Source organism: Acanthochromis polyacanthus, chromosome 14 (assembly GCF_021347895.1).
Source record: "Acanthochromis polyacanthus isolate Apoly-LR-REF ecotype Palm Island chromosome 14, KAUST_Apoly_ChrSc, whole genome shotgun sequence".
Taxonomy (NCBI): Eukaryota; Metazoa; Chordata; class Actinopteri; family Pomacentridae; genus Acanthochromis; species Acanthochromis polyacanthus.
In genome coordinates this window covers 38,484,794-38,628,972 of record NC_067126.1, presented here as the reverse complement: position 1 = coordinate 38,628,972, position 144,179 = coordinate 38,484,794, and the positions used below count along the sequence as shown (strand labels likewise).

At 41.8% G+C, this 144,179-nt stretch overlaps 4 protein-coding genes across 7 annotated transcripts; 2 read left to right on the top strand and 2 right to left on the bottom strand.

The window, feature by feature from the left end:
• Positions 1 to 71,885: 71,885 nt before the first annotated feature.
• Positions 71,886 to 102,111, top strand: cmss1 (cms1 ribosomal small subunit homolog). Its single transcript, XM_022197314.2, has 10 exons — positions 71,886 to 72,029; positions 99,324 to 99,454; positions 100,071 to 100,142; positions 100,246 to 100,381; positions 100,480 to 100,539; positions 100,633 to 100,735; positions 100,830 to 100,890; positions 100,987 to 101,074; positions 101,151 to 101,239; positions 101,769 to 102,111. Exons 1-10 carry the CDS (start codon positions 71,981 to 71,983, stop codon positions 101,850 to 101,852), a joined length of 873 nt encoding a protein of 290 aa, XP_022053006.1. The 5' UTR covers positions 71,886 to 71,980; the 3' UTR covers positions 101,853 to 102,111.
• LOC110953354 (filamin A-interacting protein 1-like) lies at positions 75,415 to 79,932 on the bottom strand. The gene is made up of 2 exons (XM_022197312.2): positions 79,755 to 79,932; positions 75,415 to 78,244 (listed from the first exon to the last, which is right to left on the bottom strand). The coding sequence occupies exon 2, from the start codon at positions 77,938 to 77,940 to the stop codon at positions 75,706 to 75,708; it is 2,235 nt and encodes a 744-aa protein (XP_022053004.1). The 5' UTR covers positions 77,941 to 78,244; positions 79,755 to 79,932; the 3' UTR covers positions 75,415 to 75,705.
• Positions 102,112 to 102,243: 132 nt separating the features above from the next.
• On the top strand, positions 102,244 to 107,479 carry tmem30c (transmembrane protein 30C). The gene is made up of 7 exons (XM_022197313.2): positions 102,244 to 102,832; positions 103,060 to 103,176; positions 103,456 to 103,563; positions 104,664 to 104,754; positions 104,828 to 104,974; positions 105,056 to 105,268; positions 105,453 to 107,479. The coding sequence occupies exons 1-7, from the start codon at positions 102,635 to 102,637 to the stop codon at positions 105,638 to 105,640; spliced, it is 1,062 nt and encodes a 353-aa protein (XP_022053005.1). The 5' UTR covers positions 102,244 to 102,634; the 3' UTR covers positions 105,641 to 107,479.
• Positions 107,470 to 138,504, bottom strand: dcbld2 (discoidin, CUB and LCCL domain containing 2). Of its 4 annotated transcripts, none has more exons than XM_051958490.1 (15): positions 138,139 to 138,504; positions 133,755 to 133,979; positions 130,027 to 130,164; positions 123,576 to 123,627; positions 123,420 to 123,492; positions 120,404 to 120,537; positions 119,648 to 119,688; positions 119,021 to 119,236; positions 115,709 to 115,833; positions 114,047 to 114,194; positions 113,810 to 113,956; positions 113,637 to 113,730; positions 113,086 to 113,147; positions 112,870 to 113,004; positions 107,470 to 109,339 (listed from the first exon to the last, which is right to left on the bottom strand). In XM_051958490.1, exons 1-15 carry the CDS (start codon positions 138,242 to 138,244, stop codon positions 108,921 to 108,923), a joined length of 2,115 nt encoding a protein of 704 aa, XP_051814450.1. In that variant the 5' UTR covers positions 138,245 to 138,504; the 3' UTR covers positions 107,470 to 108,920. The 4 variants fall into 4 exon arrangements, with proteins under 4 accessions (XP_051814450.1, XP_051814451.1, XP_051814453.1 ...); XM_051958491.1 differs by having other exon boundaries at positions 113,816 to 113,956; XM_051958493.1 differs by having other exon boundaries at positions 113,086 to 113,135; positions 113,816 to 113,956.
• Positions 138,505 to 144,179: the final 5,675 nt, after the last annotated feature.

Below are 144,179 nucleotides of genomic sequence, written 5' to 3'. Positions count from 1 at the left end.
TTTCTTCTTTGTTTTCTCTCACTGATCAGCCTTGGTGGTTGACCTCCACTCTTGAACAGCCACATAAGAGCTTTATTAAGTTACTGGCATGCAAACATTTCTTCCTTTTTACATTAAAAGCATTGTGTGAGCATGGTGTATCCGGCACCACGGCTGAAACTGGCCATGTTCATGAAAAATCTGCCCACAAAACGAGACAAACATCCCTCTGAGGCAGTTTTTTGGCAGCTGATCAGTTTAGAATATTGTTGGGAGTAATGGAACAAGAAGCAGCCGGTTACACGAAGAGCTGCGGGCTGTACAACTCCAGCTGCAATTTTTATTGACCGCTTTCTTCATTAAAACAGCACAGGTTTGTTTATCTGCTCTGTAACCAGGTACAACCTTTTGCTCTTCACCTGCTGCTCATTTAAACAGCATTTCCCGTTGCCGTGGTAACCCCAGGCATCACCAAATCACCTGAAAAAAAAAACTTCAAGACATGATTTTTTTTGGATTCTGCTTATCGTAACTTTAGACCCGCCAAACTTTAATCCACCTTTCCCGTCGCATGTGTGCAGCGTCGTTAAAGCGGACACCGGATGCCTTCGTGCATTTGTGCGACCGCTTGTCCCTCTGTCTGCCTGGACGCTAATGAGACGTCCAACCGCGGCAGACATCTTTAAAACGCACTTCCATTATCACGGAGATGTGAGGGAGACAGTTTGAGCAGCTGAAAAAGACGCGTGTCAGCAAGACAGTCGAGGAAACTGCAGACGGAGACGCTCGCAATCGCATCATCTCGATTTGGATTTTGCAGCGTGAGGAAGCAGGAGCTGCCCCTCTCCCTTTGCAGTGTGTAATTAGCAGTGCCATCTGTATGCTGTGGGCTGTCAGACTCTCAGAGGTGAGGACAGCACAGGAGGAGCACGGCTGTCCATCCTCATTTACACTCAAATCATTACTCCGGCCTATTCATCGCCTTCATTCATTAAGCCTCTGCTCTTTTCCCTGGAAAACGCTCCCCCAGATTAAGCCATCAACACCCAACTACTCCATTTCCTTCCAAGCTGCCAAGCCACCTCTCTGTCCTCTTTGTATTCAAACTCTGAAAAGACGTCACTTCACGGCCGCCTCGCCGTGCTGCAGTCGTCTCTTCCCAGCCCTCACCTGGCACATTTTCAGGCATCTGCTGATTTCACATCTCTCTCTTAGTCCGTCCTGTCTTTCTATCTCTCTTTGGGTGCCTCTTACTCTTATTCGCTCATTTTCCCTCTTCCTCCCTCCCTCCTACTCTTTGGGCTGCAGGCAGAAGTGCTGGACTCTCAGAGGAGAAGTACAGGTTTAAATGACGGGCTTGTTAACGGGGTCACTGATAATTCTGCTAATTAGCTGCCATATCACCTTCAGCTGCGGTCCCAGCAGCGAGATAACAGAGACAGTGAAGGAGTGAGAGAGAGAGGGAGGATGGAAAAGAAACAAGCCCACAGATTTCTGGCTGCACCTCCAACAAGCAACAGCCGCTCCATAGAACCACACCTTTAAAAGAAACGGGAGAAAAATGTCGAATAATGCTAAAGAGAGATTGTTAACAGATCCAGCACTATATTAAGTCCAATTATTAACCAGCACTTTAGGTTATGCAAAAGTTATTACACCTATAATGAGGAAATCGCATGCACAAAGTCCCTTTTAAAGTTCTCCCGGAGAAAATGATGAATCAATGTAATCACCTGGTGTTCCAGTTTGTGTAATAGATCAAATCCTATACTTTACTCCCCTCATCTGCGCCACAGCTGGTAATAATATTGATACAGCCTAGTTATTTGTGTGATGGCTGACAATTAGCGAGGGTCGCCAAAGAAAAATTGGCGAGGCTCGTCCTTATGCCGGAGGACAAAACGTCACATAATTAACCTGTTAAAAATCAATTCACGGAGGACTCCATGAAAAATGAGAGGCCACGTCCCCTATTAGCAGCAGACGTCAAAGTGGATCCCGCCGTTGTACTATTGGCTGCTCAGGGAGTCACCAGATCTGCTACTGGTGGTGTCAACTTCTTAATAAGCCTCACATGTCCACTTCACTTAGCGGGATTATCGTGGTGTTTAATATTGATATCAGCCGTACTAATTACAGTCTATTAATTATGGAATAAATAATTGAAAGTAAAAACTATACTCCAGTTAGTGTAATTAAAGAAGACTAATTAATGCATTAATTGATTTTATGTTAATTTAATTTTCCGTGAAATTGGAAGAATCTTGGGAGAACGATGCAGAGCGAAGTGCGGGCCCTTGGACGAGGTCGATACGATCTGGCACGGTTAGGAATCCAACAACCTCACAAAGCAGGAGAAAGTTATGATTAAAGAGAAAGTTCACGTCAAGCAACGGCGTCTTTAAGACTCACTCATGTACATATTCATCAAGGGTACTACGTTTTTTTTTTTTGCAAGTTTCGCCTTATACTTTTTCCTAATTGGGCAGCATGCTAAAACCGGATGGCACCCTTTCATCAATTAGACTCCAGAGAGCATCCTCACCCACCACAGGGACTTCATCTGAAAAAAATCCAAAACACAGAAATAGTAGAAAATGGTGGAAATGCATAAATGAGTGGAATGGAGGCACATATCTGGGGGCTAGATGAGCCTTTGTTCTAAAAAGAGAGAGAGAAGATGAAAAACCTTCTCCGTCTCGGATCTGGGTCAGAGCTCTGTGTTGCGGCGCAGAATGAGTGTTTCTCCGTGGCTCTGTGCTGCACTGTAATGACTGTAGCCTCTCTGTGTCTGGATAGGCTGAGATGAATCTGCCTGGAGATCAGGGATAGGGCCCACATGTTCTCTACAGCAGGGGTGTCAAACATGCAACCCGCGGGCCAGACCGGCCCTCCAGAGAGTCCAATCCGGCCTGTGGGATGACTTATAAAGTGCAAAAATTACAGAGAAGAAATTAACTGTGAATTTGTAAAACTATAAATTTAAAAATAACTTTGAGACCATGATAAGTTGTTTTGATCATAAAAGTAAAATACTGGATTGCTTATTGTTCTTTTATCAATTTGTGTCTCATTTTTTATAATATTTTGTCTTTTTTTGTTGTTTTTTTGTCTTTGACTTATTTGTGTCATGTTCTTGTTTTGTTTCTCATTTGTGTTTTGTGTCTACTTTTTTGGCGCTTGCTTTGTCGTGTTGTCGTTTGTGGTCTCATTTATAACTTTTGTCTATTTTTTTGTCTTTTGTTTCACGTCGCTTGGCTCATTTTTTGTTATTCTGTGTCTTGTTTTTGTCATTTGGCACCTCATTTTTGTAATGTTTTGTCTTGTTCTTGTTATTTTTTGTCTGATTTTTGTTGTTTTGATCATAAAGTAACATACCACATCATTCAGTTCCAGACACCAGATGACTAAATGTTGTGTTCCTTTGTAGAGACTCTGACCTGGAAGTTGTAAATGATAAAGGGAAGCGTAACGTTCACGAAATTGAACTTATTTTTCTTAAGAAATTTCAGGTTGTGTGTGATGTTTTGTAAAAAGGTAATTCCTTAAATGTAAACATTTTCAGAATGCACTTTTTTTGCACCAAAACAATGGAAAAATTTGTAGTTGTTGTTACTTATGGGCTGTTATGTTCTGATTTTACTGATTCGGCCCACTTGAGATCTAACTGGGCTGAATGTGGCCCCTGAACTATAATGAGTGACACCCCAGCTCTACAGTCTACTGTAAGACGCAAACAGAAATCAGAATTTAAAAGATGTATATCAGTATCACACACACACATGCTCAGGCCCTGGTTATGACATGCAGTGATACGGAGCCAATGAGGCGAGGAGCCACATCAGGTTATGAGACAGTGAGCAGGCCAGCTGAGGCAGACTGTTCCCGCCGTGAAAATCCGCTCCCCCTCTCTGCTCGTTTTCCCTGAAACACCACAATTCCCAGAGTCAGCAGCAGCAGCAGCGATTTCTCCTCTCCCTCAAGTTTCACCTCCCAACTCAGACTCAGCGCGAATGAGATCTATTAGATTATCGGCGCGGTGAGCTACCCAAACCCCCTTCTCCAAACTCCATTACGAGGTAGCATGTCTTCGCACGACTTTGCCTTTGCAGGTCACTGCACTCATTTTGCGAGCATGGGGCTACAGCAAACACACACTTCGTTCACAGACGTATCCCAGCACATAAACACATGCAAACGCTCGGGACACTTGCACAAAAAAGGAAAGGGGAAAAACAGCCACTGCGGTATAATGGAAGCAACAGAGGCATTTGATTGACATTAGCACAGCGACTGTAGATCTAATTTTCTCGGCTTGGTGGAGAGGAACAGCAATGGAGAACGCAGCAAATCAGCCTGTCAGTCAAGTGGCTACCTGCTCCTGTTCGGGCGCTGAGCAGTTTCCTGCGGCAGAGCTACAGCAGGGAAAAAAAGAAAAAAAAACAGCAGCACAACAGGTACATCAGTCGTGTTGCTGAAGCAGAAAGGATTAATCAACAAGTCGTTATCGCTAATATATTGTTTTAATTGAGCCAATAATTTGCAGCAATTGTAACGACTGCAGGAAGACGGTAATATCTGGTAAAAAAAAAAAAAAAAAAAGTGCATTCATTGTGATTCGGTTCCCCTTGTTTGTCTTTTTAATTAAATTATACAATATAAAAGCATATAAACGCTGAGCTTTGCATAATAATTTGTGTTCAAAACGAAATCAATAAACTAGACACATCCAGCTCACTTTGTGTGCAGAGCAATTTCGAATTTCCTTCAATTTCAAGATGCAAAACAGCTGCCTTCCAATGCAGTTTGTGCACGTCTTCAACTCAGATTTATTTCAGATGAATGTAAAAAAAAAAACAGCCTTGTACTGTGGGAGGTCTTCTAAAAAAAAAAAAAAAAAAAAATCACTTTGAGTAAAGAAATATATTCACTTACATGCTGTTAGCCTGATTGTAGCTTTAAATAGCAACAGTTTGATTTTCTTTTCTCGCTTCCTCCACATGACACGAGGTTATCATCAGGCTTGAATGAATTGCAGCGTAATATCAGTTGGTTCTTAATCTAACCGATCCTTCAGGGGGTTAAACAAGGTGTATCAGATCGATTTGGCTGCTTATAGAGAAGGATTTAGCAAGAAGGAGGTGGTGCTGCGGGGCCTGAGGCAGACAGAATAAGATCTCAGTGCTCAGGTATCTGCTGTATCTGTGCTTCGCTGGCGGGAAGGAGGTAGGTGTCATATGTGCTGTTATCAGCAGAGAAGGACTGTTTCCCACATCTCTGATATCTCTGTTTTATCATCAGTATAAACAAAAGGCTCTTTGAACAAAAAATTTAAAAAAAAAAGAAATGCCCCGAGGCCGAGCGTGGCCATGCAGCTGCCTTCGTTCCCTCTCATTCTCTTCTCCTTTCTATCCTCCTAGTTGTCACAGTGAAGAGACCAAAAAGGAAATGTACCCGCTCGGTGCTGACATCCCACGCAGATTCTAATCTTTTCTCATTTGTCCGCCCCTGTTTAAAGAGCCTTTGTCACGGATGGCCACAGGTGAAGGACATCAGCGCCTCTGTGCCATCTCGTCTCATTCTTTATTCCCCCCTCCGTTCTTTTATTAACTGATGAAAAGGCGACGATGGACCTCGCAGTGATTTCAGCCACAAAAGGAGAGAGCAGGTTTAAAGATCTCCTTTTGCATTGCCACGTTTTAAGAGACTCCAAAATAACTTAAGACTTTAATCGGAGCATAAGCAGCAAGGGCATCCGGTCCGGACTGCAGAATTCAGGCGGCTGTAAGCAGGCGGTATGTGGGTGCAGGTGAACTGGACATGAACCAGTATATATATATGAAACATAAAACATTTAAAGCAACAAGCGTCTCATTTTCTTTTGCAGCAGTTTGAGTCTGAAAGTAGCACTACCCTTTGCATGCAGAGACGTCTCCTTGACTTGTGCTTTCATTAACCTCTCGGTGTGCTCTATCAGAGAGAGGGGAACGTGCTACAATAATATCCCAGTGACGACACATGGGTCAGGACCCCTCTGATCCTGAGAGGGGAGAATATCTCATTAAGAAAGAAAGCCTCTGGGACACTAAAGCAATTTGGCTTGCCCTCTGTTCTCGGGAACCAATTAAAACATTAGCCTAAACTATCGCAGCACTCGCAGATGTTGATGCAGCCATGACAGTTCGGTTTGCGCCGCGCTGGAAAGTCAAAGCTGCAGCAGTGACTCCCAAGGCTAATCAGAGAAGGCGACAAACGCGCTGCAGTATGTAAATTAAAACAGCAATCAAGAGAAAATGAGCAATGTGCTGTAATTACGATACGTATACTGTGTTTAAATGGTGACCGTACGATGCGCATCTTTGTCCCAAAGTTCTAAAAGTTGAATATTCAGTCCCTCAAATCTGAGCAGAGGGCCATAAATCCAGTGAATAAACTTTGATTCTGACTTTAAAAGTTGCTTCACGACTGCACTCTCCCACAGAGCTTTCACTCCGTTTTTCCGCCTCACGATTTGATTCCAGTCTATTAAACTGTGCTTCCAGGCCAGCTGAGAAGCTCTCAGCAGCTTCATTCTGTGCAAATGAAGCGCACCCTGTCCATAACCGAATCTCAGTCTGTGAAATCTCTACATAAAGCTGGCCTACGCAGAGGCTTTCCCTCAGTCTTCCCTCTGATCTCTAACTCGATTCAACAATGCAAATGACCCACGGATTCCAATTATTCTGACACATCACTGGTGTAAGAGAAGAAAGCTGAGGTCCACAGATAAATACTGACCGCAGGATGGAAGAAAAAAAAAAAAGAACTGAAATGACAAGCAGATTTGTCTATCAGCCATTTTTTCATCTCTTCCAGTTTGGATTCTCCCTCCAGAATCTCTCAAAAACATCTGATTACTCATGAATACTCGCTGCTGTGCCTTTCACAAGCTATAATCAGAGGTGAATCTGTCTTCCGCTGGAAAATTATGAGCAAAAGGAGAGTCCTCGATTCAACTCTGCAACCAGAACCACGAGTGTGTTATTTTCTTATGTCAAAACAACATTTACAACCGTCCGGAAACACTGCTGACAGAGTGCGACAAACAGAAAACATTTAAGCATGACCTCTGACCGCGGGTTCCCTCCTAGTTGATATGATTGACGGGAGATGAGTGCAGATATGCTGAGTCCACAGGACATCTTCCTGAGCGATGCCACTGCGAGGTCATGTGATGACAGTCCAGAGTAGTGGGTCAGCACCCCCCCGACCCCTGAAGCTGAATAAACAGCCGAGCTCTACGATGAATCCCTGCGACTGAATGACAGATGCTGGAGGCGTGAAGAGGTCATCCCCGCAACCATGACTGTTACCCAACATTAAACACTTCATCAAACTCATAAATCCAGCCAAAAGGCTACAGAAGCCAGCCATTTTTGACTTTCTATCGGTCCACTAGCTGTATTTATATGATCTGCAGATAGGGGATGCTTCTTTATCTACGCAGGCTGATCATCGCTCTGCAGGTCAGTGGTCCGATCACCCTGAACCTCACGTGAGGCTGCTGGTTGGATGCAGGCCAGAGCTTGGAGACAAGCTGGCATTTCACCCATAGCACTGAACATCCCTGCCAAAAGCATGTCTTTGTGCGGGACCCTTAACAGCCACAGATCAGCGCTCCAGACGCTGTGGTTTTTGGCTGACCCAGTGTACTGTGACCCTGCAGTGGAGGATACTCTGTTTTTCATGAAGGGCCTTCAGCTGTTGGGGAAAAGAAATTTGCCACTCCAAATGTAGCAGTTTTTCACCTACAATTCACTTTATATACATAAATCTGCACTGAGAGCAGGACACGTTGGACAGATTGTTTTAGAAACGTATAGATGGGTGACAAATTAAAGGAAAAACCATAACACTTATGCTATTAGTCATGCTGTGGAAGGCGTTTTGCTGCCATGATTCGTGTCCCCTCAGAAAGAAGGGTCACAGCAAATCAGTGCAAAGTTGCTCTCAGCGATGATGATGAAACATTTATATCCTGATGGGAGTGGTCTCCTCGAGGATGCCCCTTCCATAGGGCATGAGGGGTCACAGAATGCTTTGATGAGTATGAAAATGATGTGAATCATACGTTATGGGATTTGCAATCACTACATCTCAACCCACACTGAACACCTTTAAGAGATTCTAGGCAGGTAGAGCTCTGCAGCGCCGTCATCGAAAACACCAAGTGATGGGAAATGTTTTGGAATGATGCCGTTTCATCCTTCTAGCTGAGTTCCAGAGGCTTGTAAAATCTTTGCCAAGGTGCGCTGAAGCTGTTCCGGTGGCACTAAGACGCGTTATGTGCGTTTTTCCGCTAATTTGTCATCGGTTATGTGGCTGTGTAGCTGCTAAATGCTGCAGTACATTCACCGACTCGTCGCTAACTGTCTCTCTGCTGCTTTTTTAGAGTACAGTGGGATTTATGCATCTAATTCCACCCAAAAAAATAGCTGCTTGCTTGCTGTGGTTTTATTACTGTAGCAGAGTTCCAGAAACTTGAATAGTAAAAGCTGGTTTAGCAGGACGTGGTGGGCGAACACATAACGCTATACTGGGTTTTCCTTTAATTTGTCACCCGTCTGTAGATCATCACTCCCAAACCATCGTTGTTGGGCTTTTTCCAGGAATTTGCAATATTTATACAACAATCCCTTCAGTAATTCTTAAGATGTGTTGCAGGATAAGTACAAACCCAGTTACTTGCAAAAGGACTTCATCATTTCAATAACAAGTACCACAATGTCTGCAGCAGTATTCCTTACATCCAATAGTTGCAGAGATATTTCAAAGTGGTGGACTGACCAACCTACCACCAAAAAAAGGTGTTTAAGATAATCTCACACCAACTCTGTTCCTTCTCTGCCTAATATCTTTATTCACTGTGATAAGAAACGGCTCTCCATGGAGACGTCAACATTAAAAACAGAATTTGCTTTAATCAGGAAATCTGTTGTGTAACTGATACAGGCAGCACACGTGACAGAGGGGGGGAACATACGTAAACATACACATCCAGACCGACACAAACGCACAGACACACACAATACGATCCCTCTTGGCAATCTATGACCTAAATCCTCTATGAACCCCTCCCTCTTGGCTCCTCCAGTTCTGTTTTCTCTCAGTCTGTCTTTCTGGCAAGGGATTGAGACCTCATACATACACTTATGGTTTCCCCACCACCACCAATCAGTTTCCATTTTACACGAGCAGAGACACACATTTGCCAACAAATAATAAATGCTTTTTTTCTTACATCTCTCCAAGTAGAAATCCCTGTCGTCGAAATGGAAATCTTAATTTCCACATGTAAAGTAGATATGTGTGGATCGATAGAGGGAGGAGCGCGTTAGTGGAAACAAGACGGCAGCATCCTTCTTTGTGCCCTGATTGATATTAATACTATCAGATAAGGATGTTTTTTTTTGTTTTGTTTTTTTTTAACAGGGCGCTTTTCTATCCGGTCTGATTCCTCTCTGTCTCTCGTTTTTTTCCCTCTCATTCCTACTTTTGTACTGTATCACCCCTGAGTCAACCTCCCCATGTGAAAAAAGAACAGGTGTCCAAGAGGGAGGAAGGCTGCTGGGGCTGCAGAGGGTTAAATGCTGGCTCTGACCCCCACCGATCACCCTGCTGAGTCTATAATGCCACCCTTAGACTGAGGGCACAGGGAGACGCGCATGGCTCTGCACCGAGAATATAAACTAGAAAAGACTTCTTTGGGTTACAGAGAGAAGGGAGGGAAGGGATTTCAAAGAAAGTCTGAGAGTTGCCATATGCTCAATAAGCCCTTTAACGCCTGCACTCTTTACCATAAGCCGTCACTAGGATGATATTTGCACAATCAACAGACACTTCCATCCCTCAGAATGGTCCTCTTTTTGACTGCCTCGAGTGCCTGCACATGATACATTTTTATGAATCCTTAAGCGTTTGAAAGTAGGATGGCTTTTTTCCCCTCCTTTAAACTGAAACTGCTCGACTGCTCAGGTGAGCGTGCACCAGTGGTCAAGTCTTCTACATGGCTAAAAGTAATATCAGAACAATACAGAAATTGTCCACTGTCCTGCCCTCGCACTTTGCTAGGCAGGCAGATAACCATCACCTCAGAAAAAAAACACACCGTTGTTCCTTTTGTCGCCTATTTATTTGCTGGATGCATGGCATGGATTTTTGATGAACGAGTGAATGTGGTAAACCTGTAAAAAAGAAACAGAATATTGTGTATAAGCTGATACGTAAAGAATAAATCATAATGTCTCCTGACTACTATACATAACAGAGTACATCTAAAAAAGGCTAACGGGCTAACGCTAGCGAACGGCTAATTAGCGTCTATGCTAACGTCTCGTAAACATATTTTGGATAAATTACTGGCATGAAACATCTTATACAACTCCTAGCAGTTAGTACTAAGCTTACGCTAGCAGAACATATCATTCCAGTAACTTACAGGCTGTGCTGGCTTAAAACACAGTGACAGGTACAAAAGAAGCTTAGCCGTTGTCTGTTGCCGTTAGACAGGAAGTGGTCGGCTGCATCAATTCTGGTGTCCCACCAAAATAAACCGGACAGTGTCATACCATCACAACACAACAAATAAAGTCCCTATGAACACATTTTAACTCACAAAAAGAAATATAGGTGGTTCTTATGGAGCCAGAACATCAAGGGCGTCAGTTTATTTTTAAAAGTGGGGGGGATGGAGACCACAGCACTTTGAGAAAATGTCGAAGAACGGCGGCAAAATGCCACAAGCTGTGCTCAAACTCAGAACCACCGCATCAAAGGCAGAGGCTCAAGCTGTTGAGCTATCGGTACATGCGGTTAGAGGGGTCTGTGGGCCGCTATAGTACCAATTCTCCCGGGCCGAAATTTTGTCCCTGCACACCTCTGGTCGGAGCTTCCACTTGGCACAGGCGCAAATTTAGCATCTGCGCGTTTTTTTTGTTTGTTTGTTTTTTTTAACCTCACGAAGGTCTGCTGCGTGTCTGTGCAGCTCTCCGCCGAGTGCGGATGGTGCGTTCAGGAGCGTCGGACTTTTCTATACTACTGAAAATAACTGGGTTTACAACGGCTTACGTGTGAAGAATTTGAATGTGTTGGAGACAAAATGACCCCTGACAAAAAGTGGGGGGGACACGTCCCCACCGTCCCCCCCTAAACTGACGCCTATGCAGAACATCCATTACAAGTAAAGTCGTACATTTGAAATCTTAGTCTTAATGAAAATAATTCTTTACGGTCTTAAAATGGTTTTGATGTTGCTCCACACTTTTGCTTCCTCTAGGTAGGATGCGCTAATCTACGAATCTCCTGCTGCAACTCAAGCACACCAGCTCACCCACAGATGAAAAACACCTCATGGACGAGTTAGCAAGGAATAAAAAAAAAAAAAAAAAAAAAATCACCATAGGTGTTCTTTTATGTAAATTCATGGTTCCTGTTTGCACATTCTGAATGATAGTGAAATTAGATATCATTATTGGAAGTGTGTTAACTATGCTGCAGAAAAAATACTGTAAAAAAGAAGTAAGGTTTCTTCAAAAAAAAGGGAAAATAATCTCAGGAAAATAAAGTCATTTTAAATATATGAGAATATACTTTTATTGTTAATTTGTACAGAAAAGCATGTCTTTTTTTGGGCTTTTTGGGTAATTTATTTAATTAAATGCATTTACTTGTGCAACAAAAATAAAACAATCAATAACATGTAAATAATTTATACAACGATGCAATTAGAAGTCTGTTTTCAGTACTAAATTTGACAGTTTTATCCATTAAATAAACACTTAATGCTATTATAAATGCATTGCAAATGTTTGTAGTGTCTTAAGGTGAAAAAAATATTCAAATTCCTTTAAAAAAATGTGTAATATGGTTACTCAAAAGTATTTTAAATTATACTTTGCATCACGCGTGTAAATTTACACCTGTTTAGTCATCTTTGAGATTTTTATGCATTTAAAAAATGCAAAAAGAAAAATCTGTGTGAGCAAAGAGGACACATTCCTTTTTTTTTTTTTTTTAAATGTTTCTTACAGTGTCTTTTGCATACATTTAATTTGTTTGTTGGGATCGCCACCTCCAAATGGTAACAAATCTATGAGATCGAGAAATCAATTATGACAGGAGTAAAGAAGAATAAATATATTTCTGCTACATTCATTCATGTTTAATTTTTGGTGAAATTATTAAAGATTTAAGGAGCTACATAACACTTTCTGACAACTTTGGAGAAAGAAATGTCTGTTTGGTTGAACTGTTAATAACTCAAAGGCATCTGGAACATGACAAGAAACCTCAACTAGCTTGCACCACTTCTTAAAAGAAAAAATGGCCTGGGAGCTGGTTTAATCTTGTATTTTCTAAGCTTATCACATATTTATTGTAACCAACCGGGGTGAGAATCACAATATGATCACTCTGAACCGCAGAAGAAAAGAAGCATCAAACAATAAGAAACAGAAACTCAAGAAAAGCCAGTACATCGCATTCTGTTTAAGTACAATGCTTACACACAATAGGCCACAGCAGATCTCAGAGTCCACAGAAACAATGGGGGAAAAAGGTCAGCGTGAATCAACACAGTGACACGAGCAAACACAGCCAGACCAACAACAAAGCTCTAATCAGCTTTCAGCCTTTCTGGAAATTACTCCATTAAATGGGCAACTCTGTGATGAAGTCAGGAGACAAGCGGCGGGGAGATAATACACTCTTGCACACTGTTGCGCCGTTACTAATATCCACTCCGGTCTGGCATTGATGAATGAGATTCTGGGGTTATGTGGAGGTGTATTAAGTGTGAGGTAAGAGAGAAAACGATGCAGAGAACAGACAAAGGCAGTCGGGTGATTAACAAAGGAGTTGTGTGAACGGCCCCTCTGATAGACATTTCAAATATGTATTGTTACGCTGGTGCTCGACGCCGTTTGAATGTTGGGTCTTATTATTCTCGTGGCAGATATCCAGACGGTCCAGGAGAGAAAGAGAGAATACTGTAACGCAGACACTGTTTCACCAGGCAATCTTTTCTCTCGCGCTCTGTTTTACTATTAAGTTTTTCTTTGTGGTTTCAACAAAGCTGTGGTTTTTATATATCCACTCAGCGGCAATCAATATTTTATCACTCGTCAGGATTAAACTCGCCAAAGAAAATCTGCACAGGGTCTGGAGACTGTAGCAGCAGCCCCGACAACGTGAGGCATGATTGAGCCCCAGCTGCAATAAAAACGGTTTACACCTCGAGCAAATGGTGCAAAGTAACAACTGGATTTACTTTAATACATCATATTTCTATTCCAGATGATCAGCTGATAACACACTGTTAAATACAGAAACCAGGGCTTCCCATTTGGATCTTTTAAACAAAAGAACAACAACAACAAAAAAACACTGTAGGGTCCCTGGTTTGTGAAGTGCAATTCCAATTCCATCCACTTCTTTTAATGCCAATTTTCAGTCTGAGTGGAAACACTGACTAAAGAACCAACAACAAAATATGGGAACGTATTTTTTCCATTTGGCTGAGTTGGAAACAGTCGTGTGCCAACGGTTGCTTCTCTCACTGCACCCACTCTTAATATTTAGTAGTAGATGGAAACACCTTAATTCACAGTTTCTTTTGCAAAAATTCCTGCCTCTGCTTGTTCTTTTCTTCGTTTGAATGGATGTGCGACAATTAGGACTTCCGCCAAGGAGAAATTTTTTGCATAAACTTGGAGGGTTTCTGAAGAGTGTCAAATAATTTCACCGAAGAGAAAAAAAAAGCTTTTATCAAAATTGTTGCAATGGATTAATCAACAAATGATTTCAGCTCTATTTAACCCTGTACGTGGCTTGGTTTCTAAGAGAAATAAAACAAAGTGCCTTCCAAAAATCCTTCAGCAAGTGAGTAATAAAATGCACAATAGGACGGTAAGTTAGAGCAATGTGTCAGAACATTACAGGGAAGAAGACAGAACATACCGTGTGAGACGCTGCATATTTCTAACTTAGCCTGGCACACTTCTGTCTGTTTAAAGTAAAGCTCTTCTCAATTTGACCTCATGGCTATTCTAAGGATGTGAGAGCACCTTCTCGGATCTATAAATGGGTGTCTCATAATGAGTATGATGACACCAAGCAGAAATACTCCTCTGTTTCATCAGGGAACTCACACAATCTGATTTATCCTATTCTTCTGTTGCACATGCTCCATAGGAATGTCCTATGCTCAAAAGGAGTGTTGAATCACCTTTGGGGATGTAAAACAACCATCTCGCTCTGAAATGACATCTTTCATGTATACTGTAGGGGATGATGTTCCTTTTTAACTGGAAAAAAATGATCTTTTGCTTACCTTAATGGAAGGTATCAGGTACAAAGATGCTGCTCTCTAGCTTATGTGCCAAGCATTTAAGATCTTAAGAATTACAGAATGTTATGGAAAAGATTTGGGAAGCTGAGAGTCAAGTCTATGCTTTATGCAGATGATGTAGTTCTGTTAGTTGCCAGAATAATGCTATGTATTCACTAGACATGTTTTTCCTGCATGGAAATGTGTCGCATCTGAAAATCTCCAGCTTGATGGGCGTGTACTTGAGGCCAGCAGTCGGTGTTCAATTCCTGCTTCCTTCTTCTCCAGCTATCCTGCCCCTGATTGGACAAACAAGTCGACTCGGGAGCCGTCTGCTCCTGGATTTCAAGCCGGACCAACATGGCGGCTCGGTCCCAAACTTTCTGTTATTACAAAAACAGTTCAGCGAAAAGAATTCCTGAAAGCGTTTGAGGTGAGAAGTAATCTGTGCAGGAGCTGAATTTGTCCTCGTTTCAGTTCGCCGACAGCTAGTTTAGACGCTTGACGAAAGTTTCGCGATTCATCGGACCTCTACGCGCCTCATCCAATTTTTATGAAGCAGAGTCAAGTCTACTTAGGCAAATGAGCTGCTGCGCGCTTACAGGAGACACACCAGATCACAGCTCAAAACGCACTGCAATCGGACCAGCAAGCAACGCGGTGCGTTTCACATAGACAATGATTGGAAACTGCCTGATCTAGTGGACACGTAGCTTAAGAGTCACCACCCGCAGGCCATTATTCTCTGCCTGGAAAACGGTGGATTGCTTCCTAAGTTGTTGCCCCAAACAAAGGAGTTCAGGTATCTCTGGATCTTGTTCAGGAGTGACGGGAAAATGAACCATGAGATGGACAGATGGATTGGGAGAGCTTTAGCAGTCATGCAGGCGTCGTACTGGATCATTGCAGCGATGAGGGAGCAGGGCCAGAAGGCGAAGCTCCCGATTTACCAGTCGATCTACGTTCCAACCCTCACCTGTGGTCATGAGCTCTGGGTAGTGACCGAAAGAATGAGACTGAGGAGGCAAGCGGCCGAAATGTCGTCAGCGCCAATTCACCGGCGGCTGGGCTCAACCTTAGAGATCAGGACAGCAGCTTGGACATTCGGAGGGAGCTGGGAGTAGAATTGCGGCTCTATTGCATGGAAAGAAGCAGGTGGAGGGGATCTTCTCATCTTCAAAGAGTGTTTTAATGATATTTCTCAAATCGGTTTAAAGTTATCTTGGACAGAACATTTTAAACAGAACATTCAGAGGATATTATAACAATCAAAAAGGACCCAGAATCTGCTGGAGAGACTACATATCTCATCTGGCCTGGGAGGCAATAGGTAAAGCTGGAATGAAGAAAGACATCTGGAAAACCTGTTTTGCATGCTGCCATGCTAACTGATATTTAAATCTATTAGAAATATCATTAGCTTACAAATATTTGCGGTTTTCACTACTGATTGAAGTGTTTTTTCAGGACCCTTGCTGCCGCTTTGACTTATTTTTGGCTGCACTTTATGTAAGATAATTAAACGATCTTTAGCTACAAGTAGCGAGCACAGCCTGTTGACACAGGTCAGATTTTTAGTATATATTTTTTTTACTTAATTTTGGTGGTTGTTGTACTTTAAAGAGCTTCTTATAACAAAGGTAATGTGTAGTGTAAGTCGCTAGCTTTTGCGAGAAACAACTCCAACATGAATCAAGACAAAAATGAGAGAAGATGGAATGCGCACTATTCAATCAAATTATGAATCATCATCACTGAAAATATTCAAGTAAAAAACAAACATATTGAAGCCCTACTCTGTGGTTTGAAACTGGTATTTGCTCTGACCTACAAGAGGCTTATCAAAGGAAAAAAAACAGTTAAAATCCTTCACTGATTATCACTTAAATAAATGAACTACCGTTAATGATGGATTTTGTTCTAGTGAATGAGCATCCGAGTGTGTTTTATTTTCATTACTGCAGTTTGTGCATGGAGGGAGGTTATGATGATTAATATTGCCTCTGCATGAGCCTGAGTGATGGAGCTTGGGAAGCAGAGAGACAAGGACAAGACATGAATGCTCCACTGCACGTCAGCCCTGGTTAACCCTACAGCCACACAGGTTGTGGCATAGAGTGAATATAAATGGGCTAATAGGTGCCTCCAGTGCCTTGTTGTCCAGAGTTTCTCCCCTTCTGTCACATACTGTATGTTGCACCAACGCAAACTGCTGTGAGGATTAATTCTTACAGTACACAAAGTACAAGCCACAGTTTCAGTCCGCAGATTTAAAGTACTAGAACAAATGATTGACTGCAGCAGTAAAAATACAGAAGAACATCCCATGAAGGCTAATAAAAGCAGTGTTTTTTGAAGGATTAATTATTTAATTCCCACTATTGCACTATAATTCATGACACGGATGAAGCTACAAACACAACTAAGTGTCGTCTTACATAGATGTGCAGCATTTCTGATGTTTTGTGAGAAATATGGCTACATAAGTTTGGCATAATTTTGCTTTTATATAAAAACGAATAAGCTATTCGCATGAAAACCTAAAGCTCCAGGTTGCTGTGACCCAAACCTTTCTCACTGACCTTAAATCGCTCCCATGGCACAAGCACTTTTCCCAGAAATCTGATGTTGAATCCTTTTCATCTAATGAATTATCAAACTAATTAACTGCAATGAATTATTTACTGTAACTGCCGCTGGCTTGAAGCACTGCTGCATCATTATATGCAAACACGACTGTATATTCAGCAAAGGTAAGAAGTGAAAGTCATGTGTAAAGCTTTGAAAAGAAAATATGATTTAAGTTCTGAGTAGTTCAAAAAAATGACATTTCAATATTGTTTATATAGTATAAAAGACTGATTTGAGGCTACAAGTGTGTAGAATTAGACTACTTTTACATGCATTTTGCATCATTGCTACAGTAGCATGTGTTGTATTTGTGCTCATTATTCTGCATAACCCAAAAACCTGCAATTGCAGGATTTTTTTGTTACATAGCCGACAGGTATCATAGTTGACATTTTTGCTGTTTTCAAGCCTAAAACCAACATGGCCGCCTACAACCAAACACCACATTCCTTTTTTACAGAAAGATAATTCTAGATATCAGACATACAATGGAGTACAATTGAAAGTTATTTCTAAAAACATTGTAGTAAACCTGTTGACTACTTTATATTAAATAAGTCAGAAAGCCTTGGAGTCTTCCAGTCTTTTCTTCAGGAGGAAATGACATCATGTGGAGCAGGTCATGTGATCTGGAATTAACACACTTCCTGGAGAGGTGTTTTTGGAACGGGGAACTTAGTGGAAAGGGATTTAATTTGTTATTTTCCATATAAAATTTGATACATTACCAAAACAGAAATATCTGTTATGATTGTCTCAACTTAATAAAAAGAACACAATCCAAACTATTTCTGAATCAGCTCATTTTATTATGGTTTAGCTAATTAGAAAGTGGTTGTTACTAAATTGTGACGGTTATTTAATTGACATTTTAGTGAGATCCAGTCCTTTTTTTTCCCAATAAGTGATTGTTTACATAATAAATAATTCTGAAATTGTAAAGACATGGTAATAATGAACATAAAAAAGTGTTGTTTTTTTTTGCTTTGGGAAAAAAATATGCAAGATATATCCCATGGACTTCAAAAGTCCCTGAGTTAGATGTTTTCCCTTTTGTTGTTTTTGGTGTCTACCAAATCCTGAAAGGCAAAATGTGATGAGGATAAACCAGTACAGTCAAACAATGCACTATGAAGCGCCATAAAGTTGATTGAAGCTGCAGATTTACATGTGATGTTATTCTAAAATTGTTGACTTCAGCCTCTTAAAGTTGCAGAATGTGTTGAAATATTGGTGTCAACAACACTGAATTGTAAAGCAGAAGCAGGGAGACTGAAGCTGGAATATCCTTCAGCAGATGATACAGAATATAAAGGTCTGTGTACATGTCAGATTATCTCACCCCTGCACATGTATGCCTGCATCATCTCGCTCTAAATCCTTTCTTCCCAACACACCCCATGCTCCTTGCGACGTTCCTCCCTCCGTGTCTCTCCATCTTTCGTGCCGCAATCGTTTGTTTCTGGCTGTCTTTGATCGAGAGCTGAGGAAGACAGCAATCTACTGGAAGCCAAGTGTTTATATCTAGGACAGCTGAGAATTGGGTCACACGTGATTTCTGCTGCCCTCGGCCCACATGGGCCCACATACCTCAAACTTTCCTCATGATTGTCTCTTTAAGTTTGTCAACACTGACTCGGCAGAATTGATTCGAATGCCCGGCCAAGTGTCAAGGTGAGACCATGATAAGAGACAGATGTCCTGGATAATAAGCACTACTTTCTCACCATTTCGATCAATAGCTTGGCAGCAGGCCAACTTCAGAGGTGATTATAGTGATTTAAAGCAACAGCCATTTTACAACTGTTGTCATCTGGTTTATATCATATAAAAAAACGGATACAAATATTTAACCACGCCCGACGGGTACGTCGGCGGGGTTATTGCATTCGGTGTGGTATCTGGCTGGGTAAGTATGTATGTATGTATGTGGCTATGTCCGGTCCGATATCTCTGCAACCGCTGAAGTCAGGATAAGCAAACTTGGCACTGAAGATCAGTCTAAGGTCCCCTGCTCAGTTGTGGAGTTACAGGTCAGCAGATCAAGTAGGGAGGGAGATACGTACGATGATCAAAATTGATACATATTGCATCAGTTGTATAGGGAGCACAGGGTTTTCGCCAGCAGAGGGCGTGATTCTGCTCTCTACTGAGGGCTCATCAACTTAGATTTTAAATTTGACAAGTATTTATGCTCCCATCAGGATGAACCGCAATTACTTTCTTGATCTTTTAACTTATCTAATTTTAATCAGTCCAATCCTGCAAAGCTAATCACATTAAACAACTCAGTAGTTAGTGGTAATTAGTAAATGGTATCATGCTGAACTAACGTCAGAGAGGCTAGCATGACCGAAGTTTCGGGTTGTCAAAAATATGACAAAATTATTTTGGAGTTGAAATGATGAATTATTTGAGGCTACAGCAGGGTGTTTGTAGAATTACATATTTTTACATGCATGTTGTGTCGTACGGTAGCATTATTGCAAGTGTTCCCATTTTTCTGCATAACCTAAAATCTGGACTAAATTCCGTTCGCAGTGTGTTTGTAGAATTAGAATATTTTTCAAATGCATGCTGTGTTTAAAAGCAAGCATGACTTAAGTTTAGGGTTGCCAAAAAAGTTGTCTCAGAAAAGCTAGCATGACCTGTAGAGCCTCATGTCACTGAGAAACAACTCCCCCAAATCCATGTTTCAATCCATGCTGGGACAGTCTGTATTTTACTCAAATTTATCAACATTATGGTGTTCCTATTAATAAGCCACCCCATAATAACTGTTGAGCCTCTGATAAAAGCAAAAGCGAAACGAGGGGTTTGGAAGCAGAGTAGTCTAACCTACAAAAAAATCCAAAATGAGTTTTCTATTATTACCGTAATATTTTATGGTCAAATGTAGCGTTACAGTGGCACTTCAAATGTTAAACCAGTTATGAAAACACAAAACTTTGACCCCATTTTTCTCCAAAACTACAGAAAGTATGTTGGACCACTCTGCTTCCAAACCCTTCAAATGTTCTTAACCAAAAGCTGCCATCCATCTCATCATCCTTGGAGATTTTGCTTTTCTGATGGGTTTGCGCCTTCCATGAAGGGTTCTTGTTGTACAACATGAGCCTTCTATATTTGCAGTCAAAATGCCGTCCAGGCTTTAATGTAAAGATGTCAACAACGTCCTCTCAAAGGAAAGGAGGCAAAGGAAGCAAGGAGAAAAAAAAAAAACAAAAGAAAAAGAAAAACTATCATCATCATAGAACATTTGTGTTTTCAAATTTGCATGGGATTAAGAGAACAAATTCCTAGAGATTCCCAGGTAAAAATCCCATGTGAATAACACTACAACAGTAAAAAGTCACATGATAGTAATATTTATAAGGCTACAAAAAATAAATCACATTATTTCATGGTGATGACTTGATTGAAAGTAAGCAGAGTGGAATGTAATTGCTGACACCTCCAGTGATTGCATTATGCTCTGCTTAGGACAAAGGTGATTAAAGTTTTGTCTCTTCTCTATGTTTACAGCGTCTTGTTTGTCCAATCGAACAGACTGACATCTAAAACTCTGGCACTGTGAGAAGACATCATATTTTGGATTATCCGGCGCGGTACATTTTTAAGAGTAAAAGTTTTTTTACTGGACATAAAATTGATGGGTTGTTACAAAAGCAGTAAAATGAGCCGCAACACCAGGAGTTATTTAAAGGGTAGAGAAACTATGCAACAGGCAGAGGCGAAAAAACAAGTCTCCTCTGTTTATATCACTTCATATTTCATCCTATAAAGCGAATACCTATGGGTGCGATTCTACACTTTGCACATATCCTTCAAACTGGCAATTTTGAGGCTATGTAGTTTCCTTCCGTGCTTGACTGCCTGGCAATTTGCACTTCCAAAGTCACCAGAAAATACTACAAATATTCTTAAAAACCTATTGCAGAGTGTCATCAAAGACAACACTGAAGCACAGCCGTGCTGCCGTTACCCTCTCTACGTGTTTTGTTACATTTATATATTAAAACAGTAGCTTTGAAATTTGCCTACAGACACAACACAGCAGGACGCCGAGTCGGATTTTTTTTGGAGAAGTAATACTAGTGCTGATCACTAATGTGGAGAGGCATAGCAGGGGAGAGGAATTTAAAAATTTAGTTGTAAAGCAAAGCTGTAATGCCACAGGAAAGAAGCCTTTGCAGTCACGCACATCGCTGCTGATTCCTCACTCCATCAGACAGGCCACCAACACAAGCCTGCACGGTGATGTCAGAGAGGACGGAGGCACGTGTGATTCCACAGATGTGCCGGTAATTACGGGGGGATGAATAGTGATGTTTTAAGAGGAGATCAGGGCCAATTACAGTGATTTAAGGCAATGGAGCCAGGCCCCCGAACACACACCTTCTAATTACTGGCAGAATCTCACAGCGAAACACGAGCAGACTTGGCATGTTTGCATAATCAAACAAAGGCTGCTGTATGATGTTTATCTTTCAATATTTAAAGGTCTTGATTCTGCTCGTGCTTGATAGCGCATTCGCTCTGTGATGTGTTTGTTTCTGCTGCCGCTGTTGTCGCCGTTAATGACTTTGAAGGAGCTCGGTGATATATTTAGCCGCTAATCAGACAAAATTAATCTAAAGTCGTTTGGAAATTTTGTTGCATCCCAATAGCTTGCGGGAATGCATTAGATGGGAGCGTGTGCGAGGGGGTTATCCACAAGAGGCCGAAACAGGGATATAATTTCATTTGATTGCCACACTCATCAAGTCCAAATGAAGATTAATGAACACATGATGGAGGATTGAAAATAATAATATTCCTGTTGTCTTTAGGGCTCTAATTTGTTTGAGAACATGCTGTCACGCTACAGAGGGCTTATTGGCATTTGCTAATGGACTGCTCATTGCAACGGAGACAAGGAGAGGAGCATCTGTATACACTAGTGGGGCCACAAGCCATGAATAAGAAGTGGAGTGACGATGTATGTGTTTTTGAATGCTATTTGAGGCGACTGCTACGAAGAAAAACCTGAACATAAGAGAGCGTGAGCAGGAAAGAGTTAGTGTATGAGGCGGGGCGGCCAATTCCCTAAATAACTTGTTCATTGATCGCAGCAAGTATATGCAGTATTGATAGTGTTGTTCACCCAAAGGACCCAGATCCACTAATAATTAATTGCGATAGAATAAGGAGGCAGGGCGTCTATACTGCATTGCAGCTCCACACATTACATCGGAGATACAGTGTCTAACGGCCCATGTTCAAGTCTGTTTCCTGTAGAATACTAGTTCACATCAAGAATTACAGTTTGAAGTAAAAAATATGTTTTCCTTTATCTCCTTATAGCAACAAAGCAGGATTGTCATTTTTTATGGATATGTTTGTCTCATTTTCTAAAAGGAAACAGTGAGCTAAAAGTCAGAATGAAAAGCGATTCACAAAAAGCACAAATTCAACTGAATCTTGCTTTGGTTTATTGCTAGTTTCTTTAAGGTGGTAGTCTACCCTATTTTATTAAATAACTTATTTTGTTATAATTTCTAAACAATGCAACCAATCAACACAAAACTTGGCACAAAGAAAGATAGATTTAGTAGAAGCATTTTACATTTTGCTAAAGTCTGCCACATTTTATAGTTTCCATGGTAGCAACAGATTTGGTGAGATACAAAAAATCTTGTGGAACAAATTTCATCAGAAGGAAAATAGCTATGAACACCAGATTTGGTGTGCTGACTCCTTATGTTATTAAATCTATCTTTCTTTGTGTCAGGTTTTGTGTTGATTGGTTGCATTGTTTAGAAATTATAACAAAATAAGTTGTTTAATAAATTAGGGTAGACTACCACCTTAAAGACTCACAGAGGAAGATTTTTATGCTCGTAACAAATTCTCATATTAATGTGGATGAATCTTCCGTATTTACACTTATTAATGCCCCCATTTTCGATTCATGAATCATTTTGGTTTTGTAAATATTTGTATTTTATTAATTTTTTGTCGACTCGTCTAGAATTTCCTGTAAGAGACGGAGCGATTTACAGCAAATACGGTGCGTGAGCGCTGACGGAGTGTAGCAGAGCGGAGCTAGTTGTTTTTAGCAGTAGCAGAGCGGAGAGTTGGTTGAGAAGACAGCACACATGGAGCGCAAAAGGAAGCAAACGGAGCAAAGTCTGCAAGCAAAAAGGTTGTCAGATCGACAACGAAGCAAAAGAAAAGTTCATCTTGGACAGGCATTTCAGAGGTGGAGAGAATTCCGGGAGCAAAAAGGAATCAAAGCAGATGCTGAGCTGGCTGTGCTTCTCCTAGACAGGAACGTAACTTTAGCTCTTTGTAAGTTTGATACAATTCTTTTGTGTGTGTTGCTTGCGATGTGTGGTTAGTAGACTATGGGATTAGTTTGACTGGTTTAGTTGACTAACTTTGTGGCAAAAACACTGTGTGGATACGACGGTTTGCGACAATGCGCGCCGAGGCTCACGGGAGGCCGAGGCTCTGCTAAAATCTTCCTCGGTGGGTCTTTAACCTAAGATAATTGGGTGAACCCGAGTCCTCCCTCCCTCCAACATCCTCCATATCAGGGGTCAGCAATTAGATGTGGCTTCAGGCCAAAATTTGTGTAAACAATCGAATAGCAGGCCAACCTGCGGGGGGGTTGTTTCCGCGAGCAGAGGAGCTTCTACAGCCGATCGCTGCTGCTTGGGACACACGTCTCAATTCTGATCACAGATGTATTAAAAATGACTCCCGAGACACACACGTTTTGCACACACTCAGTGAAATCTGGCTGGTACAACCGTGTCCGACCAGTAGCGCGAACGCGGAAATGCCCGGCAGCAGCCGAACACAAGAGTTTCGTGTTGCGGTGACGGACTGGCTTGGCTCCGTGCCAGTGGAAACGCAAACTGGTTTTTAGCTCCTGGAGCCAGCGGGTGGACACACGGTATATGGGTGCGATCGATTCTTCATTTTTAATAATCTCAAACATTGAAAAAATAAATCAAATTTTCAAAATCATCTGGCGGGCCAGATATTCCTGACGGGCCAGTTTTGGCCCGCGGGCCGCCAATTGCCAACCACTGCTCCATATAAACTCAAATGTAGCAGGTCATTACAGGAAGAAACAAACTCCACAGCTGAAAAGGTGAATGCCCGCTTGGCAACGCTGCACTCCGTCAGTAAACAGGTTCAGCTGCTTAATGTTTCTATGTGGTGTGAAAGTAAATCCATTTTATGCACTCGGTAATTTATGCATCTTTTAATGGTCTATTAATGATTAACTGATTGGATGCATATATGTTTAGTCATTTTCAGAGAAACTAAATTCTTATGTGTTCAGAGTTCTCTGCTGGAATTCTTATTTTTTTTAAACATTCTGAGAAATTTCTGCCATGTGATGATTTTAGTCGGACGCTTTGAGAATATTCTTATTAAAGGAAGGATAGGCTTCCCTAAAGCCATTCTAAAAATGTTCTTCTTAAAACATTTCTGAAACATTGCATTGCTGTTTTGCATTGTTCTCATGTAGCATTGTGGGAATGTTTTATGGAGGCGTGTTGTCCAGCCTGTTACCTTCATAACATCTCCAAAACATTCTCACAGTATTGCAGGCACAATGTTGCACCTTTGTTCATATGTCACATCACAAGAATATTTTATATTAAAAAAAATATTCCATCATCTGAGGCCTGGATAACATTTTTCTTCATGCAACATAATCCTCCAAACATCCTCTGAATGCTCCAATCAAAACCTTCTCTCTCACCTTTAACCTCATCTGAATATCATTTAAACATTCTTTAAGGAAAACAATAAAATGTTTTGTAAAACATCACTGGAACTTGCAGGTCATGCTAGTGGTAATGTTGTGGAAACATTCGAGGTTGACTCCTGCTTCTAATAATGTGAGATGTGTCTGTTACGCAACAATAGTCAAAAATAGAGATCTCAGGTTTGGAGTTTCAGCCTGGAGAGGCTCTTTGGTCAACTTATGCAATGTAAACAAGGCTACAGTTCCTTCTAAAGATCTCATCCCCAGGAAGCCGTTCTGTCTAAGGAATATAGGACTTGGTGTTCTTTCATGGTATAGGAAACCATACCATAAAGTTCAAACTTACAAACTCAATAAGCCAACAGGATGACAGTTTGTGTTTGCCGTCATGTTATAAATACGCCGTCTACCTTCTTCTAAGGAGGTGATCGAGGTGGCGACAAGTTGTGTTTCTTTCCTCAGTTGCAATAAAGAGCCTTTATTCTCCATATTGTGTACAATATTACATTTAGCAATACCTCAGCAATGGATTCATTTTCTTGTTTAAGGTCACATGAGTCATTGCAGTATTTCTGCTTCAATCATAAATGCTCTTCGCTTGCATAACACCTTTATAACCTTAGATTCTTATTATTAGACCTTAGCAAGCCTGCCATTGGAAGACATTGTGGGTTCAGTTCTTGCCCAAGGATACTTCGGCACACGGAGGGTCACACTGCCAGCCTTGTAATATCCGTGCAGCCACCCAAGCCGCCGCCTCTGTGTGAATTAAGTGCATCTCTTAATAACTGAGTTGAAGCAATTATTGTGCTCAAAATGGGACATTTAGTGAGCCTTTCGCAGCACCCTGGCTCATTGTACTAATTGGCTTCCTTCATTTGTCCTAAGCTGATTCTTCTCTCTATGTATCGTGCTTATGCTAATGCTAGCTTAGCTGCTTCTGTCTGCATTGTTTGTATCCTGGTAATTATGTCACTGGAATGGACGTGTGTGTGTGTGTGTGTGTGTGTGTGTGTGTGTGTGTGTGTGTGTGTGTGTGTGTGTGTGTGTGTGTGTGTGTGTGTGTGTGTGTGTGTGTGTGTGTACTGAAAATTAAAGGAGCAGCCACTATAGCTTCTTTATTATGTGCATTTTGAAAACCAGCTTAATATAACTTACTGCTTGTACTGGATTAAGTTTAATGTTATAAACACACCACAATTCACGGAGTAATTTTGTTGTATAGTTGTCGGTTCCTGCTGGAATTTAAATGGAGGTGCAGTGGAAGAAAACAAGATAATTGGGAATGAGGGATTAGCAGTTTTAGTGGAAAGGAGAAATAGATTAAACTCTTAAGTATTTCTGTAAATGCTGGGTGCCGGTGGGGTCACAACCTTGTTCATACTGTGCAATTAAAAAGGAGTATAAATTGGAGAAATCAGCACTTTATATTACAGCGAAAAAGAAGAAATGACGCACTCGCTTTACCAATACTGGATATTATTGCAAGGGTGTATTATTGTTCACTGAATTTATCAAATGAAATGGGAATACGAATACGGAATGCAACCTGTAATATAATATAGAGTATATATATGCATGCTTTAATTATACTGTGTGAATGAAAATTATACAAAGCATTCAGTGTTGCCTTCATGTTTCATTCTGGAAATAAGTCACATATGTTGTGTTATTTTCATTATTAAATGGCACTTCATATTTGTTTTTGTTGTGGACCAAACAAGCTTCAACTCGACAAATGTAAATCAACTTCATTTTAATCCAATCAACGTCTGTGTTTTTGGTTTGTTAAGATAATCTCTTGCCTGTATTACTGAGGAACCGCCGAAGAGAGCCCGAAAAGCAGGGAAGAGAAAATAGGGGCAAAACGCAGCAAAGGGACGAGGCTGGAAATCAGCCAGCGTCACACAACCCCCCCCCCCAAAAAAAACAGAACTTTAACGACTCAAAGAGCTGCAGTATATTTGGGAGCTCCCTCCCAGACCACATGCATGCTTTTTTGTGCAGAAATGTGGACATTAATTACACATCATTTTGTTTTATTTACATTTTTTTTTGTTCATTGAATTCAGAGTTCTGGGAGGTTCAGTCAGAATTGAACTTCTCTTTAAATTTAAGTACAATAATTAAACCAAAGAACATAAAAGGACATTAAGTTCCAAAAGCCATCACTGTTTAGAGTTTGTATCTTGTAGAAGAGTGCATAAAGAGTTAGCATGCCTCAAAAACCACTGTTTTATGTGACCATATGATTTGATGGAGTCTCAAATTTGACTGAACGACAGATGCAAGACGAAATTCAAACCAATTAAGATAAATATTGAAGAAAATATATGTTCTTTGGTTTATTTTTTGAATGTCCAGTACTGGTTTCACAAAGCCTTTATTTACGTTCAGCCTTAATTTGAACACAAATTCACCTTCCTGTCCTTCACTCCTTTCTTGTCCTCATTCCAGCTGCTTCTAAGTTTAGACACATCTTTTACTAGACAGCAAAAGTGTGGAACTGTTTTCTTTCGTCTTTACGTGAATTTTCGGACTTTTCAGCAGCGTCTTCGTCATGTCTAGAAACCTCTCCTTAGAGAACCACTTCCTGTGCCGCTGACATGGTCACAAAATAAAAGCCCGTAGCAATAAAAATATGCCTTCAATATAAAAGCCTGGAGGAAACTGTTATTTTACCACTAGCAAAACAAAGGCTTGCAAAAAGTGATGAATTGATCAACAGACATTTATAAAAGTAATTTACACGTGATTTGGTATAAATACATAACGTGCACATGCCTGTGCTCAGCACAAGCTCTTTTTTATTACAGATTTCATCCGTCGGAAATTATACGTCAACTGAGCAGCCTTGGCGGAGTACTGTGCTCTGTCGCTTTTCTTATGTTTTGTTAAGTGCTGCACAATAAACTGAATTGAAAAAATAGTTTCTGCATTTACTGTGCAAGTATTTATCAGTAATACAGTTAAAATGAGAGGAAATGTGAATATTTACTTTGCAAGTCGATTTTGGTGTGCGCCCCTAAATTTTCTGGTTGCGCTCCTAAAATTTTAAGTTAGGGGCCACTGTGCTCCTCGGAAAAAAAGTTAGTCTGGAGCCCTGATATAGGTAAATAATGAAGGTATAGATAATTATACTGAGAGAGAGGAGGAGGAATAGTCTCCAATGCGGCCACAGTAACAGTCATTGCTCAGCTAGTCATTGAAAGTCCTTTTTCAGGCTGCTAGTCTTCGTCTACCACCTGTATTGTCATGCTACCCTACACCTCACCTTTCAACAAGTACTAACACCCCAGCGAGAAAATGTGCATGTCAGGTTTCATCTTATATCGCTATATTTATGAAATGAGGATTCAGTTTCCACAGATTCAGGCCTGCAGATGTTGCTGCTTTTCCCCACCCACACAGAGCGATATGTTATCTGCACTGGAGTACAATATCCACTTCAGCATGACACTGAGATTCACAAACTTCCCTCTGTGCGTATGTGTGGAGACAAACACTGAATAAACGAATCAATCAGTGCTACCAGAGCAAGTACTTCACTCCACATCAGCAATGCATGTGTATTCATTAGATGTAAATCTCCAGCATTTACTGCTACAAACCCTCATTACAAAAAGTAACCTGAGATCCTCAAGCCTCACACAGGTTTACTCGCAGAGACAAGGGTCTGTATAATGGGCTACAATCACGGTCTCCCTCGTCTCATCTGTTTAAAGCGAGTGACATTCAGTGTTTGTAAGTGGCACAGCTCAATAACACCATGCGTGTGCATATGAGTTATTAATAACAGCGTGCTCCGGCTCTCAGCTCTCGCCGGCTGACACTGCGGCTACAACACTGTCTCATTCCGAGCAGCGTTGTCCAAATTGAAAGTATGGAGATGCCTGAGGTTTATGAGTTCTGTCGCAGTCAGGGCCAGGGGATCAGATCCAACACGCGGCTCAGATGAAATGTATGATTCGAAAGGAAGGAGATGACATCCCTATTATTTCCTGAGTCATCAAGTATCCACTCTAATACCTTCCGTCTGTCTTTCATTTCGTCTCTCCTTCCCCTCTGTGTGTGTGTGTGTGTGTTTAAAAATGTAAGCCCGGCTCAACTGCCATTTTATTAACTTCTCAGCATAAAATAAGTGGGGAAATGGGGGAGAAATGACACAGTGTGCTGGGCTTATCGGCTGGGAACCGAGTGCCGTATACAGTACTTTATCTCGCACTGTATTTTCAGCCAACGGTTCACACAGGTGGGCTTATATTTAAAACGCATTCACATTTATGCATAAACAGCAAGATTCCTCCTGCTACGTTACACTGGGGGATAATGTGTAGGTGGACCCTCTGGGCAGCTGCTGATCCATCGCACTACTCGAGAGGGAAAGAAAGAAGGTGAGCAGAAAGCAAAAGACAGCGAATGAGGATATGTAAGGAGAGGATAAAAAAAATGTCAGGCATTTACATGCTGCATGACCTTTGGAGATACAGCTCCGCTATGAAGAAAAACCCGTTGCCTATAGAACAGAATAATATGAATCAAGCTGTGTAGAAATCTATTTTTGAGTTTGAGATGGACGGACAGGGAGCATGTCAGGACACCGGGCGGAGTGCGCGCCAAAGGGGTTAGCTTTACTGCAAATAAGATACGTGTCAGATAATATTAGGACACTGGGGGCAAAGAAAAACAACACTGAGACACGTATATGTTAATTTACCAAATGGAAGCTTCAACATCTTAAGAGTTCAGTGTTGCAATTAGCAGTTAAAGTTTAACAGTGAGTCCTTTTCACTTCTATTTCACATCTGGAACTGATCTCCAAACTTATTCATCCCACACATATTCAAACTTAAACACATTTATTGCATGAATATAAAGTGTGGGATTGGAGCAGCAGATGACAACCGCTGCATGCATTCAAGTTCCGAGAAACAGTGACTACTAAATGAGGTTTTGTATGACGCGTACAAAGAAAATCAGAAGGTGACGACCCATCCTCATCCTCCAGTTACTCCAATATCGAGGGGAGATTATTATGCGAGTGCCTTTGTGCATAGACAGCGGTCATGCTATTACCCATGAGGCCATAAACTAGTCCACTAGTGACCTGATTACAGTCAATAAGTGTTGGGCAAGTTACTGTAAGCATGTAATCAATTCCTAATTATTAATAACACACTTCCTCTAAACGATAATTGCACTGTACAAGTCCTGCTCTCAAAATGAAGCCACGAGATCCACACATCCTCCAGCTCTTCACAAAATCAGCATAACCATCTAAGAACAAAGAGCATGCAAGTAAGACAACTTTGGACATTCTGTAACATGTATACCTCTTCTTTTAATGACCATCTCTGTCACATATCAGGACTACACGGCTGTCATTTGGATTTTTAAGCTGATATCTGTGGTACTTGTGACACTTATCTGATTATACTCATTAATGAGTTTTCTATTATTCATAAGCTGCCCTTGTAGTCCCTCTGTCATCTTCTGTCTTTTTTTGTACAAAAATTTTAATTCAATGTACAAGTCCACAGATGTTTCTAATACTGGAGCAAATCTGGCGCTCCACAGACTAATATTCATCTATTTACATTTTTAACTTCTTGCCATACTTTTCCCCACTCCGCTCGGTGTAAACACAGCCTGCAGTTCAGCCAAAAATATTTAGAATCTTGGTCATGCGATCAGCTGATTCACTAGTGGCTCTACAGTCGTGTTAAGGAGCACAGCTTTGGGTTTGTTTTCTGACAGAATCGCAAGTCACAGGTGAATGTTTCAAGGGCTATTTGAAAGTTAAAAATCCAACAATTCTTCATGTTTTTACACTTCCTGACCAATAAATGGTGTAATGTTAGCATTTTTTTTGTTTAAAATTAAAAGGTCTCTAAAACCTGGTGGCAGAGGAAAGCATTGCAAGAATTGTATAGCGCATACTGTCGGTATTTGCAGACCGCTCACACGCTCACTAAAAATAATCTGTGGTCCAATGATACAATCTTCAGAAGATGCAGAATCATCAAAATAAAAATTATAACGACAAATTAAAGCTCCAAATCATTACATGGCAATATGCTGCTTCAATCAAACCTCTAACTCCCAGAAAGTACAGCGCAGTACTGAGTGTACATGCGGTAACTCCCGCCTGTTTTCTCTCCAGCCTTTAGTAAATTACAAGTATAAATTACACAGTAGAACTAGTGCAGGCTTTTTCCATTTCATAGGAGGTGGTCACAACTAAAACAGAATCATCAATATGTTCAGTTTTATTCATTATAAGTTTAGGAAGAGATGTAAAGCATCTTTGTTGATTGATGATATTTAAACGTGACCCAAAGGCCTCGACTCTCTGAGGAGCAAACATCAGTGAGAACAAACCAACATCCCCAACCACAAGCTACCGTTTAGCATCGTCACAGCTAACGTGACACTCGCCCCTCACCGCTGGTAATGTGTGATCAACCTGAACACGGAGCAACAACATACATCAAACCTGCTAGCTTTGTCAGTAACGAGCTTTTGATTTGGATTCTTGCCCAACAGAATGATGTGCGTCTGCTTGGTTTGGCCAACTGACAAGAGTGATTTTTTTCCTCCAAACTCCTCTCTTGCCCTCTCTCCTTAGTCGTGTCCACGCCAGACATTCCGTCTGTCGTTTCTCATCCATCTCAGAGTGTCTGTTCCGGTGTGAAAGGAGCCCTGAGAGAGTGGCAGGGGCATCTGAGACATGGCATGAAGATAAGGGTTATAGTGCTCAGCAGACAGTGTCTGTCTCCAAACCCCTCGGCCAGATGGCCACTGTCTGCCAGGGAGATGGCCAATCCTCCAGGTTCACACATGCAAATTTGCACATACATGAGCTCACATTGAGCAAACATACTCCTGCAATTTAACAGACTGCTATAATATTAGATAAGTCTAAGACAAAAGGGGCATAATAGTAAAAAAGAAAGGGAAAACTGCACACTGTGTCTCCTCTGCTAATTAGAGTTGCCATAACAGTGGAGCCAAAGTTGAAGTCAAAGGTAATGAAAGCTCGACGCCAGTAAAAGGCATAAAGACATTTCAGCCATATGTGTTTTCTGAGACCATATGCGGTTTTGTTGTCCATCCCGTCGTTGGCAAGCATCGGCTGTGACATGGCTGCCGTGGAGCGCGAGGCAAGGCTGCGTTTGATGATATCTGCCCAAGACTCCCTTCTCTTCCAGGGGGAGATGTAACGGTCTATGAGCCCCCCAGATCAACAGGCAGATGGAGACACTCATCTCTCCTCCTCCTCCGCCTCTCTCTATTCTCCCAGGCGGAGCAGCTCATCCTGCCCCGGGGAACATATGTGCTGCTTCAAGGAGGAAGTCCAAAATCTCGAACAAGGGCCAACTTTGAGATCTGGCATATTTCCCGAGGGGCTTTTTATTGTTCCGTCGGACTTTCCTGTCTTGATGGGCAGGCTTGGATGCAATGCTAATGTAACACAGAGCTCCCCCTGTGTGGTTGGCCACTTTCAAGTTTAAATGCATTACAGTCTTCCGTCAGATTAGTGCAACACTCAGAAGCCTATTCACAGTTAAGGCACTGCGCATGACGTAACATGGTGCTAGCTGTGGAACCTTTCAGATTGCTGTTGATAGCCAATTACCTCATCCAATATCCCTTTCACTTTTACAACAGCGGAGGATAATTACATGCAATTTTTAAGCAGGTAGTAGGCTATTAAATGGCCCCACCTCTGCCACACTACAATCAGCAGTTCATTTAGTTTTTTTTCTAAAGTTGAACTCAAAAGAAGCCAAAGTGCTAAATTAAAGTCAGCTACTTTCAAGGGTAATGAAAAGTTAACCCAGGAGTGACTAATACAGTGTGGTTTTCATTGTGCTACATTTTTTGTTTCTTTGGGATTTTTTTCTAATAAAAATAGACTTCTTTGGGTCTTTTCTCAAGCAGCAATAATATTACATTCAATTTTCAGCAGCACACCAGCTGAGTAAGTGGTGATCATATTCCTATTAGAATTATGTGGCCAGTTACTACATTTAGTTAGCAAATTTGCTGGCAGAGGGATGGTAAAATCATTCAATAGCAAGTGATTGCAATAAGCCTTGTCCGACAGCCGAGAGGAGAAAATCGGACCTCCGCATCAGTGGCAATCATACATCTGCACAGAAGGAAGCCGATTACCATTTTCAATAGAAATTAGGAAAGCGCGGAAATACGCAACCAGGTTTTCTGTTTGTTTCCATTCTTTTTTAATGACCTCTATATTTAAATCATGAGCTGACTGGACTCATTATAATTATTGCCGTGTAATGGCAAATGCAAAAACAGATCGTTTCACTAAAAGTTAAAATGTAAAGAATGTGTAATCCATGAGCTGCTCAGAGTTCTGGAGAAAGACTGCAAAAGAAGCAAAGTTTGGAAAAATAGAGCCTAGTCTTACATTCCAACCAGTCATGCAAAAGGATGCCTTGAGATGCATCTGAGCAGCTGTAGCTGAAATTAATTAGTTTGTTCATGTAAAGGAAGGCTATTTTATGTGGTAGAGAACAAGCATCTTCTTGGTCAAGTGCTAGATGGATAAAAGTGATTTTTTGTTGCATTTTATTGACATATTCTCCACTGTGGAATTCATCGTTCAGAACTACAAGGAACAGAAACAGTCACTACTGACATTATGATTTAAATGCATAGCTAAAAGTTTCCTTGAATCTAATGCAACCTTGGAGTCTGAACAGATTCTGACAAATATCCTTTAAGAAATATAATAGCAGAACCTTTCATCTCTATGTTCTTAACACATATCTTGATCAAAATCCAACATTTATAAATCTATACAACCTGAAGAGAAATAAATGAGCCTGAATCATCAGTTGCAGTAGAATACAAAATGCAATTGTTAAAACATTACATACATGCTACCAAAGTCAGTACATAACTGTGGGACTTTTTTGCTGTTTTCAGGTCTAAAACCAACATGGCCGCCTATAACTAAACACCACATGGCATTTTAGAGAAAGATTCTTCTAAATATTATATGTACAGTTGAGTAAAATTGTTATTTCTAAAGATATTGCAGTAAACCTGTTGACTACTTTATATCAAATACGCTCTTTTCTTCAGGAGGAAATGACATCATGAGGAGCAGGTCATGTGACTTGGAATCAACACACAAACTCATTTTATTATTGTTTTGCTCATTTGAAGGTGGTTGGTGTTAAATTCAGATGGTTATTTAGTTGATATTTTAGTGATATCCAGTCATTTTTTTATTAATAAGTGATTGTTTCCATAATAAATAATTCCAGAATCTGTAAAGAGATTATCAAAATGAATATAAAATATATTAGATTTTTACTTTTAATAAAAATGTATGCAAGCTATATCCCATGGACTTCAAACGTCCCTCAATTATAGATTGACCCTACTACATCCAAAGCTCCTAGTTGTGTGACTGCATGCATTTGGACACACTCACTCACTCTCCATTTTACGTCACTGTGCCACTGAACCGCGGGTGTGACGTTGCATGGCGTTTGTTTTCTTTTTCCATAAGATGCCGTTTCCTGTATCCTCTGGGCTCAGTCCGGAGAGCTTGAGGTCCTGCCTCAGAACCTCACACCAGGTCTTTCTTGGTCTACCACGGGGCCTGCGTCCACCCACATCCAGGGAGCAGACCTGGCCAGTCCATGATGAGCTCCTCTGGACATGACCAAACCATCTGAGGCGTTTCCGAGCCTCAGGTGGAGTTCCTGGGTGTTGATGTTATCAGTAGGTTTTATGGTACACATCCAGCGGAGCATAACCCTCACATTTCTTAAGAGCTGATCCAGATCTGTTTGTTTCAGAGGCCAGCACTCACACACATAAAACATTGCTTCCCTGACAACTGCAGTAAACTCTGCCACGTGTGCGTAAGGATAGACTCTTGGAACCAAGTATCGGCAGCAGCTCCCGGAACTTTCCCCACGCAGCCCTGATTCTGGTTACAGCGGCAGCCTCGCCACTGCACACAGCATGGATCATATCGTAAGAGTGAACATGGTCTCGGTATGTGCTGTACTGTGCAAACGTTTTATATGCTGAAGGTAAAGTAAGGATGCTGTAAAAAGTGAGGCCATAGATAGTTTTCATTTATCAACAGTACCAGCTCTCCTGCGCTCACTTTTTTTATTTCTTTTTACTGTTTTCAAGGTACCCAGCAGGAAGGTTGTTTCATGTGTCTAAGAGACTTTGCCACAGTTCTTCTGTGGATTTACTCTTTCTCAATGATTCTGCCTCTTCATGTAATCCCAGACTGACTCATTGATGTTGAGACCAGGCCTCTGTGGGAGCCACACCATCTGTTACAGGACTCCTTGTTTTTTAGTCCTTTATGGTTCTGTCTTTATGTTTGAGGAGGTTTCTGTCATGCTTCAGAATGGATTTGGGATGGATCAGATGCCTCCCAAATGTTACTGGGTGATAAAAAAAAAAAAACATAAAAGTGTCTAAAAATATTGTTGCACGGCGTTGTATTTTGTTCTATTGTGTGACTTTATATTGAGCATAATGGCAAATATGCACAGGGTCAGTGAAGTGTGAATGTGCAGCTCCAAAGTGCATTATCAGACACATTTACGGGGCATGACGAGCTGCTGTTGGTGTCAACAGTGCTTTAAAATCAAAATGCAGTTTAGAGTAAAAAATGAGTGTAGCTACTGAAGAGATATAAACAGAAATTTGAAGCCATTAGCTTTGTTTTTTTAGATAAATGGTGCTTTGAAGTATGTGATGGCTGAGCAGACAAATATGCATGTTGTTTCTGTGCATCAGAAGGCATAAAGGAGATGGTATCTGTGAAGTTGGGACAGGATCAGTAGGTTGGCAACGAGAGAAACACAGAATCTGGATGAGGCCTGCTTTGAGCACAGATCATTCAAGTCATCATGGTTCATGACGGAGTGCGATGCTAAGAGGGAGCAAGGAAAATTAGCACACAGCAAATTAACTCGACAGAGTGTGATTAAAAATATTTTTTGTGAAACTAATTTGCACTTACTGTAGCATAAAATTAAGGTTGCGTTGGAACAGTTGGTTCAATTTTCAGAGGACCATCAGGACTTTTGAAAATTTAATGAGGATCCAAATTGCCTCTTTCTCTCCCGTCCACATCGTGTATTTGTGACAATCCAGCGCTGTCTCTGTCTGTTAAAGACCAAAGAGCCATAAAGCAGCCACACATTCAGTCCAGGTGGATCTGGTTGGCAGAATTTGGGAAATATCTTAGTTTTATTGTTGTTAGCTTACATGTATTCTATTCTACCAGTTACATTGTGTTATGTTTTGAATTCTTAATCATGTTTATTATAGGGAGTGGACTCTGGATTTCCATTGAATAAAGTATCTACCTATATAATCATTATGTTATTATTGTATAGCATAGACAATTTCATTGTTGCCAAACATGCAAATATTCTTTATTAAACATAAAAAAAAACAAAGCAAAAGGAAACATTCATGTTCTCATGTAAAACTGACGCTAGTAATCCGTTTTAACTATAAAAAATGGATTTATATAATGAGATGGGGGAGATCCTTATTATTTTAGGGTATTTTTAGTGCCCCAGTTCCTGAAACATTAGTTATTTTACAGTATTTGCAGATTGAGTATGTTTTTCTTTTGATAATATGTAGTGAAAGTGCATCTATCCATCCATCATTGCATCATCTGTCTATGTATCTATCCATCTACTTATCTATCCACACATCTGCCTACCTACCAACGTATCTACCCATCTATCTCTGTCTACATGCAGTGTGGAGATCCAGATGGGCGCATCAGACAGATATAAGAAAAATAAAAAGATGGGTGAAAATGCCACTGTGCTCCTCTGCTTTTCGATGCCGACAGACCAGCTCACATCGAGGGCAGAGGCCGCAGGTCAGGGTGAAGCGTTTGACCTTTAAACTCTTGATTTCAGCTATTACGCAGCTCGCATGGATCCTTTTTAGCCCAGCGGCAGTTTGTTGAAAAACTAAAAATTACTGCATCATGCCAGTCACTTAATCTCTCTCAGATGGCATTCAAGCAGAGAAGAGTAAAAACCCATAACAAATGCAATATAATCTTAATGAATATGCATGTAATCAGCCATGAAAGATGGCCCTTGGCGGTACGATTCTCCACGATCGCAGAAAAAGTTTCTGACGTTCAGGTTTGATAGTTCCACTGGTGAGTGGAACACTTATCGTTCGTGCCGTACCGTCCCCTCATGCGGCTGACACAAAGATTGGCCTACTTGAAGGGAAGGGAGTGGATCTTTATGAGCTCCTCATGATATGGCAGGGAGACATTAGGGTGACGGGTGTTCTAACCCATTCGCCTCATGGTCATCGTGTGGAAGAGAAATGTTAGAAGCTGACAGCGGAGAGAGCAAGCAGAATATAATCATCCTTTACCTCTGCATGGCCTCAATCGAGCCGAGCGGCCCTTTTTTTGTCCTCTAGAGACATCCGTGGTCTGTCTGAAATGACAGAATGAGAAGCCATGACTGACTTTGATTTGTCAGAGCAGAAGTGAGTGCATGCCTGCAAGCCCGTGTGCCGTCTCAGTCCGCATATACAGAATTTCAGGAAATTCACCAGTTGTGCCCCCTGGTGGTATCGGTATAAGCTGATCTATGAATCACCGTTCGCGTCACATTCTGCAGCAAATTCTGCAAAAGTCTGGTGTCTACAGAAACATGCAACGAGACAGGCCTTAGAGTATGAATGAGCAATCATCTTCCCACATATTTCATGAAAAATTGCAACAAGTAACGGTTTATAAGTGCATTTAGAGATAAAAACAAGTCTAAATTTAAACAAAGAGCAATACAAAACCTAAATTAGCACTTCTGGCTAACATTACCACCCTAATTCCAACGTTCATTGTACTTTTAGCTCTGCTTTTGGTCTCCACCAACTCATTATTAAAGTATCCGTCTCCTCTAAAAGCTCCACTGATGATCAGCAGCTAGATATTAACATTGTTTGCCATTTGGTGCAGAACAAGGAGTGTACAGTTGGCTTTCTGTATAAAAGCAGCTGCCTGCTGTGAGCTGGGTGAGATACTCTGTAGAGCTGAGGGGAGCTACAGAAATGGGTGATAATTATTTGTCAGTTCATACAAAAGCTCCCTTAAACATAAAAGTGAGCAGATATGTGCCTCCTTATTTATTGGCTCGAGCACAACAAAACAAAATAACCATCCTCCTAATAAGAAAGCCCTTAAAAGGGAAACTAAAACACAATGTTGTGGTGAATACAAGAAGTGGAGCAAAATAGCACATCAGTCTGACAGTGATAAAGAAGCTGAACCCCGAATGTCTGTCTGTGTAGATTAAAAGGCACGCCGCATGTGACGCATCTGTTTTTGCATTCGTTTCATGTATTTTTAACTGTGTTTCCTGAAAATGTAACCTACGGTAACCTTTTAATGCGACAGATGTCACAGCTAAGGGTGAAAGCAGCCAAATCGAAAATCTCAGAACTGATCTAAGTTCGGCTCTTTGTCAGGTTTTTCCTCTCATACTGGCTGAAACTCCTGCAGCTGGATCAGAAACACTTGATCCCAGTTATGTGGTTGGGGGTAACCTTGTACCTACAGTGAATGAGCCACAGGAGGGCATGTTTCTGCCTCAGGCTGGACACCTGTAGTTGAAAGGACTGTCTTAAAGTGATGGATCTGAAAGGCCCGAGCTTCCATGAGAACGTGTAAAAGCAACTAGATCAGAGGGAGCAGCCTGCAAGGAGGGAAGGTGTCTTCTAAAAGTTATTTTTAAAGTTTGGTTGGTTCAGCAGGCACCAGCTCAGATACGCTTTTCTCTAAGATCATTCGGATCGGCATTAGCAGAGCATAACAACCCTCATTTATTCAGCTAGAATTACTGACTGCTTCAGCATAACGAGAACCTAGTAAATGTACACCATTCAACAATGCAGTGTTATGTACAATCAAATACGTACAGCTAAATTATAGAGCTGCATAATATGTTGTTTCACATCGGGCTCATGTCAAATGGTCAAATGGCAGAAAGTGCAATGTGAAGTAGGGCAAATTAACTCAAACACATGAAGAAAACAGCACACAGCTTTTGCTACAGATACTTTCTCATGCCACTCCCTCATTCTATTTCCCACGGTTATCCACAATTCTTTTGTCATTTATTACTGTCTGTTAAAGGCATTATGGAGGATGTTTTTTTTTGTTTAATTTGTCTGATTCACATAAAATGAATATGCTGACCTTTAGTGGATTTGTATGGTCTCTAAAAGAATTTAAAAAAAAAAAAACTGAACATGGCAGGACCTGAAAAACATCAGCCAATCAAAGCGCTCGGACCGAGGCGTTTGGTTTGCTCCCTTTCCTGTCAATCAAAAATCTTCCGGCTCAGGCCTAGTTACGTAGATTACGTACGCCTTGGACTTACGTGTTTTCTGTATGTGTTGCTTTGGTATAGCTTCGTAGTTAGCTGGCGACTTGTTTTGCTCATCTTTTTTTACATAATGGCAGATAAAGATCCAGGGGGACCCAGCCGTAAAAGACAACTTCACGAGTCCTACGCAAGTTTCTGGAGGGGGGCGTTTCTTCGTAAATGTTAAGAGGGGGGAGGTTAGAGGGGGGTGAGGGAGAGGTTGTATGTGCGCATGCTACGTTCAAAGTCGTAGGAAATTAAATCTCCTCTAATGCCTTTAAACCCCTCTTACCTTTTGTTGTCGCACCTTTCTTGTATTACCTCCTTTTACTGATTGGCAACCAAAAAACTCTGTGCGTTCTGCTGAGTCCCTTTCTACTTTTAAGAGACAATTGAAGACTCAATTGTTCAGAGAACACCTAGGCACTTAATCTGACTCCACCTTAGGGGTAGAATCAGTCAGGTGGTCCAAAACCCAGCATTTATTTAGCGCTGACAAAGATTTAAAAAAGGGGGGGGGGGGGGTTGGCAATTCTTCTGCAACTTGATGGCAACACCTTTGACCAATCACACTTGAAGCATTTTTGCACTTACTACAGGTTTTTCCTTATGTCTGAATTCTTGCTTGTGTTGTACGTCGCTTTGGACAAAAGCGTCTGCTAAATGAAATTGTAGAATTGTAAAATAACCACTATTCATTGTATTTACATTTGACCCTCCTCCCTACTCTCTGACCATCACTACAAATTGTTGGCTCTCCAAATGTTCTGGGTCGGCTTACATTCACAGACTCATGCTCTGTGTAGGTAAGCCCACCGTACGCCAGAATACCAATAAACACCCCACTACAGCAAACTTTGAAGGACTAAGAATGAAATTTCTTCAACACATTATGCTAGAATGTTCTACACAAGAAAACCCACACAGTTCTCAGTTTCCATGACTAATTTACAAGAGAAGTCTGTCTGATAGAACACAATTTACTCCAATTTTAAGGGTTCCTGGAGACAGAAATGTTTTTTTTTTTTATTCACTTCATTCACAAGAGAAGAGGGTTGCTGAAATGCAGGCTCAGGCGAAATGAGCGAGGAACAGCAGGAAAACACTCCTGAGAAGGAACATTTTGCAAAATACAAGGCAGCACAGCTGATTTGTTTGACCACCTAAGCCAGCACCACGAAGCCACCACAAATAGTCGCTAATAGCATAATTGCCTAAGTCATTTTTTGGCCTTCATGACTTAGGCAACTATGCTATTAGGCCAACGATATATAATGTATCACAGAAGAACAAAACATTGTAACGTAAATTTCCCCTCCAATATCATGCAGCCCGATTCTACATAGAACACGGCAACAAACTAGAAACCAGTCAGCCAGTGCACCTGGAACACCAGACTGAAAATATTCATTAAAAAACATTTGAAAAGTGACTTGAACATCTGTCACTAACATGCTGTGCTGAAAAACCACCATGACTAAGCTCAGCAACAACGGACATGTCAATACTTTTGAGGTAAGCAAGAAAACACCACAAATGGGTAAATCTGAACACCCCAATATTGGTTTTGAGATAATCCGAAACTCACAAGTCCCACTTGAGCTGGTCATCTCCTGCAGCAAATTAATGAGGTGCTGAGCAGGAGCCACAGCATCCACAAATGTCTAATCACATGGGGACAAAACAACAGAAACGATACCAACATGCCTCCAACAATGTGGAAAATCAGAAGCAACCAATTAGGAGGCAGCCCACATACACCCTCATTTGGCCACACAGGAAGTATATGTATTTACACAAATGGACAGATTTTCTTAATGAATGCTGGCATTACTAGCAGGTGCACAGTACGAGTAAACAATCTTCCATTCATAATTGTTTAACAACATGTGATTAATTCTGGTTTAACATATTTAATTAGCCTTTCTGCTGTGCATAACTAGCCCTGCATTAACCAGGAGGAAAATTAAGTTAAATCTAAATCAGAATCTCGTATTATTCAAATTACAAGACTTGATTTTAACTTCAACTTGGCGTCATAAAAATGTAAACCAAACTCTGGGTTATTTTTCCAGATTTTATATGGAGCTTGAGCAGACTGACACTCCTAATTGGCTCTGTGTACAAGCAGTACTTTCAGCAGTTTCTGCTTTCCAGCTGAGTGACTAAAATACACACAAAGAGTTTACGATTCAGTGTCACAGAAATTATTTAGTTTTTGGTATTGTGTGATACCTTGAAACAAAACTAAACTATTTTTGTAGAAATCTATAAGTTATAAATTACAAAACAAGGCATGTATGTCACTAAATTGCAATCGAGAAAGACTAGAAATTTTCTGAAAAAACCCTGCTATAAATACAAAAAAAGGTTTTAGCTTTTATTTTGAAAGTGTAGTTCAGTATCAATCAGCCAATCAGCTGAGAGTCACTGGCTGGGAGTAGTGAGCAGAACAGAAAGACAGAAAAGACAAGCAGGCAAAGGATTAAACCCTCGAACAAACGCTCACAGCTCAAAAACTAAGTTGCACTGAAAACATTCTTTCACCGTGTAAAGCACAATCTTATTCTGAACAAGTTGATGTATTTTCATGCCTGTTCTGTATATTATAGAAATTTGGCAGCAGGTTATAGAGATCCTTCAGTGGGGACGTCACAGGTGCTGTCACTAGCTGAAGAAGTATTTAGTATTTTCAAAAAATTCATAAAAACGCACGCTGCGGCTGCATAAAAGCTGTAAAAGATCTCAAAACATGGATTTAAATGAGTCACATAGAGCTACAGAATTCCAAAGATGGCTCTGTTTTACAAATTTCATTAAAAAAAGAAGCTACAGCTTACTATTCCCAATTGAGGTACAGATTCTGATAAATAATTTCTCTGGGTTTTCTGAAAGCTGTGGGATGATGTAGGTGCTGAAAACTGTCAGAAAAATCTACAAGAATAAGCTCAAGGAATAGTAATAAGTTGACCTTTGCACCGGCTCACTTAATTAGAACAAATAAATTACTTTGGCTCCAAAACTAGACAGGATTGTAACCGTCTTGACTTTTCTCCAAAGTGCTTTACAGTTTGACTCCCAGCACCATTCAAGGCACTGGTCGAACCACCAGGAGTTGTTCAAGGACACTCTGACAAGACAGAAGGAGCCTGGGATTGAGCCACTACCTACTGGGCCACAAAACACAGAACAGTGCTGTGCTGTTCTTTTGGTTTATTCCCAAATTCCACAGATAATGTTCATCAGTCTAGCTTGGACAGCCACCACCTTCCATCCTCTTCATCCAGGGTCATCATGGCCATAAACGTCCTGTGAGAGCCGGAGCTTTCAGCTTGCCATACACCTCGAGCTCTGCCTCGGCCTCACTGTGGCCATTCCCCAGGCCTCTGAGCTTCAGGCCTGGCTGATCTGGCCTCTACTTCTCTCCTCTGTGACTAAGTCTCTTCTACCCAAAGTTAATTTTTAATGACACACTTTGTTATGTGGGTCCATAGGGGGTCCTTAGTGGCTGTGCTTTAATAAAGCGCGTCTCAGAGCTTGTTCCCTTCTGAGAAGGCTTCATTAAAGCTGGTGACAGAAAAAAAAAGGCCTTTGAAGTCCTAGATTTGAGTCTATCCAAACTTTATATTTCTCTGTCCATCTGTCCGTCTGGAATTTTATGACTTTAGTTTCATTATAACCTCAACGGCTGCAATAAACAAACACGATATTTTGAAGGATAGACGATGTGACTCCCTGAGGGCCGCTTCATAACTGTAGTGGAATGAGACTGCATTATTGGAGTCCTTTAGAAGAAGGGCTGCTTTAGAGAGAGACAGTGCACGTACACTATTGATTTCTATCAATAATACTGCATTGTCATCTTAAATCTCACTATTGCAATGCACAGTTATGTATGGCAGCATTTTTGAAACTGCATTGTGATGTGATTGCAGTTTACACAATTAACTTTAGTGTGTTTTGGATGGCTCCTGAAGATGCTGAGGTTCTCTTTGGGAGTGACCAGGATGGATAGGATCAGGAATGAGTACATCAGAGGGACAGCACATGTTAGAGGCTTTGGAGATAAAGTCAGAGAGGCCAGACTGAGATGGTTCAGACATGTCCAGAGGAGAGAGAGTGAATATATTGGTAGAAGGATGCTGAGTTTCCCACTGCCAGGCAGGAGGCCTAGAGGAAGACCAAAGAGGAGGTTTATGGATGTGGTTAAAGAGGACATGAAGGTAGTTGGTGTGAGAGAAGAGGATGCAGCAGACAGGGTTAGATGGAGGCAATTGATCCGCTGTGGCGACCCCTGAAGAGAAAAGCCGAAAGGAAAAGAAGATGATTTTGGATGGCTGTGAACACCAGAACTTTTTCATTTGAGGTCTATGGGCTGTGTCTATCTGCATGTCTGCCCCCTCATAAAAAAGAATTTCTAGAGAAACTGAAAAATCTAATCTAGAGGAAAAGAACAGAGGAAGTAGCCTAGCCGCGCTAGACAACCCACGGCAATGAATTTAATTCTCTGCGAGGGTCGACAACAGTAGTTGAGCTCCATTAGCACCGACTCTGAATAATCTTTCTGCTAACATGTCTGTAATATACTTGAGCTTCACCCATTGACTGTATAAATAAGGCTTCACCGAACTACCGCATCCTCTGATTTCCGGCGCTCTAGGAGCCTATTCGTTGCGCTGATTGGTTGTATACCTACCCAATTGCTGCAGAGTGATTTGATCGAGAACCTTTTAGCCCGCCTCCCTCCCTGTTGAGCGTGCCTAGACCCTTGTGCCTTCAGAACATGGGTCTAGCAGGGCGAGGCTACAGAGGAAGCTCTTTGACTGTCTAAAAACAGCTGAAACAGTGGCAGCTATAATCAGAAGGTACAGAATGAACAGTGATACCGTTAATCAGAGCCCCAGTGGCTGTCGTCTTCAAGTGATACCACAGACAGTGCACTACTCTACAATACTGCAGGATTAAACTAAAGGACATGCAAAGAACTAGGAGAGGACCCTCTATGGTCAGAAAAGGCCAAAGTGAATTGTTTGGATTTGATGAAGCTCTGCATGTTTTGTATTCAGACTATCATAGTGCATGCGTAGTCCTGACAGCGAAGCACAAAGGTGGGCGTGATGATACGGGGCTGCATTAAACGCCTGAGGGTAAACCAAAATACACGCCGACAAGACGACTCCCAGTCTGCAGAAGTTTTGGCAGAAAAGCAATATTCCAGTATGACAACAACCCAAAGCACTCTGTCAAAATCCCACGAGAGTTTCTCAAGAAGAAAAAAGTGAAAACTGTGACATGGCCGAGTACATCTCCTGACTTGAATCCAACAGAACTCCTTTAGGGCATTTCAAAAAGAAAGGCAGAGCAGCACAACCCCTCAAGCAAAGAGCGGTTGAAAAAAGAAAAAAAAAAAATCAGTCTGTGGAATGTCAGAACATTTCTCCAGAAATTTGTGCAGCACGGGTATCCTCCATGCTGAGGAGGACGGGACTGGCCATCAGAAAAGGTGGACATACGAAAAAATAAAAGATTTGACTCTTGGTAATAACAGCTGAGCTTTTGCTTCATCTAATTCCTGCTGTGGGGGGTGTATTTTTAATAAAGGAATTCAAACTGATGGTTTTTCATTTCACAGAGCAGCAAACGTTCACTGTACAACTAAGAAGAAACTTTTTAGAAACATGTCATTTAAGTCATGTATGTGCTGTGCAGTCTAGTCCTTTAGATAGCAAATGGAGTGATTTACAGTTTACAGCTCATGAGTCAGATGGTTTTCTGAAGGGAAATGAACATTAGACATGCCAGGATATCCTTAGAAAAAAGTTTCTTGCTGGTAAATGAACATCTGTTAATGTTAGCAATCACTTCAATCAACAGATATGGAGATGTGGAAACCCTGCAAATCTCAAAGTTAAACTACCGTTACTGGCTTGCACCTGGTAAAAGCAGCGGCTTTGGTTGTGAATGAGTTTCAGGTAAAAACAAAACAGCCATCTATTCCAGACTGGACTGAATTTTAAGGAAAAGGTTTTACATCTTTAATTCATTTAGTGGCTCTTCAGTTACTATTTCACCACATAACAGAAAATGTATACAATAACCTGGGCACATTTCTGAGCAAAAGTAGTTCAATCCTTTTCACAGAGTGGTGACGGGTCATTATGGACAAACCCCATTCACTGGCAGGAGAAAAAAAAAGCAGTTACTGAGGGGCCGTTTACATGAGGACCATCTTAACAGAAAACGCAAAAGTGGCGTCTTGTCATTTCACGTTTAGACGAGCGGTTTTGAAGGAAATCTGCGTGTATACGGTGACTCTATAGTGTGTGGAATTCGATTGGATTTGCATGCCAGGCAGCTGGGTGGCGCTGTGATAAAACTCCGCCATGTCTACGTGCATGCGTACTCTCTCCCTTTTCAGATCTCCGCCGCGGTAAATGTTCATGAATGGAATCTGTACAGATTCTGCACGTTTGTTGGTACGACTCCTGTAGTGTACATAGAGCTGCCAGAGTTGCTTGAAGGTACGAAGGATGGAAATAATCACACATCGTTGTTTACTTCCTTGTACCGGCCGGCAAACCAAAGCACCGGCGCACATATGTGACGTAATGGCGTACGCGACGTGGTCAGATCTCGGCAAAGTTTTGCGTTTTGCTGTTTAGACGGAAACGTAACGGCGGAGAGTTTTCTACTTTTCCACTCTGGAGGCCGGTTTCAAATTTTTGCGTTTTCAAGCCCCCAAAACGCCGTCCTCGTATAAATGATAGGGTGTTTTGTTGAAATATTTTGACGTTTTTACCTGCAAGCGTCCTCGTGTAAACGGCCCCTGAATCAATAGAAACAGATATACTGAAGAAGGAGGTGGCACAGTGGGGAAGTGTTTAGCAGCGTTGCCTCACAGAAAGACGGTTCAAGGTTCGGACAACCAGGTGGATCTTTCATGTTCTCTTTGTGCCCGTTTTGTTTTCTTCTTAGATGTTTCCTTCTTCTAACGGATCTCCAAAGGGCACAATTTATGACGATATGGTAGCCAATGTAAACATGACGCCGGCCAAAAGCAACGTCTGTCTTCCAAAGTTCAAGCAATTTGGAAAACGGAGGCAGCCTGATGAAGGTGCAGCAGAACGACCCCTCATACAGCGTCAGTAACCCCAGAATCAGAGGCCGAGGCAGAGAGGAACCCGTTCCCCTACAGCCCCCCCAACAATAAACGCTTCAGTGTTTCCAGCTCAATATTACAAATAATCCTTTCACAGGCAATAGTCCATATATGCCAAAGCAACACCTTCTTACACTGAAGTAATCGTTTCTACAATAATATTGTTAATAGCAGGAGGAAAAAGAAAAGCAGTTCTTGCAGCAGTTAGTGAATGAACTAGACACAGATATACTGAGGAAGGAGGTGGCACAGTGCTGAAGTGTTTATATTCTGATACCAAAATTAATATCCAGATACCGCCGTAGCAAACGAATATTCGGATATTCGGGTCCAGCCCTAATTCACAGTATATTGATCTGCACTTAACAGTGTTTTTAAGAGTCACATGAACACTATATGCCAGCTTCACATACACAAGAATTAGATTTATTGCTTATGCTATTAATCTTTTTTTTTTTTTTTGTTTAAAAAGGCTAATTGATGGCTTCTTAACTAAGGTGTGTGTTTGCGTTCAGCCTGTATTATTCAAAGGGGATGGTGCTGGGTCAAGAAGAGGCTTTCATGATCTCAAGCACCTTTCTGAGAGGATTACCAGACATGAAAGCAGCAGGCGTCATCTAGACAACACAGCAAAAATTGGGCTCGGGTGAACAAACACAGCCACCTAAATTGACAGGGTGTAGTGTTAAGAATGGGGAACTGAGCAGAGCAGGTTTGTGATCAGTGTGGAAAACGGGAAAATGACGGATTAGATCAAAGTGTAAAATTTTGTGGTCTTGCATGAGCCCAAAGTAGCCGTCGTCCCACCACAGCTTCTGTTAAAAATGGAAATAAGCAGGATTGAGTCTCGGTTAGAGTTGTTCAGTGAGGCTTCATCACTGCTTTAATGAGCAAAGTGCCAACTGAAAGACAAATTAGCTTCACCATCACAGCCATCGCTCACCACTCTGCGTTCATCTGCGTCGCACAAAACCTTCGCCGACATCCCTTTTCTCCAAGTAATTGTAATTCTCCTACTAAACTACCAGAACTGAATGCATCATCTGGAGATAAAATAGCGTTCGTCTTCAGCTCGGTAGCTCGCAATATTAGACACAGGTTGCAGTACCTGTTTTTAATGACGCAGAAAGAACTTTGAAGTTAAGTGGAGCTGCTGGTAATTGTTCTCTATATTGCTGTGAAGACTTGTACTTCTGTTCGCTGCCAAAATGAACACCTGGCTCTTGGCTTGTTGCTATAATAATCAAGGAGAGGAAAAAAAAAACTGCAGCTGTGCTATACTTGTATTTAGCACCTAAATTAATAAATATTTTCTACAGGCTATGCTGAAATTGATTGGACAGTTTATCGGATGAGTCTTTCTTCTGCTGTGAAAATATGTGATTTTCTTTTCCCACAACTTCTCCATCGAGAAAATAATTACACAAAAGACTGATGAGAAAACTAAATGAATGCCATCAGTAAACTAAGGGCAGAAAATGTCCCTATTTAGGGACTGACCAACGGTGTGGTGAGAAGGTGGTTATAATAACACGTTGGAGCAAATATAGCACAGTGTTCTTCATTATAACTGCTCCTTTGGTAGGCTCTTTATAATCTCATGTAAATCTTCAACATGACCAACAAGGGAATCGCAGTATAATCAAGGAAACAACTGAGGTTATTTTAGGCGTCAGTCGCAGAGCTGTGCCATGTTTCCACTGTGGTTTAAAGACAATATGAGTAACATTTGATGGGAATTTTCAAGAAAAACATCACAAACTGGAGATGCATGCCAAATCCCTCCTGATGTCCAATAAACTCTGCATGCAATTTCTGTTAAAAATTTCATCTGTGTGTTTTACATCCAAAAGTGTGTACCCACAGGATGTCAAAAAAAAAAATCCAAATAACACTTTGGATTTCTGCTGGTATAAAAAGATCACAGATTCAGACATAGAAGTTCACGTTTGAAGCTGCTGTTCTTCAGAGGGAAAACATCAAATATGAAAATTCAAGTCAGCACGAGGAACGATAGATCTTTCTTTACATATTTACACTCTACTCTCCTCGGCGCAAAATTGCGCAGCACAATGTCTCTCTCATGCACATCTTTCTGGCTCTTTGAGAGCAATTTCTAGTCCATTTTGAGCCTCACTTTAAGAAAGAAAGAATAAACTTGCAAAAACGGGTAATTTGATTATAATGTTCCAGGTAGTGGCACTTCCGAGGATGAAATCCAATTAGTCATATTCTAAGAAACTGTTAAAAAGTGGCAGAAACATGGACTCATTTATGTCAATTATGCTTTAGAATTTCAATTATGCTGCAAAGGACGTTTTCATTCTTAATTCTTGATCTTTTATCCTCGTGGTGCGGTTCACTGATTATTATAAATGAATCTTTTTTTGCGTAGATAAGATCAGCAGCAGGCGGTGATTTAACCAGGGAGAATTTAAACAATACTTACAACCGGCATTATGTGCCTCATGCAGGAGGCAGCGCTCTGTGTGCTCTCCATTTACTTCATGTAATTTTGCTCTCCCTCCTCACAGGAGGGGAAGAGCTGATTGCAGTGTTCTCCCCGTCTTTTTCAATAAGCCCGGCACTGTCGTGTCCTCTTTGACTCAAACATGTGGAGTGACTGTCAACCCGCCAAGGCCCATTTACTCCGGCACACACCGCATCCAAACCCCCCGTCTGCACCGCGGCTCCTCCCCAGCTCGCTCTCTGCTCACGGTCACGTTCCGCGGCTTTGAACTTTTGAATTTAGCTCACCTCCAGCCCCTCTTTTCCCACCCCCCATCACCGCTCTCTCCTCCTCATCATCTTATAACTCACCCACTCCCTTCCTCCATCCCCTCTCCTTCCCTCAAGCTCCACTCGGGGCTACATGATAACACAATTTGGAGGGAACCGCTTTCCCCCAGAGCGGCCAAACTGTGAGCATATTCACTCCATCATAACAGCACTGTAGCAAAACTGCTGTCACGCCGGGTTTGCCATGCTAATGTGGCTGTAGGCAACACTAGCCTTGCCCTTAAAATACTGTGATGGAGGTGTGTGGCGTGTTTGGCGGGGAGGCGGGGGTGTTGTTTGGGGAGGCTGAAAAGCACAATGCGAGGCTTCTGTGGCACAGGAGTGAAAAAAGAATGGGGTGAAGAGAGGCTGTAAAGATAATGCACATCAAGGGAGCCATGGTAAACTCTGTTGGACGCATGGCAAAATGTGAAAACACTTCCACATATTCTCCCCCATCCATCCTTTGAGAGGGGGTGAGAGAAGAGGCTTCAAAGGGCTCGATTGACACCCGGTAAAGCTTTGAAGTGTGTCCTTGGACTGTCATGTGGAAAGACAGACACTCCCTTTAATCACGCACTTACAAACAGCATGTATCAAGACAGATGTACTCAGATAGTATCAACATGTCAACATTGCCACACACACACACACACACACACACACACACTAAGGCTGCAGCCAAAAACTGATGTGAGTAACAAGGATCTCACCATCCTCCAAATGAGCAATTACTTCCTGCAGGCAACATGTTGCCGTTTTCCGCAAAATCATTGAGAAACCAGTGAACCACTTAACCACCACTGCAGTTTTCCAGGTTAAAGGTTCCAGTTTATTCTGAGGCACGTGGGGAGCATGAAAGCGATTCCTAACGTGTCCGTTTGTGTCACTTTTGATGTTTCGATATCGAGAGATGCCTCCGTCAAAGGCACGGTAGCAACCCAGCTAATAGTAACCTTCAAGGAACATTCTCTGAAGGTTTTCTGATCCTTGGCGCTTTGTCAAATGCATTGTAGCAACCCAGCTAACAGTAACCTTCAGGGAACTTCCACTGAGCTTTCTATTAAGGTTTCCTGATCCCTGACGCATCTGTCGATTGCTTGGTAGCCACCAAGCAAACCGTAAACTTCAGGGAACCTTTAGGGAATGTTCAGGGAATGTTGTCTGGAGGTTCCCTGAGTGCTGAGGCTTCTTTGAAATGATAGTCACCCAGTAACCAAGCTAACTAGCTATTCTTTTGTTCTTATAAATGCTCTGAGAAACTTTCACAGTGTCTTCAGCCGACAGTTTTATTATAGTTCCCAAAATGTTCCTCTTAAAATCTTGAAATGTTCTCAAAGCATGTCTCAGTGTTGTACTGAGAACATTCTTCCTTGCGTTAACATGCAACATTTTGGGAATGTTTAATAGAAGAACTTTCCCCAACAGCAACAACCTGAAAAATTCTCAGACTACTGCAGACAAAATCTACCACCTTTGTTAAGATGTTACGTTACAGGAACGTTTTATAAGAAACATTCTGTCATCAGAGGGCCCGAGAACATCTTGAAAATCTGAGAGCTCAAATGTTCTGTTCTTTAACCTCATAGGCGCATTACCTGACATTAAAAATATAAAGTATATGTAAACATTAAAGTGTTTTCTTTTAAACATTATTAGAACTTCTAGGTAATGTTAGCTCGCACTGTGGGAACATTCGGTGCTTGCTGTGTTCTTTGAACATTCCCTGAGAGTTCCTTGACGGTTTCCTGAAGTTAAAAGTTTGTTTGTTCAGGGAGCATGTTCAGAAATAACCTTCAAGGAATGTTTATTAATCTGTCAGCAAACATTCCCTGAAGGTTATTGTTTTCTGGGCATTTTGTCATTTACTGAGTTAAGGGAGTCAAACAAGACAATTTTTTGTTTTTGAAAAAAACAGCTGGACATTTTGTGGAACACACTTGTTTGTTTCTTGCAGAATGTTAGATGAGATAATAAATTCCACTCTCATTGCTCGTGTAAATTCGAGGTCAGCACAAGCTTAGCGCAATGACTGAAAATAAGGTGAAACAGCTAGTTTTATTTTTTCCAAAATCTACTTACCAGCACTTCTAAAGCTCACCAATTAACATGTATCTCATTTGTTTTATAAAACAAAGTCATACTGTTTTACAAGAGGTGATGGGCTTCATTTATTCCTATAATATTGCAGCAAATTCCTGAGTCTCTGCTGGTTGCCTGGCAACCTCACAATGACAACAAGACTCCATGAAATTACTGCATCCGCGACTGAGATTAGCTGGCAAACATTTGTAAAACTACAAAGTGACATATGTGCATGTATGGTGAGTTGATTTGCAGTTGTGGATTTTCTTACCTCTGGATAAAGACACATCAGCTGCTTTCCCTTTATGCTAAGCTACGCTAAATCCAGCAGTAGTATTACTTTCTTTAATCCCACCTTTATGTTCTCAAACAGTGCTGAAGAAAAGACATTTCTTCAGGCGCTGCTTGCACGGACTTTCCGAATAACTCGAAATTTGCTATCTACAATTTTGCCACCTTTTCCAGGACTCCTCACACAAACCCTATAATTTGATCACAGATTTTATTCAGTCCAATTGCCCTTCTCACAGCCAAACCAATCACATAATTTCAGTCAGATATATTGTAATCAGGGGAGATTGAGGGAGAGAAAAAGGATAGGTGCACCGTTTCTCAGATCCGTACTGAAGCAGCAGACAGGTGTCCAGATGAACACTAAACCAGTTTTTTTATTGTTGTAATCCTTTTTCCTCTTCATTTACTCTTCAGATGCTTTTTTAATGTTATTTCAGCGTAGAACGGGAGGAAGTCTATTACCTTCCTTCCATGCAAAAATGTGTTTAAAAAAATCTAGATACAATTTTCTCTCCTTTATTACTTTCCCTTTACTGCGATTCAGCAGAGACACTGCAAACACAAAGGGGAATTTCAACCTAAAAAGACAGTTATTTTGGAAAGACTCACTTGATTTGATTAATTCAGACTGCTGAAGCCCCATAGTATCTTTGAAAAAACCTTGGAATATGTTTTTCAACGTAACAAGGACTGCAGATTTTGTCCTCCATCCCATCAAATGAATACAGATTAGAACGAGATTTTTAAATGCCGCGTGTACAGAGTAAATGATTAGAATGAACAGTGCACACACGGGCATCCGGATATTGTTTTAGAACAGACTTGAAAAGTTATAAATGTATCCATTAAAATGAAATTAATCCATTTGACAAGGTGTGCACAACAAGTGAGCAAGCTGTGAAATTTAAAGCACCTTTTCTGATCAAATCTATGCAGTGATATTGGTGCAAGAGTGAAGCATAATAGCTGGTTGGGTGACATGCAGTGAGATTTTGGATTAGTCAACTGGAAGGAGCTTTTAGACAGCTGGTTCTGATGGAAGCTGGAGGTGAACGGAGAGGAGGTGGGTCGCATCAGTCAGGCTGTGAAATGACAGCTGACAGCAGGGGAGCAAGGAACACTTAAAGTTTGACAACAGCAAGATGATGGATCTTATTGAAGTTTAAAGTATATGCAGGCTCAGGTAGCTGACTGACTCGGAAACAGTAAAAGAAAAGAGAGAAGTGCAAAGCAATAGTGTCAAGAACTTTGGCATTTTGCATCTTACATGTAAAAAATTTAATTGGTCTTGATGTCTGTCGTCTCTCTTCTGCATCACTGACCAGCTTCTCTAACTTCTGAGGCGAGGTCGGTCTTTAATACTGTGTATGACTGTATTTTAACCACTAAAGATCCCTTAAATCCCCCCTTCCTCTGTCTCCATGTTGAAAACTTTTACTCCTCTTGTGCCGTCTGCATGTTTGCGTGATCAACCAGCCAAACCAGAAGCAGGTCAGGAGTGAAATCAGCCATCAGGTTGTTGGTGTGATGGAAAATATACAATTGTTAATTCATGTCGCTGATGAATAAGTGATCACCTGCAGCGTTGGGGGGCCAGGCTTAAAGGCACGGGGCATATGGGGAATGACGAGGGGCACAGATGCTCCTCGGGGCCACAGGGCTTATAGGCAAACTTAAGAGGGACATGGTGGCAAGCATGAGCGAAGAGGAGGAAGGAGAATGTTAGGCGAAGGCAGAGAGGAACAAAAGACACGGTTACTCTGCCTCAAGAGCCAACTCCGGTCCCACTGTGCAATAACTGACCCCCTAACTCAGCCCTCGAACCCAGAGCCTTGAAGCTCCGGCTCACCTCAGGCGCTGCAGAAATGCTGCTTGAAGATGTCTGCCTCTGAGCTTCAGGTCCCGTCCAACTCTGACCTCCAACAAAAGTAAACCGCTCAAAGAGGAAAACACGCCTGACATGACTACACTCACCGGAGGAAAACAGGAGCTCTGCAGAAACACAGAGACGCTGGTATTAAAATCCCCCTATACACCTTTACAAAACATCAATAATCACATGCATGCACACAGAGACACACAAACGCACACACATTCTGCAGAGCCACCCCCCCCGAGCATTGAGAGGATCTCAGCGCCATCTGCTGGTGGCTCCCTGAATAAGCCGCCGCACAGTGGCTGAGGGGAAATAAACAAATCAGTTCCCTAAAATCATTTTCTCCACCGTCTTTGCCAAGCCTCCCTCTTCCCATTTACACCTCCTTCAAGCCAAGAAACTAATCTGACATGATTAGTTACAGTTTGCCAGTGCTGCAGTACGCTATCTTTTATCACCCATCAAGACCCTCTATTATGCCCAAGAAGGAGGAAGGTAGTCTTGATGCAAAATTTGATATCAAGCATTGCTTATAGTGACGCCTGTTCATAAAAGATGGTTGAAAACTCACAATCCATGGAAGAATTAATTATCTTTTCTGTGCAAAACAGTAGTAAAATGGGTTGACACTGTTTGGATATTGCAGAAAGGGTTTCCTACATTAGAAAAAGATTTCTTGTCCTAGTGTCAGTGCTAGTTACAGTGCATTGTTGCACAAATAAAAACTACAGTTTATTTAGGGGACAAATGGTAATTGATGCAATATACTGCTTTGCTTTTCTTATTTAGGTAGACTAATAAAAGAACTGCTGAGTGAGAAACTACATCAGAGCTAATGAAGAGAAGCACTTCTAGAAACAGAGCTAACTGATGAAATAACCTTCATTTGTGACCGACTTTAGAAAGCCTTCTCAATAAATAGCTGTTTTAACAGATAAAGCATTCACGTCCGCTACAAAAAAGCTAATTCTGATTAACATAACTGGCATGTGAATAAATAAATCAAGCAAAAAAACAACAACATTACAGTCGATAGAATATGTTCAGTTTGGTATCCACTGGAGGTAATCTGACATATTTGCTAACACGACAGTATTATATCATTACCTTGATCTGAGAATAAATGAGTTCTTAATGGTGGTTTTGTCTTTGAGAAGTCACTGCAGGAGATCTGGACGTTGCATCTGAGGTCACATGATGTCGTTCCTCTCTTGCAAAAGATGAATGTTATAAACGCACATGAAACCAAACAGTGTTAGCGAGCTCAGAGCTGGTATTATTTCTGACTAAACTATGTAGATGTGGCACCTTTCCTGGTTAGATTCTGCTGGCAGTGTGCTTTTCATATGCTTATCACCGCCGACAGCAGAACAGCAGAATAATAAAATCTTTTGTGCAGCTACTTGTAAAATTCTCCTCCCAACAGCCAGAGCTTGGGGGACATTTCCCGAGATTAAGTTTTTAGTTGATGTGGAAAAATATGGCACTCAACATTCCAATGTAAGGCTTTAAGATAACATTCAGAGAATATCTACGCAGGTAAAGGGGTGACTAGATAACTGGCCCTGTGCATCAGCATATAGCAGATATGCATCCTGATATATCTGCATGCGTGAAGGTTCCCCCATCTTCCTACAATTACAGACAAATGCATCAATTTGTTATCAATGGAAGCAGCTGCTCCAGAACGGATTTCAAAATGGTAATAAGCTGTGAGGACCTGCAGAGAACAGTGACAAGACAAATCTGCCTCTTTGGAAGATCGTTTTAGAAACCACAACGCAGCCCCGTACAGTCACTATCTCAAGTTAGATCAGAAAATGAATCACTGCTGTATGTGTGAGGGACTTCCTCCTTGTGCTTACAGCCCTTCACGCTATCAAAGTGCAAAGCAGCTCACTGGTCCTCTTTACACCTCGCACATGAACACAGCACGATCTAATGAAGCTGTCCACGCCGGTATTTTCAAGAAAGCTAGTTAGTTTGTGTGCTTATGAGAGTTTCTTTCTCTGATGAAGAGAACATGATGTACTGGCGGAGCAGAGATTGCCTTGATAAAAATAACACTCTGGCATCACACACACACACATTTACAGAAAGCGGTAGTGAGGGGCTAATAGCTTCTCGAAGGATGAGATCCAACCTAATTTGCACCATGCAAATTCCCCGTGGTGACTGCACCTACAAGACAGACATATTAATGCTCAGCATGCATCTGTGATCGCACGGAAAGACTATAGGGGGATGTATGTTGCTTTCAGGAACAGTGGGAGAGATTGTGAGCAAAATGAGAGATAAAAACATTTTTTTTAAAAAAAAAGGAGCAAGAAAGAGAGATGTGATTGAATGCTGCTAATCTCTTTGATAACCGCACACGTTCTGTAGGAGGGTGAGAAACATCCAAATTATTCTTATCGTCTTTTATTCATGACCTGCGGGACATCGTGGCTCGCCCTCTCACTGCTTTGCTCACAGTCGAACTCAGTCTCCCTCTGCACTCGAATTCTCATTCTTTCATTTCCCGTCTCATCATCCCCGTGTGTGATCCCTCGCTGTGCTTATGCATTCATGAGTGATTACTTATGTACATAAAGTATACGGCGCAGTGTCGTAGGTGGGGTAAAGAGGCAGCTCTAAGAGCATTAGCTTGTATGTTTTGTCATGACTGTGATTAACGGTAATTAAGCATGCAAGGAAGCAATGTCCATTTAAGAAATTAATTATGTAGGCATTTTTCTAAGTAGTAAAAGGGTTGCTGCTGTTACATTATATACAGTTTGTTGGCGACTGAATTCTATATTTTAAATTCTATTTCGATATCTATCTTTTACTATTGTATATTTGTGCATTTCACACTTAGTGGTGCATTTCTTACTTTGGTCCTTTTATAATCATAATATATTTACACTTTGTGCATGTATCCAAATGTGTGTTGTGTTTTTCTTGCTTTCCCACCCCTCCCTCTTCTCCCATCCCTTCCCCTTGCCCTCTTCTGTCCTTCTCAACCCGCCCGGCCAGCAGGCAGATGGGTCCCCCCTAAATAGAGCCGGGTTCTGCTCGAGGTTTCTTCCCTGTTAAAAGGGTGTTTTTCCTTGCCACTGTCGCCTTTGGGCTTGCTCTGGGGGTCAGGCATTTGGGTTCTGTAAAGCGTCTTGAGACGAGTTGACTGTAATTGACGCTATATAAATAAAATTGAATTGAATTTTGTACTTGAGCATATTTTCCCCTTTACTCATTTGTATTTTGGTGGTGGTCACTTTAGTCTTTACTACTTGCTGCTGTAACAACAGAGTTTCCCCTTAGGGAACAATAAAGTATCTTTATTCTGTCTTAAAGCTACAGACTAGACATGACTTTCTGCAAAATATAGTGGAATGTTAATTTAAAATGTGTTTTCTCAAAAATGCAAGCATTTTGTAACCTGTTGTATATTTATTTTTATACATACATATATATATATATATATATATATCAGATAAGTTCAAAGCTTTTTAGCTCACATATTTTAGACTGTAATGACTTAAGGTACAATAGTTGTCAGTTTATTTCAGGTACAAGAGACCATCGTAATGCAGTGACACTGAAAATTTAATGTCATCGTGTTGTTTTTAGTTCAGACTACAATTTTAAAGTGGCTATTAGTCACAGTGCAAATGCAGCTTCTTGCAAAATAAATCCTCTTGTGCAGGTTTTACCATCAGCAGACCACGATACAGATGGTTTATCTGGGGGGGGGGGCGCATATCTTCAGGCTGTTGTGAAAACCTTCAGTGTTTCAAATCTGCATCCTCATGCACAGTGACAGCAATGCGAATATTATAAGCAGTTTTGTTTGTTCATGAGCACTTTTTTTATTGCTTAATGAATAAAAAGGACATTCTGAACCGAGGCTTCTACACTTTATATGCGAGACTTTACTGGTGATGTTGGAAAAATAACCGCCACCAATAACACATGAGCAGAAGGAGTTTCCAGTTCCAGTGTTTACTGAGGTATAAGGAGCAGTGAGGCAAAAATATTCTAAATAAAAGTCCCATATTCAAAATCTTCCTTTCTCCCTCTGATTTTCTGTTTTTTTTTTTTTCCTGGAGCATCAGAAACTCCTCTTGGATGGTTCCTATGTTCCTCTACCATATTCTCCACCATCTGCTAAACCAATCATTGGTGACAAACATAAAAAGCATCGCTACCGGTGCACCAGCATGGAAACGAGCCCAAAAAACAGCAGATTTAAAACTCCAGTATGCTATGAAAGACGAAGGAGATTTACCTGCTGCTGACCTTGGCTTAATCAGCGTTGTGTGAACTCATTTGGCAAAGACTTAAATGTCACGGACGTTCATTTATACGTAAAGGTCCCACACTTCACACTTAAAATGCTTGTTCTGAATGATGTATTACTACATATAACATTAGATTTTTAAAACTGATGCATAATTACTGCTGTCGCTGGTTGATGTGGAGCTTTAACTTCTTTATTTATAGGTAGCTGCTTTAGTGCAACGGCTTCAAATGCAGGCGTTGGACCCCCCCAAAAGGGTCACAAGATAAATCAGAGCACTCATGAGATGAATATTGAGAAAGGAGAACAAAAAAGAAAGTTTTGCTACATGAATTTCTTATCATACATTGCACTTTTCAAATCTAATCTTTGATTTTTTTTGGTGAAATACTCCTCTTCACCACAAAAGTTGATGAAACGAAATGGGTCAGGGGTTGCCAACAAATCAGAAAACTAGTTTTTAAATGACCAGTGTGTAGGATTGAAGAGGCTCATTTAAGAAGAGTTGAATATAGTGTTTAGAATTAAAGTTTTATATTCTTAATCACCTGTAGCTGCAAATCATGTTTTCTTAGCTTAGAACAAGCCCTTGTTATGTACATATGAACCACAACAAAGAGTCAAAAATGAACAAACCAAACTGGTTCTAGATCGGGCTTTTCATCTTTTTACACTGAAACTTCTCCCACGTGCTCGGGAGATGATTTGTGAACGTGGCTGCAATGTGCAACGTTACCACAAGGTGTCACTCCATTCTACACACTGCTCCTTTAATATCGTACTGTTTTACACAGTATGCTTTCATGTGCAAAAATGTCAACTACAACACTCATCTTTCAAATAAATGCAGCAGTAAAATCTATTCTAATGCACAAAATTCGAATAAAGTGTTTCCACCACTGTCCAGTTCTTCCAGATTTTTCTTTGTACTTAGCTACAGAAATTCATTCTTGACCTTGGGGAGCAGTTGAGAAAACAAGCTAATTAAAAGGTCTTCAGTGTGGACCAGCAGAATTAATATTTAAGAGGAAAGGCAATGTTAAAAATCATGTTCAGTTTCACATTTATTTATTCTGTTGGCATAGCAACAGCCCCTGTGAGTCCAGCTCATGGACGATACATAAAGATTTTTATATACAGTCCAGGTCCTGCAGCAACTCGTGGGTGAATAGCTTCACAACAGAGAACATAAATTCAGTAGTCTGCAACAACGGAGCGGATCAGATTTGTGTAAATGTCAACTCTGTACTGTTGACTAACAATCAATAGATGCAGACATTTGAGGCATTTGGTCTTTTCAAGGCCTAAGTTTAATTCAATAACATTCACACCGAGTTCCTGAGTAATTGCTATTGATGGCTACTGAGAGGCTGACAATGAGTTTGGACACGGCGTTCTGTGGATTTGTTGCTTCTGAAGTGCATCAACTAGCACTGTTAGCATTCATGGTTGTTTTCACTTTCGGGTCTAATTTTTCAATAGAATTTGACACCGGATTCGAACTGAATGTGGAGGCATATAGTTGGACTGTTGGTTTGCGCATCGGCTTCCGTTAGGATGGTACATTCTGGCCACTTCTAATTTCCGCAAAAGGAAAAAAAAAACACACAAAAGCCTCCTACTTCTCAAGGTAATATCAAACCGCAATGAAAACCCAATAATTCAAAGCTGTAATGAAATTAGAGAGAAAAACAAAAGATCCAAATATTAAGGCCGAACAATAGACATGAAGATCTTTGGAAAGTTATTAATCTAGTCTTTGTAACTGGCATACAGGAGAGAAACTGAAAGTAAAGCATCGATCTTATTACACTGATATCATTCAATATCGATATTATTGATTTTTGGATGGATCCACCAACCTCTAGATTAAAGGCATGATAGCAGCAGGACTCAAACATCATTAAGAAGAGTAAAAGTCTGTGTTTTCAGGCTTTTTGATAAATTTTGTCTCAAAAAAAGCAATACCCAAAATGACTTTACATCAACCTTTTTTACGATTACGCAAGAGGCCGCCGATTCATTAACAGTCCGTATCCTCGAAGCCTCGTCTCATTTAGTTAAGAACACAGGTGTTTGTTCATTTTCCAACTGTCCTGGCCTTCGACTGCTGGGTCACTAAACGCCACACAGGTAGCAAGGTCCTATTTTGACAGGTGTGTCCCTCTGAAGTCCCCTTTCACCTTGTTTTGTTGCTCTGTGTCCCGTCGCTGATGTACGTGTTGAGGCAAAAATATGTACGTGTCACTAACCTCCCAGCTGTGCGGCTGGCCCTCAGCCCTTCCAAGCGCGTCACTTCTGCAGCTAACAGCGATCATTCTCGTCACTTACCATAATTAGAGCAGAGACAAGATGTCCTGTCACTCTCTCCACGCTGTAGTCTGCTGTCTGTAGCACCAACAAGCTGTGTCCACGCACTCTGAGGTCTCACACATGGGATCTGGTATTCTGTTCCATCTGCTGGAAACAAAAGGTATGAATAAGATGACAAATCTCACATTAAAATGCATGACCTCCCGAGAACAAAGGCCAATTTTGAGAACAACTGTGCTCGAGTGTTGAAAGCTCTGACAGCGCATTTTTATTCCCTTTATTTCATTGTCGAAAGCATTAATAAAAGGATTAATAGCCCAAATTTGCGACTACAATTTGACACTTTGCCTTGTCACATCCGTTCGCACACTGCTTATGAATTTTTACCGGTCTAGTGTAGGAAGTACAGTACATGCTTGCACTGAGGGCTTTACTGCGCAGTTTGGGGCTTTTAAGGCTCATTCTGACACAAATTTGAAAACTAAACAACTGAAGAGGCATTTTTCCATCAAATACACACACCTGGCAGTGCAGATAAGGCTGGGAAACGGCATTTAAATCATGAAATATAACAGATGTCAGCAGTTATTGTAGCCTCAAGTTCAGATGAGGAGTGGGCTGAAGAGGAGCTCACTTCTCTCTAATTCCACACCCCCAGTCTGACTTTGTCTAATCTTCACACTTCCAGTCTTGAGTCCCAAACAATGCTGGTTCAGGTTACATCACTTGAGACACTTCAGAGAATTTTGCACAGCTCAGATCTGAAGCCACAAAAGCCTTTATACGATTTGACTGCAGACCAGAGTTAAAACAGGTGTATAAGATATTTAATGAAGAATATTCTGGTAGTGCTTGTTGTTTTGATGGTATGGTGTGTGTGTGTCTGTGGAAGACACACACACGTATAGTTGGAAGATCACAAAGTATAACCTGTGATTTTGGTGTGAAGGTACATGCGCTTTAGAAAATATGTGGAGTACTCTATTGGTGTAAATTTAAATCAATATAACTTTTAAAAGAGGTATCACAGACAAAACAGCACATAAAGGTATCACATGCCTGAAATCCGTCTCAAAATTATAGAGCAAAGTCTGATCATGTCTGGACAGGTTCTCTTTAAAACATGACCTAATGATGTCCTCTGTAGGGTGAAATATGACAACCTGACGTCATGATCCGACCAATAGACTTTGAAAAGTATAATGGTGTCCAAACTGTCACTCCTAAAGCCGAAGCACAGCTCAGTATCTCTGTTTTCTTGGGGTGTTAATCACTGCTATGAACTACTCCTGGATTTTTGTCCACAATAAATCCTGCTGCGTCTGAATGCTGACTTCTCCTGGTGATTTTTGAAGATCTTTAACATTTGAACGCCATCAAGTCTAAGGCTCTGGCCCTTGATTTGTGACTTAGCTTCCATTCCATCATTTTATGTGCACAGTAGGGCTGGCCCGAATAGTGGTTTCTGGCCTCCGAATATTCGGGCCCTATTAAAAACGAATATCCGAATATTCGTTCCACCCCGTAACGTCCAGCGGAGATGCGGTAGTGGCGGCGGCGGCTTGTGACAGACGCCCGAAAATTCGGATCCTTTTTCATTTTTACAAAGTTCTGGCCAACATTTCCTGATGACAGATTGAACCCAGTGTAAACCGACCTTCATTGCCTTCGTTTTGTCTTCAGCAGAGGTCTTCGGCATCTTGTCTTGTGTTTATGCAACGAAGTGAAGCACGATGTCAGAGTCGGCAGCCACCCGGCCATTCAGGTGGTGTTTACAAACACGAATGGATGAGCCGAGATGAGCCAAAGAACACGGCGGGATGAGCCGAAGTGGGCCGAAGGCGCAGGGAAGAGACGAGCTCCGAATATTTTCGTCTGGAGGGAGGTATACGTTATAGACATGTGTTTATATGTTTATGTGATCACATGATGAGATGAGCCGATAAGTGCTGATGTGGGAAGAAGGCGGAGGGAAGACAGTAACACAGCATATTCTTTCCGCCCAGTAATGTCCGGGGGGGGGGGGGGGGCGAATATTCGGATACCAAATTAATATCCGGATAGTGCCGTAGCGAACGAATATCCGGATATTCAGGTCGAGCCCTAGTGCAGTTACTGACGTTCTCCTAAATTGCAGTCAGTAGGTGTAAAATAAGGAAGGTTTTCTCAGCCTCGTCTCAGCAGCCTCGCTTTCATTTGGTCACATCAGCAATGCAAACATAACATCTCATCAGTGGTGACTTCACAGACAGAACACAAGAAGAACTCCGTCTAAGGTAACAAGAAAAGGACTTTTCACTTGGACACGTCATACTGCGATCTGTAAGCTGTTCTTTGCTGTGTTTGGCCTTCCGTCAGGTGCAGCCTGATCCATGTGCTCAGACAGTTGGTGAGGCTGACAGTAACTGGGACCTTTGCAATAGCGATGCCTGTTCTGAGATGCCTTCTGTCTTACCTCTAAACCCCTGACACATCTACAGGAGGGCATTCGCCTGTTAATCCCATCTGTGGCCGGACATATGTAGGCATGTGACCAAACGCTGACAGACCTCTTCTCCAATACAGAAATATAACACAATGGGGGGGGGGCACTCCTGCATGCAGTAAAGTTACACAGAACATTGGATTTTTGATATTTTGAAATGATTCTAACAAATGTTTTTATTGTCTTGTTTGTCTCCCAACTCAAATACCAGAAACACAACAGAAAGCAACAGCAACAAATTAATATTTGCCGATTGTTTAGAATGCAGCACATCTCCATGCAGGTCAGCCACAGCCAGATGCTCATGAATACAGTTGTAACTGGCAGACCTGCATGGCTTATGTGTGGTGAAGTTTTAGAAAGCTCAAGGTCATTTGATGTTGGTGTGTACTTTGTCGCAAACCTGCTGTCAAGTCACCGACTATTCTGCTGACCCTCCTGTTCTGGCCGTGGCACACCGACATGACAGTTATCTCTGTGACTCATTCTTTTTGTTTTTTCAGATTGAGAGAGCTATTGTGCTTCACTTCAGTGTATTATTCTCCACTTACTGGCCTCTGTTCATACAAGGTTATTGCACAATTACTTAATATATTCACTGAACGTCATCTAATTATTTATCCTTTACAGGCTTTAAAAACCATCTAACCAACTGCAATCTGTTCTCTAAAGCAGGTAACCTCAGTGCTGCTCAAAGCTGGCAAAAACGAGAAATGATATTCTTCAAAAACAAAGAAAGAGAGCTTAAAGAGCCACAGTACAAATCTTTGGAAAAAAGAGAAATGTTCCATTTTTAATCGCTGGAAACGCTCAGCTTGAGAACAGGTAGGAAATAGATGCCTTTGTGGATGTGTAGTAATTAGCACCGAACTTTTCAAAGCCATAATTAGTCTGTGTCCGTTCTCACTTGCTTTGTCCTTCCTCTCTTTCTCCACATTCCGCAGGAGGGAAACAAAAAACAAAAAAAAAAGCACCTCGATAAAACAGAGGAAGACGGCAACCAAAAATAACACATTCTCTTGTGATCATTAAAATGAGAAAGCGGACGAACAGCTGCTTACAACAAAATAAACACATTAACACCGATGCTCCACAGTGTGCAATCACAGAGCCGCAAAGAGACAGCTGCCCGCTTTTAATTACAGCAACGTTCATCTCCTCTTTCACTGTTTTTATGACAACTTTTTAGTCTTGCGTTGTCTTCATTTGCTTCTGTTTGCATCTTGTGTTACTACATTATTATTCAGACATTCAGAAGCACTTTGCTCAGCATGGATCAGCACAGACAAACAAGCTAATGCTCAGAAATAACAGCAGCAGATATTAAATCAACAGTTTGACATTTTGCGAGACATTTTATATTCATTGTTACTTTTTAAAATCCATTTCTGTCATTCCCTCATTGTCAAAGCGCTTAATTAATTCAACACATTGCACCCTGATAGGATCTTACAACAACACAAACACCCTTCTTTTCATTCTAGAAATTTAACCGAATATATATCTAACATTGCCTTTTTTGTTGAAATTTTAATTTTCAACACTTGCAATTGCATAAATAGTGCTTGAGAAGTAAATGCATGTCCTTCAGTAACTGTCTGTTGATGTTTTGTGATTGATCAACATTATATTGCAGATCTGCAGATTGCATGAAGAGAAATTCTGGAGATGCAGATGTCATCTCATCAGCTTTCTAGGAACTTCTACACTATGATTCCTCACTCTTTTTTCAGCCAGAGGTGCTATGATCTGCTATAAAAGTCACATGTTGCCATATGTGACAACATAACTTGCTTTGCTAACTATAACTGACTGATGAACAAGCAAGCTTGTGTGCAAATGCATATGTAACGCTAGGCTAATGTTAACTCGAAGCAGAGCGGGAACCAGCAATCCAGGGTTAAAGAGGAAGCCACGAGAGAGATACAGTCAAGGTCAAGACTGTCTGCCATGAAACGTCATTACACGTTTGTCAATCATCACTGCCTGCCATGAATCTGGCGCTGTGATTGGTCGAACTCTTCTTCTCCTTTGCTTTTCAGCAAGTCAGACACCCAGTGGCATAGACTTAACAGGCCAAACTACAGACTGGATATAAAAGATGGATGTAGGGTCTGAAGCTACATAGCTTTAAATCTTTCAAATTTCCAGCAGGGGGCGACTCCTCTCATTGCAAAAAGAACACAGGTCAACGACAGGCGTGAACTAACCGTGACATCACCCGTTGGTTTCAACGCCGAGAAAATGAAGCCCGGATTTTGCTACTTCCTGGTCGCCATTTTGGATTTTTTGGAGCCAGTGATGTAAAAAGCGTCAAACAGGCTGGACTGGAGAGCAACTAGGAGCAGGACCAGTCTATGGGCGGGCCAGACAGAGCTGAAGACTCTCTTATCCCGCCCACATTTTACCGCAGAGGCTTCTGTTGCTGCTTTCGCCCTAAAGGATCTGTCAATCATTCCAGACAAGACTGTCTATCAAGTATAGCCACGCCCCCTGGCTCCGCCAACTTTAACGATTTATTTAAAATTCAGTATTGATTTATTTTTAATATCGGCCACCTGATCTCTCATTCTGACCATAAAAACTAACGGGAAAAAAAATCCTGAGCTGTAGAACATCAGTCTATCACATTTTATTTTTTCCAAAAATGAATTGGGATCTATGGAGCAAAAGCTTTTTGGAGCCAACCCGAGTGGATGGCGTGATATTGCAAGTTTTTGACACTTCCGGGTGGGCTTCAATTCTGGAGCCAGATGCTACGTCCATCTTTATATACGGTCTATGAGTAACGGCCCTCCTTTTCACTTTATTTCTTTCGTCAGTAAACATTTTCCAAATCAGTTTTATGGACTCATTTGCTAGTTCCACATCTCTTCAGTACAACAGAATGGTAACTGTGTAAACTATAGTTCCATTCAGAGTAAACATAATGACAAACCAGGGGATGCTTTAAGGCAGGGCAACCTTATTATAGACAGTTTGCTACTATATCAAAGAGTCCAAGAGTTCTCAGTAGTATTCAGTCACACTTCCCATATTGGGTTTCAAAAACTAAGCTATCCATGGTCAAATTCCAAACTTTGGGTTTCTGAACAGTAGTCCACAAATCAATGGGTGATGTCATTGTAGCAAGCTACAATCATCTTTTAAATGCAGTCTATGGACCAAACTCACAAAAAGTAGACCTTAGCCTCGGGGTCTGAAAAGTGAGGAAAACACTGAAATGGACCAAATGCAACAACCAACAGGGGGCGACTCCTCTGGCTGCAAAGATAGGCCCGATTGTATAGATGTCTATGAGATATTACCCTACTTTTCACTTGATTTGTTTTTTCAGTAAACATTTTCCTGATCAGTTTATTGACACACTTGCTGGTTTCACATCTCCAATACAACAGAATGGTAACCGTGTAAACTATAGTTCCATTCAGAGCAAATGTGCTGATAAACCAGGGAATGCTTTAAGGCAAGTTCTCAGTAGTATTCAGTCTCACTTCACATATTGGGATTCGAAACCCGAGATATTCATGGCCGAATTCCAAACTTTAGGTGTCAAAACACTAGACCACAAATCAATGGGTGATGTCATTGTAGCAACATTCATCTTTTCTATACAGTTGAGGGACCAAACTCACAAAGCAGCACAGGCTTTTTGCATCTTTTAGAGCAAACTTTGATGTCAAAGTGACTTCCTGCAATGCGAAATGTGTATACGTTGGCAGGTCTACCAATCTACCATTATTAAGTTGTTTGTTTGATTCACAGAAAAACCAAAATAACAGTGACAAGGTGCGGTTTTACAGGGCTTAGATGCACGACTATTCCTTGACCAAGTGCAGTTATTTTCTGTCGTTATGCAAATCAACTCTTGAGTATTGTTTCATATTTAGATCACAGGACGGGGAGTGTTTTTGATCCTCTTATATAACTTTAAGCAAGAAAGCTAATTTGAGAACTCCTAGCATATAACTTTAGCTTAACGATCAAATCAAATAATTGAATATTTTTACTAATCTGCATGTTACTTCGGCTGCATATTACCTAGATTTTATTCACAACATTCTACTATCACTTCCATAGAGGATCACATCAGAGTCATTTCCACTAGATCCTTTTGACTTCTCCTTTATGTTCAGAAAGATAATTATAAAGATGTTCTTTAACACCGGGCGTTAACTCTTTCAAAATCCATTTTATCTTTTACAGACAGGTCGACTGATTAACAGAGAAATCTGATTTTAAAGATTAACAGGCTCCCTGGGGTCGAGAAAAAAAGGATTGTGCTTTTATACAGCACATTATTCTTTGTAGAAATGCAGACAAACGACGAACAGAGAGAATGACAAATGAGGAAGAGCGCAGTGCTTTACACGAATTATTCTTAATTACACACAAAGCTGCCATTTAGAGTCCATTGTCCTTCCTGAAACTTGGCAGACCTTAGCGCAATGTGTTGACTGCATCCTTCCTTTCTCTTTCTTTATTTGTTTTTCTTCCCACATTTTGAGGGTTACACGGCATAAGCATTCTGAACCCTCTATAATTTCCACTCAAATCAGCCGGTTCTTTATTTCGTGGCAAAGCTTTAATCAAACATCTCATAGCCTCCACCAGCCAGAAATGCGTTATTCTGACAGAAAAACAAAAAAGCACGCAATTAGTCCCAGAGGACCTGTCCCTCCTCTCTGCTACAGCTGCAGGAGAGAGGGCACTATTCCAAACACATCCTCCTCCTCGCTGCTTTTCTTCTGCGTCACAAAATAAGATGCCTCAGGCGAAACCATAATGACAGAGGATGTAAAGACGTGGTTTGTAACGTACATAATGTAGAAACGCCAACTGGAACAGGAGGTTACCTCTTTCTTTTTCTTCTTCTATAAAAACATCACTTTATGAGTTATAGTGAGGGCTTATCCAGTAATTGCCTTTGTAGTTTGTATAAAGGTTAACATTTGAGCTTCATAAACTTAATGTAAGTTATGGATGCCTTTGATGTAGAATCTAATTAAATGTTAGAGACAAAATAAGTAACTGAAGCAAAGTGATCCGACTTCACTCCTTCTTCACATACCTGTATATATCTCAGAAAGGCTGCTCTCTTCTTACAGCCACAGGTAACTGAGTGCCGTCTTGTTTCTGGGGTGGTTTCTTTTTGGGCCTTTGTGTGGGGAGACGGTAGCATAGGCTCAGCTGTGGAACCCAGCTGACAGCCATCTGAACTGATGACTCTGGAGTAGATGACCTGCACTCCAGCCTTGTTCTCCCCGCCTTCCGGCCTGTCTGATTGGGCTAGTTCCCCCCACCTTCAGCCAACCAGACGCAGCCATCGCCACACCTGGAGAGTATATATCTGCAACCAAGCTCTCAGTCTTGATGGCTGGGATTTGATCTGACCAGTTTGTGCTGGTGTCTTGTTGTATCTTTGTATTCTTTTATGGTCTGTACTCACTGAGGGGAGGCTATGGACATTTAGAGCTTCTGTTGGCGGCTGCTAATTCACTGTGGAGACTGTGGCTCCTGTTAGCAGTCCGCTAACTTGTGTAGTAAATGTGTGTTCTGAGGCACCGGGTCTGTTTTGTCAGTTCTGTGCATTATTCACTCGTTCATTAGTCTCTATTACATGTGGTGGGTGTTGCTACTGTGTTTAAGTTTGTCTAGGGAGAATAGCTGTGTTGTTTGTGTTTAGCTAGATTAAATCCTCCATTAGCCTTTGTTTGGTTCTTTGATTTGGCAACACCCACCGGTCTTCTTTCCTTTGTTAGATCACTCTTCTGTTAAATTTGCAACTGAGCAATAAATTGCTTTACCTAAACTAGTAACATCTGGTGATTTGACCCTAGAGGTTGGATTGTTAACACACCACATGTCTACAAGGTGTCAAAATGTTTGCATTTGTTGTTTAGTGGCTGTATTTTTGCTACATTACATGCATTATACCACTACTACTGTATTTTGGGTTCACTGCACTTTTGCACTCAAAACTCCGGTTCACTTTAAGCATACTCTCCCATGCATATCTGTAGTTGTGCAAAGTTTAACACTTATTTTCATGACATAGGCTGATGCTCTTGTTTAACTACACTTTTTTTTGCCGTTTTTCTTTGTCTATGTACTTTGACAGCAAAAAAAAACTCCAGAGGTAAATTTATTTTGTATATTCATTTATTCAGCCAATAATGCTCATTTTACTTCATCATTTTAGAAAAATCTTACAGTGCCAGGGGGACTAGGGCAGCTGTATACGTGCAAAATTTGAATTATAGTATAAAAGTGGAAGTGACAGTCATTGCTCTGCCAACCCAACAATACTAATCCAATAAAACCTATTAAACCGCCATCTTGAGGTAAGAAGTCTGCTGAATGTATAACTGCTGCCACCTTCAGTGACAGAAATGAGACACAGTAGACCTGTATTATCACTTTTACATTGGTTTAACACTGATCAGGGCTGGTTTTGGGTGTGTATCTGTGGGTTGGACTCACTTAACATCTGCTATGAGCCAATGCCAGTGATTCAGGTGCTAACTGAGGCTCTATGCTATTGTCTACTTATGCCACATGGAGCAAACACCGATCCTTTTCATTATTTCGCGTCTCTATGTGAAGAGATAGGCCTCCAAAAGGTCAAGCAAGCTGAGAAAGGGCTGTCATGAAGTCGTGTTTAAAAGTTGTTAACCTGCAGCGCCGCTAACCCGTGCCCTTGAACTGTTCTCTTTTCTCCTTCTCTTGCAAGTCGGAAACTCCCCTCCTAAGTCCACTTATTGAGGATTTCTACGAGTTTTAAACCTTTCCTGTGCTGCTGCGTTTCATAAGACTTTCTGGCCGGATCTAGAGTCTGTAGGCCCATTGCAAAACAGACTGTGGGTGTGTACTGTTAACTATCCTGGCAAAAAAAAGGAAAATAATTGTCCTATTTGATGGTACAACATGTCCCAGTTACTTTCAATATCAATCAAAGAGTGTGGGGAGAACGGTGACGCTTCCAGCTGACCCACGGTGTAAAACAACAAATTTTGTTGTTGAGCTCCTTACAGAACGTGGAAAGGTCTTTTGTGCACTCATAGTGCAGAGGACAAATTATGTGAAGGCAGGCAAAGCATTTAGTGCAGGTAATTTGTCTCAGTGCATGAAGGGAGCTCTGAGCTCCAGCAGTATCTGCTTAATTTGTTGGTTATTTTACAGTCACGATGTGTTTATCATTTGCTTTGTAGAAGGCTATTGTAAATGTGGGCACGGAAGCCTCAGTAAATCTTTACCATAAAGTAGATGATAAACAGATTATCATTATTGGCCAGGTAAACAGTGAAAACAGTAAAACAGTAATCTGCACTGAAAGTATAGAGGCGAGGCTTTCAAAACTAATGAAAAATAGTATTTATTTATCACTTACAGTCGTACAAAGACCAGTAAACAAACAATACAAGTCAGTATCAGGTGTAATCACACTTTATAGGTGTTGTGCACAGTTTTTCAATGTACTTGTCAGGTAGGTTGTTCAAAGCGTCCACACCACACAGTCCTGTGGATTTAGGCTGTTTCAGTTGCTTCCGTCTCTTCATGCAACCCCAGACTGACTCACGTTGAGATCAAGGCTCTGTAGGGGCCTCACCATCTGTTGCAGGAGTCCTTGTTCTTCTTATGGCAAAAGATACGTCTCCATGACTTTGGCTGTCGGTTTGGGGTAGTTGTTTCATGTTGCAGATTGAATGTGGGACCAAGCAGATGCCTCCAGGGTGGGAATGTGCATCTAAAGAGACTAAAACTTTTGCGAGTCCCTTTCTTTCCCGTGCAGTCATACAACAGCCACGACACACGCAGTACAATTCAGGGGGATTTTGCTGAGTTGTCTCGAGATGAAAATTAAAGTTTGTTGTACGTTAAAAAAAATCTATCTTCAGCTTGATGCATTTAATGTCATTGCATGGGCAGCTAAATTAAAGAACATCTTTATGAGCTATAAGTTACCAAGCACTGATCAGTCTGGAGCTTCGTCACTATCCCTGTTATCATTTGAAAGACAAAAGGTGACCAAGCTTTGGCGTCTGATTGTCTTATCTCTCTGAATCATATTTATAAAAGCAGTGAGAGATGTTATATTATATGGCGGAAACACAAATGTAAGGCAGACTTCATTGAAATGATCACAAAAAGAACAAGAGAAGCACTCAGAGAGCGCAGTACTCCACCAAGGCTGTTCATTCCCTCATGAGGCATTGTCAGAAATGCAGCATATTTTTGTACAAAGGCAGCATTTCATTCATATTATTACTGATGATCAGAAATCGCGGCACTATAGACTGAGATCATTTAATATAGATTACCCACAAACTGGTTCTTATTCCATTTCATTTACCTCCCATATTGTATATATCTGGCATCCTCTGCAGATGTCATTTTAAATATTGTTTTGTTACACATGTACATTTGATTTTAATATTAAATGTTAACTCACATTCATATGAAATGCGACCCTGACTGCACACTGCTTTTTGTACGACATCAGAAGCCAAAAAAGTTGGAAACCGCTGATTTACTGTTTAACAATGTGCTTTTTACTATTTCCAGGTAGATTCTCAGTCATCCAGGTCATGGCAATCCTTAGAGCTTCAGTAAAAAGCTACTGGACTTCCCTTATTATATTATCCATTGTGTAAGATCTTCATCTTACAAAAGGCTAAACCTGTCAAACAATTCTAGCCGAGTAAAAAGTACAATATTTACCTGTGAAATGCAGCAGACTGGAAGTTTAAAGCAGATTAAGTCCTTCAAAACTTAAGAAAAGTACTTCCATCACTGCCTATCACAAACTTGAGTAATTCTTATGAAGCCGTCTTTTGTAGAACTACACATATAAGGGTCAATATATAATTGCAGGCGTTTTTGTAACATGGCTGACAGGTATCACATTTTTGCTGTTTTTAGGTCTAAAATTAACATTTCTTTTATTCTAACCAAACACCACATGGGTTTTTTTAGATGAAGATTGTCCTAAATATTATATAAAGAACTGAGCAAAACTGAAATTGAAAGGTATTTATAAAGATACTGTCCTAAACAAGAAAAGAAATATCTGCCATGATTATCTCAACTTAATAAAAAGAACACAATCAAAACATTTTTTGAATGAGCTCATTTTATTATTGTTTATCTAATTAGAAAGTGGTTGTTATTAAATTCAGATTCAAATTCATTATTTAGGTGACATTTTAGTGGTAACCAGACTTTTTTTTATTAATAAGTGATTGTTTTCATAATAAAGTATTGTGGGATTTGTAAAGACATGATCATAATAGACATAAAAACATTTTCTTACTTTGAATAAAAATGTATGCCAGATAGATCCCATGAAGTTCAAAAATCCCTCAATTATATATTGAGCCTTATGTTCATATACAGCTTAAACTGTGAAAACAAGCCAACAAGCCTCGTTTCAAACCCTACAGTGTGCGTTTCGAACGCGCTGCTTTTGAACACACCCCTGTTTTACTGTAGCGGTATATTTGGATTCAACACATTACTAATCCAGGAACATGGGAGACGATTTGGGTGACGATTGGTGGGAAAATAAGGGCAATTCAGGTATTTTTCTGAAATGTCAGGTCATGTTTATGTTTCGAATGTGTCAGAGAGGTACTGTTGTATCCTAATGCGCTAAAGTTAGCTTGTAGCAGCCCCGAGAAACGCCGGTTCAGTGTAGCTGGCTGTAAGCTAACGTTAGCTAGCTAGCTAGCAACTATCACTTTGTTGCTGCTAACTTTGGCTAAACTCTCGCAGCAGCTCTCATAACGACAGGTGTAGAATATAAAGTACAGATGTGGTTTTGTGCAGCTTATCTGGGTTCTATTTTGTTAGTACAGGGGAACCTTGGTGGCACGAATTGTTTGGAGCAGCTGTGTAAACACGTGTCTGAGTGGGAGTCATCACACGACAGGTTAAGCTGACGTTAAAGTTGCTGTGTTCACTAACTGAAGCTAACAGTTAGACGTCTTCCACACAGGACTGCATGCATTTACTCTGGCAGTGCTCGTATTCCTCTCCATACATGGGCAGAGGAAGCTCCCTGCGGCTGTTTCTCGCTTAGCTTCATGCGGTCTGCATACCAATAGAGGGCAGTCACGTTGTTTAAGGATTACTGCCCTCATTGTGTTGGACAGCGAATTAAATAACGTGTGTTTTCAAGTGGCATTTGTACATGTATCTATTATGCTTACGCACATGCACAGACCAAACACAACTCGCTCAGCATGTGCATAATCATACATATATATGAAGAGAAAACTTGCACATAATTGTATGATCAATAGAATATGTTTCCTTGACCCTCATGGCTATTTTGCTGCACATGCATCATAATCTCCCAGCCACGTTTTTTTTTCATTTGCACACTCTTTAATAGTAATCTTATTCAAATATACCATTCTTTATTATCTTAATGCATCTGAATATGTCTTCAGCTGTTTAGATAGGCTTTTCTTTTCATATTAAGCAATAGTTCTTTTGCAAAAAATACGAAGTTAATGTTAAAGGAGGTTTATTTTTCTTTTATTTCTGACGTGCATTGAGTCAAGTGTGTGATTCTGCATGACATATTTCTTTTGCCATATATATATATATATATATGTATGTATAATGTAAATAATACATTATTAGAGTTTCATCATGTTTTACTTTAAATTTCCCTCAATACTGACTGCACACTTGCATAAAAAAATCAGATTTCTTTCAAAGACTTTGCATTTATTCATCACGAAAGTTATTAATTTGCATAATCAGACTGCACTGCTAAGCATATCGTAGTTGCAGGCGTGTTGGTTGTTCTCAGGTCAGTGTTTTGCCTGCATGCACTGTGAGAGGTGTGACGTTTTTCTCCCCAGTCTTAAGGGCTCTGCTTCTTTTGCTAGCGTCGTATCCTTTGGTCTTGGGGATCCTTGTTGAGCCACGCTTCTGAGGAATCTGATTACAAGTGAAAGAAATAACTGTCTGTTAGGAGGTGTTCACCAGATGTTCAGTCCTCCAGATTTATTTACTTTTTGTAAGCATTTGTTGTTCCTATAAAGATATAGTCATGCTGTGCTTTGAAAGTGGGACATATGGCTTTTCCGACAGCTTGGTATGGCATGCTTTACCCACACTATAGAATAAAGAGCCATGATCATGTGTGTCTTCATTGTTGCTATAGCAGTCTATCTAAGTTGTATGGAAAACACGTGCAGAATAAAAGCATTTGCTGTGCACATGTTGCACTCAAAGCTTTATGTGGTTACTTATGTAAAACCATGTACTCTTTATATGAAGAGATTTGTGCACCCGTTTCTTTTTGTAGATTGGCCCCTTTACCCTGACTGACATCCCATCCTTACTTGCATTTTTATCACAGAGCTGCTTGGCAAAAAAAAAAAAAAGGCTATGAGGCTGACAGAAAATTGACAGGGCAGAAAAGGAGAGTTGAAGTTTGTTAGATAGAGCGTGGGATTGACTTTGAAGTCTTAAGAATGAAGCAGAGATTTGCAAGAAGCGGTATGACTTTTATGGTGATGTGTCTCGTGGCCAAATGCTCACACTCTGGCGACAAAGATTCTCACGAGGCGCCTCCGTCAAGCCTCAAACTGTCATCAGATGCCTCGTCTCACCTTGGCAACCGGTGATGTCAGGGTAGTTGAAGCCTCTCCACGTTTGTTGTCACATAACCAGCGTGTCGGCTTTCTGCCAGCCTCCTATTCCACAAGAGATGCTATGATGTGCACCAATTTGTCAGCTAATCTCTTATTCATGTGACACGGCTCATCATGGCTTTGGTAACTAGATGTCATTCCTTAAAGCTCTCTTCTGTCGCACTGTTTCACTGTACATTTGTTATGTTGAACTTTTTTAAAAGAGGTTGATGTAATGCATGTTGTGTTCGCTTGTTGTTATGGTTTCAGGGTTGATACTTACTTGTAGTTTATAAAAAAGGAACCAGCTGACCTAGATAACAGATAATAAATCAGTTGCTGTTGCTTAACGGTTATTTTTCAAGATGTTCTGACGTTATTGCTTTGCCTTTCGTGTGAAGATTACTAGTCTAATGTTGGAAGCAAAAACAGTAGATTGTACGTCTCCAAAACAAATAATATATTCCTTTCCTCATTACCATTCCGGCCTTCAGTGGTTCGCACTCATATTTTAGTGGTTTCTGGCCTCCGAATATTTGGACCCTGTTAAAGACGAATATCCGAATCCGGCAGCGAATATTCGGATACCAAAATTAATATCCGGATACCGCCGTAGCGAACGAATATTCGGATATTCGGGATATTCGGGTCCAGCCCTATTTTAGAATTAACTTTAAATACCCTGAATAGTTCCCTTCCCCTTGCATTCTTTTTAACACAGTTTTGACAGTTAAAAGATAAATAATCCTGTCGTCCTTGGCTGTTTCTTATACAATAGTATGATGTAGAATTTCACAAGTGGTGCCTTTATTTATCTATGAACTGTGAGGGCTGTCTAGCATTAGATGACATGAGCTGAATATTTTGAGTTGCTGTATTTGTTTAGTTTTTATTAACGAGGAAAAGCAGAGAAAATGGGGTAATGGATTTATGAAACAGCTGAAAAGAGAATTAATTGTATCCCAGATTTCAGTTTCCAATGAGTCACACAGAAATGAATTAGACTCTAATAATTACGATTGAAATATGCAATTCTGACTCCAAATCAAAAAGGCTTTTAGTATTCCGATCTCCATAATCCCTGAAAACCCCCACCAGCGCTGGATGCTCCAAGTTTCATTGTGTCAGAAACCTTTCCAGGCTTTAAATATAAACCAGCTCAGCAAACATGTAAAACTCTTCTTTCCCAGTAATTCATCAAACAAACATCAAACCGGGGTTCTACTCGTTTTTTTCAGTTACTATCCAGCTGTTTTGCATTTAAACTGGCTATCGACCCAACTCCTCTGAAAAGTAATCATAATGAGAATAAATAATAACAACAAAAGCGCTTTTAATGAACAGGAGGGAAAAAAAACATGGATGAAACAGAACTTTATGAAAAGTACATCACACATTTGGTTGCACGATGTCTCACTTAGCTACAGGCACACACGTCATACAGACAGTAAAGAGTTTTTAAAGTCAGTAAATGCAGAGACACACTAAGTAAATCATGTAGGTTTACTAAGGCTCTTGTAGGAGTCCGCAAAGTGTTTATTTGATGATTGTTCCCACATACATCAGACTCGGGGGTTCTCCTTAGAGGAAGTGTACCGTTAGGCCTAATCACAAAGGCCACTTACTGTAATATTTGAAGAGTGTGATGCAGGGGAGTTAGCAGGGGATATAGTGATGCTACTTGTAATCTTTCCAACGCCTTTTACATGACAGCCATTTGCGAGCACTTGAGTCCTTTGTTCATGTCGGAGGTAGTACGACCCGACAGGCTGTGGGACGCTGTGGCCGTTCAGAGACTGGATGTATGGGCTCCCCAGATGGATGTGGATCTTATTATCCTCTGAAGTGATGATACTGGGACTTCTGTCGGCACTGTTGGACTTTTGATGTTGCCAGCTGTTCTGCAGCTCCGGAGAGTTGCAGAAGATGGCCTGATTTGTAACATCTGCCGGCTCTGGAGAGCAGGTCCTGACTGTTACGATCTGGATGGGGGAGCTGCTGTGGTCAGGTGTGACGGAGCGTGATGAATTTGGGCTTAACACCCGGGAGACGGGTGTTCCATTTAGCGGGGAGACGGTGCGGTCAGGGCTTGAAGAGGGGGTTTTTGGACTAACTGCAGGCGAACCCGAGTTCTGGATTATGGTGATTCTCTGTTTAGGTGAAGCTCCGGTGGTTGGGATGACGGCTGTGCTGGTGTAGGACGTGGCTGTGTCTCCAGTGGGGCTGCTAATCTCGAGTGTGGCTGTGTTGAGGATATGATGTGGGGTTACTTTGATGTGCAAGGGCTGCCCCGGTGTGTGTGTTAGCATCATGACCTCTCCATTGTTTGTCTGGTGCATGTCTATTCCTGAATGGCTGCTGTACTGGCTCATGTTATTATTTGCACTGTTCAAGCTGTTCAGGCTGTTGACGAGGGAGCTTCTTCTATTCATGACCTCCGTGTTGTGGTTTGGGTCCTTGTCATCGTTTTCTTCATCCAGTCTCTCGCTGTGCCCGCTGTAGTCGGGCAGCAGGCTCTCTGCGGGGGCAGTTTGTACCTCTTTGGTAGTCTGATGGTGCTCTGAGAAGTTGTTGTTGGCGCCAGGTGTCAGATTCTTGACCCGTCTATACCTGTCTAGCTCACTGGTCAGTTCCTTCATCTCTCTGGCCAGCTCTTTGTTCTTGGCCTCTTGCTGGGTCAGTTTTCTCTGCAGAGTGGACTGATCCATCTGAACTCTGCAGATGGATTCCTCTGTTCCCATCAGCTTCTGCAGTTTTTCCTTCAAGGTATCTACTTCTCTGGTTAAGAGTCTGGATTTTACCTGCTCCTTCTGAAGACGGCAAAGGAGGAGGTGCTCCTGGTTGACCTCTTGCTTTTCTGCCTGCTCGTACCTGGAAAGCTCCCTCCTTGACACCTCCAGCTCCTCCGTTAGAGCTTGGCACCTGCTCTGTTCATCTTTGAATCTCCTTTCCAGAGATTCAAAGTCCTCCTCCACTTTCATTAGCTCTGCTTCCAACACTTCCTTGTCCTGGAGCTTTTTTCTCAGCTTATCAAGCTCCTGGGTCAGTTCTTTGACTTTGTTGTCCTCAGTCTGGCAGCGATGGGTGGTGTTATTTGGAATAGAGCTGTATGCGTACTTCTCTTCTTTTTCTCTCCTGTTTTCTAAGATCTGTAACTTTTTCTTCATTATGGTTATTTTACTTTGCAGCTCTCGGTTTCTCTCCTCCTCTGTTTTAAGTCTGTCTTGGAGCTCATCCTTCTCTTTGACTATGCCTTTAATACTGTCTTCTAAATCTGCCTTAGACTTAAGCGTCTGCTGCCTCTCCTCTCTCAGTCTCTCTGCTATTGTTGCCAAATTACCTTGCTCATTTCTTTTGCCCTCTTTCCTGCTGAGTTTTTCCTCAGCTTGTCGGAGCCTCTCGGCCATGCCCTTTCTCTCCTCCACTAAAGCTACGGTGAGTGACCGGAGTTTGCCCAGGTCCTGTCTGATTACCATTTCACTCTTTTCCAGTTTGCCTTCGACGGCCTCCAGCTCTCTCACCCTGCCTCTTAGAGTGTCAAGCTCGCCAGACAGCATCTTGCTAGCCTCTCTCTCTCGCTCCAAGCTGCTCTTCAGACTACTACAGTCCTGCTTGCTTTTACCTAAAGCCTCCTCTATCCTGTCCAATTCACTGATTCGGCCGTTGAGCTTATCCACCTCGACCTTCAGGCTGCGGCAGTGGCTGCTCTCCTTTGCCAGTCTGCTGTCCAGGTCTCGACACTGGTCCGCCATGCGTATCAGCTCCTCATCCTTCCCTTCCATCTCTACCACCCTCCTCCTCAGTACCTCCACCTCTGACAGCAGACTCGGGGCTGTCATGGTGTTCTGCCTTTGATTATTACGCTCCACCTCAAGATGCAGGGATTTGAGTTCCTCCTCCGCCTTTGTACTGGATTTAGCAGCACTGACCCCCTGGCTGATACGGTCAGTGATAGCGCTCAGTTCTGCGATACGACGCCTCTGTCCCTCCAGCAGCTCGCTCAGACGCCGTTGCTCCTTTACAACCAGCAGTGCAAAAGCCTTCAGCTTGGTCAGCTCCTCTTCTAGAAATGAGACTTCTCTTTCTTTTTTCTCCCGCTTTATTTCCTGGTATTCTCTCTCCTTTGTAATCAGGAACTTGAGTCTGCAGAGGAAAAGAAAGGGCACTTATGTCAAACAGAATGATGTGGTCAAGTTCTGCTGTGTAACTGACTCTTGCTTCAGGCTCCAAGAACACGTTCTTATTTTTATACTTAACCTCTTGTGCTGAAATAATTTGTGTACTTCCAGGATAAACATCTATTTTGTTTCCATGAAGAATTTCAATAACCATTTCATGCCTGCTCATATTTCTGCGGAGGCCGGGAATGCTTTCTCTTCTCTCGGCACAACTCTCTACGTGCGCCTGTAAAACGTACGGCATGTAGATATGTCTGTACATTTCTGCGTCGTGCATTTCTCTCCAGGCAGCATGCATTCTGGAGGATGTTTTGACTAGCACGGCAGATGGTCTCTTGGCAGGGAGTATTTGTTAATTAAGAAGTTCCTCTACCCTTGAGTACCCTCAACACTGCACCCAATCACCCTCCTTCTGTGCACCTCGAATGCCACCCCGTTTCCAGCTACGAGAGGCAGGAATTCCCCCCTGTTCTCTAAGTAATTACAGGCTGGCTACTTTTACCAAGTGCTGTCACTCCACATAATTCCCCAGATGCATACCAGCGACGTACATAATTCATTTCACACCGTATATTTTGTGTCTTCTTTCGCACACTTCAATGCAATCACACACAAGTTAATTTTTACCGTTTAAGATCAAAGAGTTTGGACTATTTTCTAGCGGTGCTGCATACTGGAGGTATTTAATATATGATACCAGCAGTAGAATGTGATTTAAGCAACAACAACATAAGTGATAACACAGAGTGCTGGCTGTTAGTACAGACATTAGTAATGGACATTTTGTGCTTGAGATGTTTGCCTGTGTTGCAAATAGTTTGTAATATTTGATATGTAATTAGTGGAAAGTTGCTGTTGATACGTCGGGAAGATCTGTTGGACATTTAATAGCAAATGTAAAATATGAGGCTTTGCATTGTGATAAGGTTTTTTTTTAATCAGTAAAGAGAAGCACCCTGAGCATCTGCGGTTTTGCTATTAAAGTAATGCATCATCAGCAGTTGGAATTTGTGTGCGGCTCGATTAAAATAGCAAATTCTGATGTTCTAAATGGAATGAATGGCTGGTCGGGATGCAGCGTTAAGTTTCTGATGTGCATGCATAAGTAGACTGCACGGCTTAACCTCAAGAGGAGTTTTTATATAGTTTCATGTGTGGTTGTAAGTATGCAAACCCCTGTAAATGCAAAGAGTTGCAAAAAGCTGAAACTTAAAATTTAAATGCCTAAAGCACCTACACTCTTCAGGAACAGATTTGCTATTGTTAACTCTAAGCTTTGATACTTTTTAAAACGCTCTTCGGGTTATTCAGTGGCAGCTTAAGCATCGTAAGACAAGCTGTCTGCCTAATCTTTGGCATTCTTAGCAAGCAGTTGATTTGTCCGTATCAGCTCTTCTGGCAATTGTCAAGTAACTTTTAAGTGGTAAATGTCTCTGAACGCACCTTTCTGCTGTTCAGCATTCTGCGGTTCCTACCTGTGCAGTTGAGCTGGCCTGCGTCCTTTTTACAATCCTCAGAGAATCAGTTGTCTCTTTACTCCTTCACCTCTCCCTTTCCCGGAGATCCCAGTGATGTGGACATTCCATCCGGAAAACCAAACATTATGAGAAGTGCTCTGCACACTGAGTCTCATTCGCAGTCAGTGGCGCCCATTACATCATCAGCAAGTCCTTATATGGGACTGTACAGGCTCTAGTGCGGTGTGTGTGGGTGTGTGTGAGTGTGTGTGTGTGTGTGTGTGTGTGTGTGCAAGTGTGTGTTTTTTCTGGAGTTCAGCCCATTGCAGATGAGGTCATGGTGCAGCCATGCCAAAGAGGCTAATGGGAAGGACAGAGTGTGTGTGTGTGTGTGTGTGTGTGTGTGTGTGTGTGTGTGTGTGTACACTCACAAAGTAAGCTAAACTTAAATCACAATTAAAACTCCAAAAGATAACACTCTCATGTCACTGGATTAGTTTGAGCAAACATGTTCACCGTGCATGACTTGTCCATGGAGCCGTGAAGTATGCAAACTGTATTATATGCTGTGTGTGTGGCGTTTGTGTGCGTGTGCGTGTGTGTGTGTGGTGCTCTCATGTTTTAAGAAGAGAGACATGTTTTGTGAGTTGTAGCCGCTTTGCCTGGGGCCTGATAACCTGACTGGGAGATGACATCATCAGTTCATCGACCCTCAATTACATCCATATGTCTCTTTTCTCTGTCTCTTTCTTTCTCTCTCCTCCCCGCGCCCTTTTCTATATCTCTTTCTTTGTCTTTTTTACATTTTGTAACTGCAGTTTTTTTTTTATCTTTCTCATGCCATCGATTTCTTCGTTTTCGGCGCGTTCTTGTTGTTGCATTACTCAAATCTGTGTGCTCAGTGGAGCGGCCAGAAATGACAGGTTATACTTTGATTCTCACCGTCTTGTCCGTCACCACAAGAACTGGCAGAAGTTGTGACTTAAAAAAAACAAAAAGAGTGCTCGTCTTTGAGCTTGTTAGATGATAGTGCTGCAGGAACAAAACATAAATATAGATTTGGTCATGTTCCCCTCTGGGAGCACTTATTTGCGCTATGGCTGCTCGTTCCAGCTTTCACTGGGGAAACAAACCTCTGGAGGTATTTTTTCTGTCAAGCAAACCCATATAGGCCCCAAGTAAAAGAATTATTCCCCCTGTGTCATGTTGCCATCACGCAAGAATTTACAAAGCGGCCAAAAAAGTGTACTTAAGCTTCACTTTGTTGGCCATTTATATCCGCGAGCCTTTTTCACACCAGGCGTGAGCATCCACACGGTCTGTTCGCATTCATGACGTGCAGTCAAAGCTTGCGCAACAGGGCCAAACGTGTGCAGCACAAAAGCCTCATTCTAATTTCTGTGGACTATCCTGTGCTGAAAGAAAAGCTCGCCCGCTGAAGTCGCTCAGATGCACGGCAGAGACGGCAACAAGGAATCACACGCACAGTTTGCATACACGAGCAAATGTACGAGCAGTGTTTGTACTGCACTTGAAAGATTCTGTCAGCTCCACGTTCAGCTCCTTTGTCCCAACACAGCACCTTTCATGGCAGCAGCATTTGTATCTACATCTATCCCAAATCTGCAGTGTTATAGCCTAAAATGTGAATTCCTTCCATCAGAGACACTGCTGCCTCGATATACGGTCGCTGATTCTGTCAGTTACATAAGTTAGTGATGTAAGGCCTGTGTTCTGTGCCTGGTTGGCATTCACTTTAATCCCTTAATCGATTCAGGACAACTGTGGCGGCCTGTTTCGGATTGCTGTTGATAACATTTCATCTCTAATTGTTTTTGCTTTGTGATGGCGGTTACGTAAGGTTGGCGTCATTTGGGAAGATTATAATGCTTAGTTAAAACTGTCTGTGAGAGGTGTTGATGTGTTATGCTGAGTGCTGTTGCTAATGTGCAGTCTACCCTCGCTGACAGAATCTGCAACCTTTACGATGGCAGGGTTACTGCAGGTCTGTTGAAGAAGCCTCTCAGTGAGAACTACCCAATGAAGTGGCAACTAAGTCTGGGCTCCACAGGGTGCAACTATCTGGAGTTCTGAGGAAAGTTAAACTTCATATGGTGACTCATTAGTCTGCAGTGGCCATTATAAATTGTGTCATGGGGTAAATAATGCTACAACAAGCAGCAATTTAATTAAAACATTGGATGAAAATGGGCACCTCGGGCACACAGCCAGAGTTGTTGTTTATCGCCTGCTTCTTGGGGACACAGTTTCTTTTATTTTTCTTTTCATTTTTTTTTTCTCTTTTGGAATTTTAGAGGGAAGCTGAAAATGAAAACACAGAAAAGTTAGTTCTGATTTCTGAGTTTACAGAGTTTACAGCAGTTCCAGCCCACTGGTGTACCACAGCTCAGCACTGGGGTTGTCCCGAGCCAAATCACAGGATCTGGTGTGAGCAACTCCAGGCATTTTGTGATGGATTATTACTGGCTATGTAAAACCCCTTTGGCTACTCGGGGTATGTTAAAAACATCCCATTGCGCTCCGTTGAAATACACAACACCTTTTAGAAACACTTGGCCGAAATGAAAAATAAACTGAACAAAATCCAGGCAGAGTTTCACTGTTTTTGTTTTTCATTTATTTCAACTGAATTTGTTTCCACGTTTCTGATGTAAACTGCTCTTTAACTTTATGAGGCTATTTTGTTTATGTTGGAGATGAAGAGAGGCCAGAGCAGATCGGCAGTGACTCTTCTTTCTGAGTGGATATTATACAAAATGCTCCATACACTTGGAATTTAATTATCAGCTGTATGCCCCAGTCATTAGGTCAAAGGAAGGCCTGAATAATAAATGAACTTGTTTTCGCCTTGACCCTTAAGATTATTTTTGCAAGGAACAGATAGAGACATACTGAGATATTACTCTTGTTGTGGAATGTGAGAGAAATCCTCCTCATTCCTTTCAATTCCTATCTTCTGACCAACTCCCAAACCAGAGTTCATGAGGTCCTGTTTCCCTTGGAGGAGGGACTGCCATCTGCATCACTTGTCCTCGATGAAAAGCACGATCCGATCCCTCAGTATGTCCCTTATGTGAACAGAGCACTCTCTCTTCTGTCGTCCTAACTCCTACTTTCATTCAGGGCTATAATTGAAAATCTTGTTGTCTTTTATCTGCTGCCTTTTGTTAAATTCATCCTGTTCTCTAAGTACTGTAGTATAGGATCATACAAATGGCACACTGAAGATATTCTCTCCTGGCTTTCTGCTCTTAATTTAGCAGCATGTTTAATAAAACTGCAGGTATGACTAAAATGACCTCATGTGCTCAGTATAGATCATAAATGGGCCCGACAGCTTGCGATCAGAGCAGCGGTTCTGCTCTGAATCGATGCACTGCCAGACTCCGATGGTAATTTATGGACATCTTCTTCTGACACATTACTGGCTGAGCATGCAGATGGCGGATGCATTTGAGTGTGAGGGATGGACAGAACAGCTGTGGGTGCTACGGCACAGCCAGCTCTACTGTATCCTTTCTCTTTGAGCGGAGTCAAGAGAATGTTTCCTCCTCCATGTTTAACCAAGCAAGAGGGGTTTTTAATTGCCTGCCATGCTAGCAGTGTCTCCAGGGATCGTATTGTCTCTCTGTTGGTTGTTTGGCCACTTTGATCCTGACTGAAATGTCATTCAGGGTACCCAGAAGTTTAATCCTTTTGCTATCCCTTGACTTCTGCCCTCAGCACCTCCAGCAGGATGATTCAAACATCTTGAGGATAAATTCCTCAAAATGTGTGGTTTTGAGTGAAATATCTCAGCCACCACTGGATGGACTGAAATTTGGTGCAGCCCTTCATGTTTTCCTTGGGATAAACTAGAATGACTTTGGTGATCATCTGGTCGATCATAATTACTCTGTAAGTCAGAATTGTAATATGCACAACGGCTTCCTTTAATACTCTATTCAGCTTCAGGTATGCTTTGTCTTTATTGCAAATCAGCAAAAGGTTCCATGCTAACTCACTACGCTATGATGGTGAGCGTTGAGAGCATGCGTACTTGGGGGCTGATTGCAGCTTTTATGCCAAACCACTGCTGTGTACAGCCTCATAGGGCTCCATTAAAGAATCTGTTGTAGGTTGTGTGCATTCCTTTCCTACATATGTAGCACTTACTGATGATGTATTGATGAGAAGACCACATCAGTTGGGAAGTGAAGACATGATAGATTGAGAAGTGCTTTGTGGGTGTTGGATCAAGTTTGTGAAGAGTTTGTGATTCCGAATTCAAGTGGACAGATGAGAGCGCGGATGTCTTCTGCGTGTTGAACATGTGTGTGTGGTTAACGCTGAGATGCTGTCAGCTCGGTGACAGACCATATGAAGCGCACACAGGCTTCAAGCATGCTCTGATAGCTGAGGTTGGAGCAACCAGATTGCCGTATTGGCATTGTGATGTGCAGATGTAATCATCCTTTGACACGCAACAGGGATCATACTATAGCATAAAGTGGTTATATGGCGTGACTGGAATTCACTGTATAATTCGCAGCTGAAACAGGTCATCTGCTGCGCACATGGCACCTGGTGGAACTACTTCTTCAGGGAAATGAAAAAGAAAGAGGGGTGCTGATTTTAAACCAGGCTGAGTGGCTCTTTTGGCTCCGAGCACATGCTTTGAAAAGAAACAGAGAGGGAGATTGAAAGATAGTTGAAGAGGATTTGGAGTAGGGGTGGAAAGTCTTTTCGGTTAAATATTTAGGCGACTGCAAAGCAAGGAGCAAGAAAGACAGGATGGAGAGGCAGATGAAAGGGACAGGCGTATCGCCATGTGCCTTGTGTTGTTTACCCTGTGGATAAATGCAAGCGTTGCGCAGCCCAGGCCTGTTTGAGACGAGCTCAAAGAAGCTGAAGTGCAGTTGAGAATGTAAAGAACGGGAAAATGCGCTTGAGGATAAATACACTTGAAATGCATACAAGAAAGACGGCATTGTCATATGCCTTGATTGTGCATTTGCATTCAGGATTATGTCATTTATTAGGTGGTGGAGTAGAACAGCAACAAAGATTTTCATTGTCAAAGTTTAAGCTGTTTTTTTTTTTTTCTCAAGTTAATCATTTAGTCTATTAAATCTGACAAAGTGGTGAAAATAAGTACAAAAACCTTCTGTTAAGAGTGATCTTCTTCAAATTAAGATGTTGTTAGGTAATGTTTGGCATCTTTGCTGCAAAGATAACGTCTGATCAATTGTCAAACTCTTCCGGGTTAATTTTATGCCAACTGACTAATTATTAAGTCCTTTTAGGGCTGGACGATAAATCAAATTAATTTGATTAATTCGCCTCTTTAAAACCTGACAATTTGAAAATTTGCAAATCGTAAAATCGAGGCGAGCTTAAATATAAACAATACAGATTCTTCTTCTGCCTTTCAAGACTTGTGCACTGGCGTTTGCTTCAGCCTCTCATCTCCTTCCGCCAAAACACTCACCCCCCCGTCGTGGCGGACAGAACAGCAGATGAAGAGTTGGTCGCGAGAAAAGGGCCTCATGTTACATCGATTATATGGAAGTGGTTCGGCTTTGACAAGACTGACACAGAGCAAACTACAGTCATGTGCAAGGTTTGCAAAAGTACTGTGAAAACGAAGAGTAGCAGCACAACTAACCTCTTTCAGCACCTCCAGCAGAGGCATCCTAAAGAATGGGAAGAGTGCTGCAGCTACGGGAGTGCGGCATGGCTAGCACTAGCCATAGCAAACAGACCGCAAAGAAACAACAAAAATCGATTAAAATCGTAATCGTCCAAGATGACTAAAAAAAAATCAGGATTTTAGTTTTTGGCCATTTCGCCCAGCCCTAAGTCCAGTAATTGTTTTGGCTCAAAATGAGAGACCGTCATATTAAAGATAAAAACAAAAATAAAGACTACACCTGTTGATATCCTCAACAGTCCACATCTGACATCGCAACATCCCACTTTCACCATTGGCCAGCTGATCAGGTTAGGCTCATAAATGTAAGTATGATGTTTCAGATTATGTTTTTAAGTAGAAGACATTAAAGAGGGTAGGCATGGAGATAAAAAAAACTTTGTGTTTCAAGTGCTCAGGAATGCGTAAGCCACACAGGGTTCACACCACACCACAGACATGCTGTCTACTCATGTATTAATCATCATTATGCCAAGATGAACCACAAAGCCTTTATGTGTGCATGTTTAAGGTTTCCACATTGTATTTGAATAGACAGAATTCTACTAAACTTAATCACTCTACTGCCGTGACTATTTTTGGTCTTTAATTGCATGTGTGCCTGTGGTGGATCAGTAAAGCTTTTTCAGTTTGGCACACAGATGCAGACAACTAGTCTCCTTCCAAGGCTGGAAGCCCAGTGCGGGTCCAGTCTCTGCACAGCTAGATTACAGAGTGGACTCTGGTGGTACATGAGCCGAGACAACCGGGACTTCAACAAAACAGCCCTGTTGTTGGCCTTAAATTGCATAGGAGAACCAGTGACCACCTTCATGTTCGACCTAACTGTACTCGTAGGCCACATCTAAATATGCTGCCTATTTGGGAAGGGAATCTTTCTACCCGCTGGCAAACCCTCAGCCCATTTACTCAGTTTAGAAGAGGGCTTCATCCTGTGCTGTGTGGTGTTGTTGAACTGGGCAGAAGAGTGCCAATTTAGACTGTACATGTAATTGCATGTGAGTGCATGTTTATGTGTTTACAAGGGAGAGTGAACAGAGCCAGGCTGGCCACAAAGTCTAACCAAGTCCAGGGTGTAATGGACTGTGTCTGAGTGGAGTAGCTCTAAGTACTGTCTTGAGGTCACATGCACTGTCTAGTAGAGATGCAGGAGCCAGCAGTGCCTTTGCTCGCTCACTCAGCCATGAAGAGCTTTACAGACCAACACAGACTAAAAGAATTTAAGCCTGCACAAGTGTACATCACAGAGCTCAGGTCTGGCTTGTTCCAGTATGCTGAAATACTTAAATCCCTTAGCCTCTCCTACGCTAGCTGTAAATCCTCATCTCTTTTACATCAGAAGGGATTCCGAAAGGCATGGATGGATATTTGTACAAGCCGAGATTCAGTACAGGCTACCAATTTTGTGGGAACTATAAAATATCAATGTTGTTTTTTTTGTTTTTTTTGCTCAGGCATTCATTTGAATCTCTTGGTTCCGTTGCACAAACCTCTCCCTGTCCTGCTCCAATAGACTGGCAAGGCAGTTGCTCTTGTGGATAAAAGCCCTGTGGCTGCTCTCTTGCTCTTCTAGCTTGTGCAGGGCCTCATTGTGGGAGCGGGACACCTCCTGTAGCTGCTCCATCATCTGTTTGGAGGAACGCCTCTGGGCCTTCACCAAGTGACAGAGCTGAAGGGGAGAAAATGATAATAATGAAACAGAGGACTGTGAAGAGGAAGATGTTGGTGCACTTTGACTTGTTGCAGGGCTGCCCAGAGTGAGTGATGAAGAAGTGCCTATAGTATGCAAATGTGGCAAGTTTTGCTTTTATGACTGATACCAGTTGTAGTTTTATAGGGTAATTTTACTGATATTACAATAGGTAGTCATCCATATAGTTTGGGATCCATTCAGTGACCTTTTGAGATGCAGACTTGCAAGAGTTTTCTGCCACCCAAATCCAGTTTAATGTAATGTAATTTCTAGGGCTGGACCCGAATATCCGAATATTCGTTCGCTATGGCGGTATCCGGATATTAATTTTGGTATCCGAATACCCCACCCCCACCCCCCAAATTGCCAGGTTGCTGCCAACTCTGACGTCACGCTTCACTTTGTTGCATAAACACAAGATAAGTTGCTGAAGACCTTCGCTGTTTGGGAATTCTTCAATTTAACTGAAGACAAAACGAAGGCAAAATTTGGACCCGGGAGACCAGACGAACGGATCCGAATATTCAAACAGGTAGCATCTTTTTCAGATTGGTTGACTTTCGGTGGAATGAGCTGATTGTAAATTGTTACCTTAAAGATTTTTTAAACAAAGATTTTCTTGTTGGTGACCGGCCAACCGACCAACAAATCAAAATCCTTTTCTTGTAAAACTGTCAAACGCCTTACTGATCCTGAACAGGGGACTGTCGGACGTTACGGGGCGGAACGAATATTCGGATATTCGTCTTTAATAGGGCCCGAATATTCGGAGGCCAGAAACCACTATTCGGGCCAGCCCTAGTAATTTCACTGCAACACTGCACTGGTCACATAATGTAGAAACCGTGCTCTGAAAAGCCTTCATTAGAAACTTTTATATATGAAAATGAACTGCACAAAACAGAGGGCAAACAAGCTATCCTTACAAATTTGTAATCATTGCCGAAGGATAGATCCACCACATGCAACACCTGTAGTGCAAACTAACAAATTTGTGCAATGATGCAGCAGCAATAGATGTTCTTTTGTCAGACAGTAATGCATTCATCTCATTAAATTTGATCATCCGCTCCATATGGCGTCTAGTTTCTTGCTATTGACTGTTGGTACCTGAGCAATTGGTTTTCCATACACATCCTGCAGGCGGTCCTGCTGGGCCCGGAGGGAGTCTCTCTGCAGGGCACGGAGCGCCATCGCGGCTCCGCTGAAGCCATAGTGGGCCCCCAGTAGACGCGAATCTGTCGTCTCTGATTTCAGAACAGCAATTACCTCATCTCTCGCCTGGTGCGACAAACATTGCAGTGGTGGCTTTAGTTTCAGGATCTTTTGATGACTGCAGTTACAGTTTATGTGGCTTCAATGACAAAATGGATGCGAGTGAGTGAGCACATCATCCTACTTGTAGTTCACCTTCCAGAATACTGAGCAGAAACAGCAAGTCGTCACTGGACAGGTCTTCTCTCGTACGTCTGCCCACCTTCCCTTGCATTGTGTCCTTTTGCCTTGTGATTTTGGCGGGCTGGATGGTGTGGAAAGGAGATTTTGAGTTCCCAAACACCATGCTGCTGCCTGTACCTACAGGTACAAGAATGGAAAATGATTGGAGGTGGCAGCTGAATAATAGGGACAAAGAGAAATATGCGTATCTGATAAACAAGGTTAAACAAGATCATGCATCTTGTCTCTATAGTACAAGTGGTTATTCTGTGGCTTTCATAAGTAATACAGATTATATAAGACTTTATGGGCTAATCCTAAGTCAGAAGGCCTCTTGTCATAACAGTTAGTGTTACTGAAATGGATCGGCCTGGGTCTGCCATTACTCTGTATGAGGCTTATGTCATCTCATAGTCTTACTCTTAGCACATTTACAGCAATCACTGTTACTTTGGCAGACAAAATGGAATAAAGGTTTCCAGAAAGTAGGACATTGTTTACTGACCACATGAGCTCAATACAGAATGTGTGTGTGACATGTGTATGTGTTTGTGTGTTATTGAGGCAAATCACATCAGCTAAACATTGTTTGCTGGCCAATTTTTTTTGTTTTTTTCTGAGCTGGTGTCCTCATCTGAAAGACAGAAGGCAAGCAGGTTTGTATTAGCGAAAGATGATGTCACCTCTGTACCCTTCAGCTCTCTGCTTTTCTAGTCCAAGCTCTCACAGTGGCCGAGAACACCTCTTATTCCCAAGCTGTTGGTCAACTTTCTTTAGATAAGTAAAGGCCCTTGTATTGTGAAAAAAGGCATTAATGTGTCCAGAGGTGTTACAGTGATACGGCGAGGCTGTTTTAGGATGGCGTGCTAGCCTTCCTCAGACCTTTTTATTGGTAGATGTTTGAAAAAAATGTTACTAAACAGAAAAGCACTGAGACTCCCACTCCTATTTTTCTCAGCGGCTCTTTCACTTACACAAGCACAGATAGACACAGACAGGCAGCATCTGCTTGTTGTCATCAAGGCCTAAGAGCAACCTTGAGTCCCTCTAAACAAGGTTAGCGCCGTTACATAAGGAACAAACATTGTGCAGGAAAAACAGATTATACAGAATGCAACTCCTTTAACTGGTTCACACTGTAGCCAAAAGCATCCTTAAATACTGAATCCTTACAAGAGTGCAGGCTTACTGAAATAATTGTGTCCACATAGAAGTATTTTCCCTTGGCCTCTGTGTAGAAAGAAAAACAGTGATGCATTCGGGCTCCCTCCCTTCCTCTTGATACCCTCTCTGTATCCATCAGGAAGTCAGAGCTGTCCCTGCAATCCTTCACTTCACTTGTTTTAAGCCACAGGAAAGAATGATGGAAACTCTTAACACAACTGTTAAGGCGTTTTATTTGGGTAAGGCTTACACGGGAATTAATCACAAAACAGAGAGCCGCGATGTACAGGATCAGACACCCACTTCTAAAGAAAGAAAAGAGTTTGTGTAGTAAAGACAAACTTCATCAGTTAGATTGAGCATGTCCAGCCCAAGGTAGGTACAGATCAAGATGAGGACAAGCAGCGAGGTTGATGTGAGTTGTGGAGCTTTCACACATATTTTCTGAGGGGGCCTGAGGTCTGTTTTCCTTGGACACGAGCGTTAATAAATTTCTTTTCTCTGCCCATTTGATGGCGCTTTTAATGTGTGCAGCCAAGCCGTGACACGTGCCTCTGCTTCCTTGCCCTTGGCCCTCAATTGACTAATGGTGATGGGGCCTGAACACCTCACAAATCCCTCTCCGTCTCACGCTCACACAGAGATGACATGAGTCAGACTGTCTTCTTTCTCCTGTTCACTCACAGCGTCTAGACGAGCACATGCTTGCTGATGCCTAAGCACACTTTCCACACATTGCCAGGCATGTGAAAATGCCTCGAAACTTCAGTTCTGGCTCGGCGCCAGAGTCAGCCTTAGTAATGGTTGCCAGGGCTGTCCCACTGAGGACTGTCCTCTGGCAGGCAGGTTGGCTTCCTCACATGTGGCTGGCCGCCTCTGTTTATTTATCTGAACACCACCCAGGGCAGCACACAGCATGCCTGCCCCTCTCTACTCAAAAGGGCATCACCTGCCCTCAGAATAAACCATTACTAACTCCATGCTCACACCAAAGCTGTCCATACAGGTAGTGTGTGTACGGTACAGTGAGTTGAAATATAGTCATGGGCTGAGAACAATGAAAGGTTTCATTGCTTATTTGGCATTGTCCAACCAGCTCTGTGATCAGCCTCCAAACTACGCCCTTTTAATGCAGCTTTTAATTGCTCATCTACACTATTCTTATAATTCGTCAGACATGCACATCTTTCTGTTAATCTCACAGCAATCTAAAAAAAAGCACACCTTTTCATACAAGCTTATTGTATGACCTTATTAGTTCAGATCTAGAAATGTGTTTCATTCACATTCAACCCTGAACAAGGCTGAATGAATGCAGTCACGCTAATAGACAGGCATGTGCAGGAGTGCGCTGCGTCAATGTTCAATGTTTTTACACATGTAGAAGTGATGCTGAAAACAAACTGTTGCCTAGTCCTGGATGTTATGTGGAAATGGCAGGTTTGACTGCAGACACAAACAGTTTGTGTGTTGCTGGGGGTTTTTTTTTTTGAAAACAGCACAATTTCTATAAAATGATCAATCAGATCAGACATGAACAGGCGGCTTAACAGTACTTAAGGCTGTAATTTACCCTGTGTCCTTTGTGCTTCAGTCTCAGGTGTTACATAACAACTATTACACCTCCTACTCATGAACATATAAATGTAGATACAATTTATTGCACAATTTACTCTGTCTGCAGCTTACAGAGATAACTGATATTTTCATTATTATCACTGACTGTGTATAAAAGATGAATGTAGCCTCTCAGTCTGAAAAGTGAAACCAGCATGAAGTGCCTTAAACTTGCATTCTTCATCATGGCCAGCAGGGGGCGACTCCTCTGGTTGCAAAAATAAGTCAGATTGTACACAACTCAATGAGAAAACAACCGCACTTCTGCCTTGATTTGCTACCCAAATAAACATTCTCCTAATCACTTGATCGTCTCAAACACTAGTTTCAGGACTTTTTTAATACACCGTGATGTTTATTTTTTAAGTTTTGACCCCACTTACAGTAAGATAGGCAATAAAGAAAGTTATGTTTTAGGGAGGGGCAACCTTGTGATTGACAGGGTACTGTATCACCGTGCACAGTGTCCTCAAATCCTCCGTCAGAGCCACCCCTCATTTTTTATGTCTGGTTCTAAAAAGGAAAGATGGCAACACTAATTCTAAACTTTAATCTTAAAACCATTTGCTGATGTCATGTTCACTACGCCCCTGTTTGCATATACAGTCTATGCTGTTGATTCAAGTAAAATAATTCAGAGTCTGTGGTGTCCGCTCTGTGTCCTCTGTATCTGTGAGGATCCCTGAATCTGATCAATAGCTTTTCCTTCATAATGGTGGTGTACGTGACTGCAGGGGAGCTTCCTGTTGCTGTACAAGCAGGCGCATGGCCTCCAGGTAATTTGATTTTGAGCCTCTTGCTTCAGCTATTCATTCTCAACAGGCAGCTCATATCCACTTTATATCCACCTGTCATGGGAGGCTGGATCAGTCTGAGCCCCGGAGTCCTCTCTGGCCTCCAGTTTTCAGGGTCAAGTTGGCGTAGCGCTCTGTAATTCACATTCTGTATGGCTGATGTATGTTTTGGCTGGAATACAGTACTGCAGGCCTGGTTGGTAAGAGTGGTATAACAGAGAAATTATGCAGCCAGCTGCAGAGAGCAGGAGATTTTGAACAGTCTATAAATTCCCTTTGTCACCAGCAGTGCTGCTGGTGTACTTTATGGTTATGAGTGTGGTTAGGCTGTACAATTACTGAATGCTTCAAACGGTGATGAGTTTGGCATTAAGACAGAGCGCTAGATGACAACCACCTTCACTGCAAGTGTTATAATCGCTCTCCTTAATGAGTCTCTGTGCTTTGTTTAAATGCTGGATTACAGAATGACTTCAGAGCCGACTTGAATTGATATTTTGAGAGAAAAACTCTCAGAGAACTGCTTAAATCTTGTGATAAAACAATAGTTAAACCTTTATATATATATTTTGTGAGACATTTGATACGACATACTTCACCGTTGACTCTTGTTTACATCAGTTAATTGTTTCTCTTCGAGAGTCTCAATTATCGTGGTGTTGGTCTGACCAAAATAAAACAAAGCGGGTGAACTAAACACTCATAATAGCGTGAGGTAATGCGGCACTGCTTTGTGAGTTTAGACATTGGACTTGCAATCCTAAATAATGTTGTTTGTTTTAGTCATCTTTCCCAAATGTGTATTGGATCATTTGTTTTTTATGGCTTTATCCTTGTTGGTGGTCTTTCCTTCATTATGGAAAAAGGTCTATAAATCAAATGGTAACCGTAATCGTGGAGAGCAAAACAACGGCCATTAGGCGGTCAGCAGTCTCTTGAAATATGGGCTACATTGTTTTGTCATGATGTAAGTTGTGTCCTCTTGGAGTTATTTTGGTTTAACGGGACCCTGTGGCAGAGGACTGTTTACTGAATAATGACGAGGTGAAATTCTGCTGCTTACCGTAGAGTTGTGTGCTCTGGTGTTATGTTTGTGGACTGCCACGCACTTTTCACACAAATACAGAGCAGGAGACAGAGTGGGGCTTATTTAAAGATGCCCTGTAGACATGTTAAAAGACATATAAAAGTGCTGTTCTTTGAGTCATTATATATCTGATATGGAAACAATTCTATAAAAATTCTCAAAATGACATCTACTTACATCTCCATTCAACCACCAGATGACTGAAAGTCTGCTGTCAGTGTTGCAGATCTCAACATTCCTCATCACAACCAAGTTTTCTAGCTCCAGACTTCCAAATTAAACTCGGATTTTAGGTTAGACACTCTGTAGATGGACTTGAAATAGTGTCTAGCTCTGAAAATGCATCATCCTGAACAGTATAATTCAAATATACAGTAGAAGTGACATTTACCAAAACACAGTTTCTGGTACAAAAGGGGACTTTAAGCAATAGCTTTGTGGTCTAAAGTAGTTTTGGCCAACTGTCGTATCCACATTACACAAGTTGCAATATGCTGTCAAGGTAAGAAAGGGGTTTCCTCATTTAGTTCTTGGAAAGGCTTAAAAGCTTTGGGTTGTTTCCATAGCCTTGTATCTGTGATTAGCTGCTCAGACGCTCCTATGACACTCTGCCAGCCAGGATGGGCTTGTGTTCCAATATAACTTTGGGGATTACACGACTCAGATCAGTCAATCAATCACTGGTGCAGAAAATGAAAGCTGTCACTGAGACAAGACAATTTTTTCCTTTTTTAACAATCGGCCACTCTTCTGCCTGCAAACATTACAAGTCAGATTATCTGTAATTTAATAAATCACACTTGCTTTGGATGTTAATTGACATGAGAATCAGCTGAGACACCGTGATGCTCACGCTTACCCTCATTATTTCTAACGAGGAACCGCAGATACTGAACATCAAAGTGTGGACTTATGCTGTAGAGCTAAAGGTCATCTGTAGCTGCCTGTACGCCGGTGAACACGTGTTCCTCATGAAAGCAAGAAATTCCAGATTGTGTGTGTAGCTATTCCTGGCTGTGATAAAACAGATGACATCAAGTTGATCGTTCTGCGTTGTTGTCGAATAAGAAACCCACCTCATTTGCTGATTCAGATTTCATGAGTTAATAAGGCTCAAAAAGAGGGAGTGTGTGATGCACCACTCTTGTTACAGGATATTTGCTTGTACCTTGGAAAGGTTATCAGCATCAAATCTCACCGTGCAACTAATGCTCCTCCTGCTGGTCATATTTCATCCCTGCACTCACTCACTAAAGATTACACTCTCCCCAGAGCAAGTAATGACAAACAACAACCACCAGCCACCTGTCATTTACCAAGTTTCTAAACTGACTCCTCCACTGAGCTCTGCTTCTGTATCCTATCTTTATTTCAAGTAGTTGCACAACAACCAGCCAGCATGTAGCTAAATTCAAAGCTGAAATGTAAGGAGAATTGGACTGACTGAGCTGAACAGTAAAATGTTTGAAGCCAACTGAATTTGTATCCAGAGACTGGGGCTCTGTATTGGCTGTCTGTAGTCATTCCACTGTTGCCTGCTTGTTAATATTGAGCACGCAGCCTAAAGTCCCCATTGATTTAACAATAACACATGCTGAAATTGTGGCTTTAGAGAGGAAGCTGCAGGCATCCAAAACCAATAACTGGTACGCCCACTCGCCCACCCCGTCCACTCCCAACATCAAGCAGTCGTATATGACTTGAGATGAGTTATTGATTGTTAAAACATGCGGCGAAATGATTTCATGGAAAGCATTATGTTTTTAATAGAGGCACCAACATTACAACAAAAACACCACACAGTATCTGTGGAGCTTGTGGCGGCTGATGCCTGAGCGTAATGCCACATGTTTGGTTGCAGGATTAAAAAAAGTGCCTCTGCATGAACCAAAATGCCATTTGACATATATAAACCTGGGTGAGCTTTTCTAAGGTCATAGCAGCGCAGTTTTATGCAGTTGTGTGGACTCGGTGCTAATTTACTCAAGTGAGCATATCACCCTTAAACACTAACGACCAGATCTGGGTGCCGTTTGTCTGGAACTGAGACAATCTGCTGTTTCCTGCAACGAGTCGATTGATCGTCATTACACCCAGTCAGCACCATTGACCATCCATTAAAACCAGTCTCCTCTAATTGATCGCACGTTAAAGATGACCGGGAAGCCCCATTTCCCTGCATGCGATTCCTCTCCACAGTCATTGACTTTCATTGATCTACGGTTATCTGAGCCGTAACCTCGTTGGTCTGCTTGAGGCGGAAAGCGTACGCTCTTCCTCCTCGTGACTCCACCATCTGGAGCGACTGTGGCGAGGAGGATATTGAGGGTTAGGGGACACTGAGGATATTGACCTTTTCATGGCTCAACATCTGCTCTGTTCAGCAGCTCTTTGGGCTCAGTTTGTTTCCTCGCTACCGTTTGTATTCGATAATAAAAAGTCGGACGTTCCAAGACAAGTCAGAAACGTTGCTCTGCGTGGTGGGTTTTAATGAACGCTGTAAATACAGAAATAAGATGTGTTTTTGCATGTGCATGATGGGACATTTTACTGTTACCGTCAATGTTGTCAACAAGCAGTCTTTGGATACTGTACCACGAACTTTAGAGCTACTATGTCCTTCTGCGCTCTCTGTGAAGGTACCTATAGTATAAACTAGCATGCCAATCTGTTTGAATTATTGTTATGCCAGGTTTAATTAAACCAGAATGTCTGAATTTTTGTCCTCCAGAGAATACACTTTCATTGTCATTTGGGTTAGCTCTTTCAAGAGTAAATATTACAGCAGTACTGTGTCACCTCTGATACTTTAATACCCTCTGTGATCCTAATTTGCGGACACGTGTCCGTATAAAAACATGTCCTTCCATTCTAGTAAGTGCATGAACACCGTGATGAATTACCCACATAACCCCTTCCTTAAATAATATTAATCAAATACCTGCTGAATCAAACACTCACAGGGGAGAATGGCATCGAGCAATTCTTTGACCAACGTGTTTGGTTTGTCTCTGTGTCATTGGTGAGATGAGAAATGTGTTTAAAGAGTCAGTGTGGCTGCCCTGTCAGCATCTTTTACCCATCTGAGGGTTCGGTTAACTTCGGAGCCCTCGGGCTTTTTGAAGAGCACTTCACCGCTCATTGAACACGGAACAGCAACGTCAGGTGATTGCATTTTCTGTTGTGAACTGGAGCGCAAAAATTGTGCCTGTGGATGGTGCAAATCATGTCAGAAAGGTGAGATGGATGGATGGATGGATGGAGCGGGGGAAATTTACAATTGCAAGATTTGTTTTCACAAGCTAAATAAAGTGCAGGTTATAACAATAGAAGATTTGCTAATTGGGTACCATGGCTGCTCCTATCAAGCTGCTTCCACTGTGATCTTATTTACAAATAGCTCAGTACAATGCAAGTCTAAAGTACCTTTTGTTCATTAACAAAGGCAGCTGCCAAAGCAGTAGATTCAGATGGCCATCACCACTGCCAACAGGAAATAAAAACACCTACCTGCTGTAGGACAAGTAGACCACTCACTTCATGAACTCTGCTTGGATTATGGTCCGTTTATGTCCGGCATCATGGCATGAATTCCTCCTTGCCTCCATAATTAGCCTGTCTTTCCGCCTCGTCCTCCCTTCTTTGGTCTTTGGCACATTTCCCCACAACTGTCCAGAATGAGCGTGAGAACGAGATGATTATCGAGGAGGAATGGTTGGGTTTGGCCCATCAATAGCGGGGGCGGTCCTCCAGCAAAAGGAGTGTATCGCTGGACAGATGTATAGAACAAACAAGGATGAATGTCTTATGACGGATGAAGCGTAAAGGGGGGTGTGGTTATGCAGTGACGGAAAGAAAAAGACCCATGAGGCAGAATGAGAGAGCAAGAGTGATTCGCAATCTGTCCTCCATCCTTTGTAAAGTCTTCCCTTTTATCTGGTCTTTGACTGTAATGGACCCAAACAAGAGTCAAAGAGGAACAAATTCGAGAGGAAGTCTGTGATAATAACCACTGCATAAATTGATTGTGAGATGGGAAATTAGAGGACAAGCAAGTAAATTTGCATCAGATGTTGGTGTGTGGTGTGCCTTCTGGGAGTGCTCTGAGGCAGATCAGAGACCAGCTCAAGTGTCTCAACCACATTATTTCAGCACGACAGTAGATGCAGTCGCATTTAGGTTTGACCGAGCAATATAGCTCAGAATCGTTTGGAATGCTTAAGATTGCTACCCTCAGCAACAAACATCAGCTTTCTATCTAATAAAAGCTTCCCAACAGCAGAAGAAATGGTGCTCAGTACACAGCAAGGCTACTGTCCAAGTCATGTCTAAGCTACACTGGACTACAGGCCCCATACTGTTTTCTGTTGGATCCTTTGTGAATGTGAATACAGTTTGAACCCAGGCATGTCGCTAACATTTACTCAATAAAACTGCAATATAAAATCCCACACAACAATGACAACAGCACAAATGTACCTCAAATGGACCACTAAAAAATGCCTTTTGTCCAGCATAACAAAGTTAAAGTGCTACAAATCATAAAAAATAAAGATTCATTTCTTTCATCAGTTATTTTACAAAAAATATAAAAAATTATTTCAGTAAGTACAAGCACCCATGGGTCTTTGACTTTACCTACTAAAGATAATCACAATACTGACATTTTTTATTTGTTTTCATATTTGTCTACACATCCTGCAGTTCAGCCCAGTTTAGCTCAGAGCTCCCTTTGTCTTTGGCTTTAGACTTCTCGTCACAGCAGAGCCACGATTCGCCTCTCGCTTGTGTCAAGTAGTGCGGGAATAATTGCTGTGGTTTGTGCAAACGATTAATTTTTGGCGATTTTTAAATTGAGACATGTATAATATAGTCATTTTAATGAAATATCTCCATTTTAAGCTTAGATTTGGTAAAGCTTCCAAACCAAAACACACATCACAGATGAGTAGCTGAAAGACCAGCGGAAAATGTGACAAATTCTCTCCGTCTCTTCAGTTTCTGGCTCAGATACATGGTTTAAGTTTCAGATTTGCTCTCAGGTTTTGGGGTTCAGGGTGTTAAAACTACTCCATAGAGATGGAGCTCCATGACGCGAATGCCCTGAATGGCTGCTGCAGAAAAATGTTGACCATAGATGGTACCAAAAGCAGCTGTGATCATGAAACATATATTAAAACCTGAAGGTCTGAAGGTCAACAGCCAGTAAGATCACAGATCGCAGCAATCGTTTTGCCGTTGATATAATACCTGTTTTGAGGCTACTGATTGGGATTTGGCAATAAGTACAACATGCTTTAAACTGCAGCCAGCATAGCCAAGTATAAGCAGAATTATTAAAAAAGTAATAAATGTTGAGAAGTCAGACGTCACCACATTGAAATGTTGGCTCTCCTGATAGTTTTTAGCTTTGTCCACAGATACAGAACAAAAAAACGAGCTGATGCCTGTCCGCTCTTTGATACTGAAGGTCCGTAAGAAGTAGTGCCAGTTTTTTAAAACTTCACATCCAGGAAGGACACTGCAATAAATCCCACAGATTTATCGTCGAGTTCACCCTGGCGTCTGTTCTAAAGGCTTCTGGCCGAGCACCCAGATATGCCAAAGGGGTCTAAGCATGACCTCATAGCACGAGACCAAAGGAATGCACTGAGAAGTGGTAGCAACAGGGAGGCTAAATATAACCAGATGCTTGCTTTGAGATCTGCTGCATTGTCGTTACCTCGGGTAATGTTTGTGTATTTCTGACTGAAATGTGCGCTGGAGAACGCTCACACTTGATGAACAACCCAAACAGTTCGAGGCGAAACATGCAGTTGCCAAATCACTGGTCCCGGGGTCAAACTGAACAAGCGTGGTGTTGCCTCATCGTAGCGTTATTCACCGCTCCCAGTTACAAGTTAACACATAAAGCCAAATGCGTAATGAGCAGATTTATACCCCCGGACTCAGAATGTGCTCATTATACTCTACGGACACTTTACTTCTTGTCCCTCACCTGACCTGAATCTACTAACGGGATGTGCACACACCATCTCTTGTGCAGATTTTAATGAGGAAGTTCTGCCTCTTTGTTTTCCAGATGCATCTGAGGCAGAGGAGGAGGCAGAAAAAGAGCATCAGCCGACAGAAAAACCAGAGAAAAAACCAGAGAAGAGGAAGAGGGTGGCAGAGAAAGCTGTTAAAGCCAAGAAGAAGAAGAAGGACGAGCAGGTTGTTGGGCGCCATTTGTTTTTAATTGACATGATGTGATGCTGTTAGATTGAACAAATATCAGGAAATGGATCAAATGAAATCTGCCTGCGATTAGTTTATCATATGATGATCAAACCAGCCAGTGTGTCACATACTGAACTAATGTTTGTTTTAGCTCTTAGGCAGATATGCAATTAAGACATTTTAATAAATTGGTTAAGTTATGTTTCAAGAAAAGATGCTTGCTCTACTCTGATTTATTGTTTATTTGTTTGTCTTGTATATTTGGATAGACTTTTGATTGACAGATGTAGACCTTAGGAAATTGCATGGTTTTGCATTTTCAGACTTTAATTAAATTGTCGGATTAATCCGCAGTATAGGTGACTGCTAGTGGCTGCCATGTTTACTGCATTATGTTACTGTATTGTAAGATTTTTAGATGTTCTCGTTATGTTGACAGTCTTTGAATACACATTACACAAAGTTTTAATAATTTCAAATAGTTCCATTACCTTTATATCCCAGAGTTTTAGACGTTAATTTTTTAAATGTGTCCAAATCGCCGGTTAATTAACATCAACTGCAAGTAATTTTTTCCTGAAAAGCGTGTTCTGCGTGTACGTTTTTACAGAAACAGCGTGTAACTCCTCCAAAGAAAGAAACTGAGGATGAAAAGTCAGCTAAGCCCAAAAGAAAGAGAAAGGTGAGTGTGGTGACACCTGCTGTCACAAAGAGGAACTCTTTCATAGACGTTCATCAACACAGAGGCGTCTGTGGATATTAATTACATATCTTTTGTTTTTCAGAAGAAGAAAACGATCACAGATGTCTTGGCCTCTTCGGAGCCAAAACCCGGCAGTCCGGCCGACATGCAGGCTCTGGTTACGCAGTACTTCTCAGACAAACGCTCTGTGATCGAGCAGGAGGAGCTCAAACTGCAGAGTGAGTCAGAGCGAATCCCCTTTAACTTGCAGGTTCCGTCTCTATCTGCTGATCTGTTGACTCACCAAGGTCACCGTGTGTCTCCTCGCATCTCGCAGATTCCTGTTTCCTGTCCAGTAATGACCTGACGCACAGCCTGTCCTCTTATCTCAAACAGGGTGAGCGCTGTGCTGCACTGTGAGCAAATCTTCCATTAGCTGTTTACCTCTAACAACAAACAATCCGTTCTCTTTTCTTTCCGTTATTCTCAGTTTGTCCCAAGTGGGCAAAGATTCAGAAGCAGCACACAGAAAAGAGCTCCGTGGTTCTGCTCATCGTCTGCAGCTCTGCTCTCCGAACCATCGAGCTCATCAAGTGAGTGTCAGACCTGTGATGCGTGTCCACTTTCCTACATTACAACTGTTAAATCAGAGTTACACAAGTGCTGCTTCTTTTGTGTCATTCCCAGGCAGCTGACCACTTTCAAGGGCGAAGCCAAGGCCATCAAACTTTTTGCCAAACACATCAAGGTAGTAGAGACGATGGCCAATCATCGTGATGTGTGCAGAATATGAACGGTAATAGTTTTACCAGAATGCTTGTGTGTTTGTCGTTTCTGCTCACAGGTGGAGGAGCAGGTGAAGCTGCTGCAGAAAGGCGTCACCCACATCGGCGTGGGGACACCGGGCAGGATCAGCGCTCTCATTGAGAAAGGTGGGTGTCGATGTGAAAGTCTCACAGTTCAACTTCAAAGCTTTAGAAGTCTGCTCATTCGGCTTTTCTTCCCCAGAGGGCTTGAACTTGCGGGCGTTGAAATACCTCGTTCTGGACTGGAACTGGAGGGACCAGAAGCTCAGGAGGATGGTGGACATTCCTGAGGTGAGCTACTGCCCCCTGCTGGCCTCAAAAGAAAGAAAGCTTGTTCAGTTTGATTGTGTGATTTAAAGGCAACCTTGGCGCAAAACTGTATTTTTATGATTGTAAGTTCACTTTACCTTGGAACTTTTTTTTGTTTAGAATGATTTATGAGCAAAAAATGATTCCACAGTCATAATTTGAAGGGAGAGAATGTGTCTGTACTCACCTTAAATCTGGGTGTATGATTAGTCAGTTAATCCCTAAATTAGCCCTCTAAACCCTGATAAGTCACATTTCCGCTCCTGTTTCCTCATTTTTCAATTGAATATAAAGTCCTGCGACGTAGTCTTGCACTATTGCTTTAGCTTGTTTCCTGTTTAATTCATTCACTATCTTCCCCTGCATCTGATGGTCTTTTCTCTCACCCTCTCTTGAGCTTTTGACATTTTCTTTTACTGTCAGTAAGGCAGCGGGATGAACATGCCACAGCGAGACTTTTGTTGGTTTTTTTTGCATTTTGTACATTTCACATGACGTTTGTCTCTTTCAGATCAAAGTGGACCTGATGAAGCTGCTGGACAGCGGCATTCTGACCGGCTGCAAAGAAGACAAAGTCAAAATCGGACTGTTTTAACCAAACAATATGAATTGCTGCGTGCTGAAAATCCACATGACAACTGGATGTTTTAACGCGACCCACTGATGTTCCTCGCTACGTGCCGACGGGCCTCTTCCTGTTGGTTTCCTGCTTTGTGTCGGCGCAGTGTGAATCCCGTTTCGCCGCTTTTCATATTTTCAGAGTCTGTGTGAAATGTACGGCGCTGTTTGTTCGCTCTTGTAGTCCGGCACAATCTCACAGTGTGATGGATTGAATAAACGGACTGAGAATGAAAGCCACATCCTTCTGTTTGTTTACTCTGACCTCAGGAAGTCCCTCCCACTGACAATGTGAGGTCATGGGTTTACTTGCCCACTAGGAAGTCCCGTGTATCATAGCATCCTTTTCATGAAGCATTTTGAAATGACGTGCGTTATTTATGTTTTATATTAGAGTAAGAAGACATGAAGACCTCCTCTGTGTCATTTTGATGTGGATGAACAAAGATCTGTGTGTTGTAGGAAGGAAATGGAGAAGAACACACCGCAATCGGCCAGAAAACTGGAAGTATCAGAAAGCAGAAAGAGGTAGTTAGGTAAAGGATTGTGGTTAATAAGTAACAGGCCACAACGGTTCCCCCCACCCTGCAAAGCCTGCTGGGAAAATCTCTTGGCAAGCAGAGCGGTGCGAGTGTGTGTGCGCAGGGTGATATCGCTGACATTAAAAAAACAGGAAGAGAAGATAGAGCAGCTCCTCCTCGTACGAATTTCTTGAATCTTCCACCGACTTCCTCTTTTCCCCAGCTGAAGGTCCGTGCCATGGGCAAGGTGAAAGCTCAGTCTGGGCCCTTGGCTCGGAGGCCTGACAACTCAGCCTTCAAGCAGCAGCGGCTCCCTGCCTGGTCTCCAATGCTAACAGCTAACACTGTGCTGCCTTTCTTTTACGTTTTGTCTTTGATAACTTTGCTGCTGGGAGTGTGGCTGCTTCTCACTGTGCAAAGAACTCAGGAGTTTAAGGTGAGTAAAAAGTCCACTTGCTTTTAAGTACTCATATTGATGTCCAGAAAGGTTTTACAGTCTGTGTGTTGGACACGAAGAGGAAGAACCCAAAGGCCCTGCAGAGCAATAAAACAGGGAGTGACAAAGAGAGGAAAGATCCAAGGTTGTGTTTGGAAACAGCTAATGAGGAGCAGTTTATTGTCGATGGATTGTGCTGTTAAATTCACTCTCTCTTGTCTTTTCAGATGGACTACACAGAGGCCGGGAGTTGCGACAAGTGCTTTGAAAAGCGTAAAAATGCGAGCAACGCAGTCCTTCCCTGCACCTGCAAAGTGGTGTTTGAACTTAAAAACAAATTTAAGGTAACAACCCCTTAAATTTAAAGACATCCTGTGACAATAAGCTGAACTTGAGGGCCACCCACAAGCTTTTTCTATAGACCTAAGTGGCACATGGTTATGTGGCTGAAAGCTCTCAAACAACTCAGAAGTTGGACCTTGAATTAAGAGTAATTTGTCAAGATCAACATTTGCTCTCACACCGGTGCTTTTATTTCTTCTTCCGGCCTCTTAAGCTTAAAGTCAGACAAGCAGTTGTGTTTCTGCACCAAGAGGATGATGTGCATTATGCTTCTTTTTTAGGGAGATGTCTTCTTTTACTACGGCCTCCGAAACTTTCATCAGAACCTCCGCAGATACATGGACTCCAGAGATGATGGGCAGTTGGTCGGCAGGAAGAACAGTTTAAAGGTATTTCCACAATAATGCATGCAATTTCATCAGATTAACACCTAAAGGACACGTGATCATTTTTTTGCAGATGTAACATGGTGCAACAAATACAGGTTCTGTCACCATGCAGAGTTAGTTTGAATGCTCTACTAACCCCCACAGGCTGGTAGGCACTAGCCATGATGAGTTCATCTCTTCATCTGCCTCTCTTCTTACCCTGATGCCTCCATCACTCTGGAACAGGGTAAATCTGGACTCATCAGACCACATGACCTTCTTCCATTGCTCCAGAGTCCAATCTTTATGCTACATAGCAAACTGAAGCCTTTTTTTCCGATGAACTTCGCAGATCAGTGGTTTTCGTAGAGCTACAGCTGTTTAGTCCCAATCCCTTGAATTTCCTTCACACTGTACGTGTGGAAATGTCCTTACTTTCACTATTTAACAGCCGTGAATTCTACTGTTGGTCTCCTACGATCATCTAAGAGTTTGTTCCTGGAAGATGATGGTTCTCCACTATCCTGATTTTAGTCGTTTCATCTCCTTAGTTGCTTTCTTTTCTTGATGCAGGCCAGTAATTTGACCCTTCTGAAACAGATGAACATCCATTCCGTGACCACAGGATATGTCTTCCTTCATGGTTGTTGAAGAAATGAGAAGCTCCTCACTGCATCAGTTAGGGTGAAAGAAGTTGTTGTCATCACTGCAGTAATTATCCAATGGAAGGCTCTTAACTATTTGCTTAGTTAAATCCAAGTGGCAACTGGTTTTTTTTTTTGGCCACGCAGTGCATAAGACAAACCCTTGATAAGATACATGGACACATAGATGGATGGATGGATAGATACTTACCTTATTAATCTTGAGGGAAATTCAAGAAATCATACCAATAGATTACAAGCAGCACTTTCATATCATTGTTGGTTGAGGTGAAGCCAACTTTAAAGACTTGCCATACTGCTGGGTCGTTTTAATACATGCCTATACTTATGTGTCAAGTTTTTTTTTGATCACTGCAAATAAACAGATAAATTTAATAGAATTTTGGTATAAAACTGCATGAAACTATTCCACTGGTACATTACTAAGGAGGATCTGAATCTGGATTTCTTCCCTAGACCCCCACTTCATATTGCAGTCCATTCATTAAAGGCCAGAATGAACTCCCTATTGCTCCCTGCGGCGCCGTGGCCAACAGTGTCTTCAACGGTAAACATCACACACATCATCCGTCCTCACATCCTTCCTCCACTGGACTCCTAACCCACATGTGTCCTTCCAGATTCCTTCATTCTGTACTATCATGGCTCCAGTGCTTCTATATCTAAGGTTCCTCTGTTACGGCAAGGCCTCACGTGGTACACCGACAAGAACATCAAGTTTCGTAACCCAAGCACGGACAACATGACACTGGCTGAGGTGTTTGCAGGTAAATCAGGATCTAACCTCTAATCGTTGTTTAACTTGGGTCACAAGACGTTCAGCTACATTTCTGATGCTTCCTCCACAGGAACAACAAAACCTCCGTACTGGCAGAAGCCCGTTTATGAACTGGATCCCTCCGACCCGAACAACAACGGCTTCATCAACGACGACCTGATCGTGTGGATGAGGGAGGCGGCCTTCCCCAACTTCAAGAAGCTCTACGGGGTTTTAAACCGAGCCAACACGCGCTTCGCTAAAGGGCTTCCAGCAGGGAACTACAGCATCGACATCTCCTACAGTATCCTTTCACGGGTGTTAGAGATGCCTTCCTGTGGGAACTTCGGGGGCGGGTTACTGGTGTCTCATTGTTCTTTGTCTTATCTGCTGTGTGGACAGGGACTATTTTAGGACTTCATGCTACGTTCCACTGAGCTTCTCCTTTCTCATCACCAATTTGGAGCCTTGACCTCCTGCCCTCTCAGACTTTCCTGTGCAGTACTTCCAAGGCAGAAAGGAAGTGGTGCTGACCACGCTGAGCTGGTTCGGAGGTCAGAACCACTTCCTGCCCGTCGCTTACCTCGTCACCAGCGGCCTGATCCTGCTGCTCGCCATCGTCCTCACTGTGATCTGGTGGAAGTTTGGAAAGGACGGGAAGAACATGGAGGAGTGAAGGGTAAGAGGTGCTCCAGGACGCCGAGCACTGACGTAATGGGGGAAAAAAAAAACACCTCCAAAGCAGATGAAAAACGCAAATCGTCATGCTGCTTAGGAGTCATTTTAAAGAGACAACAAATCTGAAATGACAAGAACGCTGGGGAATGGTAAAAGAAAGAATGTTAATTTGGTACAATTTCACAACAGCATGCGCAGGAAAACCGATGCAGAACGGAGCCTGACATCTGGAAAATGACTTTCCCCATCAGCTAAATGATCTACATGTGTGACGGCTTTTTGTTGTGATGATGTTGCTCTGAACAAGCACTTGTGAAAGCTGGGTGTGTTAGCGCAGGGATTTTACATTTTTTTAATGCACACCATTTGGCTCATGCACTGTTAATATTTATTGATATGATTTTAATACTGTATTTATTGTAATTATTGACTAAAGTCCAGTCGTAGTGGTGTTGAGGCTGCATTTGATGTTTTAAACTGCACTTAGATACGTGCTACAATAGATTCACAAATCTCTCTGTTTTTACTTAGGTTTTTAATTTCCCTCTGCACCAAGAATGCCTCTTACGTTAGTGCTATGTATGCTTAATATTATGATCCTTTCACAAAACTGAACTACGAATGTATGTTTCTACAGCTGTGCATTGAGCCTGTAACCCCATCCTGCACTCAATACTAACCTGCTGATGTTCAACATCTTAGATTAGCATGTTAGCATGCTAACGTTTCCTGATTTGCACTTAACCCTCGTGTCGTCCTGTGGGTCACACTTACCCGTTTTAAAGTTTGAAAATGTGGGGAAAATATATATATATTTTCATAGTGAAAACTTCCACATTTTCAGTATTTTTGGGTGGAAAAATGTTTAAAAAAATGTTTCTTTCAGAACAATCAGAAGAAAAAAAAATCAACCAAAATCCAGCAAAATTCGCTGGATTTTGGGTGATTTTTTTCTGAATGTTTTTAAAGAAAATATTAGAAGTTTTACTGATATATATGGAATTGCTTTAGAAATTTTTAAGATTTTTTTTGAAAATTTCTATTCATTTTTTAATTTTTATTTCTTGCCAAATTTGGGGATTTCTTTAAGGAAAACTGATGGAATTTTTTTTGGAATATTCTTCCTGAAGATTGGGGGGATTTTTTTTACTGAATTTTTTTGGGGGGGGGTTTCAGATGAGGGAACAATATTTTTTGGTGCCTGTAAATGAGGATGACAGGAGGGTTAAACTACAGCAGAGGTTGATGAAAATATCGTTAGTTTTGCAGGAATTTTAGCCACAAACCAAAGTAAAGTGCAGTTTTCGTTCACTGGTGAGACGTTAAGAGAACACCAGTGTTATTACAGTTCATCCTGATAGATGCATCAACATAAAATTTAATGGTAATCCACCTATTAATTGTTGCCCATTAGGCGACTTGCAAACACCAGGTTTACAATGGAAACAATGATGAAGCTATTTAAATCCTTTTATGTAAGTATCTCCACTGATAGCCAAGTAAAAAAGCTTAACTTTCTAATCATAACCTACACAGTTTGTACATGTCTGCTACATGCACAGGTTGAAACTTGTAGGTAGACCTGCAACTACTGATTGTTTTCATGACATCCTCACGTCTTGTTTTGCCCCCAAACCAAAGATTCTCAGTTTACTGTCAAAGACAATTAAAGAAGCCAGAAAATATTCAAATTCAAGAAGCTGGAATCAGGGAATGACAGTTTTTTCTTTTAAAAAAAAAGTAATCAATCAATGGTTGCAGCTCTACTTCTAGAAATAAACCATTTGTAAATATGTTTGTATGACAGCTAATGATTGTAATAAACCATTTTTTTTTCTTTTAAAAACTCTTTATTTCTCTATATACAATCAGTGAGAACCACATAAACACAACCCCTCTGGTTACCGAGCGCTAATGGAAGCTCAACAGTGGCGCAGCTGTTCAGACAACACCTTCCCTTTAGGTGAGGTCGCCGTTCCGTAAAAGGTATAAAGCAGCTTGTTTTCTACGTTTCTCCTCCATCTGCATCTCCCGACCGCCGAGCGTTTGGTCGGATCAGTACCACAGGTTGGACAGGAGAGGAATGCAGTCTACTGGTGCTACAGACGACGTTCTACTGCACCCTGAAGCCACGTCACACACAGTCCAAACAACACACACACAAGGCCGAAATATGGCGACGACTCACAGACACTGATGCATATAGATACGAGGAAGGAACCCAGATCAAACACCCACATCAACACCAGACAATCACTAAAAAAAAATAAAAAATCAACACACAAACTATGAAACGATCACAGCTGTAACATATTCACTACCTCTTCTCGCAGTACCTTTAGTTTCAAAGACGACATCTAACTTAAGACTGCTTCTTACGGTTATTTGGCGAAACTTGGCACGATTGTGAAAGTCAGATCTGATGTGAATCAACACAGAAAAGGCAACGTTTGGTCTCCAATACTATTAAAAAAAAAAGGGAATTTCACTGGATCGATTCTCCCGATGAGCCTCTTCAAGTTGAAACGTCTGACAGGATTTATCAAAAACGACTTATCGCTCGGTTCTTAGACCTGCTGTCAGTGAGGGCAGTGGGGTATTTATCGCTAAAGAAATCTCTCCTTATCAGCAGGATGTGAAATAAAAATAAATATCAGTAAATCATTTGAGTTTAAACAGGATTGCAGTGATGGAATTTGCTAAAACTATACACAATTTCAAGTCATGCTTTTAAAGGAAGTAAGACGATAACGTACCGTGGAAAACGAGTCTCTCTTAGATCTCGGATGTAGGGTACTTAATGCAACATGCAGCTAATTCAGTAATAAAACCCTTAGATTTGATGAATCGTCAGGTACTTTACAGCTGAATCTGCTTTAGTATTGAACTGAATGGAAATCACAGTTTTCACAGGATGAAAGACCTACTAGGAATCACAGAACAGGGACAGAGTCTTTATCAAATAGTAGTCAGCTTTCTCCTTCCCACTCATCCGTCTCCGAACTCTCGCACCGGGCACGAACACATTCATCTTTGTGGTTTCAGTGATAGGACTGTAATGGCACTACACCCGCAGTTTGTGGCCATGCAGAAATGTTTAGGCGATACAGACATCTCCGGATGAATCTAAAGCTAAGGTAGTGTTCATTCAAGACTCAAGCCGAGGCTCTAGAGCTCACAGGTTCACACCTCCTCCTCCTCCTACAACCCTCTGTCTTTGTCTGCTGGGTTGTTCTGAGCAGTGAGGGGCAGATTAAGGCCACGTTCATCCCGACTCTTCAGCTCTGTCCTGCTGGCTTTTGAGTGCTACTCTGAGGCACCTGGTAGGTCAGATCCTCGGTGGGCGTCACCTGTCCCGTGGCGTTTTTAGGCGTATCGTACGCCAACCTCCCCGACTGGCCGCTGTCTGTCCGTGTGAGCATCGAGGAAGGCCCGGCACCCATGAAACTGCACACTGTGGAGGGCTGGGTCAAAGCGGAGCCCCCCGATAGGTGGCAACCCATGTCGACCACGATGGGCGTAGCGTATTCAGATCCTGAAGCTGGCAGCGGTTCTGCGTAGGCGTGGTAAACGTCTGGGGAGATGGGAGCGTCGTACAGGTCTGGATCCGAGTACCCAGGGTCAGGTCCCTCATCCGGCTTAAAGGTGGACCGAGCACCGAGTGTAGTTACACCGCTCACCAGTGGTTGGGCGTATTCTAGGAAAGAAGCAGGTGGTAGAATATCATTAATAAAGGGTGTCTTACAGTTAATAGGTTAACTGATGTCTTTGTGTTTGGTAGTATGTCCAACAAATCTCCAAAAGTCCAGCTTCTAGGATGCCAAGCAACAACAGGAGCTGCATTCGACTGAAGAGCTTCATCACAAGTTGCTCGTCTTAAAACTCATTTTTTTGGTTCATTCTCATTGCATCAGTTGGGTCAATACATTTTTATTAAATGCACAAAAATAATGTTTTTTATGTTCATTATGATCATGTCTTTACGAATTCCATAATTATTTTTTATGGAAACAATCACTTTATTAATAAAAATGACTGGATATCACTAAAATGTCATCTAAATAACGTCTGAATTTATTAACAACCACCTTCTAATGAGCTAAACAATAATAAAATGAGCTGATTCACAAATAGTTTGGATTGTGTTTTTTTATTAAGATGAGGGAATCATGACAGATATTTCTTTTTTGGCAATATATCGAATTTCAGATGGAAAATAACAAATTAAAGCCCTTTCCACTAAGTGCCCCGTTCCAAAAACACCTCTCCAGGAAGTGTGTTAATTCCAGATCACATGACCTGCTCCACATGATGTCATTTCCTCCTGAAGAAAAGACTGGAAGACTCCAAGGCTTTCTGACTTATTTCATATAAAGTAGTCAACAGGTTTACTACTAGATCTTTAGAAATAACTTTACATTTCACTCAATTGTATATATAATATTGAGAAGAATCTTTCTCTAAAATACCATGGGGTGTTTGGTTAAAGGCGGCCATGTTGGTTTTAGGCTTGAAAACAGCTAAAATGTGGACTATGATACAAAAAATCCTGCAGTTATATACTGGCCTAGTTGCATCTGTTATTCAGTCAGAAAGTACTAAAAACAACCACCGTATGTGACTTGCTAAGGACCAAACAGCAGGTAGGCACGGATACTTACCAGCTAGTGAACATAACGATGAATTTAAAGACCTCTACCAACCAGGATTTGTTGAATATTTGTCAGAAAGACTTACCTAAATTAATTTAACGCTATAAAGTGGTGACATGTCATTGCTGCTGCCTCCAAATGAACAAATAGAAAAAATCTCTCCACATTAAAAGCTTGTGTGGTTCGGTAACTTTTCTTAATGCTAACGTTTCCTACAGAAAAGGAAAACCTAATTAGCAGATAATAGTTTCTAAAAAAATGTTGTTTGATACGATTTCTTATTCTGTCAGAGCTTTACCAAAGCCCAGAGACTGCCTAAAACATGTCAAACTGTGACATATTACATCATTCTGAACTAACTGTGGTTTGGTTAGAGGAAGTATTCTGCATCAAATGTTTATTAATCCACAGTTTAAACAATTTCTACATCTGTCTGAGGAACATCAGTGTCCTGCTGTGTAAGGAAATTCCTCAGGCCTTTCCATAACTGTATATGTACAATATGTTTGCTCCACAGGATGAGGAAGCCTTTAAGCACATTCCTGGTTTTGGCCTTTACGTCTGATTCGTTGACTTAAGCACACATATTAAACATTGCCAGAAAACAGCTCCAAAATGCAGCGTCCAGCAGAAATGTCTTCTATCGTTTATTAATGAGCAATGGAGCTGATCGGAAGGCTCCGTTACACAGCAACACTGGAAGCACTTCAAGCTGTTCATCACACCAATGTACAAGTACATATACCAACAGAAGGCTAAGCAATTAAATCTGTCTTCTATTAGCAGCAGCACCCACTATGTGAGGCGAATCAGGACCAGGCCATAAAGACATGACGACGCATGTCTGTAGTTTCACGTGTAGTTAGTGCCACTGTAACCGCATTCAGTGGAATTACAAAAATGTCCTATTGACAAATTTGAACGTCCTGCCCAAACGGTGAGGGTAACCAAAACAATAATTAAAATCAAAGTTCCTTACCCTTAACCAAGCTTTTTAGGATTTGTCAGACCTTGGTGCATTGTGAAGTGAGCAAGCAACAAGCAAAACACAACAGGGTTTGTGATCTCCTGGATGCCCAAATCCCTCAGAAGGACGTTGCCAAGATCGTTGGCATCAGTGAGAGGACCATTCGCCGCATCCAGCATGCCAGACAATCCAGTTTGGGCACCAAGAGATCTCCACATGGTCCTGGGAGTCTTGGGCTCAGATGGAAATAAGATGATCCCCTACTTCTTCAAACCAGATCAGAAAATTGGGGCTGATGTGTACCACAAAGTTCTGAGATACACCGTTTTGCCCTGGCTGAAGGCCACCTACCCTGACAACAACTATGTGGCAGCAAGATGGGGCTCCTGCTCACACATAATCAAGGTCCAAAAGTTCTGTGAGTAGAATATGACGAACTTCTGGCCCAAAGATATTTGGCCCCCGAGCTCACCTGATCTAAACCCCCTGGATTTTTTCTGATGGGGCGCCACTGAGTTGAGGACTAATGCCACCCCTCATTAACCTGGCAATAGCCAGATTAATAATTGTGTAGTACTTGATAGTACTCCACAATATCAATCTGGGACCGCTCCATGTAAATCTGTTCGGAGGAAAGAGGCACGGATTGGACAATGCAACAGTATGTCCCGCCTCTGACAGGTTTGTTTTTAGCCAATCGCGGGATCTTCACAACGAGCGGAGCCAATTGGTAGATTAAACTCTTACCAAAACCCGTAGGTAAAAAAGCACAAACATCTTTACCATCCAGAAATGCGCAAAGCGCCTCTCGTTGTTCTTCCTTCAAAGAAGCGATACGAGATTCAGCTAAAAGTGACTTAATAGCGGCATCTACACGATCGTTGTCCTCCGTTGCCGTGTTTGTTTTGATCTACTGGCGCTTGGTGTCGTCTTCACACCCGGATATCCCGCCCCACACACGAATACTGCTGCGTGATTGGCCCAAACCAACTTGGTGCTGTACGAAAAGTGAAGGCGGGAGCGGAGCAAGATGGTTTCTTGAGAGATTTGTGAACTCACAAATATCGTGAGAAATCAACTTGCTGGCAAGGTTAACCCCTCATGCCAATATGGATTTACTTAAGGCTGCATTCTCCAGGGAATGGGAGACCTACCCAAAGGAGGATATCAGGAGGACCTGTGCCTCTTTCAGAGGCTGTATCGAGGCCTTCATCATGGCTGATGGAGGACAGATTGAATAAACATGCTCTGAAAGCTTTAAATTTTTGTTCTTCAAGAAATCAGTTCAAAATTCCAAAGAATAAAAAACTTATACCCATTTATAGTTGTTTTTACCTGACAGGACATTTTTGCTTCCCCACCCTGTGCTCAACATGTAATCAGCTGAGAATCTGCAGCACTCACAGAGAATTACAGGAAATAAACTGGTACAACAGAGACGCTTCTTCCAGCTGATTTAAATCCAAAACTGAACAGAACTTTCTCCCGACCAGGTTAGCTCCAGCATTAGTAACTATGGTGATCCAGCAGATTAGCAGAGAGCCACACTGGAGGCCGTGAACATTCTTCCAAACACACCCCCCCCTCTGGTTACCTGACTCCACTCACCTGCAGGTTCAGCGTGGAGCCGTGGGACAGACCCTCTCCCCGTCAGCCGGCCCACTTCACTGCTGCTGTACCGGACCGAATCCTCCGTCTCCACCATCTTGGAAGGGAGCAGCTGCTTCATGCTTTTCCACCAGTCTGCACAGCGACACGCACGCAGTTGGAACGGGAAACTCACAAAACACAACGACTGACCTGTGCTGCAGAGCGGCGGCGTACCTGTGCGATCCCAGTGAGGAAGGTCATACGTCCCTTCAGAGCTCTTTTTCCTGTGAAGAGAACTAAAAGTCACAAAGGTGTAAACTAGGGGTGTGATGATATAACACACGGTACAAGCCCTTTCATCACTAGTTGTCCGTCTCAAAACTCGTCTGTTTTGGTTCATTCTCACAGCATTTAGAAGCCAACCCAAGCTGGAAGTGGTAGTACTTCTTTCATGTATTTGAAAATCTATTTTTTATTTATTGTATTTATATTTATCGCTGAACTTGGTCATTTGCAGCAATGTCGTAGTTACAGCACACCAATAAGCTCCACTTTTATTTTGTTTATTTGACACTGAGAACTGTGCAGCAGTATTTCTGTTACATTTAATCTGACTTACTGAGTTGCTAAGAGCGCTTTGGTTTAAGAAAATAAACACGTTCTGGATTAATTATTAGCTTTTTCGGGGGGTTTTATTTTTCCCGCTTAGCTGACAGCCGAACCGTTCCACGCCGTTCCACCTCTGGTTTCTAAAAGCGCTGTGATTGGAGGAAATGACCGTTTACCTGTTCCTCCAGTGCCGAGCACAAACCACGATCAGGATGAGAGCGGTGAGGACCATGACCAACACGGGAACCAGAACTGCAGCCAGCGCCACATCTGGGAGCAAAAGCACCACAATAAACACCCCGAGCCTCCGTTAAGAGTTCATATTTATTCAAACGAAACCCTGACGCACCTTTACCAGTGTGTGGAGGCATCGTGGTGTTTCTGATGTCTGGGGTGTGCGTCGTTTGGCCGAGGTGAGGCGGGCGCTTCGTACCCGCAGGGCGTGGGGGGTAATGAGAGGGGGAAAACATCCTGGGCGCCGCGTCCGTCCGCCTCGCTGTCAAAAGACAGAGAGAAAAGGAATAACTTGATGCTCCAGCTTTTCATTCATTTCTTGTCGATAAACAGACTTGTTTTTGTTTTTTACCTGAATGAACTTGGCAGCCAAGCAGCTCCAGCTTGAGCGCAATTCTCTGGTGCCATGAGGTGGGATTCACCCTCACATACCGGGCCTCAACCGGAGGGATGAAGTTATTCCTCACCTCGTGCAGGTAGTTGATGTTGCCTTGGAAAACCTGGCAAGAAATGAGAACAAACGCTCTTATTTGTGTCAGATTTGAATCCGACGGCAGGTCAGCAGTAGCATCCATCCATCCTCTATACGAGGGCTGGCCCGAATAGTGGTTTCTGGCCTCCGAATATTGGGGCCCTATTAAAGACGAACATCCGGATATTCGTTCCGCCCCGTAACGTCCGACCGGGGGGGTGCGTGCGGCGGAGACGGCCCGAATAGTCGGATCCGTTCGTCTGGTCTCCCGGGTCCACATTTTGCCCTCGTTTAGTCTTTAGTTAAACTGAAGAATTCCCAAACAGAGGTCTTCAGCATCTTGTCTTGTGTTTAGGCAACGAAGTGAAGCGAGACGTCAGTCGGCAGCAACCCGGCAATTTTCGGGTGGTGTTTACAAACAGGAATGGAGGAGCCGAAATGAGCCGAAGAACACGGCGGGATGAGCCGAAGTTGGCCAAAGGCGCAGGGAAGAGACGAGCTCCAAATATTTTCATCTGGGGGGAGGAGGGGGTGATCACATAGACATCTGTGTATATGTTTATGTGATCACAGGATGGGATGAGCCGATATGGGCCGAAGGTGGAGGGAAGACAGTAATGCTGAATATTCTTTCCGCCCAGTGACGTCCGGGGGGGGGGGGGATATATTCGGATACCAAATTAATATCCGGATAGTGCCGTAGCGAACGAATATTCGGATATTCGGGTCCAGCCCTACTCTATACACCGCTTTATCCTCACTAGGGTTGTGGGGGGTGCTGGAGTCTATCCCAGCTGACTCGGGTGAAGGCAGGGGACACCCTGGACAGGTCACCAGTCTGTCACAGGGCTACATATACAGACACACAATCACACTCACATTCACACCTACGGACAATTTAGAGTAACCAATTAACCTCAGTATATTTTTGGACTGTGGGAGGAAGCCGGAGTACCTGGAGAAAACCCACGCATGCACAGGGAGAACATGCAAACTCCATGCAGAAAGATCCCAGGCTGGGATTTGAACCGGGGACCTTCTTGCTGCAAGGCGAAAGTGCTAACCACTACTGCACTGTGCAGCCCGTCAGCATTAGCAGCTGGGCAGAAATAAAGTTTGCCGGAACAAGTCAGTTTGTAGACAAATGCACTGTAAGCTGTAAGCTGATTATTTTCCAACTTGGCAAGCTAATAACTACTTTCCTCCACACAATAAGCGCCTGTGAGAATCCCAGCAGAGAGCAGCTCGTAGGCAGCAGTTCCAGCCTGACAACCCGGCCGCTAAATCCATATCCATTCATTATTAATGCCCAAGTGTCCTGACTTGTCTACCACAGCACTTAACTCAAACCACTGACTGCTCGCATTTCCTGCCATAAACATCTCTCAGTCGATACCAGTTGCTAAGGAAACAGTCCAACTAAGGGTCCCTGCAGCCTTCTAAAGTGTCACTTCTGTCCATTTGCACTAATTTGAAAGAAAAAAAAAATGCATGACGTAACCGTTGAGCCAGCACGGTTTATTGATTTGGTGTCTGAATTACCTTGTCCTGTGTAGAATTTGCTTCCCTGTAGCTGTACCACTGTTTACCATTGCTGCTGTACAGGATCCGGTAGGCTGAGACGTAGTACTGGTACTCTCTCAGGGTAGAACCTGTGGTGGTGATGCCTGGATGGATGGACAGAAGAAAGTAGAAGATGAAGACCGATGAGAGCTGAAACAAGATAAAGACTGCTTTATATTCACTGTGAGCCATTTTATTTGAGGTTAGATGACACTTTTCTCGAGGAAACGCCGTCTTTTTCAGGCATTGTTACGCAAGACGTTCAAAAAATGAGCATGAGGACAAGAAATTGAGTTGTTTTTATCCGCCTCGTGTCTCTCAGGTCCTTCTATTGTGCTGTACATTAAATCATAATGCGTCTTTATGGATTCTGCTCTGCCATGGAGGTCTTTTGTAAATAAGCTAATGCATTTCCTGGTCAGATAAATGAAAATACTCATGCACAGATCATTAAAACTAGGGATGTCTGATAATATCGGCCCACCGATATTATTGGCCGATATCGTCATAAACATGTAATATCGGTCAATATCGTTAGACATTTTTGCTAATCATGAAAACTGACAAAATAATTTCTGGATTTTGCCGACTCACAGAGGGAGGGAGAGTGTGAACTGTTGTTTGGGACAATTAAAAAAAGGCATAAATATGGCTTTTTTTTCCCATAGCTTAGATTGAAGTAATTTTCTTATTTTGCACAGACAATGTTAACATTTTAAAGCCTTGTTGCATCTGAGAACGCATCCAATGGATCATCACAATAAAATGAGGCATGATGTGTTAATTCCACCACAGGAAAGATGTGATGCTACCTAAAATGAGATAAAACGACCGCAGATATCGGTATGGGTTGATATCGGAAATTGAGAGTTAGACAATATCGGTTAATGGCAAAAACATCTATCGTTTCATTACAATGCTTCCTCTTCACCCTTAGTCAGCTGGGACCTCAAGCACACCACAAAAACAAGCCAGGAAGAGCTCGAGGAACACAACAAAGAGCCCAAAGCAGTGATCCAGACTCACAACTCCCCATTTTCCAATCCAATCAAGCATTTATGGGACGGCAAAAGAAAAACATTATACATAAAAGGCACTGCTCTGCAACCTACAGGACCCAATCTAGCATCATGAAGGGGAGCTAAACAGTATGAATGTTGGAGCTGATCAGTCTACAGTGTCCTCAAACACCCCACAATGGAAATTTCACAGCATTCGTATCTGTGACATGCGTGCTTCTTCCCCCACACAGCAACACACGGCATTTTATGGAGGTGAGAATTGCGCAACCCAACAGCTGCTGGCGAGGCCAGAAAAAGCGATGATTAGATGCTGTCCAAAATGGGAATTTATTGCTCACTACTGAGTCAGCTACTGAGCGTGTCTTACAGAGGAGTGTCCTGGACTCTGTCTAAAAGTCTGCAGTGATGATATGAGTCCGTTATCTTCATCATTTACTAATTAGCAGTAAACACAAGGCAGACGCAAAGTCGGCGGAAATGTGAATAAATCTGCAGGTGTTTGGTAATAAAGCACTGAGATCACAATTCATTATAAGGAGAACATGGGTATTTATTGATGAATTTCATAGAATATTTTCATAAAGCATCGTCTTTATTGTGCCACTAGAGAGGAAGTTAAGGAAGAGTCAATTATTAGTCATTAGGTTTTAGTCTCTGGAGACCACGAATACACAAAACGTCATCACAATCCATGCAGCTGCTGCCATAAATCAGTCTAAATCAAAATGTTGGACTGAAGACAGCTACTGTTCACTAATATCAGAAAAGGTATGAGAGAACCTTTTGCTGTAAAACCTTACCGTAAATTAATTAAAAATTATTAGCAGTATTTCTTTCCCCGAGTTGGTAAGAAAACGTCAGCGTGGCAGCTTTTCAGTCCTGTGTTTTTCAGTTTAGCGTGTTCTTTTCTTGATGCCAAACACTTTTTACAATTGTTGGCGATTTAAGTGTTTTTTTAATTCTCTTTTTTTGATTATCTTGGAGGAGTGAAAAGAGGAAATGGAGTGGAAAGGTCTGTTGCTACCGTTGCTCAGAGGAGTTCTACCTGCGGAGCAACAGAGCCAAATGAACGTCGTTTCCTCCCAACAGGAGCCTCTGAGCTCACTGAACTCTCCAAAACTGCTGGGATGAGACATGATATTCTGGAGGAATTACTACAGAAGAGACGTAGAGGGAGACGAGCTGGAGTAAAAGAAACAGGAGGAAGGGAGTAAAAGAAACAGGAGGAATGGAGAGAGAGTTTGGAGAGAGGCTCGTAGACCGGCTCTTCATCTGTTATCATGGAAATGTTGCTGGAGACACTCGTTAGGAGACAAAGACTACCAGGAAAGCAGCCTCATGTTTTACACAGAAACATGGATGAAAGACTGTGTTACTGAGAGTAACACCAGAATCAGAGGCTTCTGGACGATAGGAGCGGTAACAGGAGAGGTGGAGGACAGATGGTGGAACCCTGCTGTAACACGTTACCATCAGAGAACAGATCTGTAGCAGAACAATGAACTGTTAGCAGTCAGTCTGAGATCAAACTATCTACCAGAGGAGTTCACTGCGATCACTGAGTATGTTTGTATGCAGTCAAAAACCCTTTCTTAACCGGAATATTAGCAATAACCCGGTTGCGTACGGCCATGTAAACACCCGCAAAAACCCGAATAAGACCCCTGGGTTACTCCTTTTCTAACCCGAATATCTCGTCATATAAACGCGCATCGGAATATCCCCATAGAAAGAGACGTTAGTTTGCGTTCTGCGCATGTTTCATCCGAAAGGAATCTTGGTCTTTTGAGTCCGGCAACTACTTGTATACATGTTGTATCGGCGTCTGGCGCGCGACCCACCGGAAATACACAAAGAGAGGTAAACAGACATGGCGAAACCCACACGCCTCACCACAGCGTCACACAACAGGAGTAACTCTGTCTGTTTATCCATGTAAACGAGTTATTCCAAACGTTTCAGAAACCAGAATATTGACCTTAACCCGAATATGGACTGCATATAAACGTACTGACTGTTGCTTCCATTCCTCCTACTGCACACGCTCAGACTGGACAGACCAGGTCCACCGTCCTCCTCCTACCTTCATCCTCTCCAGCTCTGGACCTCCATCACCTCACTCCTCCTTCTCTGTCGTCTCAGTTGTCTATGCTAACATCATCATCAAAGCATACATCATTATTATTCCTATTATAAATTACAGACAGTGGTTGTAGTATTTGGGGATACCAGCGAGTGTTTGTGTTTTTATTGGTCTCTTATTGTGTACCTGTGATCCTCTTCTCCCTCTTCAGATCCACCTGCAGCCACTGCTGCTGGTCGCTCTGGGATGGCGCCCACGGCAGCCCGGTCTTTTTGAGCCGGGCCCCCGACGGCGACCACACGTTGCGCTGACCGGTGATGACGTTCCACTCCCACACCGACGAAGCGTTGAGCTGCGTGTCTGCAACACCACCAGACTCCAAACCCAGAGTCCCATAGCAGCCTGCAAACACAGAGAGCCCGTTAACGTAAATAATTAGAAAACGTTCAAGAGACTGCGTGAGATTTAGCATGCATTAACATAAGTAATATCATGGAATTATGTTTGGATGAAGAATGAGGGACCCCCGTTCATAATCCAATCCAGATGTACACTTGAGCTTTTCTATATTTACCTACGTTATAAATTAGGGTCAGGCGCTTAACTGTAATCAAGTTTGAACTCTGAGCACGGAAAATGGGAGGGAATGCACTCCAGGTTTCTGCTGCAGACTTATAAAACATTACAGACAATGCAAGGTTTATGCTCAATTAAAAGTGCGGATGCATGCGGTACTGATTACATCTGCAGGACTTGCCCCGGGAGAAAGTGCAACCGCTATTAATTAGGCTCTATGGGGAAGAAAAAACTCACCGTTGGTCCTGAAGGTGAAGAGGCTGTTTGAGAAAGTTCCTCTGAAGAGAGAAAAGCAAGATGAGGAAACCAAAAATGTAGCATCACTTACGTACACATTTTCTTTTGTCGTTTTTTTCTAAAGAAATCACTGAAAAACCTTCAACCCTTTAAGCTTCAGTCAATTCCAGCCGTTTTCAGTGCAAAAAAATCGCTAATATTCTATTTTTAAATAAAAAAAATGACGAAAAATACAGGGAATATTGGACACACATCGCGAGGTGCATTTCCTTGAAAACGACCGATTCGTGGATTTTATACCGACTTCAAGACATGTTTTGGACAAAATAGTTTACTGGCTTGTGTTGTCTGGATGTAAAAGGTTGGATTATGGCCGTTTTTTGTGGAATCTTTTTTTCTGTGTGTAATAATGAACCCGGAAATGTGAGTCGCGCTGTGTGCGTTGAAGCCGTGTATAGAGAACGGATGGATGGATATTTGTTGTTTGTCGGACAAATGTGTTTTTCTCACCCGCTGTGGTAATCACATCTGAAAGTGGTTTATACCGGCGGATTCATGAGAATCTAAGCTTTCCATCGGCGTATAGTGTTTGTATAATCGCGTTTGGAGCCGTCGGACATTCTTGAAATTCCTATGCAAATTAGTAGGTGTACTGCCGGCGGTACACCTACGACGCACTGAAGCGTAAAGGGTTAAAGCAGCAGGAGTCAACAGCATAAACATAAGGACAGCTTTGTGTGGCGTAGCATCTCTCACCCAGTGGAAGTGACATTGTTAGCCAGTGTGCCCTCGTAGTGAGGGATGCCTTTGCTGCTGACCACACTGATCCTCCCTCCCACGGCGTTGGACAGCACACCTGCATGGACGGCCGCCACACACAGAGGGGAGGACTGCAGAAGCAAAGAAAAGACGGATCAGATAAAGGTTCCGGCCGACCGTCGCAGGAACCGCAGCGGATGAGCCGTGGAGAAAACGGACTCGCAGGCAGAGCGCCGTCCGAAACACATTTTTCGCATGAGACGAAACAACAGCTGTGTGATTTTCTCGTAACGAAAATACAAAGAGGCTGGAAACATCACAGAACGTTCAGAGACGGTTATCTCCCTGGAACGTATCTGCGCGTACACCAACCACTCAGAAACAACTAGCGAGCCCGCCTATTTGGTCCTATCACACTACTTGGGACATCAAAACCGACTTCGTGCCAGCATGTTGTTTAACGGTCTGAATAAACGCTGAACACATGTTGCTCAAGTCTTGTGACTTACGGTATATTAACAGAGAATAACAGCCATTTTTTCCTATATATTCCAGCTCATTTTGGCCTAATGCAGATGCCAGTACTGATTTATGCACAGATTTTGTTCCAACGAACTGCAGAGAACATCAAGAGTCTCCTGCAGTGGAAATAACATCCTATTATGCCTACTCTTATTGTGAAGGTCCACTGGCACGTGCAGATATAAAATATGTTTTTCATATGTACAGAAGTCACCAGGAAAAATAAGAGCAGTATGTCAACTTAGGGGTAAAACATGCCACATATATATATATTTTAATGTGACATTTTCAAACCAAACTAACTGTTTTAGCCCGTCAGTGACCATTTGTGTGGATATTTTATGTTAAAGTCGTTATCAGTCGATGCTATCATCACTATGCATGCATTGCAGGCGCCGCTGTAAAGCAGTAATGAGGATTGTTAAATGATTGTACTGAGTTTTTGGGAGATTATCTGAGCTGTGCTGATAAACTGGCTGAGATTTTATTGTTGCAGATAAATCAGAATGGGAGTATACGTCACATGACAGCTGACCAGAAAATAAAGACGTTTGAAGTAATGTAAATGTATGAAAAAATCTCAAGGAAAGGCTTATCAAAATCCTTCTTATTGTCTTTTTATTTGTATTAGCAGGCTCCATATTTTCAATCACAAGCAACAAATCCACATATTTTAGAAAAACAATCATTTTTAAAGCGTTTAGGAGTCATAGGAGGCGTAGAAAACAACGTCTTGATGCTGAAATTTGAAGCTCAGTCAGATCAAGAAACACGGTCATGAAGTAAAATAATTCTGATATAGTTTCTCCACCAGAGTGCTGACAAGTTGATGCAAAATGTCTCATTCACTTTATTTTCTGGTTCAATTCTTTTAAAAAAATAATCTAAGGATGAAATGTATATTAACCTGTGATGTTTTCCAAATTGATTTCCCAGAAAATACGCCTCACCGCCCCGGGGATGAGGGCTTTTAAGGTTAAAATATTTGGCACATGAAGTTCTGTGGAGGGAATCAGACCTGGAGCCGTGTTCCTGTGCTTCAGAGGATTATAAAAATACCTCCTGGCAACGTTTTGTGGAGTAAAAAGGCCGACGGGTAGCGATCTGCTGCTACTGCACTCGTATGAATTGTGTCTGTTTGCAAGTAGGTGAGCAGGAAGAAGCGGTTCTGCTGGACAGCGCGATCACTTAACCTTCAGACTGAGGCAGATAAAGGCGGGTGAGTCACACTGATGTCACTTCTCTGTTCAGAGGATACCGAGTGGCACCGACGGGAATGACTCACTGTCGGCTGCATTCCTGTCCAAACCTGCTGCCACATCACTGACGAGCTGAGCAAACCCGATTCCACCCGGGCCACGAGCTCCCCCCGACGAGCAGCTGGTCGAGTGAGGAGGAATTTTATTACTGGAAAAGACCCACGTTGGAATTCACAGCCTGACAGGATTGTGGGAAAACCCAGCGAGTGACGAGCGCTCGTATGCATGCACTCACACTCACAGCAGTCAAACGCTGCCACAAGCAATCAACACTTGCCCCGTGATGCTCAAACTTCCCAAAAACACACGCCACATCCGAACGAGAGCCATACCAAACCGCTAACACAAACACCAAGAGCTGCTCCAGACCGCAGCGCTCTGCCTCCAACAGGGAAGCCACAGCAACACTCACACACACATGTGATAAGTGGGATGTGGAAATATGAAAAACAGCACAGCGTATGAATTAAAGGAGATAAAGCGAGCTGCAGGGCTGAGATCTGGGTGGGGCGACGGATCTGTGTGTGACAGAGGGCAAAGCACGCTTTCACAAACGCCATTATGTTCCAGTTTAGTGTCTCTCACAAAGCCAAACCATCAATGAATTGTGTGCATGCAAGCAAACAAAACAAAAAAGACCCAGGCGTGCATTCACGAAGCTCTCTCCAACTTCTCAATCACACCGAGTCGCTCTCCAGATTTTTGCGTCTCTCCGAAAACACACTCGACACGCAGCTCCGCTCTGCACCCTCTTGCAGCTGGACTGGATTACCGAGTTATTATTTTCAGCCAAACTATTATCTCACCTCCCTTTCACCCGCTGACCCTGCCCCTCCTCTGTTCCTGTGGGGCGCCTCGCTCCCCGAAGCACACCCCGACGCTCCTCCCTGTCCTCCCATCAGCCAGCAAACGCCGCTCCCTCCCCCAAACAGAAAAAAAAAGAGCTCCGAACATGAGGTCATCAGCCAGAGACTCGGCACCCATGAGCTCACGCTCAGCGGGGGTGCTGTGAGGTCATCAGTCCAGGACGTGCATACCGCAGAGAGAGGGGCCCGTTTGCACAGGAAATACAGACATACAGAGCGGCAACGACAGACAAAAATAATAATAAATCAGGGCCTTGAAAGCATGAGTAAGCTGGTGATGTGGTGAGACCACCTGGCACCGTGACTCACCTGGAAATGAAGACAAAGAGGAACACCTACATGCATACCTCGTCTCTGTGGACTCACCTCTCTGTAGCCGTTGGGTACAGTTCCAGAAATCTCCTCTGTAGATGTCAAGCAGCCCGCTGGACAGTATTTACTAACAGGAAACACACACACAGAGTGAGCATTTGGCAGTTTGATCAGTCCTCAGATATCAACACACAGCAGAGCGTTATTTACCTGAACTGTGCCTGGGGGAAATCACTTCCTTTGTCCAGACAGGTGATTAGATCTGCAAACACAAACGGGCTGTGTCACAACTGGTTTCTCTGCACCGTCCTGTTAAACTATCAGCCCTGTTTTCTTCCCGTTTCTTCCCCTTTTAACACTCCTGTTGTCTTCATTTACGGGCACCAGAAAAATATTGTTTCCTCGTTTGCAAAAAATTCAAAAATTCAGCAAAAAACATCCTTAAATTTGTGAAAATTTGCAAAATCTTCAAGAAGTTTCCCATAAAAATTCTATTGAAAAAATATTGGGGGAAAAAAACAAATTTTGCATGAAAATTCTTGGAAATATATATTTTTTAAAAATCTGAAAAAAATCTAAAGCGATTACAAATATATCAGTAAAACTTCTAATATTTTCTTTGAGAACATTAACAAAAAAAATCAACTAAAATCCAACGTTTTTCGCTAGTTTTGGTTGATTTTTTTGTGAATATTCTTAAAGAAACATTTTTTTTAACATTTCTTTTTTTCCACCAAAAAAATGTTTGAAAATTTCCCAAAAATGTTGAAAATGTGGACATCAGAAGTTTAACTGTGAAAACATTTTTTCTCACATTTTCAAACGATTTTGACCCACAGGACGACACGAGGGTTAAGTCAACAACTGACTTCTTTTCTTTGCCTAATTCATCTATTCAGTTATCGGCTATTGTAATGAAGGAACTCAGACTGTTCAGAGGGAAGTAATTCTCCCAGCTGGAGACTGCAATTATTTCACACTATTACCTCTTTGACTGTTAAAAACCCCCTCCAGTAAAGTCAAGGTGTTTTTTTGTGTTTTTAATAAACTACGAGACATCGGCAGTGAAATCAGAAATTATGAAGGATTCCAGTAAATGCAGGGCTGTTTCTTATGTGGAAATGTGCCAGGCATAGAATAACAGAGAATGGAAAAGTACAAATGCTTATTATTAATTGTACTGAAGTTCAGTCCTTGAAGAGGTGAATTTTTGAAGAGAAAGGGACTTGAAGGCTTTAAAAATGTCAAAAAAAATTTAAGAATACCAACTTTCCACAAAGAAACTTAGCAAGAGCTTCCTGTCAACTCGCAAATCAAGTAATCGGCTAATCGATGCAGCTATAATTATTTCTAAAACTGAATTATTAGTCAGCATGCAACTAATTCATGTACAGAAACCTAATCTTAATAATTCCAGTCATTTACTAAAGCAGAAATCAATTAGAAATGACTTCAGTTTCTTTAAACGTTTGCATGTCAAGCTTGGAAACAAAACATCTTTCAATATTTTTGGCATTTTGCAGACAAATCAAACTACAGAACTAGAGGGTAAGTCCAGTAATACCGCATCCAACAGGATTCATCCTCTGGGCACCATGAACGTCTGCACAAAATTTCACAGCGATCTGTTGTTGTTGTTGAGATCGTTTTAATTTGCACCGAAGCTGTGGGTTGGCAGAAACACCAACTCCTAGATGACTACAAATACTTGATTTAAATCCACAGATACTCAGTTTACCATCATCTGGTCAAAGAAGACAAACAAACCGAGCACCAGTTCACATCTGAGAAGCAAGAATCGGCCACTTTTTGTTTGTTTTTTTACATCAACTCTGAACACATCAAAGTTCAACCGCACAAAAATGTGTGTGTGGGTGTGTGTTGGGTGTTAACGAGGGAGCTTTAGTGACGAGGAGCGCCGCTCATGTCCAACAGGATGATGTGGGCTGCTGGGAATTTGATGTAAACTTTGCGGTGATGGTCAGTCTCCGTGAGTCTCGACCACATTGTGAAGAAAAACAAAGAAAAAAAACCCTCGATCTGGTAAACCAGCCGGTGATTCAAACTGACAAACACCCCCACCGCTGCAGGTCACCATGGTTACTGATTTACTTAGCTGTGCAAACCGTCCACCCACGCGCATCTGCATGACAAGAAAACACTCGCGTCGACCGATTGGTGGAAAAAAGTGGCCGGGTGCTCCGGCGACCTCGTTTGCCTCCCGGTGTGATTCAGCCCAGATGACCACAGACTGAATTATCCGCTGAGCAAACGTCACCGACTTCCCTCTTCTAGTGGATCCAATTATATGTTGATCCAAAGTTCCTGCAAATATTCCACATGATGAGGCCTGTCCTCAGAGACGGAGCTCACACAGCGCTAAGCAATGGCGCTATTATTAAAGAGAGAATCTGACGGTTTGAGGTGTCAAACATGCGGTCTGCGGGCCAAAACTGGCTCATCAGAGGGTCCAATCCAGACCATTTTGTAAAGAGTAAAAACTAGAGAGAAGACATTAACTGCAGATTTATAAAATTATAAATTTAAAATAATTTCTGGACTGTAACAAGTTGTTCTGATCATAAAGTAAAATACTCGATTGTTCATTGTTCTTTTGTGTCTCATTTTTGTAATATTTTGTCTTGTTTTTGTTGTTTTTTGTGTCTGACTTTTGTCATTTCTCTCATGTTTCTGTCATTTTGTTTCTCATCTTTGCCATTTTGTGCTTCCTTTGTGCCTCACTTGTGTTGTTTGTCTTATTTTTGGTATTTTGTGTTTTGCGTTAGCCGTCGTTTTTTGTCTCGTTTGTGGCTTTGTGTCTCATTTTTGTAATATTTTGTCTTGTTTTTGTTGTTTTGTGTCTTCTTTTGTCATCTTGTGTCATTTTTGTAATATTTTTACCTCCGCCAAGGAGGTTATGTGACACCCGGCGTTTGTTTGTGCGTCTGTCTGATTGTCTGTTAGCAAGATAACTCAAAAACGCCTGGGCAGATTCACATGAAATTTTGAGGGGATGTAGACTATGGTAAGAGGAAGAGCTGATTTAATTTTGGTGGCAATCCGGAAAGGATCCTGGATTCTGGATCATTTTGAATTTTTTAGTATGTTTAAGTATGTGGTCCAAAATATGACAAAAACATCATAGGTTAGTATGTCGTCCAACAAATTGGAACAAGGTGTCCAGATAGCTCAACTGGTTAAGAAGGTGATTCATAAACAGAACTGTGTCAGAGACGCAGGTATGATTCCAGCTCATGATCCTTTACTGCATGGGTTTCCTGTTTTCCTCTCTATCCTTGGCGGAGGTCTGAACTCTGAGTGCTTTTCTAGTTTGTAAGTTGCAATGTAACATCAGTGATGTTCTTCACCAAAGCAGAGGTAAACTGTTTTACATCCGTGAAATAACATGGTGGAACACAAACGAAAACCATCGATTGACAAACACTTTTCTACCACCAAACATCAGGAGAACGTCAGCGGACCACAGAGCAGACAGATCACTGTGACGGAAGCTGTTGATCCAGATCTGTTGGAGCTCTGACAGAATAAAGTGAAGATAGATTCATTAATGGACGTGACAAACCGTGAGCGTGTGTGTGTGTGTGTGTGTGTGTGTGTGTGTGTGTGTGTGTGTGTGTGTGTGTGTGAACACCAGGATGTGAAATTAACTGTTCAAGCCACTGACAGATGTGTCCAAATATGATTCATTCTATGGTAAATGATCATTTACTGCCTTAAATCCACCAACCACTTCATGTTAAACCAGGATCTGGCTGCTGCTAGTTTCCCACCGTGGTGTGCCAGCTTGTGGAAATGGGTTAGAGCATTAAAGAACTAGTTTAGGAAGAAATATTGTCAATTAAAATGTTGAAACATGTTCTAAAAGCTGAAAAAATACAACTTTTTAGTAGGGCTGGACCCGAATATCCCAAATATCCGAATATTCGTTCGCTACAGCGGTATCCAGATATTAATTTTGGTATCCGAATATTCGCCCTCCGCTCCCCCAGGCGAAAATATTCGGAGCTCGTCTCTTCCCTTCGCCTTCGGCCCACTTCGGCTCATTCTGCCGTGTTCGGCTCATCTCGGCTCCTCCGTTTGTGTTTGTTTCCACCACCCGAATGGCCGGGTTGCTGCCGACTCTGACGTCACGCTTCACTTCGTTGCATAAAAAGACAAGATGCTGAAGACCTCCGCTGTTTGGGAATTCTTCAGTTTAACTGAAGACAAAACGAAGGCAAAATTTGGACCCGGGAGACCAGACGAACTGATCTGAATATTCGGGCCGTCTCCGCCACAAGCCCCGCCCCCCGTCGGACGTTACGGGGCGGAACGAATATTCGGATATTCGTCTTTAATAGGGCTCGAATATTCGGAGGCCAGGAACCACTATTCGGGCCAGCCCTACTCGTTAGAAACTGTCACTGTCTCGCAACAAATACACTTAAAACACTGCAACTTACATCGCGATTTTTCAGAAAAGCTGCTGCGAATTCAGGCATTTTAGGACGCAACAATCTGGAAAAATGCCCACAAAATCCTGGAGGCACTGGATATCTCTCTATCGCTATGGCCTCAGTAATGAACTTGTTTAATTTTACACTTTTCCGACCAATGCCACCAAAAACTGAACGCTGTATACTTCTTAAGGGTAAATGTAAAGGCAAAGTGTTTGTGTTGTGCTGCGTAAACTTGTACATGTGCGTACAATAGAGCGTGAACGCAAACCGCAGTCAAGAAAAGCAGAAAAGATGGCGTTTTTGAGTTGGTCTCATGTACAGACGCATGCATTTTTGTTACGTTTATCACAGGGTGAAGGCACGGACAATAAAACCACAAAATATCATCAGTCTCTCAACTACTCTCACTTCCTCTCGCCGTTGTTTCTCAACCGGCTTCATGATGACTCTTCTCGCTTCCCAAAACATCTGCCTATCCTCCTTTTTCCTCCTCTCGGATATCTTTTACCAGCCAAACTCCAATTTAAACATTCACAACGCACAGGTTACACATACAGAAACAATGCAGAGGACTGACATGTTCTAAACACACATTAGAATGTGACTAAGCAGAGACTCGTCCCCTCTTCTCTGCTCGTCTGTTCCTTCATTTTCGGAAGAAAAACAATATTGAGACGGTGCCCGCCAGCATGATCAACCCTGCACGCTGGAATTCCAGACATGTGGCTGATCAGAATATAGCATTCACAGCAGAGCAGCTCCTTATCTGTGCTGTGTGTTTAAATATGTGAGCAAACACCACATCGTAAATGCTTCTCTCGTTTGGCCTCGAGCACTGCTGCCACAAAACTGCACACACACAGTCCTCTATTCTTCTGGGGGTTTTTTTTCCTTTTAATGAACTGTAAACACTGTTTTCTTCCGGGATAATGAGAATATATATAATATCTACAATATACAAGGACGACAAAAGACATTAAACAGAAAATAATAATAGTGGCACAGATCGGCACTTTACTCAGCTGGAGACGATGGAAAACGAACCCAAACCACTCAAAGAAAAACTTTAAAAGGACATCTAATCCAAAAGGGACCCGAGAACGGACCAGATCTGAATTTATCCAACAACAAAGACATGCTACAGACAGTTTACACTCTGTCAGACTTCAAAAACACGTTTCCTTAAGGCAAAACTGTTAGAAATGTGGCTCTGGGGGCGGCGATGTTGGGCAGTGAATCAGTCGGTGCATCACTTTTATTTTCAGTCTGTTATTCTTTTGATTATTTTCTTGTTTAATCCACTTGATCTGTAAAATGTCCAAAAATGGTCCCAAAGCAACATTGTGAAGAGTCTTGTTTTGTCAACAAACCAAAGATATTCAGTTTTTTTTGTCACAGAGGAGTCAATAAAGCAGAAACCATTCAGATAGAGGAAGCTGGAATAAGAGATTTTAGACCTTTTTCGATTTGCAAAATAATTGAAGATCAATCTAATAGTGGATAACAGATCGATTATGTTTTACAGCTCTAGTTCACACTGACTTGTTGCTCAAATGTGAGTTAGTTTAAGACTTTCATTTGAACACAGAGTTAACTGTGGGGTAGGGCTGGACCTGAATATCCCGAATATCCGAATATTCGTTCGCTACGGCGGTATCCGGATATTAATTTTCGTATCCGAATATTCGCCCCTTCCCGGTCAGACGTTACGGGGCTTAATGAATATTCGTCTTTAATAGGGCCCGAATATCCGGAGGCCAGAAACCACTATTCGGGCCAGCCCTACTGTGGGGGGTGAAGCATCCTATCAGGATGAAACCTTTTCCTGGGATTTTTTACAAACCCATCTAAAAGCCCAAATTGCTGTCGTCGTATTTAACGGTCCTCAAAGCTAACACGTGGATAAATATGATGTTTTCACACAACAGTAGTGATACTTTGCCAGCTTTTAGACAAACCCACATGCTACACATCTGTGCACAACTTATTTCAGGACAATCATAATACCTCAGTAGAGTAAAAAAAAGGAAAAGAAAAAGTGGTGGTGCAGAATCAAACAGCTGTGACTACAACAAACACATGCAATCTCCGAGGGCGAAAACAGAAACCTAGCCGGGCCCCGAACCGAGATCACATAATCACGCGGCTGTCCCTGCAGGCTTGGGGCGATAAAGACACTCACAGGTGAGCGGCTCGCTTACCTGCATGCTCAGTGGTGGAGTAGGACAGGTAGAATCCACGCCCGGTGTGGTGGGTCCCACTCATGAACTGGACAGTGACCTGGTTGCCGGTGGACTCGATCAGCTCGTTCACCTTCAGACCCAAACCGCAGTACTTCACTGTCAGACACACAGAGGACACAGTTAGCCGTTTGCTTCAACTTAATGACAACTTGTGCACCAAGAAGCATGAATTATATTTGATTATAACGCAGCGACAATCCTGGATCAGTCGTTGCTAAAATATCCTCGCATGTATTCTAGACGTACTTCAATAAATCGTAGTGTTCCGCCAAGGGATGCAAAGTCTCATGTTTTCATTGAATTCATCAAATGCCAATAGATTTTCATGAACCATTTTTTTAGATTTTGGTCATATCAAGTCAAATTTAAGCCTTTAGGATCTTTTTACTCTTTTACTCTAGCTTGGAAAATCCAAACTGAATCTCCATGTAATCTCCTATCTCCATGTTAGGAGATACAGGAGAGTCAGTTTGGCATTGTGCGAATTGAAGCGCGTTTCCCTCCCGGTACAGTTTGGTACGACCAATCATAGCACAGGAGGCGGGAGTTAATGCTGCGTCATCTTCAGCGCCTGGATTACCCATAAAGATGATGCTGGAGGAGGAGGGGGGCGAAAGCGAATCATTTTGTGGTCTCTTGGCGTTTTGGATGGCGTTAGTCGTTGCCTCTTTTCACTTGATGTTTGCGACGATGAGGAGGCAGTGGATGGCTCGTTACTTTCGGCTTCTTGCCATTGTTTGTACAGAGGAAAATCCCGTTCCAAACGTGTGAGTAAATTTAAGCAACTTTCACACATACGCACTGACTTGGTTTGGCTCCGATTTAAAGTTATTCCTAACACCGCTAATCGTTCGGAAGGAGTCTTTTGTTGCGTAGCCTTTTCAAAAATAAGTGTTGTACTTGAGAGTACCCCATGTATTCGCAGATTTTTGTGACAAAAACGGCAGTAATCATTCACCGCGACGCTTTCTCGGCTGCATGCCATTGTTGTTTGGACTACATGGACTTCAAGGTCGATTTGTTTGTGCGTCACATCCGTGTTACGCTGATTGGTTCTTTCTCCTTCAAGCTGCATTCGTTAGCCCCTCCTTTTTGAAATCGTCTCCTGTCATCACCATGCCAGACTGCCTTTATTTGTATTTATATTAATACATAAATAAAGTCAGTCTGGATTTTCTAGGAAACTTTTACTCCTGCTTCATGGTGAAACAAAGATGATTTCTTATTAGATCCCACTTGCAGCGACTTACTAGCAATATAGAACAACATTCCCTCACTCAGTGTCAGACACACACATATTTTTTATTTCCCTTGCACAGTGCACTTTTTTGCATTTCGTGTTCATACCTGTCGAGTTACGTTTCATTTTTAGGACATATTTCTCCACTTCTACACTCAATACAGTGTAGTAGTTCTGATTCTGATACCTGGACTGATTAGCAGCACTACACGTAAAAGACGGATTTAGGAATGAAAAATAAACTCGGGTCAAACTTCCTATTGTCTTAGGTTAAAACAGCTTTTACCCTCACAGACTTTTGGCTGAATAAAGAAGATAAAAATAAAATAGCCTGTTATGTTTCCATCTTTCATAACATCGTAAAAACAGGTGTGCATAGCATCTGGCTGGTCTTTGATTCGACTCTGGACCATCAAGCTCAGATGCTAACAAATTAGCAAAGACCAATGCGGTAATGTGAGCACGCTTTTTATTCATATTGAACACCAACTGTTGCCTTCTCCTGTTTAAATGACCCAAATTTGCCTGCAGCATGTGAAATCAGCTGCAGCCGTCAGCAGCGCCAGGACATATCTTTACTTTAAAATATTCCACCCTTGGCTCAAAAACACGGTTGAGGTCAGGAAGAAATCCGAGCGCTAACTTTCTGTGTGACGTGCAAGTTTCACTGTAAAGAGGTTAGAACAGTGAAAGTTAATTTGTTCACCAGTTTCCTCACCGAACCTGCTTTCTCCTAATATCCAGGTGTTTTCTGTGCTTGTATACGTGAACACAGAGCAAGCAGCACAGGCTAATGGGACATTTGTTAAGGAAAAAGTGTTTATAGTCACTCCAAACAGCTGCAAACAGAAGAACCAGTTGTCATAAAGAAAGGGGGAAATGCAATATGATTTAATTATGAGGATAACGGCACGTATTTTCTGACAGGGACTCCAGGATCATTCTGAGAGTGATGCTTAATTATTTGCACGGAAAGTGTCAAAAGAAAAGAGAAGTAAAGAAAGAAGATCAAAGCCTGGTTGGTTGGTTTGTTTGTTTTTGCCTCTGGACAAAGACTCGTGTCTGGAAGTAAAACGCCTCCATCGGGTCAACAAATGCGTGACACAGTAGCTCCAGGTTTTCACACAGAGTCGCAGCCATGCGGCCTGGACCTGTTCAGATAGTTCAACCAGAGACCAACAACCAGAACGGTGCACCCTCAGAAGAAAACCCAGCAACTAAACCCACTGCTATCCACCTCCAGAGGTCGGAAACATCGTGGACAAAACTGCCAGCTCTGTTGTCAGGAATGGGACTGAGTTTGAAGCAAGAATGAGCTCAACAATCCAAAGTTTAATTTTCTTAGCCCCAATGACCTCTACCATGCCGATTACCGTACCTCGGTCAATGAATTTAAGGAGGGGAAAAAGCAAGAACCATCTGATGCTGTGCAGCAGCTTCCTAAAAAGGTGCCGTCACAGGTGATGCAGGAGAAGTGGTGCCAAAGAACCACCACCAGATCTACAATTCATTGCCTGACATAAAGTGGGTGGAAATTCTGGATTTTCAGTGTAAGACATTTGTTGGACACTGATGCCCGATATGTAACATCAGTAAAGTGTGGAGGGAAGTTATTTTACTATCTGACAAGCAGCTTTGATGGGAGTATGCTGCTGCCTTAACAGAAGTCTTCAATGCTTTTTCTATCCATCCATCCATCCATCCATCCATCCATTTTATTCCGCTTATTAGCGGTTGGGTTGCGGAGGCAGCAGACGAAGTAGGTCGGTCCAGACTTTCCTCCCCCCAGCAATGCTTTCCAGCTCTTCCTAGGGGATCCCAAGGCATTCCCAGGCCAGATGAGATACATAATCCCTCCAGCTAGTTCTGGGTCTGCCCCGTGGTCTCCTCCCAGGTCGACATGTTCAGAAAACCTTCAAAGGAAGTCTCCCTGGAGGAGAACACCTCAAGTGGTTTCTTCAGAAGTGAAGGAGCAGCAGCTCAACTCTGAGCTCCCTCCGGATGTCTGAACTTCTCACCCTATCTCTAAGGCTGAGCCCAGCCACTCTACGGAGGAAGCTCATTTCAGCTGCTTGTATCCACAGTCTTGTTCTTTTGGTCACTACCCAGAGCTCATGACCATAGGTGAGGGTAAACTGAGAGCTTTGCCTAGCCGCTCAGCTCCCACTTCACCATGACGGTTCGGTATAACACCCTCACTACTGCTAAAGCTATACCAATCCCTGCGTCCATTTCAGGCTCTATTTTCCCATCACTCATGAACAAGATCCTGAGAAACTTGAACTCCTTTGTTTGGGGAAGCAACCCCCCCCCCCCCCCCCCAACACATTTTGTGTAATTAAATTTAATTTCAGATGACAACATTTTCATTTTCCAAAGAAACGCTACCAAAATTTCCCCTCAAAAACATTTCCAGTTCGCTCTAGTCAGTGCTTATGATTCTCACCAATCTCGCTCCTCTTTGGTCCGATGCCGTTGTAGAGGCGGAGGTAGTTGACCTGGCAGTCGCTGTCTTCTATGTCCAAAGAGGCGAAGTGGAAGTGGATCCTCTTGCCACGAGGCACGCTGATCTCCCACTCGCACACCGTGTTGTTGGGGTACGTCCTTGGGTAACCCAGAGAGGACAGAGTCCCGCTGCTCGGGCCGAGCACACTGGGACCACAGCCATCACCTGCAGGACAAACACAAACACACGGGTTCAGGAAGCGCATACACAAGGACAAACACAAAGCAGGGTTTCTGTTGATTTAACCGATTTGTAATTTCACAACAACCACGTACATTGGAAAATAAGCACAGTTAGTGTAAACAAAACCTGGGCAGATTCTAGATTTCTGAGGTTAGAATAAGTAAATACAATGACTGCAGCAAACACACATCAAAAATAAACTATTCTGCAAATGTTAATGCCTCTAGGTAGTGTGCATTTCATCCATAATTTTAAAAGTCAATAGCTGGGTTTCCATTACAGTTTTTTGCAAAATAAAAGCGATATTTTTAAAATTTCGACAAAGTATATGTGCGCTTTGAACGTGTTTCCATTGAAGGTTGTTCTGGGCAGAAGCATCGTAACTCTCCTAAAATATCATCCCGCGAGATTTCACTGCAGGAAGATGGACGCTTCTATCTCCTTCTAACACTCTGCATTCCTCTGCTGTTTGCTGTCTAGTATGGCAGTGATGTTTTTCTCAAGAATAATGGCAAGAAAAGTCTCGGTCTCCTCTTCTGTCCACATGTACCGCGCCATGTTTACTCTGAGAGAACTGATCATGTGACCAGGTACGTCACGTCTGGTGACGTATAATTGCAGAAAAAGTGTTTCCATTGCGCTTTTGCGATATTCTTTAATATCGAAATGTCTGAAAAACCACCTCATGAGAGCGTAAAAACTTTTTTGCGATATTTTAGTCCTTTTTCGAAATTCAGGTGTTTCCATTACCAGTTTTTTATTATTCTATTTACATTTTGCGCATATCTAACGGTAACGGAAATGCAGCTCGTGTAACTTTGGGCACCCTGGTAGGACAGCACCACTTCGTATTCTTCAATTAGGAATTTTCATTCAGTCTTCCTTGCAGATCACTTTGTGTTCCGAGATATTTTTAAGTCTTCCTCCAGTAAATGATCAAGATCTACCCACCGATTTTCAATAATCCTCAAGTCAGGGGTCAGTGAGGGCTTTTCCCGAAGCTTCAGCTCGTGTTTCTTAAAGTAGTTTGATGGTGTCTGCTTTAGATCACTGTCCTGTTGTAGAAGCCAACTTCTTTTTAGTTTCATCCCGACTGACTGCGTGACGTTTGCATCTTCTCTTTATCCCGCTGGCTGAAAGCAGAATGTTTCCACCTCCAGATTCAGCGGTTGTCACGCTGTTCTTTTCATCAAACGCCTGCAAACACACCTGTCTGTGGCCAGAAAGCTCAACTTCTTTCCAAAACAACTCCGGCTCATCCAGATGTCGCTTTTCATACTCTAGACCATGACTTATGGGATGAGGTTGCAGGTCAGATTTCCTCCTGACGACTCCTCCAGGTCGGCCCTGTTGCTGTATCGGTGTCAGACAGCGGAACGACGCACCACCTCCCCTGAGTCAGCCGAACCATCCTGCAGCTGCAAACGAGCAGCTTTCTGTAAAAGTTTTCTTGCCGTTGTTGTTCTCAATTTCCAGTTAACCGTCGCTGTCATGACTTAAAGACATTTAAGACAGAGGAAAATTCAAGCTAGAAGTGTTTCGATATCATTTATATCCACTTCTTGCTTTTTTTTTTTACATCCACAATCAGCGAACAATCCAAAATCCAAATGAGTCAATCGAGGCCGAACACGTAGAACAACAACGAAATTGTTGCACAAAACACAATTACTGTTTAATTTTTTTCACTTTTTCTTCAGAGTATGAAGCTAAAGTAACAGTCCTTTTACATTTAAAGACTGGATTGTTTTTAATTTTTTTTTGCTTGCAGCAGCATATCTACTTATTTTCAATAAAAATATTTTAAAAAAAATCTACAAATGCTATGTTACTTTCCTGTACCAAAGAGTTCCATTGTTACACCGTTTCACGATGCTTCACTGGGATGAAGACGAGTACTGAATTTATTCCCAATTGCAACGTCTTGCTGCCGTGAAAACTCAACAGTACATGAAATATGTGTTAATCTGCAGCTCTAAATAATCCCCAACTAAAGTATTTCCTTCAGTTTGCTCAAAAGTTCGACAATGCCAATTGATTTAAAGGAACCGATGTAGCAGCTGCATAGTTTTAAAAGACTAGCATCATCCACACTGAAGGCCACAGGCAGGATAAGAAAGAGAGAGACACTGCTGACTGACACACTGATGATCTGGTTTTCAATTTCAGATGCTCATGTTTTATTTTATTTAAAACATGCTAGTACGCCTGTAAACATTAAATTACAAACACTACTTTCAGCCAGTTTAATTTAATCGTTGCTTCTTTTACCTGCTCTCATATGCTGTGTAAAGGCTTGTTTTGCAGGTAATTACTGATGTGAATGCAGTTCATATCACAACACTGTTTTAAGCCATAAATCATAGGGTTGGTGGATTTATTCTCATTTGTTTAGGTGCTCTTGAGCAAGACAATGAACCTTAAACTGTTCGTGAAAGTAAAAGTCATCTGGAACAGAACCAAAGAATCGCTGGAAATAGATATATAAAAATACGAAAAAACTGCAACAAAATTTTTTTTAAATGAGTTTAGTGTATTTTTTTTATATTTATTTTTGCTTAGCTTGTTCTATATTTGTCTTACAGGGTTAAAGAATTTATTAAGCAAACATGCCATTTATTCTCTACTTCCAGACTCTCAAAAATAAGGGAATGCAGCTTTTACTTTAAGTTTTCAAACAAAACAAACTATCTGAAGAAAACTGTAAGCAGGAGCAACTGTGTTTTTTTGCCATTTACTGAAGATTTTTACAGCCAGCAGTTACCTAATGAAGAAAATAATAGATAATTCTATCAATAATTAAATCAAGTTATCTTCTGTCCTACTTTCGATAACACCGTCTGCCAGATTAATGAAATCTAATGTGATTTTATAGACATTAAAATCGCACATAAAACTGAAGAACAGACTATTTCATTTTATTAGTTATGCAGTTAATGACCGCATAAACCCAATCTGATTTAAGGGGTCGAAATTCAGTTTAACAGCGATGATGACTCTTTCCTTGGTAATCAGAAGTGTGTTTTTGTGTGTGACGAGCTCGGAGCTGTCAGAAAGCAGAGACACTGCATGTGTTGATGTTGTGGCTCTGAGATAACACTGAGCAGTCACGCTTTATGGAGCTAAGTGGATGTTCTGTGGGCCTGCAGTTATGTAAGAACCCGTCAGTGGACATTATCCAGATGAACAAGACAAAAACAAAGCAGCTACCCTCAGCCTGACTCACAAATGTCTCTGAACAACTGCATGCTGCTCAGCAGGAGTTCACATTACCTTCCTCCACTGGGCTCTCAGGCCCAGAAACAAACCAGAAAGTCATTTAATTCAACCTGAAATGCGCCCCTAACCTCTACCAGCACTATTATTAATGTGAAATTGTGATTTATTTGAATTTAAAGTTGTGACAAACTATGGAGTCCACGTGTTTACAGCCCACTGCCACCCCACCCCCAATCTCTCACCACCTGAGGTTAGCTGCAAACTCTAAAAATGCTCATTTATTGTGCTTAGCTACATTTAGCATCCAGTAAACCGTGTCCAATCGGAGTATATTCAGCTTCTTGTGATTTTATTGCTGGTTTCGTGGTGAAACTGCTCCACCTGGAAAGAGAAACGAGGTCACAAGCTACCAAATGCGTGCTGTTGTCTCGTACACATAGCAGCTGAAAGCCAGACTCCGTTTAAAAACTGGACGATTTAAAGATAGCTAGCTCACCGGAAAGCAAAAATAAAGCAGCAGACCACGATTTTGGACTTTTTACAAATCACTCAAAGCTACACGTTAATTCGGCGAACAGAGAACAACTGGAAGAGCGGTTATTTTTTTAGCTGGCTCGGTTTTTAGAAACCGGTTTGCCTGGTTTTACTGCACCACTTAAAAAACACACTATGACGGGCGGCGGCGTAACAGCAGCCGTTCACTCCACGTACACACACACACACACACACACACACACACGGCCATGTAAGGTAAGTTCACCACAACAGCACCGTTAAACATCTAAACGTGTGTGTGTGTGTGTGTGTGTGTGTGTGTGTGTGTGTGTGTGTGTGTGTGTGTGTGTGTGTGTGTGTGTGTGTACGGTTAAAAGCAGCGTGGCCCGGTAACGGCTCGGTTCGACCCGGCTGTCGGGGCACCCACCTTTCTGCGCTCGGCAGCCCTCCGTGGTGAGGATGATGAGGACGGACAGGACGAGACCCCCGGCGGCCCCTGTCGGTCCCCTGCCCACCATTACCGCTCTGCCCATAGCAGCCTGCAGTCTGAATGCATACTGCTCGCTGCTGGACCGGCGGCACCGCTTCAACCTGTACCTGGGAAATAAAAACAGAAGAACAAAAGCTTCCTCCAAGGTTTTCCTCCCGAGGATCTTCTTCTTCTTCTCTTCTTTTTTATCGTGTAGTTTAACAATCCAGTGGTTGGCGACACTCTCACTATGGAGGTAAGTGCTCCTCCACACTCACATCCAATCTGTGGAGCTACTTCCTCCACCGAAGCTCCTCCTCCTCCTGATCCGGGACCGGGATGCCGGGAGTCCCCCAAGCGGTGTGAACGGGCCGTGATTTACCGGTGTGGTGCCAAAAAGTGATCCTCTGCCATAATGTGATCTAATGCCAAAAAGTCATCCTATGCTATAAACATAGACTGTACATAAAGGGTTTCTCTGCAATGACATCAAATTTGATGAATTACCTACTTAAAAAGTATTCATTTTTGACAGTTTTGTCAATATTTGTGCAATATTTCTCTGCCATATTTTATGTTTAGCTTTTAAACGCATTTTTCCATTTAATTTTTTGCACCAAGTTGTTTTTGTCATGTTGAACACGTACAATCTTTTTGTTTTTTTCCCCCTCCTATGGTTACCTCTGCTATAAAGTGATCTTCTGCAATGAAATCTTAGACTCTAAACAGTTTGCAAAGACATTACAGGCTACAGCAACATTCCTGATATATACTAGCATATTCTTATACCTTTTGTTTTGCCATTTGATATGAATTAACCTGTATAGATGCACAGATGTGTATTCAGAAAATAAAATTACATAACATGTGAAGAGCAATAAGTAAAAAAAAACAATTAATATAAGTATTATACATTTCTGAAAATAATAAGTAAGATAAAATTAGGGAAAAATAGGAAGTTAGAAGTAATAATGGCATTTTTCTGAGGTAGTACAGTAATATCACAAATGATATGGAAATATTGCTAATTAAATTGAAGTGTTGCACCTGACGAATTAAGCATAGCACACTGCATTGTCTTGTTGTTTATGAAAATTAAATATTTCACATAAGAATAAAGCATCACACATGAAATGAAGCAACACACATGACGCTGCTGCTGTGTTCTTTAACTATTATGACTTTACTCTTCACATGATAGTTCTTTTTCTAGAAAATTCAAACTTCTAACAATCTATTGTTTTAGTTTCAAGGCTTATTTCAGTCACATCAAATTCACTTATGTTACAAAATTTACGTCATATGCCAGCCTCTACCCTTACACCCACTGTTCCTACAAGGAGAACCTCCTCAAAATTACTTTTACAGGGAAAAATGGGTGAAATCAGCAGAGGAGGATCCTTTTTCCAGGACAGGCCGATATGCAAAAGACGTCATGTGGATGTAATAGGCCGAAATAGCAAAATTACAATACGGAAAATCAGACTGACATTATATTGCAGAGTTTGTTCCACTTGATTTTAGAAAGTCGGTGGCTTGATGTGGAAGTCTTCAACGTTACTGTGTACATACAGAATGCTGCTGTACTTATACCTGTGTTTGTGTATATTTATGAGTGATGTGCAGCTGCAGAGTACAGGGCATCTCACATTTCTGTCTGTTGAAGGCCTAAACTGAGCTTTAGAGTAAATCAAGGTATTAGATAGTGAGTTGTGTTCCAAGAAACATATTTCACTCCATTATATTGGCAAGTAAACTACACCTTCTGAAAAAATAGAAGTATTTTAGTACATTGATGCGGCAGTGAACCTCACTCTTGTGTTGTCATCATTTCTGAGATTCATGTTAAGGAGTCCTGTGTGTTCCTGGAACTCAGAGTGTATATTAAACATGAATATCTGTGTGAGATTTACCTTGTTATTACTCCGTAAACATATTGTCTGTACACGTAAATCCGTCTCAAGTGAATCCACATCCTGGGAAACCCAATAATTAAAGAGCGACTGTTGAAAAAGACCCTGATAGCGACTGATTCATGGCTGGGTGGCACTCGTAAAACATCCAGGATTTGGCCGGACTTTTCAGAATATCCTCAGAAACATGCTCTTATTATTGTTCTACAATACACCCTGACTTGGCAGAGAGCTTGGATGTGATGCAACTGTCAGAGTAACCAATGGCAACGCGTAGCAACAAACACAGTGTCTTAGCCTGTAGCCTCTGACTAATATGTTGGATCATTCAGACGTGTTTTTTGCTCTGGATGGATGGACCAGTGTGTGTGTGTGTGTGTGTGTGTGTGTGCAGACTGAAGGCAGATGTCAGCCACTTAGTCAACTCATGCTGAAATTGGCCACTTCGATTCTCTCCCAGATACACCCCTTGGACTGCGCATTATTCTTCTATAGTCCCCATCTGTATTTCTATCACAACTATTTGCACGAGGGGGAATTCCAGCACATCCACAGCGGGAGGATTCTTACAAATTCCCCCCAAAGCTCACTACAGACAACATGCTATAAGCAGTTTTATACGTATAAACACATGTTCAGTCTGATTCAGTCCAGTGGAATATCCAAGCAGCAAGTTGCGTATTTTAAAAATAGTCTTTAACCCAAGTGTTGTGGTGATATTTGCTTATTGTTTGATTTTGAACAGACTCAAATGCTATTTGTAAAAACTGTACCTCTGATTTTAATGAGCAGTGACCCTTCCCTTTGCAGCAAAATAGGCTTTCACAAAACTAAAAATAAACAATAAATAAAATGCATGATTATTATACCAAATAAGGAAATACAATGCGATACAAAACAATCCAAAATGAAAAGAAACGATACAATACAAAACGATATGATACAATACAAAACGATACGATACAATACGATACGATACAAAATGATACGATGTAGGCTGTGCATGAACAAAAATATTAAAAAATAATCCAGAGCAACATTTCTGCTACAATTGTGCCTCCACAGCATTTATATTGGTTTTTTTTATGGCGTTTTTGCAGATTGTCATTACACTAAAATGTCTCATGTGTGCCAAATCATAAGAAACTCCTGCCATTGGTCCATTTCACCACCACTACTGAATACAGCCTCAACAAAATTAAACCTACAATTAATGTCTCTCAAACAGTATCCGTCAAAGCTGAATATTATCTCAGTAAAAACTGGATATAAGAGTTAATTTAATGGAGATTCACTGGCATTTACAGGCATATCTGTTGAAGTGGCCTCTAAATATATGTTCTATTTGTTTGCTGAGAACGTCATTCACAAATAAAAGCATAAGATCCAGCATAAAAACACAAACTCACTGTTAAACCTCTGATGAAAAGGCAGTTTAAGCTTCAATAACAGAAATCCAAATAGACCACCAGCATCACCCCCTACATAAAACACGTGTTGAGATGTCCGAGTCCACACACAGAAGCAATGCATCATTTTCTAATCATTTTTCTTGATATACCAGAAATAAATCAGTTCTGTTAGAGTTTCTGAAGAGTCTTTCCACCTGTCAATGAGGTATATTTTAACTTTACCACTAAGGGGAGTCCTGTGGCGTCACAGTGGTGTTTGTTTGGACTCTGTTGTCCTGGAAAGATTTAGTATAAAGACAGATATTGCCACAGTTGGACCATTTCCTCAGACGTGTTACATCTTTTTTTACTTCTGATATTGTTATTTGTATAAGAGTGATGCAACTTTCAGCTCTGGAGTTTTTTCTGACAGACACTAGTCTTTGTATCAATCAGATGTTGCCTTGAGATTGCTTCATTTGTGTTTTAGTTCACTGAAAGAAAACATCTTACACAGGTCTACTGGATAGAATAGAATAGAATAGAATAGAATAGAAACTTTTTATTGTCAATTTCTCTGTGTATATATATTCAGGACATACAGAGGAACTGAAAAGATGTTTCATGCAAACCTTTGTATTACTGCCTGACTTTAAAAAAAAGGGGGGGGGATCAAAATGCAATATAAATAAATAAATATCTTAAAATCAACCTGTGAACTGGCAGTAGTGCAACATAGGATGACTTATTGAGGTGATAGCAGTGCAAATAATGCAGCAGCTTGTTGAGATGTGTCCTTTGTGTGCATTTGTTGTTGTGTTTTCTCAAGTTTCAGAGCAACACGAGTGATTTCTGAATTGATGATTCTTGCTAAATAAGCATCAGACATTAATAGTTTTAAACAGCAGTTACTATATAAACAGTTTAATAAACCGTTAGAGTAAAATTTTACACTGGGAAGCTGCATATTTTGTGATCTGGCCCAGACTGAAACTCCTGAAATGAGATTGCGACACCTTGTGGTCTCACGGCGTCAAAGCAAGTCAGAAACAGCTGGTCTTTTCTATCTTTGCAAGGCAAGTTTCCTGTAATATCAGCATGAACCAATCTCTCCTTGTCTTACACGATATTTTATGCATTTTTAGGATATCATATCTGCAGTTGTATTTTGTCCAGCTGGTTTATGTTCTTTCCTGACAACCAGCCTCATTCATTCATACCCTTAGCTTTGTCAAAGGGATGGTTTTGTAAATTAAGGGAGCTGTCTTCTGACCTCCATTCCTCTTAATTTTAAGCTTTTGGCAGCCTTGCACCTACTATTTTATGCTTAATTCTGATTAAATGTTTCTTTATCTAAACTGATATGTGCAGACTCCCGACCAGGACTGTCTTTTTGCTCCAGCACTTGTTTCATCTACCCACTTAAACTCACGATTGATTTGACTTTCACTGCCCAATCTCATGCTCCAACCGGGCTGCAATAATCTCTGCACCTGCTTTGAAATCGTCTGTTTAGTCCGTCATTATAGCTATGATCTAATGAGTGCAGCTCAGCTATGTGTCTCTTGTTGTTTTTGTCTATTCAGTAACATTGTATCAAGAAGCTGGTGATTTCTCGCTGATTTTGTGTTTTGAAGTCCACTTACCAGAGAATATTAGTAGCTTTGACTTGTATTTTGAGTAATGAGGCACTTGTTTGACTGCCTGCAGCTTAGCTGGTCCATCACATCCACATTAAATTAATTTTACACTTGTGCAGAACGCTCAAGGCAAGTTTTAGCACTGGTATTGACAGCTTTGACTGGACGCATCGATGAGAGACAATCATAGCTCTGACCACTTCTCACTTTAACAGGAGACTGATTTAGGATTTATGGAGGACAGACATCGCTTCCCTAGAAGGTTATAGTGCACTTCAAAAGAGGGAAGTCAGAAACAGGCGTTCATACTCACTCAGACATACACATCTTCTGCTGACCCTCAGTTTGTTCATTAGAAGCCGCAGCAGTTCAAACTATCCACTCTCTGTAATGAAAATGTGACACAAATTCACACTGAACAAATCAGTCGGTTACTTCAGTCCTTTTATGCTGGTTTTGACATTATAAGTTTATATATATTACTAAGTTTGATGCATATTCTAATTTTAAGCAAAGAGATGTTTTATTTTCTCCCACTTTTTCTGAAACTGTCACCATACAGTTTTTACATTTCCACCTGATTCTTCTGTCCTCTCTAAAAATGACCACCTTTTACCAACACTTTCAGACCTTCATTTGAACTATTTATACTTTCTTACGCAGCAGAAGTAAATTAATGTCTTTAACTGTGTTTAGACCATTTTATTATAAAGTTACTGCTCACTGAAGGTGCAGGTGCAGATGTTATAGCAGATAGTTTATTGAAAATGGGGTCAAACTGGTGCATAAAATTTCATTGGAAGGCAGGAAATTAAGCGTCTGACGCCCAGAATTGAATGAAACAGACCAGAAATCCCCACTGATGGCATTTAAACGGAAGCCTTCCTGCTAACACTGAACAATGAAATGTAATGTTTCCTCTTATACATAAAAATAATCAAATCTGAGCATTAAAAGACATAAATTGGATTTCCCGTGGCACAGTTTTCTTAATGACATTGATCGGTGCTTGTTGGAAGTTAACGGAACGGCCTGCAGGTGTTTGAAGTCGCAGC

What these genes read in the sequence shown, in the direction of transcription:
- cmss1 (XM_022197314.2), top strand. Translation starts at nt 71,981, where the DNA reads ATGGGAGACGATTTGGGTGACGATTGGTGGGAAAATAAGGGCAATTCA. An exon ending in GGAAAATAAGGGCAATTCAG is followed by an intron (nt 72,030 to 99,323) that starts GTATTTTTCTGA and finishes TTTGTTTTCCAG; the next exon opens with ATGCATCTGAGGCAGAGGAG. An exon ending in TTTTTGCCAAACACATCAAG is followed by an intron (nt 100,891 to 100,986) that starts GTAGTAGAGACG and finishes TTCTGCTCACAG; the next exon opens with GTGGAGGAGCAGGTGAAGCT.
- LOC110953354 (XM_022197312.2), bottom strand. Translation starts at nt 77,940, where the DNA reads ATGACAGCCCCGAGTCTGCTGTCAGAGGTGGAGGTACTGAGGAGGAGG.
- tmem30c (XM_022197313.2), top strand. Translation starts at nt 102,635, where the DNA reads ATGGGCAAGGTGAAAGCTCAGTCTGGGCCCTTGGCTCGGAGGCCTGAC. An exon ending in AAAGAACTCAGGAGTTTAAG is followed by an intron (nt 102,833 to 103,059) that starts GTGAGTAAAAAG and finishes TTGTCTTTTCAG; the next exon opens with ATGGACTACACAGAGGCCGG. An exon ending in ACTGGCTGAGGTGTTTGCAG is followed by an intron (nt 104,975 to 105,055) that starts GTAAATCAGGAT and finishes CTTCCTCCACAG; the next exon opens with GAACAACAAAACCTCCGTAC.
- dcbld2 (XM_051958490.1), bottom strand. Translation starts at nt 138,244, where the DNA reads ATGGGCAGAGCGGTAATGGTGGGCAGGGGACCGACAGGGGCCGCCGGG. An exon ending in CAAATTCTACACAGGACAAG is followed by an intron (nt 114,195 to 115,708) that starts GTAATTCAGACA and finishes ATTTCTTGCCAG; the next exon opens with GTTTTCCAAGGCAACATCAA. An exon ending in GCCTCCACACACTGGTAAAG is followed by an intron (nt 113,731 to 113,809) that starts GTGCGTCAGGGT and finishes TTTTGCTCCCAG; the next exon opens with ATGTGGCGCTGGCTGCAGTT.